General features: G+C 44.2%; 2 protein-coding genes and 1 long non-coding RNA gene across 6 annotated transcripts; 1 reads left to right on the top strand and 2 right to left on the bottom strand.

The window, feature by feature from the left end:
* Positions 1-11,612: 11,612 nt before the first annotated feature.
* Positions 11,613-25,966, bottom strand: SELENOO (selenoprotein O). The gene is made up of 9 exons (XM_040549478.1): positions 25,024-25,966; positions 23,904-24,107; positions 22,766-22,946; positions 19,229-19,359; positions 18,598-18,878; positions 18,099-18,249; positions 16,337-16,522; positions 15,085-15,241; positions 11,613-14,445 (listed from the first exon to the last, which is right to left on the bottom strand). Exons 1-9 carry the CDS (start codon positions 25,629-25,631, stop codon positions 14,251-14,253), a joined length of 2,094 nt encoding a protein of 697 aa, XP_040405412.1. The 5' UTR covers positions 25,632-25,966; the 3' UTR covers positions 11,613-14,250.
* A 3,327-nt stretch (positions 25,967-29,293) lies between these two features.
* On the top strand, positions 29,294-33,235 carry LOC121066119. The gene is made up of 2 exons (XR_005817527.1): positions 29,294-29,813; positions 31,925-33,235. It is a non-coding gene; the product is annotated as an uncharacterized LOC121066119 (long non-coding RNA).
* A 3,280-nt stretch (positions 33,236-36,515) lies between these two features.
* On the bottom strand, positions 36,516-69,929 carry TRABD (TraB domain containing). Of its 4 annotated transcripts, none has more exons than XM_040549458.1 (10): positions 69,600-69,929; positions 58,460-58,522; positions 56,429-56,507; positions 53,674-53,840; positions 52,627-52,767; positions 47,510-47,620; positions 46,452-46,591; positions 44,018-44,190; positions 41,981-42,092; positions 36,516-39,757 (listed from the first exon to the last, which is right to left on the bottom strand). In XM_040549458.1, the coding sequence occupies exons 2-10, from the start codon at positions 58,481-58,483 to the stop codon at positions 39,580-39,582; spliced, it is 1,125 nt and encodes a 374-aa protein (XP_040405392.1). In that variant the 5' UTR covers positions 58,484-58,522; positions 69,600-69,929; the 3' UTR covers positions 36,516-39,579. The 4 variants fall into 4 exon arrangements, with proteins under 4 accessions (XP_040405392.1, XP_040405387.1, XP_040405399.1 ...); XM_040549453.1 differs by having other exon boundaries at positions 69,212-69,666; XM_040549465.1 differs by lacking the exon at positions 69,600-69,929 and adding an exon at positions 64,040-69,029.
* Positions 69,930-103,434: the final 33,505 nt, after the last annotated feature.

Raw genomic sequence — 103,434 nt, 5'->3', positions numbered from 1 at the left:
TCTCGCGGTTGCTTCCCCGGTTCCAACTACTGTCCAGATCCTCAACCTTTTCCTTTTCCTGCCTGAGAACCTCAAATCTATTACCCAGGGACACGGGGGGGGGGTTGGTGGCACCATGGTGTCGGGGGCAGACGCCTCTTTCCGCTTCAAGCTGAGACGAGGGTCCAGCCCCTTCCCTCTTGTGGGCGGTCAAGCCCTCTGTCCTGCAGGTGAGCAGCTGGGCCAGCTACTACCCCATGTAGGGACTTAGGAGGGGGCTGCTGGGCATCAGCAGGGGCAGGTTGACACTTCCTGTCTGTCTCCCTCAGAGACTCCCAGGAGGCCCTCAGGCTGCGGATTTCTTGCTGCAGCCCAGCCACCTGCTCGAGGAGTTCCTTGAGCAGGGCACACCTGCACCCATGGCAGCCCTCTCTTCCCTCAGGACCCAGGGGGGCTTCCAGACTCTGGAGCTCCCCACAGTCTCCAGCCTGGACTGCCACTTCACCCCTCAGGAGATCCACCTGAGTGCCCACACGAGCCCAGAGAGGCCCTATCTCCTCAGTTTGGGTTGCCGCCTCGGACCGGCTGCTGCGACGGGTGCCCACCATGGCGAACTCTAGATTCTAAGAGGCAGAGTTCCCTGAGGAGAGGAGGGGAAGAGAAAGGGAGGTGGGAAAGGGAGGAGAGGATCCTCCTCGCACTTCTCCCTGCCCCGCAGGAACTGCCCCATGCAAACTGCCTGCGCTCACTGCAAAGCCGGCCCTCTTAGCTCACCCTGTTCGCGGCACTCCCTAGGGACTGCTTTCACAGCGCCAGGGGGTGGGTGGGCTGCCGTCACCCCTGGCTCCGCCCGCAGCACGTTAGCGCCCACGGCGAACAAGCACAGCTGCTGCCTGCTCGGGACTGGGGCTCTGACCAACGGCTCTGTGCCGCGTTATTGGGGGGGATTAGCGGTTGGCTCCGTCCGTCTCCCTGCCACGAGCCCTCCCTGCAGCCGATCCACGTGAGGTGCTGGTTAAAAGGGCGGGAACTTTATAGCCACAGGACTAAGTCCAACCGAAGTGCTTTTACAGAATACTGTTGGTGCTGAAGAGTCACAAATTCATTTCGAGTACAAGTCGTTCTACACAAGCATGATATTTGTTTAATAAGAAATAATTACTTTTAGCTTTAACAATTTCATGTACAAGTTGTAAAAAAAAAAAAAAGAAGCAATTTATGATTCAACTATTTGGACTCCCAAATGTTATAGACTCTATTTCCTTCTCTCTAAAGAGCAAATCAGAAAGATAAAGTTCTCACCTAGATTAAAATTGATTTAATTATCCCTAACAATCTCCCACTGCCACATTGTTCCAGAAACAAGAATAGAAGAAGCTGTCTACCGTCAGGATGAAACTATTGTCAAGCCCGTGAAGACCACAAGTACTCCATTTGGATTCTGGTCATCACTTTTATTCATACAAAGCATCAGTATTACCACATGCACTGAGAAAACAAGCATTTGAATGCCAGCACAGTTATAGAATCAGAGAATCATTAAGGTTGGAAAAGACCTCCAAGATCATCTGCTCCAACCATCACCCTACCACCACTGTCACCCATTAAACCATAGAATGGCCTGGGTTGGAAAGGACCTTAAAGATCATCTAGTTTCACCCCCCCTGCTCTGGGCAGGGTTGCCAACCACTAGAGCAGGCTGTCCAGAGCCACATTCAGCCTGGCCTTGAATGCCTCCAGGGATGGGGCATCCACAACCTCTCTGGGCAACCTGTTCCAGTGCCTCACCACCCTCCGAGTGAAAAACTTTCTCCTAATATCTAATGTAAATCTCCCGTGTTAGTTTAAAACCATTCCCCCTTGTCCTATCAGTATCAACACCTGTAAACAGGCATTCCCCCTCCTGTTTATACACTCCCATCAAGTACTGGAAGGCCACAGTGAGGTGTCCCTGGAGCCTTCTCTTCTCCAAGCTAAACAAGCCCACTTCCCTCAACCTTTCTTCATAGGAGAAGTGCTCCAGCCCTCTGATCATCTTAGTGGCCCTCCTCTGGACCCGTTCCAATAGCTCCACATCCTTCTTTTGCTGGGGGCCCCAGGCCTGCATGCAGTATTCCAGGTGGGGTCTCAAATGAGCAGAGTAGAGGGGGACAATCACCTCCCTCTCCCTGCCAGCCACCACTTTTTTCATGTAGCCCAGGACGCAGTTGACCTTCCAGACTGCAAGCACACACTGCTGGCTCATGTCCAGCTTCTTGTCCATCAGGACCCCCAAGTCCTTCTCCCCAGGGCTGCTCTCAAGTTCTTTTTCGCCCAGTCTATATAAATACCTGGGATTGCCCCAGCCCAAGTGCAACACCTTGCACTTGGCCTTGTTGAACCTCATGTGGTTCTCATGGGCCCACTTCTCCAGCCTGTCCAGGTCCCTCTGGATGGCATCCCTTCCCTCTATTGTATTGACTGCACTGCTCAACTTGGTGTCATCTGCAAACTTGCTGATGGTGCACTCGATTCTGTTGTCTATGTCATTGATAAAGATGTTGAAGAGCACCGGTCCCAAGACCGACGCCTGAGGGACACCACTTGTGACCGGCCTCCACCCAGACATAGAACCATTGACCACAACCCTTTGGCTGTGACCAGCCAACCAATTCTTTATCCACCTAACAGTCCATCCTTCAAATCCATACCTCCCCAATTTATAGAGAAGAATGTGGTGAGGGACCATATCAAAGGCTTTGCTCAAGTCCAAGTAGATGACAACCATTGCCCTTCCTTTGTCTACCGATGCCATCATTCCATCATAGAAGGCCACCAGATTGGTTAGGCAAGATCTGCCTTTGGTTAAGGTATGCTGGCTATCTTGGATCACCTCTTTATCTCATGTATGCCTTAACATGTCTTCCAGGAGGATCGGCTCCATGGTCTTCCCAGCCACAGAGGTGAGGCTCACTGGCCTGTAGTTCCCTGGGTCTTCCTTTCTCCCTTTCTTAAAAATGGGAGTAATGTTTCCCTTTTTCCAGTCACCGGGGACTTCACCTGACAGCCATGATTTTTCAAATATGATGGAGAGCAGTTCAGCAACCACATCAGCCATCTCTCTCAGCACGCCAGGATGTATACCATCTGGTCCCATGGACACATGCAATTTCCTTAGGCGGTCCTGGACTTGTTCCACCGTCACAGTGGGATGGAATCCACTCCTCTCACCCTCTCCTCATGGTTCAGGGTCCTGACAGCTCCCCACAGCTTCCTTTCAGGTAGTTGTAGAGAGCAATAAGGTCTCCCCTGAGCCTTCTCTTCTCCAGACTAAACAACCCCAGTTCCCTCAGCCGCTCCTCACAGGACTTGTGTTCCAGGCCCTTCACCAGCTTTTCTGGACAAGCTCCAGGGCCTCGATGTCCTTCTTGTAGTGAGGGGCCCAAAGCTGAACACAGTACTCAAGGTGCGGCCTCACCAGAGCGGAGTACAGGGGACAATCACCTCCCTGGTCCTGCTGGCTACACTATTCCTGATACAAGCCAGGATGCCGTTGGCCTTCTTGGCCACCTGAGCACACTGCTGGCTCATACTCAGGCGAGCATCAATCAGCACTCCCAGATCCTTTTCCTCTGCACAGCTTTCTAGCCACTCTCCTCCAAGCCTGTAGCATTGCATGGGGTTGTTGTGGGCAAAGCGCAGGACCTGGCAGTTAGCCATGTTGAACCTCATTCACAGAATCACAGAATGGTAAGGACCTTGAAAGATCATCTAGTCCAATCCCCCTGCCAGAGAAGGAACACCTAGAATCACAGAATATCCCGAGTTGGAAGGGACCCACAAGGATCATCGAGTCCAACTCCTGGCACCACACAGGTCTACCCAAAAATTCAGACCGTATAACTAAGAATCACAGAATCGTCTAGGTTGAAAGAGACCTCCAAGATCATCTAGTCCAACCTCTGTCCTAACACTAACAAGACCTCCATTAAACCATATCACTAAGGGCTACATCTAAACGTCTTTTAAAGACCTCCAGGGATGGCGACTCAACCACTTCCCTGGGCAGTCCATTCCAATGCCTAACAACCCTTTCAGTAAAGAAGTTCTTCCTAATATCCAACCTAAATCTCCCCTGGCATGACTTTAGCCCATTCCCCCTCATCCTGTCACCAGGCACATGGGAGAATAGACCAACCCCCACCTCTCTACAGCCTCCTTTAAGGTACCTTAAGGTACCTATAGAGAGCAATGAGGTCTCCCCTGAGCTTCCTCTTCTCCAGGCTGAACAATCCCAGCTCCCTCAGCCACTCCTCGTAAGACTTGTTCTCCAGACCCCACACCAGCTTCGTTGCCCTTCTCTGGACTCTCTCGAGCACCTCCATGTCCTTCTTGTAGCGAGGTGCCCAAAACTGAACACAGTACTCGAGGTGCGGCCTCACCAGAGCCGAGTACAGGGGGACAATCACCTCCCTAGACCTGCTGGCCACGCTGCTTCTTATACAAGCCAGGATGCTGCTGTTGGCCTTCTTGGCCACCTGAGCACACTGCTGGCTCATATTCAGCCGACTATCAACCAGTACTCCCAGGTCCTTCTCGGCCAGGCAGCTTTCCAACCACTCATCTCCCAGCCTGTAGCGCTGCTTGGGGTTGTTGCGCCCCAAATGCAGGACCCAGCACTTGGCCTTGTTGAACTTCATACAGTTGACCTCAGCCCATCGGTCCAGCCTATCCAGATCCTCCTGCAGAGCCTTCCTTCCCTCGGGCAGATCGAGGCACGCACCTAACTTGGTGTCATCTGCAAACTTACTGAGGGTGCACTCGATCCCCTCATCCAGGTCATCGATAAAGATATTGAAGAGGACTGGCCCAGCACTGAGCCCTGGGGGACTCCACTAGTGACTGGCCTCCAACTGGATTTGGCTCCATTCACCACAACTCTTTGGGCCCGGCCATCCAGACAGTTTTTAACCCAACAAAGCGTACGCCAGTCCAAGCCACGAGCAGCCAGTTTCTTGAGGAGAATGTTGTGGGAAACAGCGTCAAAAGCCTTACTGAAGTCAAGGTAGATCACATCCACAGCCTTCCCCTCATCCACCAAGCGCGTCACTTTGTCATAGAAGGAGATCAGGTTCGTCAAGCAGGACCTGCCCTTCATAAACCCATGCTGACTGGGCCTGATCACCTGGTGGCCCTGCAAGTGCCACGTGATGACATTCAAGACAATCTGCTCCATGAGCTTCCCTGGCACTGAGGTCAAACTAACAGGCCTATAGTTCCCCGGGTCTACCCTCCGGCCCTTCTTGTAGATGGGCGTCACATTTGCTAGCCGCCAGTCGACTGGGACCTCCCCTGATAGCCAGGACTGCCGATAAATGATGGAAAGCAGCTTGGCCAGCTCCTCCGCCAGTTCGCTCAGTACCCTCGGGTGGATCCCATCCGGCCCCATCGACTTGCGTACATCCAAGTGCTGTAGCAGGTCGCCAACCATTTCCTCGTGGATAGTGAGGGCCACATCCTGTTCCCCATCCCCTTCCACCAGCTCAGGGTACCGGGTATCCAGAGGACAACTGGTCTTGCCGCTAAAGACTGAGGCAAAGAAGGCATTGAGTACCTCAGCCTTTTCCTCATCTTTTGTAACTAAGTTTCCCCCCGCATCCAGTAAAGGATGGAGATTCTCCTTAGTCCTCCTTTTGGTGTTGATGTATTTGTAAAAACATTTTTTGTCATCTTTAATGGCAGTAGCCAGATTGAGCTCCAGATGAGCTTTGGCCTTTCTAATTTTGTCCCTGCACAGCCTCGCAACATCCTTATAGTCCTCTTGAGTAGCCCGCCCTCTTTTCCAAAGATTATAAACCCTCCTTCTTCTCCTAAGATCGAGCCACAACTCTCTGTTCAGCCAGGCCGGTCTAGTTCCGCGCCGGCTCGTTTTTGGGCACATGGGGACAGACTGCTCCAGAGCCATTAAGATTTCCTTCTTGAAGAGTGCCTAGCCTTCCTGGACTCCTTTGCCCTTCAGAACCTCCTCCCAAGGGACTCTGCCAACCAGTGTCCTGAACAGCTCAAAGTCAGCCCTCCGGAAGTCCAAGACAGTGGTTTTACTGGTCCCCTTCCTGACTTTGCCAAGAATAGAGAACTGAACCATTTCGTGGTCACTCTGCCCAAGACAGCTCTCGACCACCACATCTCCCACCAGTCCGTCACTGTGAACAGAAGGTCTAGCGGGGCACCTCCCCTGGTAGGCTCTCTAACCAGCTGCATCAGGAAGCTATCTTCCACGCTCTCCAGAAACCTCTTAGACTGCTTTCTCTGGGCTGTGTTGTTCTTCCAGGATATGTCTGGGAAGTTGAAGTCCCCCATGAGAACAAGCGCTAACGATTTCACGGCTTCTGCCAGCTGCCTGTAGAACTCCTCATCTGTCTCCTCATCCTGGTTCGGTGGTCTATAACAGACACCCACCAGGATGCTTGCCTTGTTGGCCTTCCCTCTGATCCTAACCCATAGAGACTCAACCTTATCATTCCCAGCCTCAAGTTCCTCAACATCAAAACACTCTCTAATATAGAGAGCCACACCACCACCCCTTCTGTGCTGCCTGTCCCTTCTGAAGAGCCTATAGCCAGACATTGCAGCACTCCAGTCATGAGAGCAGTCCCACCACGTTTCCGTGATGGCAACCAAGTCATAGCCTTCCTGCTGCACGATGGCTTCCAGCTCCTCTTGTTTGTTACCCATGCTGCGTGCATTAGTATAGATGCACTTCAGTTGGGCCATTGCCTTCTTCCCCAGCTTTGCCATTGTTCCCCCTGGTACAGCTCCAACAAGCCTTATTTCAGCCCCATACCCCTTCTTTCCTAGTTTAAAGCCCTCTCAACGAGCCCTGCCAGCTCCTGGGCTAGGATCCGTTTTCCCCTTAGAGATAGGGACCTGTCTGTGGTCACCAGGCCGGGTGCCGAGTAAAGCGCCCCATGGTCAAAAAACCCAAAATTTCTGTGTTGGCACCAGCCTCTGAGCCACATCTTAATCAGGTTGGCTTTCTGTGTCCTCTCGATACCCCTCCCTGCCGCTGCAGGGATAGACGAAAACACCACCTGTACTCCCGCTCCATCCACTAACCGTCCCAGTCCCCTAAAGTCCCGTTTGATAGCCTTCAGGCTTCTCTCTTCAATATCATCACTGCCAGCCTGGACTATCAAAAGAGGGTAGTAGTCAGAGGGGCGAACCAGGTTGGGAAGCTTTCTGGCAACATCCCTGACACTGGCTCCAGGGAGGCAGCAGACTTCCCTACGGGTAGGGTCAGGTCGACAAATAGGGCCCTCTGTTCCCCTGAGAACGGAGTCGCCTACAACGATCACCCTTCTGTCTTTCTTGGTGGAGGCAGTCTTGAGGCGTGGAGTCAGCTTCCTCGCCCTAGGCATCCTCCTGGGTAGACTTTCTACCTCGTCCTCACCCACCGGCCTCTCAAGCTCCAGGGCCTCAAATCTGTTATGTAAGGGCACCTGGGAAGGTGGGGCCGGTAGGGGGAAGCGCGTTGCCTGCGAGGTCGAGCAGGGACCTGTCTCCATTCCTCCTCAACTCCTAGGTCCCCTCCCTCTGCCCGACAGCAACAGGGCAGGGGGTCCACCCCCATTTGGGGTGTCTCACCCCTGTACCTCTCCTTCAGGTCCTGCAGGGAGTCGCTCCACCAGTCTATCTCCCGCTCACACTCCCTGATAGCCCTCAACCTATCCACCTCCTCTTTGAGTTCTGCCACCAGGTGGACCAGGTCATCCACCTGCTCGCACCTCACACACACGGTGCCTCTGCCTCCCTCAGATAGCAGCAACAGGCTCAGACACTCCCTGCACCCAGAGACCTGAACTGCCGCATTGTTCAGCAGGCGGTCAGTTTGGGTGGTCACAGACTTTCTAGAGAGAGCGCTCTGCCTGGTGTAGACCATTGCAGCCTAGCTAGCGATCGACAGCCATTAAACACGTTGTTCTTATGGGCGGGGGGGAAACCCTGCCCTCCCCGCCCTCCCTGCGCGTACTGCCGTGCCGCGCCCCGCCCTGGTCGCCGCGCTCCCTAGGGGCTGCTTTTGAACGGCCGGGGAGGGGGCTCTGCTGGCTCCGCCTACGCCTCGTCAGCCTCCCTCGCGAGGGCTGCCGGGTCCTGGCGGCTCCCTCGAGCGGCCTCGATGTCGGAAAAGAAGCGCTGCCTGTCCCGATCCTCCGCTCCGCTGCAGAACGCGCCTGCCCCGGAGCCGATCGCTTCGGCAAGAACACAGTCCAAACGCTTCTTAAACTCCGACAGGCTTGGTGCCGTGGCTGTGTCCCTGGGGAGCCTGTTCCAGTGCCCGACCACCCTCTCAGTGAAGAACCTTTTACTGATATCCAACCTGAACCTCCCCTGTTGCAGCTTGACTCCATTCCCTCGGGTCCTATCACTGGGCACCTAGATCAGGTCACACAGGAATGCATCCAGGCGAGTTTTGAATGTCTCCAGAAAAGGAGACTCCACAACCTCTCTGGGCAGCCTGTTCCAGTGTTAAGTCACTCTTACTGTGAAGAAGTTTCTACTCACATTTAAGTGGAACTTCCTATGTTTCAGCTTGCACCCATTGCCCCTTATCATCGGATGTCACTGAGAAGACCCTGACTCCATCCTCCTGACACTCACCCTTTACATATTTATAATCATTAATGAGGTCACTCCTCAGTCTCCTCTTCTCCAAGCTAAAAAGACCCGGCTCCCTCAGCCTTTCCTCATAAGAAAGATGCTCCACTCCCTTAATCATCTTTGTGTCTCTTCACTGGACTCTCAAGCAGTTCCCTGTCCTTCTTGAACTGAGGGGCACAGAACTGGACACAATATTCCAGATGCAGTCTCACCAGGGCAGAGTAGAGGGGGAGGAGAACCTTTCCTCGACCTACTAACCACACCCCTTATGATACACCCCAGGATACCACTGGCCTTCTTGGCCACAAGGGCACAGTGCTGGCTCATGGTCATCCCACTGTCCACCAGGACCCCCAGGTCCCTTTCCCCTACACTACTCTCCAGCAGGTCAGTCCCCAACCTATACTGGTGTCTGGGCTTGTTCTTACCCAGATGCAGGACTCTACACTTGCCCTTGTTACATTTCATTAAGTTTCTCGCCGCCCAATTCTCCAGCCTGTCGAGGTCCCACTGCATGTCAGCACAGCCTTCCAGCATGTCAGCCCCACCTCCCAGTTTAGTGTCATCAGCAAACTTGCTGACAGCGCACTCCATTTCCTCATCCAAGTCATTGATGAGTATATTGAACAGCACTGGTCCCAGCACCGACCCTCGAGGGACTCCACTAAATACAGGACTCCAACTCGACTCCGTCCCACTAACCACAACCCTCTGGCTTCTTCCCTTCAGCCAGTTCACAGTCCACCTCACTACCCGATAGTCCAGACCACTCTTCCTCAGTTTAGCTGTGAGGATGCTGTGAGAGACGGTGTCAAAGTCGTTACTGAAATCAAGATAGACCACATCCACTGCTTTACCATCATCTATTCACCTGGTTATGTCCTCAGAAAAGGGTATCAGGTTGGTCAAGCACAACTTCCCCTTGGTGAAACCATGCTGACTGCCCCTAATGACCCTCTTATCCTTGCTATGCCTACAGACAGCGCCAAGGATAAGTTGCTCCATCACCTTTCCAGGGATGGAGGTGAGGTTGACTAGCCTAGTGGGGCACCCCCCTGGTAGGCTCACTAACCAGCTGAGTCAGGAAGCTGTCTTCCACACACTCCAGGAACCTCCTAGAGGGCTTCCTCAGGGCTGTGTTGTATTTCCAGCATATGTCTGGGAAGTTAAAGTCCCCCATGAGGACAAGCACTGGAGATTGAGCAACTTCCACCAGCTGCTTGCAGAATGCCTCATCCATCTCTTCATCCTGGTTTGGCGATCTGTAACAGACCACCCCAGGATGTCAGCCTTGTTGGCCGCCCCAATCTTTATCCACATGGACTCTACCTTATCATTCCCTACCCCGATCTCAACAGCATCAAAACACTCTCTAATACAGAGCCATGCCACTGCCCCTCCTCAGTTGCCTGTCCCTTCTGAAGAGCTCGTAGCCATCCATTGCAGCACTCCAGTCATGGGAGTGGTCCCACCACCACGTTTCAGTGATGGCAACTAGGTCATAGTTTTCCTGCCGCACAATGGCTTTCAGCTCCTCCTGTTTGTTGCCCATGCTGCATGCATTGGTGTAGATGCAACTTCAGTTGCAACACTGCCCTCACCCTCAACCCTGGGACTGCTCCCCCAGGCTCATCTCTATGGAGCCTCATTTCACCCTCGTCCCCCCTCATACCTAGTTTAAAGCCCTCTCTCTGAGCCCTGTCAGCTCCTGGGCTAGAATCTGTTTCCCCCTTTGAGACAGGTGGGACCCCTCTACAGCCATCAGGCCAGGTGCTGAGTAAATCTTCCCATGACCAAAAAAATAAAAAAAAATTCTGCAATGGCACCAGCCTCTCAGCCATGTATTGATCAGCTGAGCTTTTAGCATCCCTCCCTGCCACTGAAGGGATAGAGGAAAACACCACCTGCACACCCACTCCATCCACTAACCACCCCAACCCCCTGGAGTCCCTTTTGGTAGCCTCCAGGCTTCTCTCAGCAATTTCATCGCTGCAGCCTGAATTATCACTAAGGGATAACAATCGGAGGGGCGAACAGGGACAGGAAGTTTCCCCACAACTCTTCGGGCCCAACCAACCAGTTTTTAACCCAATGAAGCATACACCCGTCCAAGCCTTGAGCAGCCACCTCCTTCAGGAGAATGCTGTAGGAAACTCTGTCAAAAGCCTTCCTGAAGTCTAGGTAGACCGCATCCACAGCCTTTCGCTCAACAACTGGGCACATCAGTGAGGCTGGTCTTCTTCTGGCACTCCTCCAAGCAGTTTCCTATAAAGGCAAAGGCTGCCCTCAGGAAGTCCAGGGTAGCAGTTCTGCTAACCCCTCCCCTTACTTTTCCAATAATCAACACCAGTATTAATTCATGATGGCTATACCCAAGACAGCCTCCAATCTTCACATCACCCACAAGTCCTTCTCTGTTAACAAGCAAAAGATCTAGCGGGGTGCCATCCCTAGCTGGCTCTCTCACCAGCTGTGTCAGGAATTTATCTTCCACACACTCCAGAAACCTCCTACACTGTTTCCTCTCTACTGTGTAGTATTTCCAGCAGACATTTGGTAAGTTGAAGCTCCCCACAAGAACAAGGGCTAGTGATTCTCCCACCTGCTTGTAGAATATATGATCTGCCTCTTTGGCCTGGTTAGGTGGCCTGCAAGAGACTCCCACCATGATACATGCCTTGTTGGCCTTCCCGCTGATTCTTACCCATACACACTCAGTTCTGTCATTGCCATTGCTCAGCTCCAGACAATCCAAACACTCCCTAAAATACTGGGCTACCCTCCCACCTCTCTTTCCTAGCCTGTCCCTTCTGAAGAGTTTGTAGCCATCCATTGCAGCCCTCCAGCTGTGCAAGCCATCCCACCGTGATTCTGTGACAGCAACTATGTCATAGCCCTCTTGCTGCACAACAGCTTCCAGCTCTTCCTGTTGGTTGCCCATGCTGCGTGCACTGCTGTAGATGCACTTCAGTTGGGCTAGCGATCCTGTCATTTTTGGGGGGGGGAGAAGGCTTAATTCCTGCACGACCATTCCTGGGCTCTTTTGTGATTTCTAACCCGTCAATGTCCCTTGTGCCTTTGCTGCTTCATGGCTCTCCATCCCCTACCTCAACAGGGGCAGCACACCAATGAAGTTGGTCTGAAGTTTCTTCCAGATGAACTCTAGCAGAAATATTAAGAGCGTAGTCGCAGCTGGTGAACATACTGTATCTATTACAAATCACAGAATCATTAAGGTTGGAAAAGCCCTCCAAGATCATCTGGTCCAACCATCACCCTACCACCAATGTCATCCACTAAACCCTGTCCAACCTTTCCTTAAACACCCCCGGAGACGGTGACTCCACCATATCCCTAGGCAATCTGTCCCAATGCCTAACCACTCTGAGAAGAAATGTCTCCTAATTTCCAACCTAAACCTCCCCTGGCACAATTTGAGGCCATTCCCTCTAGTCCTATTGCTAGTTATCTGCGAGAAGAGGCCGACCCCCAGCTCCCCACACCTTCCTTTCAGGTAGCTGTAGAGAGCAATAAGGTCTATATTTTGTTAAGCCAAAAGCTTGGGCAGAGCTCCTTGAAAACACTGTTCTTCTCTGTGTCCCAGAAGGAAAGATATAAACTGAGAAACAAAATCAGCACAGTTATGATTATCTTGGAGCAACTTTTTTCCCCCCTCCAATTAATTACTTTTGAACAAAAGACACCATTGGTTCTCCAAATTTTTCATAACTGTGCTTGAAGCGTCTTTCGAATTGCCAGCATATACCTTTCTCATCCCTCAGTTCTATTTACCCAGCACTGACTTTTTAGATTTTCCATTAAATGGTTTGGTTTCAGTAGCCCCCAAGTTCAGAGAAAAAATAATCCCTGATGACAGTATTTTCATCAATCAAACTCGTACAAAAATAGATTATTTCTAGCAGACTAGATTATTTCTAACATACTGCACCAACAAGTATTACTTATTGTTGCCCACTTCTTAAGGGAACTTCCTCTTTCAACTACACCATTCTTCCATGGAATGGATGAAAACACCCTCAGGTTTATCCTTTTCAGTAAGAAAATGTTGCAGTGAAGAGTTGTTAGAGAGATTCTAATTTGTCACAGGCATTCATCATCAGCTTCTCTAGGTCAAAGGCAAGACAGAATCATTGTTTACATTCAAAACATTGCCTATTTACTGTGGCAGCAATAAGAACAAACTGATTATTAACAGATGGATAAGCACAGCCCAATTGTTCTCCCTGTTTTGCCTTAACTCATGCTTTGAGGAAGACTTCAAAGAGCACAATTCAACCTGAGCTAATACCAAACTTGCACAGGGTCGGAAGAAGAATTTACCAGAGTGCACTTAAATTCACAGTGTAAAAGAGTAGCCTCTTTGGAAAAGAGAAACCTTTGCACTAAGCCAAACTTGCCCAAGATTTCAGGTACCTGAACCAGTGACAAAGCCCTTTAGAAATAAGTTCAGAAAGCTAACTAATGCCTTTAAACTATGGTTATTTTGCTGATATTGCAATAATGACAACTGAATTCCCCCTGAAATCTCAGCTGAAACCAACAAAAGACTATCAATAAAATTTTCAAGCAAGTCAGCTCCCATCCTCCTCCCATTATCCATTATAGCCTTTTACACAAGCTCAAATAGTATGTTCCCAAATGGCATCTTTCGGCGTAAACATTTTCCAAAGACCATGGAAGCAAAGTAAGTGGTATAAGACCAAAGTGGGAATGGAAGGACCCCACTGACCAATGCGGACAGCTACCCCACCTGAATGCTTTTTGTACCAGGGGACTATATTAAGAATACACAGACAATGAATCTGTATTTGAGTACTAGGGTCACTTACATATAACATTGACGCTAACGGGGTAACTGACCGTGCCTGAGTCAACTGGCTTACAAATTGCACCCATGATTTTAGTAAATGTTTACACACGCGTCGTATGCAAATGTAAAGAACCTGAATGAACTTGCCTATCAAGATTTTCAAGTGCAAATATACAGTCTCCCTTAGTTCTGCTCTTTATATATTATACCTAAATAAAACAAACAAACAAAACATTTGATTTCCCCCCCCCAGTCCCCTGCTTGCACACACTCTAAAAACAAAGATTAAATAACACTTTAAGTGTTCACAAGAAAAATGAATCATGGCTTAAAACAAGCAACACTGAATCTATTCCTCCATTAAAGAGGACTGAAAGTCCCTGCATAGAAAAAAAGCAGCAAATAAATGTTAGAAGTACTATTAGTTAAGACATCAGACAAAAATAGATCAGATTCCTGACTTGCTATTTTTGTCTTCACATAACAACTCCATTTGGATGTTCAAAAGTCAGTGTGCTCCAACACAAAATATTGCTTTCTACTTGCTGTGTGGTATGAATAAAGCAAAGACTTTGTCTCAAAAACAAATATTAGTGACATATACAGACTGCCGATTGTTACTGGTTTGTTCCAATGATCCATAATTGCTCCAAATTAAGCACAGCTGAAGACTGTTGTAGGCGCATCCAAATGTGGGGTTGTTTCTATAACCTAACAGCACTTTGACGTTCGCCTTGCTGAATTCTTCACTGCTGAAGGAGGATCAGAGTCTTCAGTTTACAGCAAGAAATAAAACAAGGCAGTTACGAAGATCATGTAACACAGAGCTCGGAAGCCCACAGTGGAGGTTTACTGCAGTACGGTAGTCTGCTTCTCGTTGCTTGAGCGCAAGCAGCTGCTGCAGCTGTTGCTTCCTCCTCTTCTGTGTCTCCCTTCACCTCTGTGAAACTTTCTGTTTCTTGGAATGGATTCTCCAAGAGTTTCAACACATTTCTTACCTAGAGGAAAAAAAAGTATGGTTATGATAATTTAGAAAATAAAGGCAAAACAATATACAAAAGAACCTCAAACCAAGTAATGATTTAGTATATTGTATTTAACACGCAAATTCCAGACAAGTCAAATATGAAACGGATGAACAATATCTATATAAATAAGCTGAAAGTAATACCTGGCTGAATTTGTATCTGCATGGAACTCAAGCTCAATTAACTTAAAATGCATGTCTGAAGTACAAATTCTTTTGTCATACTTCTCAGAATGCATTAATTCACCCTTACTTGGCAAGCAGCAATCCACATGCTGATCTCCACAGATGAAAGCCAAGGCTTCTAAAAGATACCATTCAGCAGTAAGGAAGTTAATCCCCAGCCATCTCCCAAGATAAAACCTTTGTCTTCACTGTCTTCAGAATGGCTAAGTGTCCTGTCTTAGGATCAGGTTCAGATTCATATTTTCAGTTCCTTTGCTCTGCAGCCATTAAAACCACAGCTCACTCACAAATAGGAAGGCCTTCCAAATAGTAAATTCCCAATCCCCTTACAAACATGCTAGAATGAATCTCACCTAACATTCAGCAGCAGCAGCACCACCACAAATCCATGCAAACCTAAAGAGATATTAAGCAGTAGTCTTACCTCTGAGAAATCCCCATTTTCAGCTGCTTCTATGGCATTCTGGGCAATATAATTTCTCAAGATATATTTTGGATTGTTGGAATTCATAACCTTCACACGATCAGTATTCCAGGCATCAACATCACTAACGCCTTCTATTTCTTTTTGTAAACGGACTCTGGAATTAAGTAGAAACAACTGGTTTGGTTCAAGAATCACATGTAGAAGTCTACCTGTTTCCCTGTCTTGAGATCTGTAGTTTGCAGTTCTTAAATATTACATCACCTATAATCCTCTCAGTTTATAAAACTCAGCACAACGACAAAATAAAAAAATGCCACTTCTTATATCATTTGAAAGCAGCATTACAGTCTATCAGCAGGTCATGATGATGCTCGAGCAAGTGGCGCGCACACTGCAGATTCCCCAAAGAGACACTGAGACACCTTGCCCCACACTGGTGGTCTGTGTGGCACTGCTCTGCAAAAACCTTCACGTTAAAAACTTGGCTTTTAAAAGTATTTCTGTGCTTGTTTATTGGTTAAAACATTTGATGTTCTGATAAAAGAAAAAGGACCTGATACAGCTAAGACTGCCTGATCTGCCAGCTGGCAGGTATACTTGCTAAGATTCTCTGACCCATAGGAAAACGAGATCACAGCCAACCAGGTGAGGAAAGAAGTTTTGCTGCATGCATTAGGTCGGAAACAAGTAATGGTCTTCAAGGCATTTTCTGAATAGAAAGTCTCCAGCTAACACTGAGCTCTTAAGCTTCTAAGTTATACCTGATAAAATAGTTTGAACTTTTTCTGGCCTTGACTTCTTTTACAGTTACTCTTTGATTAAGAATACTTCTATTTGCTTTCTATATTAGTATACATACTTTTTTTCCTTTCAGAAAGAAAAAATGCAAAAGAATAAAACATATAGAGGTCAGCCAATTCTAGTTACTGAGCACTTAATAGCTCACAATTGAGATCAGGCTCCTGTTAGAATCAAGATCATTCTCAAAGTGCTTTTAATATTGACTTTATGCTAGTTCTTTTCTACAACACCCCCCTGTCCCAAAATCTAGGAAAAAAAACACCACTAAAACACACAGAAGTCTAACTTACACAGATACACATTTAGAGTCGTTAATAGCATTCTCAGTTGCCTGCACCCCCCTGCCCCTCAGTCTGTATACTTTCAGAGTGTTTTTCGTGAGACATATACATCGTTATCAAACAAAACACAGAGCAAATGTAGTGCTGAGAATACTGGTAAATCTTACTTGTATTTTTCCAGCCATTCTGTCCAGTGTCTTTTATTTCTACTGAGTAAATCAGCTGCTGTTAACTGCTGCAGTTTAGTGAATTGTTCAATGCGTTCTAATTCTTTATTTATATTAGCTTTTGTTCCAATTAGTGCAAACAGTTGAGGATTAGACTGAGCCAACATCAGCATCATTGACAGTTGTCTAGGAACAAGAGGAAAAAACACATTAAAGTTGAGCTGCCTGTCAAGAATCATCTTTTTGCAACCATAAAGTAGATACAAAAACATTCACAATGAATTGTGATTTCAATGGATAAGTTAAATACCAGTACTTCATAATTCACAAAACAAATTTATAACAAATTATGCTTAGTTTACTGTTCCCTCCCCCTTCTTCAGTGTGTTTAATTCACATTCCTGTGATATACAATGCACAGACAGTAGATCTGAAACTTTACCAATTGGATTTAGATGCACAATTCTCATCAAAACACCCTAATTTGAAAGGAATTTGGAATAAGGAAATTGACCTTACACCTAGGTACCAAGATACCAGAGAATGCATACTTTTTTTTTAATGTATTTTTCTAACATTAATACTGTAACAGCATTCAGAATATGTATACATCACCTAATCATCTCACCAATACTAAGAAGAAGAGATTATATGGGGAAAGATACCTCATTTAAGTCACGAGACAAGTTTTTCTGTTTGTTTATTTATCTAACCAACCTAAATTGGTTCAGGGAGGTTCAGGCTGGGTGTTAGGAAAAGGTTCTGCACCCAGAGGGTGGTCGGGCACTGGGACAGGCTCCCCAGGGCAGTGGTCACAGCACCAGCCCTGCTGGAGTTCAAGAAACGTTTGGACAAAGCTCTCAACACATGGTCTGATTTTTGGGTGGTCCTGTGTAGAGCCAGGATCTAGACTTGATGATCCTTGTGGGTCCCTTCCAGCTCAGGATATTCTGTGATTACTCTCTGGCATCACACAACTAATTATATCCAAATCATATTTTCCTACTTTTAGTAAGCAGAGAGAAGCTGAGTGCTTTGATTTTTTTTCAATTACATGACGTATTATCCACATGTGATCTATGCATCTGACACACCCAAGTCCATGATTCCCAAGTGTTGCGATTAAAAAAAAAAAAGACAAACTTACAGGGTCAAACACATTCTCCATTTTCCACTGCTCCAAAAAGCAGAAAACTGCTGCAATTGCTGTTATAGGGTAGCAGTTGAACAAAATCTCCTATTTTAACACACTCAGAGCAGCTAAGCTGCAGAACATGAAACATCAAATGGGACATGGACAGTACCAAACAGGTCGCAGAGTCTAAAGTGCTCATTTCACTTATACTTGGCGCAGAGCTCTGTTGGCTCAAAGTGATTATTGGCCAACTGTACATAGGACAGTACACTGGCAGCACACAGGAGTCATTACTGTTTAAATCCATTTCTTCTATAAAATATTTCTGTACTACTTCACTATCTGGCACTCTCTCATTGGCTCAGTCAGCAGGGAAAGTGGAGAAAAAGAAAGGAGAAAAACCAAAAACACAGACAACCTTAGCCCAAGAGCCCCCTTCTGGAAGTCACTGAGTACTCACTAGTCACAAAACACACAGGAATTTACATTTCAGTAGATCACGATGCATCTGTTTAACAGTGAAATTTCCAAATTTAATATTACTAGAAACCGTAATATTACAGTTTGTTATAGGAATGATGAAACTTAAAGCACTGGACAAAGTATTTAAGTAAACAACAGTATTACCTTGGATCCATCTGAGGCTTGAAAGCAACTTTCAGTTCTTCCATAGAAGCACACTGACTTGCAAGCTTTTCTAAGAAGTCTTCCAGTCTTGAAGGATCAGAATCTACTGAGAATGAACTCAGCAAGTAGAAAATATTTGTGAAGTCTCCGCCTGAAAGAGTGCATTCTGTGGGTAATGGAACTGACAAATGGGCAGGAGCACAGGTCCCACAGTTCCTTTCTAACCCCCCGCAGCAGTGTGGGTAGCCACTCTAGAGAGACAAATATATTGGTCTCTCAGCGAGGGTGCAAGTATGACACAGGGGGCGCTCTGTAAAAAGGCAACAACTGCCACACAGCTCGCAAGAAGGCAGTTATCCTTCAGTCTTTTTTTCTCTCAGATGACAATGTAGCCATGCAAGGCTGCTTTCTTGTAAGGTCAGGGTGAAAATTACAGTTTGGTACAGTTATAAGGTACTTATGGTATATTAAATAATAACCTGATGCAACCTTCACCAACCTGTGAGATGCATGGTTTCAAGAAGTTCAGACACCAGCTTACTATCTTCTTCTAATTCCAGCTGAATGAGGCCTAGTTTCTTCCTCATCTTCTGCAAATAATGTTTTTCAAATTCTGCATCATATTCCTCTTCCAGGATGAGTTCGCTGATTTCCAAGGGCAGCTCTGGAACTAAGGCTTCAGCGAGCTTCCCTAGATTCCACTTGCAAATCTCTGGCTGCTTGTTGTAAGCATAGCGCCCTGTATTATCAGAACCATTGCAAATGTGCTCGGGGTCATATCTACAAATGAAGAAATAGTTAGCATTCTTCTTGTTATCTGGACACAAATACCGTGTGAAGCCCTCTAGGAGGTTAAAAAGCCCTGAAAGGGAACAATCCTCCTTAGACTGGAGGAACCCCACATGCTACAAGACCAGTCTAACCGTTAGAGATGTTGTCAACACAGTTATATTTCAAGGTTGAAAAGAATTACAGGACAAATAGGACTAGCTTAACCTACTTTGCTGTAAAGTGGGTTCATAAATCTACTTGACAGCTAATATATTAAAGCCATAGTGAACATCAGCAGGATTGTTCTATATAGCAAATTGATACACACATTTTGAATACTGTCCACAGGCCACACTGACCTGTCCATAAACCCAAAAGGGCCATAGTCAATAGTTAGTCCAACTATGCTCATATTATCTGTATTCAGCACGCCATGGCAAAAGCCAATACACTGCCATTCAGCAACCAGTCTTGCTGTCCGTTTCGTTATCTAAAAGAAAAAACATTTTCATTTTTCAACACAATGTATAAGCATTCATACATTTACAAGCATTTGCTAGTCCAAATGGATTTTTCTATTGCTCTGATGGGAGCAGGCTCTGGCAGTATGCCATATACACAAATATCTTGAAGACAGCTTGCTTCTCTCCTCCGTTTTTCAACTGCCTGATTCCTAAATCTCCCATTTCTGTTTGTTCCCTCTTTTACCTTCCACACTTAACTTGAAAGTCAGTTGCAGAGCTTCAAAACACAACTGGAGACAGAACACAGAAATACGGTAAACCAACACCAGACTTGCGTACTTCTCTAGTCATCATGCAAAGACACACTTTTGCTTGCTACTTATTTTAAAGACCCTTTAACTACAGACAGGAGAAAACAGCAAAAGCCTGTCAAATAAAATGAAGAACTATATGTGACAAAACTCAATGTAAAGTCAGCCTGCTGCTTTACTTCGTATGTAGGAGTGATTTACAAAAAGGTAGGCTGTTAGACAAAAATGATACATTGCTAACAAGCTTCAGTCCTGATAAGCACTTACTCCAATCTGCGAAGAGTGGAAAAAACCCTAAGAGCTCACCTTTTAGCTAAATACATATTCCAAGAATGGCAATTCTATTGAAATCTAATTCTTCACTGAACACATGCTTTACCAGAGCTTTTTAGTTGCTTAACTGAGTGTTATCTTTTGTGGGAGCCTCAACTGTAATCAGTGCATATGCTCCAACTGTCAAAAATAATAGAGTAATATTTAAAAATTATTTAATTTAGCCCATTTGCCAAATGCAACTAGATGTGCCCTAAAAATATCTAAAATTCAGGAAGCTAATGTGGCTTTTAAATAAACCTGGCTATTTCCAAATGCCTTACTGAACTGCCATAAACAATTTCATGTAACCATTAGCTACAGTCTTTAAACCAAAATGTTGTCATAGCTAAAATCACTTATCTTCCCAAAATAGCTATCAACACACAGAAATTTAAAGTGAATATTCTCTCCAGACTGTGGTGCAAGTGCATTTAATTAAGGTTTGAAAATGATGTTGTTAACAGAGGAAATGTTAGTTTTATGCACCTATTTTCAAACCCAGAATTCTTCTACTTTACTTTTTTAAAAATGTGCAATCAGATGAAGAAGGAAAATTAGAAAATCCTGGCTGTGGGGTAATCTAACAGGTAGTAAAAACTGTAAGTGATTGTTAGAACAGAAGTTTTTGGTTCACTTTGAGATCTCAGGCTTCTACTTTTTCATTATGAGTTACTCTGCACATTTCTCCTGAATTCTGCTTCACCAGGTAGTTGGAAGTCAGTTGCCAGAAGGCACTCGAAGTCACTACATGTGCACAAAACTGATTATAAACCAGCAAGGGAGACACACCCTATGCGATGGCACTGTGCCAGAAAGATTATAAAATTTAGGAAAAAGGAAGGAAAAAACCACAAAAATACAGGCTGCCACAGATGGGATAAAAGCATTCCAGCAGTAAAGCAATTTGCGACTGCTGGATATCCTTCTATGAAGGCATCACACTGCCAAGGTTCTGGTCAAAATAAATGCAGCTAACGAGAGCACCTGAAAGCAATTAAAGCTTGGATGCCATTCAAAGATGGGTATATTGATTAGAAAGAGACAGCTTTGTATTCACTTTGACCTTCAGCTTTTTTTAATCACATTTTTCTACTGCTAGCCATACTAGAAAACAAGTATGGTATATATAAACAAGAGCACTCTCTTAAAAAACATGTTCATGCAAGTTTAAACAGCACCTACAAATTATTTTAAAAGTATAGATAATGGTGGTTATTTTCTGGTCAGCACTGCCAAATGCAATCACTTGTACTTTTTTCCTCCCGTTCTTCCACAGTACAAAAAGAAAAGACAAAAGCATGTTAGAGAAGAGCCAACAGCACTACCGTACTATTAAAAAAGATAGCAGGGACTGTTCAGATGGAGATGGCTATGGAAAATCTCCGCTTAAGGAGGAGACAAAACACGACGATACAATGCTAGGACAGACCCAGACCGGGGGAGCACAACAAAAAAGACGAGACTGAGGAAAATAAGGAAAGCATGCCAAGATGGAGGCAAGAAACCAGTAGTAACTGGGCCAGGGAAAGAAGTTAGAGACAGAAAGAGGTGGGACTGACTTGTGACAGTGAGACACAAGGGGAGCTGAGGGGAAAACAATTTGTTCACACACACTTCTGCAAAGATCCTGAAGTTTCATGTTTTTTTTTCTGCTGTCAGAAAGTGAATGTGCCATCAGCTACAGAGCAGTACAGACCGTGGTCTGTGACAATCTACAGTCATCATCGACTCCATTAATTCACATGTGAAAGGTCTGTCAAAGTTAACCTCTTCAGCACCCAAAGGTGAACTAAGTAACTGCTTGCTTTTTAATAACTAATGCAATTATGCACAAACTCATAACTCAAACAAGTTAGAGAAAGTCAGATTTTAAGCCTGCCTTTTGTCTCCTCATTGCTCTACTATGAACGTGCATCATGTTGCTGTCACTAACAGATTATTTCAGATATCGAAGCATCACAACTGTTTTTAGTTAGACTCGTCAAGTATATTAGACTGTTACAAATACTCAGTAAGCAGAATAATAAGTATCACCTTCCTATTTGGATAGTAATATTTGAACTTCAGGTGACCTTTTGACTTCAGGTGAACTTTTATAATGGTTCTCCAGTAATTGTTAAGATCTAAATGTATACATGAATTGAAAATGCTTCAAAACCATTTCTGATAAACCATCCAGCCTCTCCTCTGGGCACAACAGAGCCACCCATCACTACATCATTTCTGAGATACATTTATCTCACTTGATCTTACTGTTCCGCAAGTTGGAGGTTTTGCAACTTCACCAGGAAAGTAGTCTCACTGCTTGACTGCCTTTAAACATTCAAATTGTAAAGTATGAAGTTAAAGTGACTTGCAGTAAGTATTTTTTTTTTTTTTTTTTTTTTTTATAATTTGGAAAATAAGAGACAGGGAGTGACTCAACATTCTCAACATTTTATGAGACAAAACCTTGCAAATGCTATCTCAGTACCATTAATTCATCACCTGACTGTCAGAGCTAGGATTCCCCCTCGCATCCTAAAATGCTCTTAGCAAAATGAAAAAACAGTTTTGGGAAGCTCACCGAGAGCCAAGAAATCATGCCTTACTATTAAGAAGGTAAATGATTAACTGTTTTTATCAGTTTGGTCAATATCAGCACTGCTTTCATCAATAAATAGTTGTATTAAGAGTGTTTTCTCCAAAGAAGAGAGCAGTTCAAGCAATCAGAAGATACAAGGTATTAACCCACCCCAGTGCCTAAGATAATTTTTTCAATTTTTGAACAAAGAGGAATTTTTGAAGAGCAACTTAGCTTTCTTACCTCTTTGAAGAAAGCAGCATTCCTCTGAATACTGTTGTCTGAATAAGCCTCCTGGATTTCTGGATAGAAAGTGCCGATCACATAATCGAGCATTTGTATTCGAATATCATTTCGGTTGACGCTAGGACCCTTGCGTCCTGTGTATTCATCAGTAGGTTTAAAAATTTCAAAAGAACCAAATCTGTTGAAATAACAAAAACATGTTTTAGTATTAATTTTTACTATTATTTGATCTAATTAACTTCATCCGATATTACATGTAGTAAAAAATTTACTGTCATTGCAATATCATCTTTAGAGTTTAAGACCAATCCTTCAACAGATGGAGAGAAAAGACCTGAAGAATTCTCACACTGAAACTAACGAAACAAAGTTACTCAGTGCAAGGAAGCACATACATCCACATGTAAATACACTGTCAGATCAAGACCCTAGCTAGTACTGAAGACCAGCTCGTTAAAAGTTTCTTAAAACTGCTTCTACAGAAAAATCCTTATCCTGAGGGAACATACAGGAACACGACTTAAAATACTTAACTTTACATCATGTACATATGATATGTTTTTCCATACACACATGCACAGATATACATGCATTGATGTGTATTCCTTATGCCTCACTTTTCCCTAACATGATGTTGCCTCCCAAGAAACTACACACCATCCCGAAGTTCTGTTTTGCATTGGAACAGGAATTCTGTACACTTCTCAGGCAAGGAAAGTACTGTCTTAAGGCTTTTACAAGATACCCCCAAACTTGGGAAGTATTGTGTCATTAGAATAGCTTGGAAAGTAAGGGTAGATCTATAATCCACCAACACTACCAACATCTAAAAAAATCCCCAACATCTACATATTCCTCGCAGGCATAAACATGAAAAACCTCTTTTGAGATCTGCAGAACTTTCTACCACACTCACACCCCCAGTCCCTAGTTAACGTTTACCTGCCTGTGTGCAAGATGCTACCTCATCTCATCCACTGGGCTAAAACAGCAGCTTTCCACAGCCTCGCAAAAAAGTTACAAGATTCAACAAGAAACATGCAGATGCTGCTGTTATAGAAATACAATTAAAATGATATTTTTGTGCTTCATTTTAGAAGAATAGTAAAAAAATAAAAAGTAGGCTTCTTTCTACCTTAGGAACGTAGAAGCTATTCTCAGAACAACTGTACATCTTTCTTTTTTTGGGTTTCCATCATAAAATATGTCACGAACAACTTCCGAGTCAGATGTCACGCAGGTTCCAGCCCTCGTTGTTGGTATTCCTAGGTGAAACATGGCCTCGCTACACAGGAACTCTCGTATGCTTGATCTCAGGACTTTACGACCATCAGCTTGTCTGTAGCAAAGAGACAGTGACAGGACTTAAGTCTTCTGGCTATAAAGGAAGGAGGACTCCTGCTTCCCCCTTAGCCGTGGAGAAACAAAAACTTAGTTGTAAAGTGCTCTGCCCAAAATCACACAGCAAAGTAGTGGCAGATATGAGATGAAAACCAGATCCTCAGAGATCTGAGGATCTTAGAGATCTTAGAGATCTGAGGATCTCTAAGAGTTCGGATTTGATAAACACACTAGCTATGAGGACCACACATAATAGAAGAAAACTTTTCTAATTACAGATATCCTTTCTAATTGCTTTGTTTTTACAGATGCAGTAGAGACTTTCCGAAAATTATAAGAATCTGGACAAATATAATGTGTCCTACAGTATTTAAACTTACAGCTGTATTATATAACACATCACTAAAATAAATTCTGACCAGAACTGCCTTTCAATACTAGTAAGCTTTAAAAAAAAAAATCAACTTTTGTAGTATTTACCCAATACTTTTGGGGTCCGTAACCAGTACACTGCAGAAATTAAACAAGCACTGTAGCTGTCCGCTAACAAAACCCTGTTTTTACTGTTCACGGTGCAAGAAGAGCAAAGCAGAAAGCAACCAGTGAAACAAGTGACTTATAAAATTCACTTCAGAGTTTCCTATTAATAAAGTGGCTACCACTGAGCCTTTTAAACATTGTTCTTTGGACTTTTCTGGATGAAACACCTAGGAAAGGATTCAGCCCACTCGGGCTGCCTCAGGAGCCGCAGCCTGACAGCAGACACAACGCTCCCACCACACCGGGAATTTTCGCTGAGTTTTGCTCGGGAAAATCCTCCCCCGCATCATTTCGAGATGCACAGGGGCTGGGAGCAGCACCCCCCTTTCCAGCCAGGTCTGCGCACCCCAAGAACCGGCCGGGGGTTCTCTTACCGGGAGAAGGGGGTGAGGCCGGCGCCCTTCAGCTGCATCTCCCAGCGGCCGCCCCGCGGGCCCAGCACCTCGCCCAGGTACATAGCGGCTCCATCGCCCAGCTGCCCGGCGAAGCTGCCGAACTGGTGGCCGCAGTAACAGTGTGCGGCCGGCTCCGAGCCCGGCAGCAGCCGGTTCCCGCTGAAGTACAGAGCCGCCTCGGCCTCCCGCTCCTCCATCTCGGCCGCGGGGCCGGCGGCTTCCAGCCCCAGCAGCGCCAGCGCCGGCAGCGACATGGCCACCAGCCGCGGGTTGCGCAGCGGTGTGGGGCGCACCCGGCAGAAGCAGGCGCCGGGCACAGCCCGCGGGGCGCTGTCTTCGGAAGGCTCTACGGGCAGCGAGCGCAGCGCCAGGTTATCGAAGCGCAGCGCTCCCAGCCAGCCCCCAGCACCACCGCCGCCGGCCCCCAGCCCCGCCGCCGCTTCAGCGCCGCGCTCGGGGCTGCCCGGCCGTGCCGAGGACGCCGTTGGGTGCTGCATGGCGCCGCGGAGGGCGCCGAAACGCCCGGCAGACCACAGTGCGAACGACAGCAACGACCGACTCCTCCCGGAGCACAGCGCCGCCGCCATTCACCGCCTCCCGCCCACGGGGCGGTGCCGCCGCCATTTTGCACCTCCCCCAACGGGCGGTGCCGCCGCCATTTTGCACCTCCCCCCTGCCGGGAGCACCGCCCGCTGCGGCTGAGGCGCACGGGACAGAAGTTGGTGTAAAAGTCGGTCAAACAAACTGTCAGTTTTTGGGAAGACAAAGACTTTTTGAGAAGACTCATTTTTTAGGAAGCAGACATTCTTTAGAAAGCAGGCATTCTTTAATTGCGGCGTAGGGTGCACAGGGGATCACTCCACATGGTGTGCACGACGAATTGTCCAGGCTATAGGGGTTATATACAGTCAAAACATGTATTCATTCGTTTTCCAAAAAAAATAAAAAAATAATATATGCACGTTATTTCGAAGAACTCGTTTAAGTAAGCATGCATGCTCGTTTTTGCTGGTGGTCTTTCAGGTTCTTCCCATATTCGTTGCTGGGGGTGTTTAAGGAAAGGTTGGACGTGGTGCTTAGGGACATGGTTCAGGGGGTGACATTGGTGGTAGGGTGATGGTTGGACCAGATGAACTTGAAGGTCTTTTCCAACCTTAATGATTCTATGATAATCAACTTAGGCATGCATGCTAAGCTAGGTCATACAGACATCCAAGGACTTGCATACCACAAGTTCCTCACCTATCTTTTCAGACGCATCCTCCAGCCTTGGGTCATCATTAACACACAGAGAGCTTCTAAACTTCTTTTTAACTAAACATAGTAAAGGTTTGGCCTCTCTGTTCATAAAACATCCCAGATTTGGCTCCGTTATTCTATCAGCGACAGAACCGCCCGTCAGCCCGGGGGGGCGCAGCGAGGGCGGGCGGCCGGCCCCGGGGGAGGTGCTGGGGGTGGTGCTGAGGCGGCCCGGTGTCCCCCGGCACCAGCACCGCCACGCCCCGGGGGTACAAAGAGCCGGGGTGCTGAGCCCGGAGCCGCCAGCTGGTGGTGGAGGAAGAGGAGGAGGACGAGGGGGTGCTGGGGACCGGTGTGTGGTGAGTGAGCGAGTGGGTGGCGGCGTTGGTCGTGTCTGGGGGTTTCCTCGTAGTGCTGGTACAGGCAGCGTCCTGTCCTGTCCCGTCCTGTCCCAAGTGAGGGGTGCGAGCAGGCTGGTGGTGACACCGAGATGTCGTGGCTAACCAGGGGGACGAAGTCGAAGGAGAAGCCGGAGTCGGAGAGCTCTCTGACTCAGGAGGAGAGGGGGCTGTTGGTGCAGGCTATGCTGGAGCACGGGGGGGATCCTTGGGATTACAAAGTGGTCGGCCAGGATCCCACTCTCAAAGCCGCTGAAAGGCACTGGGTAAACTACATTGCCGCGTATCATCCTAAAGGAGAAAAGAAGTGCTCGGCCCTGCAGTGGCTGCTGTTCGATCTGGCCAGTATCTTGCAAGCCACGGTAGAAGAGAAGGAGCAATGCATAAAGACCTTGCAGAACAACCTGCAGGTGGCCCACAACGAAATCCTCGAGCTGCGCTGCGATAACGCTCTGCTAAGTGAGCAGGCTGAGCAAGTAAGAAAAATGAAAGAAGAACTCAGGGCAGAGAATGCTGATAATGCCCGGTTAAGAAAGAAAGTGCAGTGCTTGGGTAAGCTGTTATCCCTCGGGAAAGGCTTGGACCAAAGGAAGGTAGCGGCTCTGAGCGAGACAAATTGCAACCTGGAGATGTGGGATGGGGATACCTGGAATGTGGAGAACCAGGAAAACTCTGCGGTGCAAGGGGTGAGGGCCAGAAAAATAAAGCCGGCGGAGGGAGATGGAAGCCAGGGAGCGGGGGATATGTCCAGAAAAGAGAAAGTTTGGAAGAAACAGAGGGAGGGATGGCCTGTGTGGGTAAACCGAATTTGGACTTTAGAACAGCACACCCCTTTCACATACGAGGCGGCGAAGCAGGTGGTAACAGCCATAGGGCTGCCCTGGCCCAAGGTGGGGGCGATTATCAGAGCCTTGCCCCCCGAAGAGGCACTGGGGGGAGAGATCTTAAGGCTGGTGATTAGAAATCTGGGAGAATATGAGCCTCTCAAGGATAACATGGAAGGGGCGCCCTGGAGAGACGTCCGGGAGGCGTCAGCCTACGTGTGTGGGAATGTGGTGCTCCGGGTGCTAAAGCAGCAGGAGAAGCCAGTGACCACTGACTTCGACATCCTCGGGGTGAATGTGGAGCAGGCAGATGTAGGGGTGCTGGCCTGCCGTGCTCCAGAGGTGCATAAGGGGTTTTTCATCAGCCTGGGGTCGACTTTAATTGGCCGTCCCCTCCACGAGTGCATGGCTACGTTAGAGAACTTGGGGACCCTCGTGGGAGCGGAGGGAAAAGAGAAGGCAAAGAAGGACGTGGTGGGGGTAAAGACAAGGACGTACATCCCTAGAGGAATAATTTGGAGATATTTAATAAATCAGGGAGTGAATGAAGGAGAGCTAGATAGTCAGCCCACGGGAGTTTTACTTGCCAAAATGAAAAAAATCCTTCAGGAAAAGGGGATTAAACAAGAGGAGATTTGGGAAAAACTGAAGCAAACAAAGCCGTCACCTCCTCCTCCTATCCCAAAGAGAAAACTATACCCATCGCTGAGAGACCTTAAAGATTAGGAGTCTCAGCCCCTGGTGTCAGTGGGATTAACCTCCACCTCACTGACTTGGTATTCAGGGGGAAGAGACTGCGTGGAGGTGCAGTGTCTGTTGAAGGGGGAGTGGGAGGTTACAAACACTTTCTTAGTTGATACGGGATCAGAAGCAGCATTAGTAGATTACTGGGGTCCCCCGCTCCTGGGTAAATCAAGCTGGATGTTGGGAGTAGGAGGGGGGAAAAATGTGGGGGGGAGAAGAAGTAGAAGTGCATAGGGGAAGATAAATTGGATGGGCAGATAATCCTGGTAAAAGTGTGGGGGGCAAACACTTTAGGAAGGAATTTCCTGTCTTAGTTCACGGACATCTGTCCAAGGGAAAACTTATTGTATCACTGCTTCAGAAGATGAAAAGGTGATGTGAGTCGTGAAGTACTGGCATGGAAATGAAAACAAAATTAGAGGCAATATGTAAAGTTGTTCCAGCTGGAGACCCCTCTTCCACTCCCAGTACTGCTACAGTGCAGAAGCTCAGAAGGGTCGTAAGGAGTCTCAGGAGGCACAACAAAGGTGTAAGACAATGGGATTTAAAGTCCCTATTTTCATGATTTCTGTAGAAATCCAGAGATGTGGGGTATGTGGACGGTGGAACCCCCTTGCACTGAATTGTAAGTTTGTGTTGGGTTGTGTCTTTTACCCCTGGGAAAGGGGAATGTTTGAACAGTGTCAAATTGATTGTGTGGGCCCCTTAGAGAGGTCAAAGAGGGGGTTGTACCAATTTGTGTTTGTTGCTATTGGTGGAACAAGAGGGGTAGAGGCCATGGCAGTCTGTGCAGCTACTGCTAATACCACTTTGGTGTCTGTGCAAAATACTGAACATACTTGGTCCTCCATTCGTAATTAATTCAGAAGCCACTTGATGTATGCACCAGTACAGAATTTCCTTGAAGGGATGTGGCTGTATCAGTTAAATCTTATTTCCTACCATCTGCAGTCCTTCAGGATGGTGGGAAAAGCTGCTAGCTCCATCTAGGTGAGACTGAAGCTAATGGACAAAGGAGGAGGGCTGAGGTGGGACGAAGTGCTAGTTTGTGTGCTGGGCCGTGCGAACAAAGAACATGCTAGGTACCAGTGATTGCCCTTGTGAGCTGTTATATAGCTGTGGCCCAGAAATTGAAAAAATGGACAGTAAATGGGCTAAACAATCGTGTGCCTCAAACACCAACTCGATCCTGGAGCAGTCAGCTCAGCAGAGAGCATGGGCTCAAGCAGCTCTGTGGAGTTACACAGCTTGTGAACAGAATACCAATATAGAAAAACATGACAATCAAACCCCACTGGGAAATGTGGTCCAATGCACACCCCACGTACCAAGGGGAAGGCCTAGAGAAAATTCAGGGGTAATAGTGGCTCTGTTCTGGGGAAACACTGTACTAACTAGAAACAAAGAAGCTTCATGGGCAGATGGGACTTGCTGCCAGGAAATCAGAGAATGTTTTTAACTAACTAACAAGGGAGATTGAATTTTTTTCAGACACAGATGTTGCTGCGGGATTGATCACAGGTGTGGAGCACAGACAACCTCTGCAAGAACCATCTTCTTTGAGGTGCCCCTCATCGTTTTAAGGAGCATCACAAATACCATTAAAGCATTGCAGGCTTCTAGGTGTAAGAGCAATAGTTTGGACATGGAACATCACTGCTGTTAATAACTTTAATTCCTTCATGAAAGATGCCAAAGGAATCTTAGTATGAGACCCTGAGACAATGGGAATGCTTGGCTTCTTGGTAATAAGCATTTGTTAGCAGGCCTTTCAGAAATAATGGATTTTTCTCTGTAAGAAAACAAGGATTGAAAAACGAGATGGAAGTAATAAATTCACGTTGGATCCCAGTATGGGTCAGCCACAGAAGTTGCATGGATCCAAATGGTACCTTTGCAACCCGTATAATAATAGGGGGTGCAGTTATATCACCTGGTTACCTGGCTGTTCAGATGGTGCAGATGTACTTTTGGCCACTGAGCATATCCAAAGCTAAAACCACACTGTCCATAGGTAACCACAAATTTTAGTTTGAGAAGATAAAGTGAAATGGGCCAAAGTTAATATTAATCCCGTAACCTGGGAAAAGAATTAGGGAATTGACATGTGAGGCATGCACTGTTCTAGAATACATCCAAGAGTGTAACTCATATAAATGTAGGTTGTGCCTCTCGTGGTGGTGGAGTCTCCATACTTGGAGATACTCAAAAGCCATCTGGAGATGGTCCTGGACAACTGGCCCTGCTTGAGCAGGGGTGTTGAACAGGATGACCTCTAGAGGACCCTTCCAACCTCAGCCCTTCTGTGATTCATTGTATGAAACTGGTGGGAGTTTTGAATCATGTTCAAGGTAAGTTGTACACAAGGTTGTTCTGCCTGGAGAAGGGAGGGCTCTGGGGAGACCTTACTGCAGCCTTTCAATAGCTAAAGGGAAAGATTGAGAGACTTCTTACCGAGTAGTGACAGGACAAGGGGCAATGGCTTTAAACTGAAAGAGGGTAGATTGAGATTAGATAAAAGGAAGAAATTCTTTACTATGAGTGTGATGAGGCACTGGAACAGGTCGCCCAGAGAAGCTGTGGGTGCCCTGGATGTGTGCCAGGTTGGATGGGGCTTTGAGCAACCTGGTCTAGTGGGAGGTGTCCCTGCCCTTGGCAGCAGGGTTGGGCTGGGTGATGGCTGAAGGTCCCTTCCGACCCAAACCATTCTATGATTCTAAATTGGTAATAAATTTCAGACCTCTCTTTGATGCAACAACAGCATCAGTCTCCTCTTCAGCCTGGAGAAGAGGAGGCTGAGGGGGGACCTCATCGCGTTCTACAACTTCCTCGTGAGGGGGAGTGGAGAGGCAGGTGACCTATTCTCCGTTATCACCAGTGACAGGACCCGTGGGAACGGTGTCAAGCTGAGGCAGGAGAAATTTAGGCTGGACATCAGGAAGAGGTTCTTCACCGAGAGGGTGGTTGCACACTGGAACAGGCTCCCCAGTGAAGTAGTCACTGCACCAAGCCTGTCTGAATTTAAGAAGCGTTTGGACTGTGCACTTAGTCACATGGTCTAAACTTTTGGGCAGACCTGTGCGGTGCCAGGAGTTAGACTTGATGATCCTTATGGGTCCCTTCCAACTCGGGATATTCTATGATTCTATCAACAGTGGTAATTGCCTGCGATGGCCAAATTTGGCATGTGGTAAAAGCAACCACCGAGTTTAAAATAACAACAACAAACTGAAGGATTAAATAGCATCATGTCCATCTATTGCACTCAAGCTCAATTGTTAGCTATTGAAAGAACAAATTGGTGGTTAGATGCCTTTGTAATGGTTTAGCTCCTTTCTCATGGGAAATACATGGAGGTCCCGTACTACAAGGGAATTTTCACCAACCACTGCTGGAAATGCACAACTAAATGAAACGTATGTACTGCTTTTGTACAATCTGTTGGGGACCACGGGAGGATATTGTTATACACCAGTGGAGCAAGTCAGCATGGGAACTCCCGTGGTAATTGGTAGGAGGGCAGGTTGTGGATGTGTTGGTCACCTCTAGTGGGACAGTGGGAGGATAACGTGACATCTGTAGCTGCAGTAGAACAGGGATGAGGTGTCGCGCTTGTCTCCATGCCTGGTGGTGTATATTCATGTGCCTGTTCTCAAAAGCTGGGTTCTGTTCCAGACCAGAGGACTAATGACATCTGTCTGCGAACCGACGGTCCTTGCTGGGATGAGGTACTCGGACAGCCAGACGGCATGCAGAAGGACGCCGAGAAACCGGAAAGCGGACAACAAATTGCAAGTTGATGGATCACCCTAGAAAATAAGGAACTGTTAGAATCAGAGACCAATAGCAAATTGTTAACTGTACATTATTGGTATGACATTTACACGGATGGGTCACCAAAAGCTAATGCTATGCAGCACTTGATCACATAATCCTGTACTTGCTACTGGTTATGACAGCATTGTCCTTTATCCTTCTGTACATGCTCTGCTTCTTTCAAAAGGAAGGAGCGCACCGACATGCCCAGGTGAACATCTCACATACGCTGCTGTCCTAACTGCCGTGGTGGTTTCCAGCCGGAAGGGATTGAGCTTACGAGCATCCAGAGTGGTCTGCACGTCCTTGGAGAAGGTCAGTCAGGCCAGGGGGTGACTTGTGAGTGAGAGGTCCCGCTGGAGCATGCGGCCCCATGCAGCCACGGCCCTGGCAGCGAGTGGCCTAGGGCAGTGTGTGGCCGAAGTGTGGAAAACAGGCACTTCTGCTGCAGCTCTCTGGTGTGTGAGCTGCCAGACAAGGTCTTGCTAGCGCTTGGTTTGAGCTTGCAGAAGGATCAAGGCTAAAGTGGAATAGTTGTGTCTAATAATTAAATGAGGATAAACCCAATGGGAAAACAACCAGGCGAGGCGGGACGTGAGGAACCGGGCTGCCTGCAGCAGGTATCTCTGTCTGTAGCACTGTGTGAGGCTGTGCTTGCCTCAGTAATGGTGTTATGAAAAATACATTTAGGTATGGCTATAGCAAAACTGGGACCAGTGGGGAGAAAGTTGGGGGCAGGCTGTTTATTTAGGAGGGATTCGGGTGGGGGAGAGGCAATGCGAGGGTGACAAAAAGGTGAACCTGAATGAAGGATGGTGTGTAAAACCCACCAAAGACGACCAGAGGGCACGTGCCGACGGCAGCAGTGTCACCTACAGCTGGTAGCAGACCCACGCACTGGAGGACATCTCCTGGGATTATCGACCAGGCTCTCCATCTGGTCTCGGACGTGGTGTGGAGGAGCAGACCTGCGCCTTAGGACGTACAGAGCTGCACCCTGTGCTGGCTCTGTGTGTGACTCCCTGGGTCTGAGATCTACAGCTCATAGCTTCGTGGCTGTGCATAATGGTCTGGGTAACTGAGCAGTGGTATGTCACTTGGATTACCCGTTACTTTTCTGTTTTGCCAGTTTCCTTGTAGTGTGTTCATCAATAAACAGTTTGCCTCAGGTATGGCTTGGGTAGTAGCTGCTCTGAAGAGGGAGAGACAAATCTCGGCACACTCACAGAGTGTAGCCTGTGCCATGAAGTGCTGTGTGCCACAAGCCTTCCTCTAACGTACCTGGGCAGCAGGAGGCCTGGACATCCCAGGAGGCACGTGTAGGGCAGGATCTGGACGACACGTGCCCAGGAGCGCTGCAGTTAGTGGGCCTGCACACCAAAATCCCTCAGTGTGTCATAGCCAGGTTGAAATTGCTGGTGATGGAGAGGAACCATCCAGTCTCAAAACCATCACAAGAAATGAGCTAGGGCTTCTCCCGAGGTTAGGTCTTACATGAGGGGCAAACTAAGCCTATCCTCGAAACATTACAAATGAAGCAATCAACATTAATTCCAAATGTGTAAAACAATGATTTTTACAAAAAAAAAAAAAAAAAAAGGTAGAATTCAAGTGTAATAAGGAAATTCTCTAGCAGTGTAATCCTATATTTTCCCTGAAGTACCCTAAGGGAACATAGTCATACTTTGTAGGAGATACTTTAAAAACGTGAATGGCATAGGTTGATACACTGGAACGGAGTCATCAAGCATCTGCCTCTCCACCATCAGTCGCTGCACCAAGAGGAAAGCTAAAGGAAAGCGCGCCAGGCAGTCCTTACAGACAGGCTGCTCCTGGTTTGGGTCGCTGTCACTGACCCCAGGCACACCGCTGATGACAGTCAGACACCAGCCCTCTGCAAGGTACCCCCCAGCTCACCTTCTGGGGGCTCGCCTCAAGGTCGCCCAGCCGCCTGCGCTGAGACACGCAGGGCATACCGGCTGAGGTCACTAGATGGCACTAAACCATTGCTGTTGTATTTTTCAGCTAAAGCAGAACGAGAATAAATCCGCAGCGCTCGGTGCCAGCTCAGGCTGTAATCACAAGGTGAGAGACAACACGGGGACGGAAGCCGGGAGGGAAATGCAGGGAGATGGAGAAGATGCTCACTGGTAGTGCACACCTACAAGCCTTCAGCACTCGTTCCATGGTAAATCTTAATCATTAAGGTTGGAAAAGCCCTCCAAGATCATCTGGTACAATGATCCCCCTACCACCAATGTCACCCACTAAACCCTGTCCCTAAGCACCACGTCCAACCTTTCCTTGAACACTCCCAGGGACGGTGATGCCACCACTTCCCTGGGCAACCCATTCTTGGCCCCAGAGGACTCCAGGGACTTCACAAATAATCCCTGGGGCTGGCAGGTGTGCGCGTCATTCCCTGCAGAGACACCGCGTGTTAATGGCACGCACACACTGATCAAAACATCCCTCTGAATTACTTTGCCCAATTTGTGAAACCAGCTTTGTAGCCAAAAGCAGGAAGGTTTCACCAGTGAAAGAATATTGCTTGGGTGGGAGGAGATGCCCCTTAAACTGAATTCATGGTCTAAACACAGCTTTTTTTCCTAGAAGTCGTTTTTTTTTTTTTCCCTCTTTCCTTCATGCATCAGTCTCAGTGCATCAGTACTGAGTATTTTGGATGAGAAAAGTGTGAAAGTGGTAGCGTTTTTTTCCCTTCTCGACCTAACACACCACTAGAGCTTCCCTTGTAGCACTTCCAGGGACATGCAAAACCCCAAGAGATCAAAAGCGAGCACTGATTTGGGATGCCTCTGGCACAGAGCAGGGCCCAAGGGAAGGTCTTGTCAAGGAAACGAGTGCACACACCACCAGTTACCAACCTTTTGCTTCCTGGGAGGGAGGATAAGGCCAGCCCCATCTTTGCTGCTGTACTCTCCCAAAGAGGGGAAGCTTCATTTGCCCCACTTTGGTAAGACCACAGCACACAGAGGACAAAGGGCACCTTCCACCTGTACAGGCACTAGACCCATTTCAGTCTTTTTGAGCTCCTTGTGTTCTGGGTTTGAACTCTTCAACGCACATTTCAACAGCACTCAGCATCACCCTGAATTCGGTCCATCAGTCAGAGCTGGGGAGGTGACCCTTCCCCTGCAAATACTGCAGTATATGCATCTCGCAATAAAGCCACTCTCAGAACACTCAAGTCTAAAATTAAAGTTTATTTCAGGCTTAGAAACAGGAAAATATGTACATGAGATCTTTGAGTTACACAGGTGACTGTGCTTCTTTTCCAGCTGTAGTTCCCATTACTGCCTGGCACTTTGAGATAATTAATTAGAGATAGTTGTCAGTGCTTTTCAGATGCTTCACGAAACAAACAGCTTCCGGGGGAAATCTGGGCACTGCTAATTCACCTCAAAAATCAAAATTTTAATATGGTTGAGCATAGAAAAGAACTCATCATAAGCATATCCTTAGGCAGCTGTATGGGGGCAACGCTGGTGGCCACGCAGGGTGTGCGAAGGGGGCTGCTGCCCCGATTCCTGCTGCCACCTCAGCAGTGCCCGGGAGCCAACCTGCTGTGCGGTGACACGTCAGCCGCCAGTCTCGGGGGCGGTATTTGAGGGTAACTAAAAAAGAAAGTGCTTACTCAGTACTTCTTCCGCAGCCGCAGCTCAAAGTGCAAGTGCTGGAAGCTTTTGCTGGATCAAGGACCACAGGACTGCACCCGCAAACCTTGCTTCACACTTGGGTACAGGCAAGAAGTCTGGCCACTGACTGAAAAGCATGCAAGTAGTGACTAACGAGCCAGTGCCTTGTACGTGCAGAGTGCTGCTTAGATGCATGTTTTCAGTATGAGTACAGGGTCTTTTTTATTAGCAGCTCCCCCCACCCCTTCACAGCAACGCTCATTTTGAGCTACCTGGCTCCGTTTGAAAGTTCTGCTCCTAACCCCACACCTTTTCCACTTGAGGACTCTGATTCCCACGCAGAGGGCAGCACCGCAAGCACCAGTAACCATCTGTGCCCGATGCTAGGCAGGTGTTTGAGCGCTTTGCTGGGCTGGGACTAAGGCCATCAGCTCCTTGCACGACTGAGCCCTGGAGAGAAGTTAAAAAAGAGCAACAACCAAATCCACTCCCCATGCCTAGCTCTGGACTCCAAATTTGGATGCTTCCATTGAAAAGTTAGTCTCCCTGGGCATTCAGCAGGGCAGGGAAACTCATCCTTTTCTTTACTGATAACATGCAGTAGGCAGAAAAAAATCTAGTTTCCTTCCTTCAGCATTAAAGTCAGATGCCCCTCAGTGGGAGGTATTTATTCCAGCTGAAGCTCTTGCTCAGAAAAACGTGGTGGATAGTAAAATTGCTGCGTACTAGACCTAGCTAATCAGTGCTTGTTCCCAAAAATACTAATATGGAAAATAAATGCCTTCAAGAGAAACGGTGGTTAAAATATTTTATTTTTTATATCATAGAACATACTGCTGTTTACTTTAAATCACTTTAGAGTAAAGGCACACATTGTTAAAAATACTTCAAATTTACATTACATGTACAAATGCATAAGCAGGTGTACATGTCACCAAAAAAAATACAATATGGCTTCATAAGGTTGAGGTGGGGCTGGGACAATTCAACATATTTAAATTTTACAGGATGCTCTTAACACTGAAAGGACTGACTAGAACAGAAAAGAATGGACCTAAAACACTGATTGTTACATAGACAGTATAACACATTGAATATACAACATCGAGCATTCACGTTTGGATTCGCAGGACTGGCAGTTCTGCAAATTCATCAGGCTTTCAAGTGCCACTGCGTAAACAGTGCAGGCATATGATCTGCCCGTTTGCAATAGTGGGAAGGAATCGCAAATTCTCTGTCTCTGTCCACAAACAGCCTCCCTTAAGAATCTGCTGACATGCTTTGAGAAAAAAAAAAAAAGAAACAGACTTGAGATATTAACTGCAGAAAAGGACTGAATAACAAATGGACAACTTACACTTCTAGCTAAAAAGCGTAACACATTAAGCCTGCAAGAATGCTCCATGACAATCATTTAGCATTAGTCCCACCCAAGTTTAAGGCTCATATCTAAAGTTTACCGTAGATTTGTTTTCTTTTGTGTAAAATTACCTGAGCACAGATATCAAAGATCTACAGAGCTTTTGAAATATCTGCAGATACCTTAAAAATCTGTAGATATCTTAAAGCGAGATATCAATATATTGATCTCTACCAGCTTAAAAGCTCTCAAAAAAAAAAAAAGAAAAACACAACCACAAAACAACAACCACCTTTTGGTATTTCAGTAAAGCCAGGAGAAGAATGAGCTTAAGCTTTTGCTTTCATCTCTTAAAAATGTACATAAAGTGTAAGAGAGTTCTTCAAATAGGACTGCTTAATTGTAAACAATACATTAAACCTTTACAAAAAAATCAGGAATTAAAAGTCAGGCAGTCACTCTAGTCTTCTATAAATTGTTTATAAATGCTACTTTTCATCTCGCTAGAGATAGCTGGTGGTTTCTTAAGCACTGACAGATGGAAAGTAAAAGGACCTGACTCCACTCCAAGAGCGTGTTACCATTTACACTCCTGTGCTGAAGCAGTGTGAATTGCTGCCGTTCTCGTTTGCTAAGGTGTATTCCCTGCACACCACCTAAGGGCCCAGATCCAGAAAAGCACCTTGCATTGTCTTAAGAGCTCTGCAGGACTGGGTTAGATTTAACAGGTTTAAAGATAAACACGTGCTTAAATGATTTGCTGCACAGGGACTCAAAATTTGCAAAGTGCAAGGCAGAAAAGCATCAGGTTGCATGGACAGACCAGCTCCCAGCCATCACGGAGAGGGGCATCAGACCCTTAATTTCATTTAAAAAACTTGAAAAAGACAACACTGCATGGAAGATACACGTACATACTTTCAGCAAACAATAGACCGTTTAGGACGATTTCCAACACAAGGCTCTGGAAATTCACCCTACTAAAAACAGTTCGTTGATTTTATCGAACCAGCAAAGGAACACAAAGCACACGATCACCTTTTCCTCCTCTTGCCTCAAACACCAGTTCTCATTTTCCAATCCCAAAAGCAATTAATATAGATAAAAAATTACTTTAATCAATGAGCAACTGTATGTGAGCCTGAGGAGCAAATGGGCTTCTTCCGTTCAAATACACCAGGTTAAAACTTTGATATGACGATTAAAACTATTCGCACTGCTGAACTGGGACTAGCTGATTGCAGAGGGCACTTTACAATCATCGACAATCCTGTATAAAGGGTACCAAAACCTCCTATTAAGTATGAGACAAGGATTAAAGAAAGAAAAAGAAATAGATGGATGACAGATGGCTGTTCTGGAAAATTTATAAACATCGCAGCAGTCTGAAGTACCCATAATTCTATGTATAAATAGCAAGTAACCCAAATAAAATGCTACAGCTAGTTTGTAAAAGCTAAGTTGAACATTGCTTTTCTATTAAATAGATTAAAATATTCATCCACTGAGAAATCACACCGATAAATAAAATATTATCATGTATCAAAAATGAGGGGCAGGTACTATCAATTCCAGACTTCTTGTCCCAGTAATGGAAGGTCCGAGAAACAAAAGTAACTTGTACAGTAGTTCTAGCCTCTTAAATTTACAACACTGAATCCAGCAGGATTTGGCTAAATAATACAATTTAAATAACCTAATCTAAAGGAACAGAGTGTCCTGTAAACATCTGACAAACCACATTGCATTCTGATGGTGTGGCTATACCTTCTCTACACAGGAGAAAGATGATTCAACTGGTGGCGGGAGTGAGGGACGCAATCGAAAGGCAACGTTTCTGTTCTTCAGTAAGGCTTGTAAAAAATTGGAGCAGTGTACGTATGACAGCCTGTAAAATTCTGAAATTTTTGGAAAGCTCTTAAGTTTAAAAAAAGCCTAAATGTTTTTAAGTATAAAACACACATTGAGAAGATGTCCTTCTGAGTTATGTTGTAAAAGTGGCTGGCACCAGAAATGACCACTGAGTATTATTATACCCAAGGAAAAAAAAGACAAAAAACAAAGAATCATTCAAGACAAGTGTCCCTGAATTTCAGAGCAGACACAGCCAGATTTGGTTACTTTGTGTTGTTCTGTTTCCTCTGGGAAAAAAAGTCATAAACATACACTCTTTAAGCTGTCTGTACTACATCATCATTAATATATATTATATATACAGTACTTATATATATAATATATATGCTTGTGTACATATTTCATTTGCCTCAATCTGGAATCATGTGGTTTCATGCAACACACCAGGAATCAAGCTTACTCATTAGATCATATAGCTGGTGTAACATCAGTATCAAATCTTTTATTATACAGCAATTCAGCTTTGCTCAGCAATCACCTCTGGGCTAGAATCCTCATTTCCCTCTTCGTTCAGTCTGGTTCCCATCTGTTGCCTCCATCACTCTTGTCAGCCACCTTCTTCACGTTGTGCCTCCGCTGGGTGTTCAATGCTGAGACCTTATTTCTGTCAGCTTCTGCAGATAGCTCTGTGCTGCTGGCATCGAGAGAATGAACTGAACTGTCCTTTGACCTATCCGGTAGCAGCCATATCCCATCAGTCCAAAAACTGTTGCTTTTATGACAAGTTTGAAAATCTTACTGGAAGCTGACGGAGGAGGCACGCTGCAGCAGAAGATGCAAAACAACGTTAATGCCTGCACAGCTGGAAAGAACAGGCATTTTCCAACCAAACCAAGAATTGTTTCTCCCCTCCCTCTTAGTGCAGGAGACTGAGGGAACAGACGTGTCGTGAATGAGCAATACGCTCTTTGTTCAAGGGCTACATCCAAATTAAATAATAATAAATAAAGCTATTCCCACTTGTGCTAATATAAGCTAATATTACCTCCAAAAGAGCTGGCTTGAAAATGCAGCCACGTGCAGAGAGCCCTGTACCTACACTAACAGGCTCCATGGTACCTCAGCTCACCCCACACCTACAGCAGGCAAACATTGCAACCCGTATAATCCCCTTGGTGACAGTTCTCTGCATGCCATTTCAAGGGAGTTCTTGTTTATTTATATTGAGAAAATGTTCCCAACATATTTAGAAGCAATCGGTTACAGGAGTGCAAAAACATTACGGGCATTCTCCAACCCTGTCAGACGCACTGACATTAGGATACAACTGAACTGGGTTTAGACCCATTTGCTTAAATTAGGGCAAAGTTACTACTGGTAAGATCTTGCATGTTGAGGGAATGCATGTACAGGAAGAGTTTCAAAGACATACATATTGAACAAAGGATAGAGTAAAGGCATCCCTTTATGCCTTCTTATATGCTTTTCTATCTACTCTTTGCCATTTCCAGTCCCTCAGTGCAATTTAAAGATCAATTCAGAGCATAGTAAGATCTGCTCAGAGTCAGGTTCAATGACAGAATCCAAAAACTGGAAGTCCGGGAAACGTGTATGTTTTGACTCAGATGATTTCCAAGACTATTTTGTAACACAACACAAACTGTAAAAAAAAATATTTAAAACTTCTCACTTTAGGTAGATGAAAATCCCTGACAAAAAAATGTAACTGCTCTGCCACTGCACTGCAACAGCATAAAAGGAAAAAATGTTTAATGAGAAACAAATCCTAATATAGTAATCTTCTCTGCATAATTTGCTTTATATTATTTTAGAAAGTCAATTTAATGCAACATTCAAGTCTTAGGGAAGATACTGGTAGTTCTTCCACTTAGTTATGCCTTAGCATGGTAAAGTCAGTCAAGTCAAAGAGCATGAACTTTGGTGAAAAAGATCCTGTATGTAAACATGAAGATATGGTCAGACTTAGGGCTGTTCAGTTCTGAAACGCCAGCAATACAACCAGCATTAACCATATAATTATACATTCTTGCAAGCTCATTTTACAGGTTATTTGAGAAGGTGCAGAGGGATATAGATGTCTAGTTTGTAAGTCCGAGCTCGGTTTAGCCTCGAGAAAGACTTAGGCAAGGCTTCTGCACTCTTTCCATTTGTGGATCCAGATACCCAGAGTACCTGGATTTTACCCTCTAAAGCTTATTTTAGATGCCCAGGTACTCCATGTAGCCAGGGCACAGTCTCTTTTGTATTTCAGAGCCTCTGATGAAACAGGAACACTGAGGTGCTTACACAAACATAGTAAATGGCTGTGATAAGATAAAGCACTAATATTTGAAAGGCTCCACTATCCCAAACCACTGCAGACCGGTATTACCAGATCGTACTATAATCCCTCCTACATTTCTGACGTCCTGACCTTTGCGGCTTTATAGAATACACAGTCTGAACATTTTGGTTCTTTAATTCCTTCTTTTATAGGGCACATACATCTATTTTAACAGTTACATTGGAGTGTAGTTCTGCAGGTGCGTGGCTTAGATCAGCCCGTGTTGAGTGTATTCATTAAAACATACTATTACTTTTATATCCAGCCAAAAAGTCGGTGATAAGCAACAGCAATAATCTTCCCAGAACCCACAGAGCCTGATGCAACAAAAACTTTGAATCTCAGTTTGTATTTATCTAAGCTAGACTGGAAGCCTCGTTTTGTCACCTTCTACAGATCTCATTTGAAGTCTCATTTGAAAAGCCTTACACATGGATCAATAGGTTTTCTTTCTAAACAAGGGCATTTTCTCGTCTTATTTCCCTCAATAGCCAACCAATTACGTTCTTTTTTTCTTTGACAGTTCCTTTTCCTTTGCTGCGCACACGATCTGCACAGCAAGTCAGTGAGCTGACAGGGCAGGGATTACAGCAGAGACATTTCTTTAAGCCACGACAACCAAGAAAACCCCAAACAATCACTCATTGCAGATTTTCAGCAAGAGAAGCTGTTATGTCAGGACACAGGAAAGGATGACATACCTCATTATTTCCTGGATATTTAAGTCAGAGTTCCAGTTCTTTTCAATTCCAGGTACATGACCCATCCCAACCACACCAACTACAACAGCAGGGATATATCTTCTAGGTTCAGCTAGGAAAGGAACGGAGACAATGGAATGCATCAGTAAAAGAAGTAGTTTCAAGCTATAAACAAACAGGTAATACGCGAGATTACAGAAGAGTATTTTCTAAGAAGCTCCTCCTCCTACATATTAAAACTTTGTCACATACTGAAATTAATACATATCTCACCGACTGCCTCTTTTGCTGGAAGTCTGGAAGAAATTCAGCATAACTTCTGTATTGTCAGGAAATATTTGTTCCAGTAAACAGAACTGGCTACACTCCACCCTGAAGCTGGAGTATGAGCCCTCTAAATTCATTTCTTTCCTTCCCTGCACGGGTCATGTTTCTGTAGCGTTTATTGGGAACAGCCTTGGTCCTTGCTGTCTCTTGAGCAGAGCTTTGCTCACAGCTTCGGACAGTTGGCACGCAACCAGATTGTGACAAAACGTGGGCTAACACGCACAAAGAGCCAGAGAAGAGGGCTTGAGACCATGCCTGACCCTGCTAAGCTGCCCAGTACAGACCTGGCTGCAGCAAGTAACAGCAAAACCTGCGCTATTTGTGTGCAGTAGCCAGCCAGCCACCGTCAGACCACTTCAACGCATGCCAGCGCTCGCTCTCCCCTCTGATCTACCAACAAGCTTGCACAACACCCAGTGAAGTTGAAGTGTTCTTAAAGTTTTGGGATTTCCTCTCTCCCCGTGGAAAAACCGGCACCATGACACAATGAAAATAATTAACAGAAAAGCTTCTAAATAATGCACAGCTTCTTAACAAAACCACCTCAGGCACTGTCTTGTTTACTAAGAGACTGAGGCAGAGGACTTACCTGCCAGATGATACACTTACACTACTGTCTTTTGTGGCCCCATCTTTTATTTCCATAAATATTTATTTATGGAAATATATATATCTATATATTTAATCCATATAAAACCCCTTCGGTTTCGCAGACATTCACTAAACCAGTGATCCAGAGACTCTGACCTTAAGGCAAATTTAAAGAAATTAAAAATGCAGGTAAATTGCTACACAATTCTTGTGGCTCATGACCCAGTCTGCTCCTTAGATCGAGTGACTGAATGCATTCATGCCTACTTCAGCCATGCCACCTGCATTAACAGTGGATATTATAGTGTTTGGGGAAATTTCATGAAGGCAGCATTGAAGTAATGCTAGACAAGGGAGATGCAAGAACACAAATGCAATCCCTTCATCACTTCTGCAATCACAAGACAGTGCCAGAGGTCTGCACTGAAGTGATTAAAATCAGTAACTACTTAAGTATGTGCATATATATATATATACACACACACACACTCACACAAATATATAAGGACAGGCATGTATATATGAATAAAGGACACGCAGATCACACATGGCAGCAAATTACTTCCAAAGGCTAGAGAAATAGAATTATTCCGTATGCTTACAACTCGCTGAAACATGCCGAGTCTGTATTTGTCACACACATTCAGGAGCTCCTAGGAGCCCAATATATCATAAGCAAAGTATGATGAATGCTGAAATTAGAGTTAATTAGTTTAGCAGGAAATCTGTGCCTGAGCAGCTATTGGTGACAGTGAATTTGGTGAGACAGCGAGACAGGGAACACATGCCTCGTCTGTCCCATGCTGTGCTGTAATACCAGATGCCTGCCTTTTCAAAAAGTTGTCAGGCTAATCAGTATTTTCCACTTTTGAATAGCATAATGAGAAAAGAATCATAATTTGGAGCCTATTGCTCTGAGGAATTTCTTTACTTCTATAGGAGGTTGCAACAGGAGTAATATGCCTTTTAACTTTTCAAGCAGTGTCAGCTTCCGTGACATGCAGCATCTGTCTCGGATAAACCCGCAGAACATCACAGATTTCCCAAGAACAACTGAAATTTGTAATAGCACGCAAAAAAACCCATTGCTGGTTATGTTATCTGCTTTAAGACAATTACTTTCTGAAGCTCGAGGTAGTTCTATCTGCTTTGCTGCTTGCTTCAGCATGTAGGTCAAGTAAATATCTCGTTCAGAGACAATCGTTCGATGAAGATCAGGGAATTCTCCAATCATTTCTGCCATCATCTGCTCCAGCAAGTCCTTCTGCTTGCATTTCTCCACATCATCTTTACTGAAAGAAAGGAAATTTTCTCAGTATCGATGTTATACTTCCAAATCCCAATACAAACCAATAAATAAGAAGGTGTTGCACACATTCACATAAACCCACGCTGGACAGTTGTCCTCTCCCAGAGCAAAGCAGTCTGCACAGGCCTGTAAAGCTGGATACTGAACAATGCCTCTACAGTGAGGGCAAGGGAAAGAAGAGAGGTCACTTGCCTTCAGGCAGTTCAACTGAATATTCACCCTTCCCAGTTTAAAAAGCTGAAGTTTAAAAAACTGAGCAAAAGCACCAGGGCTTCAAAGGAAAGAGTTATCCCGGTGCCCCACTTCTACTTTATAGTCATAAGCTTAAAAAAGGCAACACAGCACCCCTGAGGAAGCAGATCCGATCGCTGAACGCACAGAGGCTCTATTTAAGGAACAAAACCACACGCTGTCAGGCACAGTCTGCAGGGATGGAAGGAGTTCTGCAGCCCTTCTGTTAGTCACAGGCCTTCAGCAGGGAAGTGAAAGTTATTAATCAATTCCCTGAACGGAAGAATAGAAGTGGGCAGGAAATAAGAACTGTGGGAGTGAATTTAATGAGCTTTTGTATTGTTATTGTTATTATTTTAAATAGGTGCTGTTAACCTTTGTTCGCAGCCACAGCTGTGGTACAGTCATGGTTTGTGGCACCAGAATCATCTGTTTTTGCATCACTACCTATTCAAGAAGGATGCCCAAACTTTTTTTAATACACTTGAGATCAGAAGGTACTACAAATGGCAGAGACAACCGAAGAGAGCCTTGCTAGCTTTCAAAGATCACAGAAACAGACTGACAAAAGTCTGATTTTCAATTACTCCATTTTCAGTAGAATCTCGTGTTGATGGCTGAGTGATCTTATCTACACAACCGCCCCCAACAGCTTCCTAATTATAACCACCTTTCCTTCTCAACTCCTACCCACGTTACTTTTAAAGTCACCAATGCTGCAAACCCATCAATTGTACGATAACAATTGGGATATTATGTTAAAGGTATAGCTAAGCACAATTATCTTATTTTTTCAGTTGAAAACTGAAATTACCTTGGGATGAATGAAAAATGTGAGAATTTGCTGAGAAATACGCCCTCCAATGCCCCCCAGAAGCATGCAAATAGCTTCAAGTTGGTATTAGACCATTAATTAACAAAACCAACTGTATTTAATAGATTGAAAGCTGGCCAAACATTTTACAGATGAACGTAACAAGCATTTACAGGAAACAACAATTAAGTAAATGCTAAAGCTGGGAAACAGAAGACTCAATTGTCCTTACTACAGTTTGAGCCCTGGCCCAGTTTCAAGTGCCTGAAAAAAACTGACAGATTACTTTATGAGCTGCATGGAGCTCCCGTCACAGGCACGGAGATCCAGGGACCACATGCACTGGGAACCCATTTCTGGCAAGCCTCCCACCACTGCAAGTCTGGTAGGAGCAGATGGAATTTCGGAGGACAGCTGTGCATGTTCTCACCCAGTTCAAGCGAGTTATCTCACACCTACTTGCGTCCAGAAGCAAAAAGGAAGCAAACTTGGCACAGTGGTTTCTCTAAAGGGCAGAGGAAACCAAACAAAGCAAGAGAAGAGCCATCTGAGAAGTATTACTGTAAGGCAGGAACTCCTAACAGTGTCCCTTTATAAAGGTCATGTTCATTCAGAGTCAGACACGTTGCCCACAAACTTGAAGTGTTTTCTCTTGTTCCCCAAATCTGCTCAGATAGCAGATGTTGACTCAGTTCTCCAGCTGCCCTGATCCAGATGTGACTTAACACAGCAGGCCCAAGTCCTCTGGAAAACTTAAGGCAGTTTAAGTTAACATCCTGAGGCCCTGCTTTCTCTTACATTTACAATATCCACACAGTAGTGCTGGGAAAAACTTTAATTTCAGCATTAAAAAAAAATCAAAAAAAAATATTTTTAGTTATTATTCAATTGTACACAGCACTGAATCTTTACTTCAACATGATCCACAGCCTGGACGTAATGCATCAAAATACCACTAAACAAAGATGTAACAGGATCAGAAAGCCAGCTTTCTTTTAAATACTTCTTTTAATACTTCTTTTTAATACTTTAAATACTTCTTTTAAATACCTTACTGACATGTAGTTTGTATATCTATCTACCTCATTAATTTAAGGTTTTACCACATGAGGTTGCGTACCAAGACCTTTGAGCTTCTACCAAGTCACACTGCAGAGCTGAACAATTCTCTGATAAACATACGGGATGTTTATTCATACCTGATTGGGTCAGATAAGAAGCAAAGGCCCCAAGCAAGCTTGACTTTTTGCCAGAAAGAAAGTGCAGCAATTGCTCTCTTAAACGTAACAGGGATGGGTCTGTCTCCAAGATGAAATTTACAGAAAGGTACTTTACTAGCCTGGAAGAGAAAATATAAATTACTAGTCAACTTGTACTGAAAGCACAGTATGCTGTTATTAAGATAATGTTCATGTTATTACGTGATTTACCTTAAAAAAGAACAAGTAGTGTGATACTTCAACATCAAGAAATATTTTGGCTTTGCAACAAATAAAGTTTTCAATATACTCCTTCATAAAGGAATACATCAGCTAAAAGATGCTGTAGGTATTACAGTAAAAAAAATGTTAAGTTGCAATTGCCCTCTTCCTACGGAGCTCAATATCTCTCCAGGTGTGAATAAAGTCCAAGGCAAAATAATTTTGGACATTTTGCTTTTAACCAGGTTTGTGATCCTGTCAAATCCTATCACTTTGTCACAATAAAATATATTCAAGAAGGAGCTTATGAAACAAAAACTGATGCTAGATACCAGATGGCAATGCCAGGTGAGACTTCGCTGTAGCTGAGGCTGACAAATTTCAGCACAGCAGAGAATTCCTTGGAAGTTCTTTACTAAGCATACCTGTTTAAAAATCTCAAACACACTTTAAAGAGGACAGAGTAATAAATCTTTCTAGATGAATTAGAGTTAGTTTTCATGGACTGAAATCCTGACACCACACATGACCAGCATCCATACCCAAAATTCTAAATAGTTATCCAAGAGGAACAAAATAAACCGAAACAAATACCATCAAAAATATCACTTATCATTTAAAGTCTTTTGGAGTTGTTTTCATGTCAGCTAGGGCTGTGAACCTCTGTACCTTTGAATATACTTTGAAGCTGAAGATGGTTTTTACCACTTCACAGACTTCAGCAAAAGTACAGCCGAAGTGCTCCTTTCTAGTCACTAGAAAATGCCTTTATTTTACCGACTCTGAGAGCAAAAGACCAAGAATTTGACCTCGGAAAAAACATTTCAATTTCACACCTCTTTGAAAGCCTCCCTGAATTCTCCTCCTGGGGCCATTCCCAGCTGTTCTGTGATGTGAGCAGACACTTTCAGAAGCAGCATTTGCATCAACCCAGACATGACTCCATTCTGGCAAAAAAGGGAGAAAAATGTTAAAAAGAAATATCAACATACTGTGTGGATTTCTTAGAATAATGTACTGTTCACAGTCATGAAAAACATTAAATATCTTCGTGAAGACGAGACGTTGAAGCTGCTTTTTGGAACAGATTCACTGATCAATACCACTCTTTTGTTTCAGCTTATACCAGTTGTAAAGTGGCTTTTTCACTTGAGTGTGCAGCCAGACTATCCTCCCTTTCAATAACAACCAAAAAAAAGGATGGGAAGGGACAGGAGAGCAGCCAGATTTATTTCAGTTTACATTCATTCTACCTGATTGAAGAAAGTGTCTGAATGGCAGAGCTGCTCATACAGCGCATTTGTTTTTTCTTGATCGGGTTACAAAAAGCCAAAACATAAAAGCACATTCCATTGAACGTACAATGAACGCACAGTCGAGTTATAGAGCTACTGAGAGGAAAAGAGTGGTCTAATCATAAATACTTCCATAACCCCTGTGAAGCACTGGGCTGAGCACTAGTTAGGTTAACAGGTCTGCAGGAACACAGAAAACTCAGGGTTGTACAAGAATTTGATGTGCACGACTTCAGCACATGAAACCTTAGAAGGAAAACCTCAGTCTTGTGTCTGACGCACTCCCACAAGCACACTGAAGGCTCCTCCTTGCACAAAATCTATAATAAAATAGAGACTTAAAGTCCAGAGTTCTTTATTAACAAGAGGAAGAATCTCCTACATATATTTAAGCAAAATTTCCCTTTCCTAGCCTTTCAAACAGGGATGAATACAACATTGGAAATCCATCCAGAGCTGTTCTGTCCAGCTCCGGCTGTCCTGCACCCAACTTTGTTCTTACGGCAAAGACCGAGTGGCTGAGCGTTAGCTGTCTCCAAGAGCAACCCATCCCTGGTTACACATCTCCTTCAATTTGGCATCAGTCCGTACCGCTACCAAAAGGAACATTTCCTGCTCTACCAGCAGCTTCATGTGACTAAAGATGAGGTTACATCGGACAGCTTGAGTGAACAAGACTGCCTGAAGGTACCAGGGGAAGGTCCTGGTCTCCCCTCCCTGCTCCCATGGACACGCTCAAACAACCCAGCCAGCGCAAGCTTTGATGCTTACACCACCTCTCCACAAGTCGTAGGCAGTTTCTGCAGATAAGCAGATTCAAGAGTCACGAAGGACCAGAACTGGCAGAACAGAGCAGCTGTTTTCAAAGCCAGTTGTGCATCTGCTTCCCCGTGCTACAAAGCAGCAAGCAAGGTGTGTTACAGGAACAACTGACTGTCGTGCAGTCGCCACCAAATGAATACGCTAAGCAGAAAGACGGGGCACTGGGCTCCTGGGGAGAGATGAGGAAGAAAGAGAGCAGGGAAAAGAAAGGTCTTCAGCATCCTCGAGACCGAGAAAAGTCTCGGAGACAAGGGTTTCCAGAAGTTCAGAAAAAACAACCTAAAGAAAAAGAAGAAAATGCAGCCTGAGGTCATTTGTGGGCTCACACACCCTTCAGGATCAAGTATTCGAAGTCTGCATTTTACACAGTGATGGCTAACAAAGGGCTGCATCTCTGAAACGTGTCTGAGCCGTTTCTGAGCTTAACCTGCATGAGACTCAGTGCCTGCCATATTTGCTCAGCATCACCGAGATAAAAGGTGACAGGCAGCAGTACGGAGCAGCAACCAGCACCAACCGGCCAGCCAGAAAGTACTGGGGATAAAGAGCAAAATGCAGGAATAACAGTGGGAGCAAAACACAGAGAGGTTTTTAGCAATACCAGATTATTCCACACCTGATAAAGGAAAGATGACCACAGGAGAGCAATAAATCCTGCGTGGCTGGCACCCACAGTTCACAGGTTAGATGCGACAGCCACAAACACAAAGCAGTGCACGTACAGAAGGAAACAACTGCACAGGCAGAGGAATGCAGAGCTATTAGCACACAGGGCAGAGGATGTGAAATACCAGTTTTATCAGCCTGGCATTCCACAGTCAGAAAGCGAGAAAAACGAGACGGATTATCAGGAAAGGAACAAAAGAGAAACACGTGCTACTGTACCATCTTAATTGGACTTGTGCCTTGAGGACAAAATATGTGAACCAGTAAATGTGCAAAAGAAATACCAAGCGTAGGGGAAGAGGTTAAACACTGCACACTCCTGAGGTTTGGGAACAGATGACTGAGCAAGATAAGAGCATAGCTGACACCATGACTAGTGTGGGGACAGCGAGTAGGACGGGAGAAGAGAGGAATAATACCCTGGCAAAGTACGACTGCAGGTTCTGATGCTTTTCTCCAGGCATCTGCTATTGGCAACTGTCAGAGGCCTTCTGGAGGACACAAACCTTCCCTCAGGCTCAGCACAGCCGCGCTTCTGCTATGTATGGAGAACACAGCCTGAGCAGCAGGGCTTGCAGCTACCCTGACTCTGTAACAAGTTACAGATCCAACACGGTAACTGCAGAACTGCGGGCAGAAACAAGCAGCGTGTATTTTAGGCCGCCGGATTTCTTCTTTAAGAAAAAAAATAAAACCAACACTAAATGGCACGGATGCAGCCCTGTACAAACACAACCTGGCTACATGGAAACTGGAACTGCTTTCCCTACTGCTGCAAATCCACTGGAGGTTAGACTTAAGGCACAAGTGACTGCAGCCCCCGTGGGTCTGTATGGATATACTCTTCACCTACCAACTTGCAGTGTATTTTATTTAACAGATAGTCCTGTAGGTTACCTAAGCACAGAGGGACGTATTATGCTGTGCAAGAGGTTTTTTCACCGGCCAGAAGCATAATAAAAATCATGATGTATTCCTGCACAGGTAACTTCATCCTAAAGTAGTAGGTTATAAAAACAAGTCAGGTTGATCTAAGGTTTTGGCAAAGGAGAAAGAGGGCTGGTGGCAGCAAAGAATAAGGTTTCCTGCCTTCTTCTTTGTGCCAGGACCAGCAGACAGCCACGTAGGGACATAACGCAGCTAAAAAGCAAGCCTTATTCAGGCTGCCACATGCTCCCGTGAGCTCTGCTATGGACAGAGGACAGCGGAAACATGAAGCCGGGGAGAAGAGACGACAAAACCAGCCTTACCAGTTTGATTTAAGCCAACTGTTACTCTGCAGTTCAGGCAATCCAGATTTGAGCCAGATCCCAGTCTGCACTAGGTTGCTTTGCTTAATGGAAAGCAAACAGGTGGCTCTCTGCAAACCGCAGTAAGGGTTTTGAAATCGGAGGTGGGGCTGGAGGGAGGCTCTTTTTAACCCACAGCAGTTGTTGGATAAGCTGTGAATACCAGAGATCCACTGCAAGCGTGCAACAGTTTCATCTTAACACTCTCTTCACTTTCCAACTTGGGTTACAACTAATAAAATGTAATTTTACTGCTTAAAGTTTATACAAGCAATTACAAAAAGACACTTTTTTTTTTTTTTTTTACTGATTTGGTATTCCAGGATGACAGTAACAAGCAGTTTTGACTTCTGGTGTAACTTCTGGGCCTGGATGGTAAGTTTTTATTTGTTAATCTGTTATTATTTGCATTATCCCTTGTGAGGAAAGACATTAAGATTGAGCTGTGACAATAGGAAAGATCCTTGTGTTTTTCTCTGGTTTTGGAGCCAACACAGCCTGCGGTTCCTACTGGCTACACAGAGGATCACTTCCAGTCGTGGTAGGAAGTGCTACTTACAAAGCTGCCATCATGAATTTACAACAGAGAAAAAAAAGTCTGCTATTCTATTTTTATTGCCCTTTTCCTCTTAACAGAGAGAAAAAAAACTTAATACAGCAAAAACTGCATTTAGCTTTGACTAAAAATAAAAAAAAAAAGCTTCCATGCTTGTTTACCAGGTCAAAATATACTATTCTGCTCTGATTGTTGTGAAGATGCATTATTTTGGTTACATGCATTAAAACCGTCCACTTTCCCCCAAATAAACAGATGGATGCAATAATTCATGCAATATGCTAATGTTTTGCAATCTTCTATCCTTTGATAGAACATAAGGAAAGAAAACAGGAAATGCACATTATTGCCTAACTGTATGGGTCAGAAAGACTGCACTGAAACACTACGTGCATGTACACAAACAAAAACACGTTAAACACAGCACACTTGTCCCTAGCCACTCCACACACTTCCTACATAGAAGAATTATATTCCTACAAGAGCTGCAATCCTGGAAATTTCCCAACGACATCAATAAAAATAACAACTTATGAACTTGTTCATTCAACTGGACGCTGGAAAAAACTTTTGACTTGCCCAGATGCTACCATTCCACTCAAATATCCCATCACCATTTAAAAATCAACTTCATGCTCCTTCTCTGGGCTTAACTTAAAATTACTTAAATACAAGCTAACAAGGTGAAACTGAGAACTACAGGACAAAACTTGTTTTGCACTCACACATCCAAAACAGCACTAAACTGCCAGACCATCTGTAGTTTGAATAATAATAATCTACTCTTTTCTGCCCAGCTTTTTCAGAAGTCTTCATCAAGACCTACAGCCAATGAGGAACTACTCAGAAAATGAGTGGAATGGAATAAAAAGACACAAAGAGAAATACACTAAGATAGAGGAATGCAACTAACCAGGTCCCTGCAGACAGTATCAAAATTAAGTGCTCCTTGAACACTCGTGATACAGTTGCAGATTGCCGGGATAGCAGCCCTATTTAAACGGACTAGTGGAGCACTACAATTAAATACTTAAACTTGTGTCCTGCCAGCAGAACACCTGTTAAACACAGAAGAGTCCTCCTGAGGTCAACATCTGTCCAATACGATCCTGTAGTGCAACTTAAACCCTCAACATTGCAGCTAAAAACAAAACACCACACTTAACTTTGCCACAGTAATGGTACCCTCCAGGTGGTAAGTGAACTTCTAGGTCCACCCTGGTGAACACCATTGGGTTCCCAGCTGGTGGGAACAGTGTTTTTAGTTGTAACTTGACAAAACCGCTCCCAGCACAAACCTTTAATTCTCACTGCAGGAACCATACCTGCTTTATAGCTTGTTGCAGTTTTTCCAGATTTATTTCTTTAGCTTCTTTTAGTAATGTCTTTTCATCCATCTTTAACATGGAAACTCTGTACTGGCACAGCTCCACCACAACCACATCAGGCTGTACTTCTTGTATTGTCTGAAAAAGATTTTATGTACACCAATTTAGGAAAGATTAAAGAGAAGCATAGCCAATATTGATACTTTCATGAGAAAAAGGACCTAAAAGCACATTCCAACAATCATTTTAATTAAAATAGCAATGAAAGGGTAAGAGTCCACCAAATAGCTATTTATTAAGAAAAACAAAGGAAGAAAATGAGAGTGAATTGATTTAGCTACTGGATGCTTTGGGACAATAAGAGGGAGAAAAATTATGCTGGGGAAAAAATAAATCAAGATGTTCAGCTTCCTTCTTTCACATTAGCAAAGTCCCTTTAACTGTAATTTGTGACCAATTGCAATCTGATTTAGAATAAGCTTTTTAAGAGCCAGAGTTGATGGTTCTGGCACAGGATTCCTCTCCTTCTGGCACCCGGAGAATAAAGCCAGTCTAAACTGCAGACGCTGCATGAGGTACAGTATGAACCAGCTCCTACTTTTACTAGTGCTTCAGAGCTACTTGTACATTGGACTCCATTCTCAAGTTTTGGGCAGCATGGTTTTACAACTCATTATACATCCCATGCACAAAGAAGCTGAGAATTCCTTTCTGTTCTAGGCTTTGCATGCTCTCAGCACATTCCCATCGCAGTAAGCATGCAGACACATTGCTGGTGTTACTCCATATTCTTTAGAGGACAAAAAGAAAAAACTGGGATTGGAAAGCAACATATTGCACAAAAAAATTGCTAAGATGATACGGGTATCTTTTAGTTCACCCCACTGTGCTGTCAGCCCTCCAACACCTACTTTGAGAAACAGAACCTGGAGGTTGCAAAAAAACAAGTCAGAGAGCTGGACTTTGTTCTGCTTTGTGACATACTTCACAATAAGTTAAGAACATTAACGCCACACTGCTGAAAGGGTCCCACTTCATATCTACCTTCACTACATCCTTTTTGCTGCTGTCACTGAAGTGGGCTGTTCCAACCACATACACCTTAGAACCATCCTCGGTGTCGAGCTCAGTCACAGTGCTCGGTAGAGAAGGTTTTTTCTGCCTCTTCTTCATCTTCATCTCCAGAAGGATTTTAAATGCCTCTGCATCAGCTAGAAAGGTCAAGAAAAAAGAAAAGAGCACATGACTATGAAATGCAAGTAAAAAGGACAGAAAATAAAAATGTCACCACTAAACAGCAGAGCAGAGCTAAAAGGCCATGATTTACCACTGTAATCTTACATTCAATTCTGAGGCTACATCATTGAGAGTGCCACCACTGGAGAGGCTGCCTCCAAGCATGGGTCTCAGTCCAGGTTTCCTACCCTGTGGACACTGGGACAGGTTGTCCACGCAGTTCAGTAAGGGAAAGAGAGAAGCTGTGTGGCAGGTGAGGTGGATAGAGAAGCAAAGAATACTTAGAAAAGGTATACACTAGATCGGGAAAAAAAAAAGCATTTTTTAAATTCTAGAACAAAAACGTTCCCTTTCGTAATTTTATCTGTATAAACAACAGCAACATATGTATACTGGTACAAATACGCTGGTAAAGTCGCCTGTACGTACTGGATGGAGCATGTAGGATACCTTCCAGTACCAGCCTTAGCCTTTTGTGTGGCTAACACACCAGGGATCAGTATACAATTGGCAATTAAACCTTAACAGGCACTTGGGTCAGGAAATCAGTGGTTCTTCTCTGGTTTCAACAATAAACTGATTAAGACCCGAACGGTACAACATGAATTCAGGCCATCTGTAAAAAGCTTGCAATGGAAAACTGGAAGATCTATTGATTCCATCACAGTTGCTTGTGAAATGCCAGAAAGCCTAATCAACTGAGATGGAGAAGCTTCAATTTTACATCAGCAGAAAATACAGTAACTTTGTGTGAGTTTTCTTGAAGTTATAATGGAACTTAAAAAAAAAAAAAGTATCAAATAGGAAAATAGAGTTTTCTTTTCAACCAACTCTGTGGCAAGCTGCTGCAGAAGTTAGCAGAGGTTTGAAACAGCAGAATCTAGGAATAGGATCATAGTCCCAGCAGAAAAAGGTTAGCAAGCAGTTTACAGGTGGGATGAGAAAAGCGGAGAAAAATTACAGCCTCCCACTATATATTCTTTCTTCTCATGACTCTGTAGGACAGATCTGGGGCAACATAAGTACACCAAATATCTCACAGGACTTTATGCCAAAACCAAACCAAAACAGAACAAAAGCCACCCTCCAACATCCTTTTAGTTAGCATTTTAGCAGCCTACTACTTCCTGGTCAATACCCAAGAACATGGTGTGTTGCAATCAGTATGGTCTGATCGAAGACCATGTTGCTGCCAAAGCAGATGGTGATGCTAAGGAGGCGGTGGGGAAGACATGACTGTAAAAGGAAGGAGAAGGGGTAAGGCCATTGCATTTGTAGCACTCTCAGTCACACAGTCATAAAAGCAGCTATTTAGAGCAACCAAAATCTACCTAATCAAGTTTCTTGTCTCCCACAGCAGTCAAAAGAGGGTATCTATGGAAGAGTATAAGAAACAGGGAAGCATGCATGATACTTTCTCCAAATACCTAGCACCTCCAGCCACTTATGGTTCAGATTCCCTGAGCTGAAAGTGGTTTCTACATATTCAGTAACCCTTAAAGGACTTCCTTTCCTGTTAATTTTTCCAGCCTCCACCTCATACATATATTCAGAACCAGACTGAATTACGTTTCGTGTGAAGAAAAAACATTATAACAGTGAAGTAACGGATGTTATCAGTAAGGATATATTCAAGGAAAACATTCTCAGGAGCAGTTACAGTTTTTTATGAAACCAAACTCATATATAGAGGAAAAAAAGCAACAAATTAATTTGCTTCTTTAGGTCTGAATTCCTTTCCCATAGCTTTACTTAAGGCTCTGTTCGCTCCCATGATTTTCTTCTCCAATTTGCAGTCCCAAGGGATTATTCAGCAACCTCAGCGTTATAATAATGTTGCATGCTAATTTGCCCTAAGGTGGTTCTTCGCCTATTATTTGCCAGAAATCACAATCTGAATGTTCCTATTGTTCAGAAAGGAAGACTGTATATATTAACATCACAACATTATATCAATAAACAGAAAGCAAATCCTAAGCAGCCTTTATTTTTTCCTCCTGAGAGAGGAATGTCTGTCATTATCTGATCCTAATCACTAAAAGGTAAAGGCTGATAGTCCTCCTGGGCTTCACAAGACAATTTTGGCTGGAATACTTCTATTCACACATCCTGCAGGCTTGGCCTTCATATCAAAAAAATTACTGTGTTGGAATGGGCAAAGTGTTCCATCTGTAACTGCTGATTCCACATTCTAACACTAGATGACAGAATACTGAATCAAACATGTACTTATCTATCTTGGGCTCACAGAGCAAAGACCAAGCCTAAAACAGTAAATGAATGTCTCTCTTAAATAAAAAAACGGTTTGCTTTTTTTTTTTTTTGAAAGCATGGGAACAGCGAACTGACCATCAATACAGTAGGTCATTGCTCCTTTCAAATTTGATTTTTATGCATGATTTGTAGAAAGGCCCAGCTGGACAGATTAAGTCACGTATGACCTCATTCACATCGCCCTTTTGCGCTAAGAGCTGCATCCTTACTAGGTAAGGAAAAGGCAGGGACATTTAGCTGAACATACTCCCAATGTGGCACACCCTCCCCAGTCAAACCAGAAACATACAGATATTCTGCGATATACTTGACGTTTCCTTTGGTCCATCTTCTGGTGCATCAGAGGAGGACATTGGATCTGCAGCAGCCTGTATGAAAAAGTCAAAAGGAAGCCGGGAATTATAATGAAGTGTTTTAATACATTTTTTTCCCTCGTGGGTTTGCTCGATTTGAACCTACATACAATATTCAAGCAACTAAATAATTTAAGCAGTCTCAACAGTGCAAAACATTTGTGGTTTTACAACTGTTTTTCTCCTAGCTATATAAGTATGAGAGATAGTATTTATACCTGACATGGAATTAAAAAAAAGTCTGACTCTAGAATAAAAACAACAAATTTATCTCTAACAGTACTATAGTTCTGTGCGTTGGAAATCAGAATGTGCACTGATAACACCATTCCTACTTATCAAATGGCATATTTCACTTAACTACCAACCAGTCAGCATTCCTTTTGTCAGGCTTGACAGATTAATCACCTCCCAAGAATACACATATACATCAGAAATCAGAAAGATCAGAAATTAAGTGTCTGCATATTTTTCCTCCCTACAGGACAAGATAGTAGTTGAAAAGACTTCCAAAGACAAACTTTAAAATACTATCCCTAGAAGTATATGCCAGGTCTTTGACTAGCAAAGCCAGTCTTATTTGTAACTAACGTGCAATTTTTAAAACTCATGCACAGAATTCAAACAATTCAGCCTATGCCACCCAAGCTGGAGAAGCAGTCAGTGCAGAAAGACTTAAGAATCAAAGAAAGCTCAACTATAAGCTATCTTTAGGCAACTGCATTAATTCTAAGCTGAATCAAGATGATTACCAGGAGAATTTGGAGTTCCTTAACAACATTAAGTCAAAAAGTTAGAGACAACATGTGAATCCATAATGACTCAAGTATTACCCAAATGAAAGGCAGTATTAGTGAGTATTAGCAGGTGGCCAGACTCTCCTGAAGGATGTCAACTTTTTAGTGGGAATGACTGGTTTCATTAACTTTATACTTAGTCTGGTCAGTTTTAAAATAGAAATGTAAAAAGCACATCCAATTGTTGAAGGCTTTCAACAAGAGTACTTTCTTCTCATATTCCATTGTTCTAGACAGCAATTTTCAGACAATAAATTCTATGTCTTACCGTGGCCCCACCGAAATTAAGGCAGAATTTGTCATTGCATTTCATGGAGTAACACCAAAAAGTACATCTCTACATTACAAAGTTTAAAGCAGCAACACATTATCCTTTCACTACAAAGCGACGTCTGTTCATGGACAACTGCAAATTGCAATTACACTCACAGATCTAATTTAACACCAGCTCAGATTCTGATCACAACATATGGCTTGACTCTAATGCTTGCATACGTAACTTTAGTCAGAAAAATATTGTGAAAAAATGTATCAATATAACATATGGAATTAACTCTGTCACTTGTGCTGGCTTTGTCATCATAACAACAGTGGAGTGGAAAAAACATTAAGGACCTTATTAGGAGTCTGCCTTTCACCTCCCTTTTTTTTTATTTTTTTTTCAAGTTAACACATGAACCCACATTCTTACATTTTGTAACAAAATTTTTTTCCTAAACTTCACCTACTACACTGGAAAAAGGTTTTGAGATGGCATAGATATCAAAGAAGAGGAACAGAACATGTAGAAAGAAGCACTTGAGTTTACTTGGCAAGGTACTTAAACCATGTACAGTAAGATCATTTATATACAATCAAGTTGTGTTCTCCAAATGGTTTAAATTAATAGGCTAGCCTGTTTTGTGCCATGCTTCACTTACAAGTAAATTAACACAGAAGGCCTTTTCTAATTCTTGCAACTGTAGAGAAAAGGACCCTAAAAAGAAGAATGTAAATGTGGCAAAACAACAGCATTGAGCCCTTCACCCCTGTTCTTAAAATAACGTCACATCAGTAGTCTTGATCCCTGACTTTGTAAGCCTTCCTGAAGCATGAACAGGACTGATTCAGAGTCTTGACCTTCCCTTCGGTTATATCAAGAGGAAAACCCCCTTCAATTCCAGTACCTACCTCAGGCTGTTGCTCCTCTTGCATCCCTGGAATGCAGACTTATTTTCACCAACCTCACAAGAACTGTAAAAGGTAAAAGAAACGGATGAGAATTAAAAATTGATTACAAGACCCAAAACATTCATTTAAGAACTGGGAAGGGGGTAAGGTGAGAAGCAAAGGCATTTCTATAAACTCTTTAACAGAAGCTGAAAAGCAACAAACTGAAGATGTTTCAAAATTTGTCAAAAGTCACCTTTTCAACACTGCTGAAAAAAAAAAGCAGTAAGGTAAAGCTAAATTGTTTTATTAATCCAATTTTTGAGTTGGCTCTAAAACCAGAGCATTACTCTGTTTTTCCACACACACAGAACACTTGGAATAAGAATGAATTTCATAGGAACTCAGAATTTGCTTTTTTTTTGCTGTCCTAGATTCTGCAGGAATGCCCTTTTCCTCCAGCTCATTCGTAAGCAGTCAAAAACACAGGGTGGCTGTCAGCGAAACGTTTCAGCAAAAGCAAAAATCTTGGTCAGCCAGGTCAGTAGCTCTGCCTTGTCCAAACAAACCGTGTTAAGACAGCTCTTAGGTGAATTTTAGGAATCAGCTATATTTCACTGCTGCAAGGAATAGGAAAGCAGTCTCAGTCTTCATACTCAACTAGGAAGCCACACGCATTATCTGGTCTGTGTCATGTTATCACATACGAGCTTACAAATATGTCAGGGCCAGAACATCAGAGAGAGCACGTCTATGTGAAAAACACCAGGAATCCCATTTTCAAGCCCTTGGTGAATAGTTTCCATTCTTTGTTTTAAGACTCATTCTTCCACATGTAGTCTTCAAGTTCGGAAGGTATCCCTGAAGCTGGCAAAGCACTAGGGTTTGACTTTGATGGTATCCCAAGGGAATTGCACAGGATGCTGAACTCATGGTGAGTGCTCATTCTGCTTATTCTCACAACTACTCTGCTAAAATCAAAGCATTTGTGGAAGAAAATGACACCACAGCATTTTGGGTTACCTCCTTCTTACCTGTTCCGTACACACAAACGGTGTTTTACTACACAACAGACCAATTTTGCTGCACGTGCTGGGCAGCCTTGCACACACCAGTGACACCTTGCTAGGTTTTAGTAGATTTCCCACCTTCCCTGCTCTCTCTGCCTGTAAAGAGAATGAGCAGCACCTCATCGAGACACCTGGTTCTTCCTCCTGCACGTGCATCTCAGGGATGGTCAAGAAGACAGTAGTTCTGGCCAGCATATCGGGACAACACGTTTGTAGCCCTGCTCTGAGGAGCAGAGGGACAAATTTGGCTCCTGCCCTGCACACAGGTAGAGGAAAGCTGCCTGGCACCCAGGTGAATGCATTTTCCAGCGCACATACATGGTGGCAAAAGCCTCCCTTTCCCCGAATGCAAAAGGTTTGCTGAGTCTGATCAGTGCTCTCCACCCTGGTTTCTAGTCTTGATTTTGAAGCAAGTTGCATTGCTTTCTAGCTTTGCTTAAAAAATGCTTCTCTAAAAAGAGCATTTGGCTGGACTGCTAGCTGCATGCAAGCGTAATTCAGACAGCTGGCAGATCTCTACATGGTACGGAGAGGCTTCAACAGTTCATGCCTTTGTATTGCCCATACTAGTGGTCACCAGCAAACTGGAAACCACAGATGCAAAGGAGATGAGAAACCCAGAGCGACCAAAAACCTGGCTTTGCACACTCCTCGGAGCAAAACCCCCAAGAAACCCAGCAGAGCTCCATACCCTCAGCAGGTAACAGCTGCAGACACAGCTCTTGAGCTGCGAAGTAAGAACCTTGTAAAAACAAAAGCTGCACGCTGCACACAGTCCAAAAGGTTCAGTAACACACCATTTATTCAAAACATGCAAGAACCCTGTGCAAGCAACATTAAGACATTTTTTTTCAACTGCCCTATCGCTCTTGCTACAAAGCATTGTATAAATTTAACCCTGTGACCTTGCCTTCCCCCTTTCTAAGGAGTCAATTGCAGGAAAGCTGGATATCATAGCAAGCTGAAATGGCGGGTGAAGCCGAGTTGCTCTTTCCTCTGTGAGCATTTTCACAATTTGTGTGTCCTGCAGACAGCTCTACACAAGCACAGCAAGGGGCCCATGGCCCGGACAGGCACAGGCCAGCCCACTGATGCCTCGGCCTGGCTGGAGCCTCCTGGTGGCACCGCGGGCTGAGGTGAAACCAGAGCCTGTCCTGTCTCTGCTGGACCAGTTTAACTATTCCTGGACTTGTGCAGCAAACCAAACTGGAGAGACACGAATTTCCCCTCCCCATGGGGTTTTAAGCTCCGGTGACCGAATACCTGTGCAAACCGCTGTGGCAGCAGAACTGAAGGAACCACATGTAGCAGAGGTTTGCTGAAGCCAATGTTGTCCTCTGAAAAAAAATGGACATCCAACTACATCACTTCAGGGTGCACTTTGAAACCCAGCCCTGAACTTGGCTCTTAGTTGGTTTACGTGCAAAATACTGAAGTGTTTTTCTGTCAGTGGATTAGACGACCCTAAGCACGAACTGAAGTTTAGGCTTGGTTGAAGGCCTACCTCAGTATGAAAACATGCCTCTTATTGACAGCAGTGCTGTTAAAAATAGTAAACTGCGAGTTTCAGTTGAAGAATAAACTTCTACACAGAAGCACCAAGTGATTTTCCACCCAGTGAGTGACATTTTAGAAAGCCTCACCCTGCTCTCACCACAGGTTAAGTGATGCATATAATACTGGAAAGCACACTTCTCTGAATTTACTCAAGACAATTAGCACTTTTTTTTTTTTTTTTTTTTTACCTGAAACACACAACCTGTGGAGAAGGCAAAGCTGGTCAGCACGGTTCCCAGCTCCACCATAACGGGGTCCTGGCCTCTGCAAGGAACCCATGGCACAAGGACATGAGGGGCAGAGGGAGACTGGTCCAGCCACATGGACAGGCAAGCCTGTCACCACTTTCTTCTAGCAGGTTCCTAGGTGCTTAGACCTGCTTCACCTTCCACTGGAGATGAAGTTTTCCACACAGAAGACCTGTTTTTGATCTCCTCCCTGCCCCCCCCCCCCCAGGACATGCTTATGAACTCAGGTTATTCAGTCAACGTGAAGAAAATTCCTACAACTGGCTGGCGACAGCAAACTGAGCTGAACAACAGCCATGAAAATCTGTGTGTTCAAGCTCCTGCTTAGCGTGAGCCACAAAAGGCACAAAACACCTCAGCACCAGAGCACAGACAAGGCCAGGTACTGGGCTGGCCACCACCCTCAGCAACAACATTGGAGAAAGAACGCATGTTCTGGGAACTACTCAGGTACCTCGGGCTCCAGGCTGACCTAGCTCACCCACATGGAAAACCCACCGTCATTGTACCTCTGCTTATTCGGAGAAGATATCTGCATCCCACAATACTTGAGATATTAATACTGAAACCTCTGAGAAAGGACTAAATGTACTCTGCTGTTACAGACAGAAGGAACTGAAGCATGTGAATCTGTAAGCACTTCCTCCCACCGTGTCCAACGGCAAGAAAAAGGGTGCTGATTCAGATCAAATCCTGGCAAACATCTGGAAAACTAAAATTCAAGCATTTCTAAATCTCTTTGAGCTTGATTTTTCAACCTTATAGCTTATTTACTTATTTCAAAGTTCAGCTACTCTTATTTCTTTAGGAAGTTAACTAGGCAGTGCCTGTTTGTCTGTGCTTGCTAACCCAGAGGAGGATTTTAAACAAATGTGGCAGGGAGGTAAGAGTCTCAGTCACGATGAAGGATGTCTGCACAGCACCGCTCCCCTGGGGGGGGAAAAAAACACACAAAAAAACAAGACTACCAAAGATTAGGGGTAGGGGGTGGAAGGGGTGTAAAAGAGGAAGTGGGCAGAACCTGCCAGGCAACAGAAGCAAACTCAACCACAGGTTGTAAAGCCATAGGCAAAATAAGCTGTTTGGACAATTCTTTATTGTGTTCCCTAATACATATACCGCAAGATCTCAACCTCAAGTTCCCCTACTTACCATAGGATTTGGCAGGAACATGCAAAACTAATCAAAACCTTCTCCTCCGGCTACTCCAAAGGCCCGTACGATGCCCTCATCAGATAAGTCACATACTGAAAATCTTAGCTACGATGCTGCATTTCTTTCAGACGGAGTGGGAGATGTAGCTCCTAGGCACTCCTAAAGATCAGAGATTACAAAGTATTTCTGTTCTTTTATCTACCAGGAGACTGCCTTATCCTGGAATAACTCCCGTTGACAGTGCCACCAAGAAAATTCATGGAGCCAGAAGAAACAAAACAGAGCCTGACCTGGAGCCTTTTGAAGCAGCAAGTCCGGGTTTTGCCTCTGCAGTTTTCCTGAAAGGACTACTTGATGATTGAACCCCTGATTCACCACCTTCTTCCCCCTCTAGCAGGTGGTATTCTTGTGTTTGTTTCACCTTTACTAGCCCTAGGGGGCCCTCTATTCACTGGGTGATTAAAAGACAGTTCTTCATGTATATACATATGCACAAACACAGCCCTTTCCTCAAGTCTTAAGATGCCCGGGTAATGAAACAGGAGTTTTTGAGAACACCTAATGACCTGCAAGACTAAAACCATCTTACTGGCAGGCACCTATTTCCATTTCTCCTCGTCGCACCTGCGCACACAGGGCAACCACTCAAAGTGACAACAGTGCTGGGGAAAAGGGACTATACCCTTCCCCTACACTTCTGGGATTATTTTCTTTCTCCTGCAGTGGCTGACAAAAAGCAGAGTGAGAAAGGCCTCCCTGCCATGCTACTTCATGTCAGTCTTCCAGCTTTCCTCAGGTAGAACAGCTTCAGCAGAGCTTCCTCTGTGTGAAACCTGCTCACGAACTACTGGCTCATTTCTCATACTGCGTAGTCTGAGCTGACCAAAACGTTTCAGTTCTAGCTGCACATTTAGGCATGTGAAACTCGTAGCTCCCTGTCTCAAAGAGACAAGGGGTACACTCACAAACCAGGGGCTCTGTCATTGATAGTTCCAGGCTCTAGAACACAATCTGCCAATAAAGAATAAATGTCCTCTCATTTTATTTCAATTTTATTTAATTCCTTTTTGCTTCAGTGAGAAAATTCAAATACATCATCAGGTATGGAAAGGCAGTCCATCGAGGTAACCTCCCACAGTAGGACTGAATTTGATCCTTTGTCTTGTCTAAGTTTGCTTCCTTCAGACAATGATTCAAGCGAATCAATAAAAAAAGCTTTTATAAAAATCCCTCATGTTCCTACCTATACAACAAGCTAGTCAGCTCCTCCTTAAAAAGATTTTTATTGAATATTTTCTTCCTTCTGAGCGAGGCAGAAAATCAGACACAGCATTTGTTTCCCCCATGTTGAGGCTGCAAAAGGGAAATAAAGGTTCTCTGCATTCTTATACAGTTGTTCCGTAATTTCTATGTGACGCGCAGACATCATCAGAATAACTAGTACGAAATTATGGGCCGCAAAACTTCTACAACTTGTTTCACCTAGTATTGAAAGGGAAACCCAACAATTCTTACAGTTAAATTTCCCTCCCTTGAACAAATCCGTTTGTACCGTTGCTTTAAATACTTACAACGTTCAGCAGCATTGCAGAGGGTATCCGCAGCTCTCAGTACGTGGAATATTAATCCTGCAAACTCCGAGATGGGATTATATGTACTTCTCTGTTTTGCAAATATGGAACTGATGCATATGCATACTTAAATACATCTACAAATCCGGCCTTTGGTATCTAAGCAAGTACATAGGAGACTATTGGAGCTTTCTAAGCATTTCAGTTTTGCAATGTGTATTTTCCATTGTTTTTAAATCCTTCAAAGGAGGATTGCTCCCCTATCCCATCCTTGGGACAGGGTTTCCTCACAACAGCCTGCCAACATAACTCATTCTTGTTCATATAGAGTCACTGAGGGAAATGAAAGAGTTACGCTGAGGACTGAACTTGCTTCAAGAGCAAGCTGGTGAGCGCTAACAGGAGGTGTTCTCAGTGAGCTGAGAACCTGGTACACCTCGCACAGGTCACACTGCGACCAAACCAGAGCTGACCCGTGCTGGACTCCAACCACAGGTGCGCGCACATGCACACACCTGTTTCATGAACAGCCTCCTGACCCAGATCTCCAACACCAGTTCTGCTGGCTAGAAGATGGACTGTTTGCTCCTCAGACACAGCAATAAAAACATACTTATGTCTACATACACTCAGCGTGCTGCATTCCTTTCATATTCTAAAGCTGCAGGTGCTCTAGCGATGGCTATCTGGCTCAGCTGGAACAGCCTACGTGCTTCAGGCTCATATATTATACACTGCATAAACACATCTCATTTGAATGCTGCTACCCATTAACAGGACAACTCATTTTATGTAAACACAAGAGGTGTATCAACACCTCAGACCAGAAGATACAACCTTTCTCCCAGTGACAAACCATCACGCTCGTTACTCACTATCTGGAACGCCTACAAAGTATCTTCCACAGCTCCCATTTAACCTACCAGGAAGGCTAAGCCAATCGATGGATCCGCGCCTTTGTTTCAGCACCATCTGCAGCAGTGGGAGCAGACTAAGTGTTTAAGACTGATGAGACTTCTCCCATGCTTACGCTCAGAAATCTTAGTAATGTTTACAAACAAACTAACACTGGCTCCAAATGGTGTCTCTTCTCTGTTGATAGACTGCTTGTACTCAGAAGGATGCATCAGCTGAAATGAGGCTGCCAAATAATGCAACGGCCACGAATTCAGGAATTGGAGCTTATTCCAAAACCATCACCAAGGTGACCTACTCTACATATTGCACTTATTTCTTTGACACAACCCACGCCTTTGGAACTTAACTGAGCAACTGGTTCTGTGATCACAGATGGTCGGAGATTGCGGGCCTGGTTTCTCATGACTCAGAAGTTCATACATCTCCAAATACAGATTTTACCCTTTGAGCATGAATGAGACGCTCCTGCAAAGTGAACCGTGCTGATGTACGCCGCCTGAACTCAGGTACCTGCATGCCGGGACCAACATCCATTTGCATACTTTGGAAGCAAAAATAGAAAAGTCAGAGAGCTAGATTCAGTTCTTTCCAAAGGAGGTGTTGGAACATGGGAATATCTGGCCCAGGACCCTGATGCACTGAAAACACTGTCTATCATTCTTTGTCACCGAAAGACAAGAAGGCATTCCCGTGTTTGTGTTTACAGAAATTGCTGCTGTTAGACTGGCTGGGGCTACTCGATGAACTGAATGAATCGGACGCAAATCAGAACGCTAATGCAGGGCAGAATTGAGCATAAACAGTGGGACAAATCTGTACTGATTGAAGAGGCTGTAAAGAGGCTGCTAAATTTAGAAACATGAGGCAGAAAGACCCAAGTGATGCAGCCCAAATCCGGTCAGCCACTCCAAAACTCGCACTATCTTAACCTATAGATTTACTCGATCTCCTTTTTTATTGTCATATGAATCATCTGGATTCAGTTTTGGTTCCAACCCTTCCCTATTTTATTAGGCTCTCCTAGATCAGCGGACTGGGATAAGATATCCAGCCAGCTTCTCTCCTCCCTCCAGGCCACTCGAAACAACCCATCAACCAAACAGCACTCTTGATTCTGGGAAACTCTCTGCAAAGGTCTCCCAAGCAGGGCAATGGGAAAACTGCACGGCTGCTGCACGCACAGTTTCTGCGGAGCCCTATGAGAGGCAATTTTGTTCATCCCCTCTATTCATTATCTACAAGCAGCCAGAAAAGGAGGCGGGCAGAGAAGTTCTGCTATGGACAACTAGCTGGTGGCTTGGAAGACGTTTGCAACTGTTTCCACAAAACAGTTGCAGAAGTCTTGTTGAACTCTGCCTACACTTTTATTCCACTGTGTTAGTGGCTGCCTGGTGACATGCTCAGCAGCCGGGTTCCAGGAGTACTGGCAGACATTCACAGTCATTACTTTTATTACGAGCACTTAAATCCAATCCTTATGACTGTAAAATTGGGATTTTGTAGGACAAATTTTTGACCAGCTGCCAAATACATTATTTATCAGTGCTCTTCTGCCTGCCCCTTCCACCCTAGTCACCAAACAATAGCTGGGATCAAGGTGATCAACGTGATCAGCTCTTTTCCAAAGGGATTAGGCGATCACAAAAGCTGCAAACATTGCTACATGATGTCGGCTCACGTGCTAGCGGCAAGCCAGGAGACACAGCTCTGACTGCAGCAGGGGGCTGGAGGACCAAGGTCTGGTTTCAAGGCAGCCCTAACCCAGACAAAGCACCAGGAAGGCAAGCTAACTTCAGCCAAGCTGCCAGGAGCCCCCCACTGACACTAACCCTTCGGTCCTACAGACACACGCTAACCAGGAACGCCACCTCTTGCAACGCCGCCCGGCTGCTGCACCACTTGCTTACGGTGTGAAGCTGCCTGAATCCAATAAAAACAGTAATTAGAATAATAGGTCTTCCCTCAAAAGATTATTTCTACTCCTATCTGCTGCCCTCAGAAGAAGCAAAAACCCTCCTTCAGCAATTCCCGGTCCTGTTTCCTGACACACAGGCCTTTTTTGGTCTCACCAGTACCGTCTGGATGTACTGAAGGACGGCTCCCAGTTGTGCAACACGCGAGCTACGAGTCCTAGCGAGGTAAGATTCAGTCTCCACGCATACCACGGAGGTGAGTGGAGACCATTTTTCAACTTTGTCAGCGTTTGTGCTGCTGTTCAGCTCCAGTGCAGACCTCTCTCGAGCACATACACCCTTCCTGCACAGACACACGCCTCTCAACGCAGATCAACGCCGTGTTATCTGTACAGACAAGGTTATTTCGCAGACAGCCTGCGGGGCGCAGCAAGTGGAAGACAGGAGCTACTGGAGCTCCAGGGCCATCTCTCCCGCAGCTTGATATGTGGTGTCACCAAGACACTCGGGTTCTTATGGAGGTGCTGTTCCTGCATCCCTCAGTGACTTCAATCAAAATGCACAGCACATCAACCAAAGGTGGAAAAAAAGAACAAGAGGAAGCAAGAGAACACAGACACTGACTTTGAATTTTCTTTTTTAAAGAGAAAAGGAAGAATTTGGTACTGAAGACATGCATGTTTTCATACAAATCTAGATTCCAGTTAATACTAAAAGCCAGATGTCCCCCCCAAACTCATTTTATAGATGGGGGAGGGGGAAATCACTTCTACTTCTAGAGTTCAAGTCCAAACGCGTAACTACAGTACTAACTAACTTGTTCCCAGCACCTGAGATTTGAGCAGCCCTTTACACAAACCTGCAGCAATTGAAGGTCTGACCTCAGCACCGACTCATATTGGAAACCTGTTTGCAAATACCTACCCAGTAACAACCACTACTAACAGAACACATTGGTGTGATCTGGTACCAAATCTTCTGCGAGGGACAACTGGTGCTTCCAGCCAGCATGGACTTACCCTGGCAGGACAGGGAAAGCTGCCGAGCCCCTAATTCCTACCAGCACTGGCTGGTAAAGTACGTGCTGGATATCACACCAGGCAGCTGTAGCTACAAACCACTCCCATTAAATCCGGAGCACTCTTATCTCTGGCCTTCTATCTTTCTTTTTGTTTTGTTTTAGTTTTCTAGGACTGCCCCAAATCTCTTCACTTTTGCCACGTAGCAAATAAGGAATGTTTTCTGAAGAAAATGCTATTAAAAAAAACACACTCAGATGAGTCTCTCGCAAGTAAGATGCCAATACCACTGTGTTTTATCCACAGCTGCGGTGGTGGCAGCAGCAATATTTCGTTATATTTGCCTTGTAGAAGGAAGACCACACTGAAAAATACCTACAGCTCTCCTGTCACCAAATTAAGCAATATCTGAGCCCACAGTTAAGACAGAGCGCTAGACACTGCTGAGACTGACAAATTTAGTCAGCAACTCGAAACTTGAAAGTCCGCCGTAAGCCACTAATGGCAAGGCACAAACAAAGGCCGCAACCATAACCCAGTGTTTTCACTTAAACTCACGTAGCTTAAGACAATTAAACGTATGGCTATTTTTCCCCAACTGCTTAAGGCCTACCCCCCTTACACGATAGAGCAGTGAAAATCCTGAAATCCTGATTATTTTTTTTCTTCCCATTTCTCTGTTAGCTTTCCAAGAAAGAGCGTGAGCCGGAGAGGTCCCCGCACCGCCAGGCACCTCCACAAAATGGAGAAACGAGGCCATCCCCGGCACCTCCGGGATTTTGGGGACCGCTACCGACAGCGGCACCCGTGCAGAGCAGCAGCTCACTTTTAGAGGCACACCTCGCTTTCCCAGCCCAGCAGCTGCAACTTCGTACAGAGTTGCACCAAACCAAGCCGAGCCAAGCCAAACCAAGCCGAGTCAGGTCTCTGCTCCCGAGCGCCAGCCCGAGCCAGGCTCGCCCCCTCCCCGCCCCCTGGCCCCCGGGACCACCACGCTGGCGGAAAACGCCCAGCCCACGCCGGGCACTGGGGCTATTTTCGGCCGCGGGTTAATCACCGCTATTTTCGGAGGGCAAACCCCGATCCCGCAGCCGACACCGACGCGAGAAGCCCCCGGCAGCTCAGAGGGGACCCAACCCCAACACGCCCCAGCCGCCAGCCGCCAGCCCCCCGCCGAGGCGTTGCCCGTCCCTCCCCCGGCTCCCTGAGGCAGCCCCAGCGCCGGGGCGCCCCGCACGCCGCGAGGAGCGGCCGCAGGGACGCTGCAGCCGGGGGGGGCACCGGCCGGGACCCCCCCCGCCCCTTCCCCGGGCCCCCCTCACCTGTGGCGCCCGCCCGGGGCCGCCGCTGGCGGAGGCGCTGCCGGGTGCGGGGGGGGGGGGCGGTGGCGGCGCGGGGCTCAACGTGCGGCATTAGTCATTCATACAGGGGGAGGGCCGGAGGCCGCGGGGCGCTCTGGGAGATGTAGTCCACCAGCGATCGTTGTGTGGAAAGGGAATGGGGTGGTGGACTACAACTCCCAGGTGCGGCTCGCCAACAGCCCAGCCGCCATCAGGCAGCCGCCGGCCCGGCGGAGGCCATGGCGGGGCCGTGGCGCTGTGTGCGCCCTGCCTGAGGGCAGCGCCCTGAGGCGGCGGGGGGCGCCCGGTGAAGGCAGGCACCGAGCCGTGCCCCCCGGGACCAGCCCGCCGCTCCCCCCTGCCCGCTTACCGCTTCGTCCACTCGCGTCGCCCTGCCCAGCGGAGCTGTGCTGCTGGGCGGTTAATGTTTCACCACAGAAACCCAGAAGTCCGGGTTGTGCAACCCGCTCGGTCACAGGCGGGCTTTGGCGATACTTAAAACCGCAGATAAATGTGGATCAGGAAAAGTTTCAAGAAAGATGTGCCAGAAGTGACTCCCAGATAGCGATTGGTGTCTGACACTGCCCTTCTTCCTGCCCTGCTCTGCTCCGGATGGGTCACGGGCAATGGGAGTGTGACTGAACCACCCAGTCAGTCTGAGCACACGTCTACCATCTGAATACAGTTTCACTAGAACAGATTTGTGGTACATTTTCTGGTTTTAAATAGTTTGCTCCACGTGTATATCCTACTCAGGGTTATTTTAGGACCGGGCTGAGGTCTGGCAGCACGTGGCACGTAGCGATCAAGCACAGACATGTTCAGCCAGTTGGGAATTTCACTTTCCGTTTTGTGTGATAATAGTTTCAACTTGCTGTAGAAGCACACATCAGGCAGCTGTATGAAGGACAGCACAGACTTTCAAAATACACATAGTCAAGTAAAGGCATAAGATACGAAACCCTGAACTTATGGAAAACAAACAAACAAACAAACAAAAAGCCATCCAGTGTCTTGCAGACTGGGAAGAGAATTTCACTTTGGGCATTTTCATCTGCTCACAGATTTCAAATACTTTTTTTTTCTTTTTTTTTTTTTTTTTTTTTTTTTACCCAAACTGGTGTGTGAAGGCCACTGAAAAGTTGGGACACTGTTGTCCTGGACAAGAGCAGGTTGGTCACTGCTTTCAGGGACTGTGCCATAAGATTTTCGTGGCATCTAAGCGCACCCCGTTCCAAGCACTGCCAGTTCCAGGTGCACCTGCTCCCCGCTAACCACAGCTGATTGCTTCTGAGTCTGTTCATAATCCGGCCTCTTCCAGGGATCAGCTTTGCTCAGCCATAAGCTGTCCATGACATGGGATTCACCACTCGGCTGTAATGTGCCAGGTAGCAGTTACATCCCTGTGTAGCATTGACTAAGCAGCATGTGACAAAGCTCAGCGACCTGAATCTTGTCACACACCCGTAGTAAGTCCCTTACACAGCCAGTCACACATTTTATCCTCATTCTGATTTGCTCAACTAGACAGTGTACCAGGCATACCCTCAAGCCCCAGTTATTAACAGTGCAACATGTTAAATTCAAGCTATGAGTCTTAAATGATAGCTTAGCATTTTTTTTTTAGCTGCGCTTCCCGCTGCAACACCACTAGTGTCTTGTGCAAACTTTGTGAGTCCTTTAATAGACTACAGCCATGTTCCCAGGCTTCCCACACTTCACCTGCAAAGATTGAATGACTACATTTGGTTAGGGCTGGGGAGCACTGCCTTAGCCTACAGAAAACATCTCACCTGATCTGATCTGACTTGGCAATTCCTTTGCTTGTGGGAATACCATGAACTCTGCTAGCCTGCTTTTTTTTTTTTTTTTGTTTAGTTCATGATGCTGCACCCTGATTATGTCAACAGTATCAGTGCTTTCACTAATAATTACTTCAGGCACTGCCTTGTCTGCTGGCTCAGCGAGAGCTGGGGTGGTTGAACATGCCTTTACAGCGACCACAGTAAGATGCAGGTCTCTACTATGAAGCAATGCCACCGGAGACTCTGCCTGCGCTGTTTCAGCCTGGTCTGTGGCATGCAACATATTTGAAAGCTGAGAGGGAGCACAGAGATGAGACGAAGTTTATCAAACAGCAAAGGCCTTGTTACTGCTGTGGCCAGCGATCCCAGGGGCGCAGGGCTCCACAGCTCTGTCACCAGCAGTCATGCTAGGATGGTTTGAGGTGCCCTCTTGCCCAAACTCGCTAGTGATCCAGCTGGCATCACTGTCTGCTAAGTGGCCTAGTATAACATATCAATCTGTTTCTTAAAAGTTTGTGAACAGAAGTATACAAAGATACACTTTGTATATCTTCTTCTTTAAGTGTCATCATGCTGTTATTTTGAGGCCAGTGGTGGATGCCAATAGTGAAGAGAGGGCTTGTCAGCTTGGATTTCTCCAGTGCTTCAATTCTACTTAAAACACTTTTTTTTTTTTAAACTGAAAGTGAGCCTCACTGAATAGTTATCAGCCACTGCATGGTACATTTAGGTAGTTTTATAAATGTGTGAAGAGTCAGAAAGGTTCCTTATGCATATGACACTGCTGTTAGGCATAGGTGTTTCCGAGATGGGGTGGGAGCAAGATGGGGAGCTGAGTGCACTTCTCCCTTCCCTCCCTCTTTCATTCTCTGCTTAGCTACCTCCCTTCTACTTCCACCCCTTCCTCTCTCTCTTATTTCTCTCTCCCTCTTTCTTTTTCTCTTTAGGATGAGAGCAGTGACTATGACATTAGCTGCAGTTGCTCTATTCTCTTCAGTGACCCCTGCTTCACAGAAAACAGAGACCTTGTGAGACATTTGAATCAGCCTCTGAGCAGGTTGCAGGGTGTCACCCGACCGCTTGCAGGGTGAGCCTTTGTCTGTTCTGTTCACAACAGATTCATAAGAATTTGCAGTACCAAAGGATTCACCCCAAACAGTCCTACCATTAAAAATCCTTACCACTAGGAAGGTTGTTCATGTGTCCAGCACTGGTGTTGGTTTGGATGCCAAGCCCACTAAGTTCTTGCCCTCCTCGCTGCAGGTGTGTACAACACATTCCCCATGTCTTTGTAGCAGTCTTCACCTGTTTAAATGTCTTCATGTCTTAATTTGTCTTCTCTGGGCCAGTGAGTCTTAACACTTTCCTTGAGTTGTGGCCCCTAGACAGCAGAGGTGGGCACTGGGCTGGGGCTGGTGCTGCGTGCCATGGTTTGGGGTGCTACCTGTTACCTGTTAACCACGCCTGGAGCTGGCTTCAGGATCTATGTGCCATATTTGCATTTCAGTTGCCTGCCTCATTTCAGGGGTTACCCTGTGAAGTTTGAAAGGCAAGATCTTAGAAATGCTTATTTGATAAGAAAAGTGATTGTGTTTCTCACCATTTCTCCTGTCATCTGTGACAAAGACTAAACTGACAAAACTAAACTGTGACAAAACTAAAAAAAACTGTGACAAAACTAAAACTGTGACAAAACTAAAGAGTTTGTCTGGCAGTTTTGCTAGCTTGTGACTGACAAAACAGAGGTTTCTGAAGAGAATATAACTCTTGCCTTCACTTTTTTTTGTGTGTCATGACTTTGGGTCGTGTGTGTCCATCCGTGTCGTATGTCGTGTCCAATCTTCCATCCTCCCCACCACCACCACCCCCGCCGCCAATTCTCCAAATGTCTCCAAGTTTCTTTTCCACTGCTCTCTGGTCCCTACGTTTCCTTCACTTGCTACTGCCCCGGTTTCACCCCTTCCCCGACAACACCACGATGTGACATTTATAAGTATAAACGGGGGCGGGGACACCCATGGCGGGCCACCAGACGATGGCACCGCGCCGCCTCCGCTCTGAGGAGAAGGCTCCCGGGGCAGGCGGGCAGGGGCCGTGCTGGAAACGCGAGTCCGGCGGTGCAAGCGGCGACTGGAAACGGCCGTGGCGGCCCGGGGGGGACCGGGAGGGTCCCGTCCTGCGGTGATAGTGGCGAGGGGAGCGGTAGCAGCGGTGCTGCCCCGGGATCAGGCCACCTCGCCTCAGCCCCGGGGCCCGCCGCGGAGCCGCGGGGCTGTGGCGGCCTCTGGCGGCCCGCGGGCGTCAGCGCCCCCGCGGCCCCCGCTGCCAACGGGTCCCCGAGCTCTGTAACGGGGGGATATCCCCCGCTGCGTTAGCAATCAGAAAAGGCATCCGCAGGCCCACTCTAATATACTTCGTTCCCTAAGCACAAAAGCACGGTGTATGTTTATGTTGCTCCTTGAACATAGCTAGAACTGGCTCCAGTAAAATTGGTTTGGGAAATTTAAAGAGCCAAGCTGCATACTGGGTTGGCTTGGCCTTCTCCAGACTTTACAACTTACCCTTAAAACATTTACTGTTCTTGGGGTTGGTCCTTCACAAGTTGCTACTGTGAAGTGAAACTGGGGGAAGTTGATTGATGTAAGGCTTTGGTGCTCAGGCCAAGCCTGATGCAGGCGGGCATGCAACCTGCTGTGCCCATGTGGAATTGGATGTTACTGATGTCTGATGGCAGAGCGGGAGGAAGGGCTGCAGCCCCCCTTGTTCCTCTTCTGAATCTTCCTATTCCTCTTCCCATCCCCATTACATTCATAGCAGACCTACACAACACAGCACCGCAGTATATTGATGCTCCAAGTAGCTGTAAGTAACACAGTTTGGGTAAGAGAAGCTGTTAGCTGTGTCAGCACAGGGCCATTTTCAGGATCATTTGTGGGGGAGGCAGTGAGGCAGGCGAAATGAGCAACGCCATGTTGCTGTGACAGCCAGGCAGACGTGAGAGATGCTCTGGGCTTCCCTTGTCCAGGGACTGATACTACAAACTGGGAGAACGATTGCCCAGGAGGCAAACCAGATCCTCTGCTTCTTCACAGGAAAGGCTAGGAAAGCAGGCAAGCCAGAGATGCGCCCCTGTGAGGAGTTTGGAATTCTACTGGTTAATATTTCAGTTCACTGAAGGTATCCAGAAGTCTCCCATCAGAACATAACGCTGGTAGGCTTTAGAAGACAAGGAGAGAAAATGTTATGTACTAAAACAACAAGCTGTTATAGATGGTCTTGTTCCTACACAGAAACAATTAAATCCAGTGTTGTTTTCAACAACAAAACAACAACCCAGTGTTGTTTTCAAATTATAACAGTCTGGATTAGAGTCACAAAGCAGAAAAGTTTGGGCTAAAGCCAATTTACAAGCCTTAGCGCACACTATTCTGACTTACATTTGAAAGCCATATGACCTTATGAGAACCTTTTGGTGTAATTGCTCTCAATACATAAACAAACAGGTTAAAGATGAAAGCAGGGCTGTGAACCACTGAAAATCACTGCTGGTGTCAATATGAGATGTGTAGACAAGGATTAAAAGGATGGGTCCAGAACCTTAATTTAAAACTGCAGTGAAAAGACTGATGTAGCAATGGGACTTTTCCATTAAATTATTTCCTCCTCACCAGCACACTACCAGCCTTGCAACGTATTTGAAGACTGACAGCTTGTCCTGCAACAAATTGAGATGGGGAGTGAAAGGGCAGGTGCTGCCTGCTTTCCACTCACCCCAGGGGAATGTTCAAAGTAAACAGTAAGTTAACTTGGAGTAGGTGGTGCAGTGGCTTCCCCACGCACAATGTTCCTACAGGGGATTAATATCAGATAGTCAAAGGGCTGTTATGAACTTGCCTGCTCATCAGCTCTGAGACTGCAAGTGATTTAAGACTGGAGAGCATCAATACTGTTAACTTTGTATTTTCCTAAACGGTGTCATTTGGTTGAAAAAAATAACCAAGCTTGACACATGATCACAATCCCTTTATTACTGCTATCTAGAAATATTCTGACTCACAAATCCCAGCTGCTTTTCCCTTCATAGACTAGACGGGGAAAGTGGTTGACTCGTGAAAGGTCCCTTCATAGTGTCTTTAGTGCCTTTCTCCTAAAAAAAAAAAAAAAAGTTGCTACTAAGATCATCACCCTGCCTTGATATTACATTGTGTTTGTGTATATGTTTCAATAGCAGGAAGAGTTGTATAATGCAGAATCAGAACCTAAAATACAAAGTTACATCTATCAGGATATCTGGTTATCTCCCATGGATTGGAGTCTAAATGTCTGTTCTTGTGCCTGTGAAATTAAACTTGTTCAGACTTTGTACAGAAAATCCTGGGACTTACACCTAATATAAGAATGAAGAGAAGGAAGGAGACATTGTCAAGGAAGAGATATGCTTCTTGTTTTGTTGGGCATAAGCTGAAGGTGTGGAGCAGGCAGGCCTTGACCACGCTTATGATCTTGACACGGCAGTTTCACTTTAAGCCAAATGTCATCTGAGAAGGCAAAGAATTTACAAGGGAAATAAGGGAAATAAGTTTGAAAAGGACTCTGTTAGGGAAAAAAGGAGGTGAAAGCTACTATGTTACCACAATGGACAGCTTCCTTCTACCCTTCTTTAGGGCTTGTGGTTCACAGAATCACAAAACAGTTGAGATTGGAAGAACCCTCTGGTGCAACCCCCCCTGCTCCAGCAGGGCCACCTGCAGCAGGTTGCCCAGGACCAAGTCCAGATAGCTTTTGAATATCTCCAAGAAGGTTACTGGTATAGTGGTTTAAAAGGTTACCACCCTTCACTTTAAGGTTACTGCCCCTATTGAACTTGTGAGTTTTTATGGAAACCATCCTGCCTGGTGTGGCAGTGGCCTAGAAGCACCCTTGTAATCTGTCTGTCCATCGCCGATGAGAATCTAGGAACTAATAGCAATAAGCAGAAGACTGTGAAATACTACTACTCAGCTGTGAAAGAAGTATACTGGACACAGTAAGGAAGAGAACTTTGCAGACCCACAGATAGTAAATACTAGTGCCAAGAGCTTTACTTGGCATGATGAATGTCCTGTTGATACGTCTCAAAGCTGCCATTACAACGCAGAAGAGATTGTGATACAATATTACAAACAATTGCTAGTGTCACTAAACCCGATTTAAATAAGGAATTTATTTTCACATAAGTGGAAATTCCATAACAAAAGTGAAGTTCTTCACAAGCAAACTTATCCTGGGGATGGTAATAATGACCAGAACTGCATTACAGAAAGCAGTGATCTGCTAGCTAAATCTGATTTTTTTCCTAAGTACTTTGAGTAACTGAGCATCCAAAGCAGTGTTACAAAGATGGTGAAGGGCCTAGAGGGGAAGACGTATGAGGAGCGGCTGAGGTCCCTTGGTTTGTTCAGCCCAGAGCAGAGCAGGCTGAGGGGAGGCCTCATGGCGGCCTGCAGCTCCCTCACGAGGGGAGCGGAGGGGCAGGCGCTGAGCTCTGCTCTCTGGGGACAGTGACAGGACCCGAGGGAACGGCATGGAGCTGGGACAGGGGAGGGTCAGGCTGGGTGTTAGGGAAAGGTTCTGCATCCGGAGGGTGGTCAGGCACTGGGACAGGCTCCCCAGGGCAGTGATCACAGCACTGAGCTGCTGGAGTTCAAGAAGCATTTGGACAGTGCTCTCAGACATATAGTCTGATTTTTGGGTGGTCCTGTGTGGAGCCAGGAGTTGGACACCATGGTCCTTGTGGGTCCCTTCCAACTCAGTATATTCTGTGATTCTATGATTTTAAGAAGATGAGGATCTTGGATTCCCAGGTTGTCTTTTAATGAGACAACTTGTCAACAAAGCAGTCAGAGAACAGCTAAAGACAGCAAATTAGAGATGTGGCAGGTGACTATAGCATCTAGGTGATTTGAAGGACGATGAAAGGTAAGTTAAATTTCTATCACAGTTTATAGGTCTTGATTCCTGTGCTTACTCTGTCTTTGCTTTATCCCACTACTTACTGCACAGAAATTTGGTCTCACTTTGAATGAGTGACTATTCCACACAGGGACGAATCAAGTGGTATATACCTAGGGGTATGTTCTGCTGTATCTACTTCCTTAGGAAGAATTCAAATATAGTTCTGTAACATAAATCTTCCTTTAGCTCAGAAATAAAAAGGTTTTTTGAATCTTTAAGATTAAAGATGGGTAATTGTATTTTTTATTTTAGACAGCAATTAGCCATCCCTGAGTTGACTGGAACATTCCTTGTTCCTCATCAAGTGTGAAGAAATAATTGTGTATGGTTAAGTTTCACGGCAAAAATTTGAATTAATTATGTAAAATAATCTTTTTTTTTTTTTTCCTAGTGTTAGATATTCCAATTTTCTCTTTCCTTTTATTAGTTACAGTTTGTTTTACCAACCTGGATTAATTTATCTGCATTATACCCTGTCAAAGGAGATGACATGAAATTTCAAAATGAGGAACTGTGCACTAATTTCAGGTAACCCATCTCAGACTTTTAAGGTTTGATTTTTTTTTTTATTATTATTTTTTTTGTCAGAGTATTCAAAATTAAGATTGTAAATTAAAAATAAACATGTTCACAACTCACACTACTTTCTGTCTTCTTGACCAGAAAGGATAGTCTGGATGGGAAGGCTGTGATTATCTCCACCTCATTTGTCTTTTGATTTCTTTGATTTCTTTTGATTTTCCTCTCCAACATAATTTACTTCTATTAGTATACTCAAATACCATATAATTCCATTTTCCAGGTCCTTCTCCCACTGTACTACCATGTCACCCTTCTACCAAGATGAACTTTGTCCTTTGGACAAACTTTTGTCATTGCATTTGCAACAGTTCTTTTTTTGGGGCGTACTGTCAGCAGGAACATGGAGAGCACAGGAAAATTACAATTCCAGTACATGGCCAAAGGGGATGAGAGTAGCAAAGAGCACAGATTTCAGGGAAAACCCTGAACTGTGCTCAATACAGGGGATATCTTCAACAGTTCCAAAGAAAACGTAGCATGTTGATTGAAGAGGTGTGAAGTAAAGTAGCAGAGATTTATAGTTGGCCAAATTTAACCAGGTCTCTGTGAAAATTAGAGCAAATATCCTTCTTAGGCCTTTCCCAGCTTTCAAGTCTCTAGTCCAAAACCTGGAAGCGCTATAAGGAAATATCTGAAATACTATTTTTAAGGGAGAAAAATAGTGTCTTTAACCCTGAACTGCTTTAAGAGTTTGTGTACAACCATTGTTGCTGGAAGCTAAAAAAAAATATATATTTCAGACTCAGAAAATTTCAATCTACAATGGAAAATTTTAACCCAGGATAGTTAAAGACCAGCAACCATAAAAGTACATGAAAATTGTCTTGAAAAATGTAAAGTAGTCAGCAGTCCTTCCTATAGGAAACTCCAAGAAAACTTCCCGTAATCCTCATGTTTTCTATCATGCTGATAAATGCTTTATGCATGCAGGCAAGATATATCATTGCATGAATAGTGCAACATGCATTTTTCAAGGAAAATCATAGTAATAATGTTTAAGATTTTACCATCATAAGAGAGCTGAACAAGGTTCTTCATCTCTGAGAGTATCAGAGGTGGCAGGCAGGCTGACAAATTATGCCCTGTTAAAGGCAATGATCCCCATGTGATGAATTGTTTGCATGTGGACTGTTTCCTTTAAATAAGGTGTTCCATGACCTTTACAACAGGCAAGAGTGATGCTTGCTTGAGCACAGCACGCTCCATGTGAGCAATACAAGGAAGCTGTAAAAATCCATGGATCTGGACCCCAAGGCTTGGAAAATCCTCTGGTTCTCTAATGTTCTCTAATGTTGCTGAATTATAGAAATAACTGTTCACCTCAGCAAGGACACAGGTTTCAATGACCCCAAGATAACAGTCTGTGCCCCATGGCATCCTTCAACCTCTGAACAGAGTGTGTGGTCACCCTGCCCTCTTCTGAGATGGCATTATCTGTCAGAGCCTGGAAACATGGCAGAGAGAAAGTTGTGCTAAAAGCAGACATGGAGGTGGTTATGTGTGCTACAAGACTTCCTAATTTACCCTAATTTATTTTGGTTTGGATTTGCTAGTCCATAATTAGTATAATGATGATTGTTTAAGGTAAGATGGGAAACGGGGTTTTTAATGAAGCAAGGTCGTTAATTTTCAAAGTTAGCAAAGGTGGTACAAAATTAGACCAACCAAGTGAAAAGTGGAATAGATTTTTGCTGCTAAAGACCTTGGAAATCCCCCTTACATGAAAATCCATATATGTGAGTGTAGGTAAGTATTATATGAATGATGACCTGCCAAGTACACTTAACTGCTTTCAACATACACATTACATAAATCCCAGTATGTGAAATACTTAATGACCTCAGCACCTAATGCAACAAGTGGAAATTGAGAATCAGTAATTAGTTTTTTAAGATCAGGCATAAAATTTGGCAATGTTTAAAATTGCTTTGTCTTCCTATTGCTCTCTAAAATGAGAAGCCTAAAGACCTGCTTCTTTTTTATTCCTCTGACATGGTATTTTTTCAGTCTTTTCTACCCATCTATCCTGCATGCTATTTGGATACTCTGGTCTTGAAGCATATCCGATGTTCAGCACATAAACATAGTTTTCTGTGGGTTAAGTGGAAAGTGCATTGAATTTTCCTTGAGAGATTTGCTCAAGGCATGGGCCATGTTATTCTTTGGAACTCCTGTGAAGCTACAGCTAAAATTAAATTTTGTGTTTTATTTTAAGGTTAAAAAACACATTAGATGTTAATCATTAGTTCAAAGGAGCTCTGATCCTTGCTATTAATAGTAAAGTAGCTGATCTGTAATAGAGATTGTATACCTTAGTTTCTAAAATAAGCTCACTGCAAAAAACGTACCACTCCTGCTATTACTGTTTTTTGTACAGTACACTACAAGAAACAGCAGGCTGGGTTCTGCCTCAGGATCACGCTTGCTGCAGGCTAAGACATTTCCTGCTCAGATATGCCAGCTCGTTGGAATTACACCATGCTGATTCCGGTCTGCTCAGGCTGCGTATCACACAGTCCCACTAACAAAACAGAAGCAGTTGATCCAATATTTCCTCTTGGATCAAGGGTTTGTGAAGGTGCCAAGGGTATGTGGTGTTTCATAATCTTCTAGGGACTCACAGTTGGAGAAGTGTTATGGAAAGTTAATACATTCCCTTCCCAGTGTTAATGGGAAGATCGAGGGGAAATTCTTTCTTCGTCCTGGTTCATCTTCTTCCCCATCCAGCTTGGGCTTGCACCAGATCCATGCTGTACAGCACTCACTGAGAAAGTGCAAAAACTATGACTTCTGTCCCACTTGGTTCAATTTAGAATAAAGATATCATTTGGTTTTACTTACAAAACATTTCCACTTGATTCTGATAACTGTCCTCACACTGAATAAGCTACTTTCGTATTGAATTCAATGGAATTTATGGTGTAAGATATTAACCAACATATCAAAACATCACAAAATCAGATTTAACAACAACAACAACAAAGTCTTTTTGTCCTGTATTTAAGGAGCTTTTAAGCATGTCACAGGACAAGAAATACCTATAATACAACATCAACAGTATGCTGGTATAACATCAGCAGGACACTACGGTGGCATTACAGGAGTTTAGTTTTCCCCAAAATGCAGATACTTTGGCAGCAAACGTACCTCTCTGAGTGGTGACATGAAAATCTCATTCAGTTGTCTAAGGAAAGCAGAGCTGCCTTTCTTCTGAGAACCTATAAGTACTGGAAAAAGGTTGATTACCTCAGGGGTATCATCATCGCAGCTGCAGCAAGGCCCTTCTGGCACCTCATCTCCCCTTTAACAAATCAAGTCTCCTCCCCTACAGATTACTTAAAATAAGAAACTAGCATTTGGTAAATCAGAACTGGAACAACCTGAACTGCAGTTTCTCAGGTCCAAAGAACAGCTTCAGCTAGATGGACTAAGCAAACACCAACCAGAACATCACACTGTGTGGTTATTTCAGCCTTCCCTCAGGAAGTGTTATTTCACTTCCTTCCAGTAGCGAAAGAACTTGAGCTCAAGTCTCCCTTTTCTAGGTAGGTGCTCACAACCCTAACTTCCTGCAAGACAACAAAGGTTGGGGAAAGGACACTCTTCTTTCCCCTTGTGCTTTGCATTAGTTGCTAAACCAGTGTGCCCTTGAGAAGATCTACAGAAGCAGACCTGGTGAGCATGGCAGGAGGAAGAAGAGCTGTTTTTGTGGACCTGTTGAGACAGAGGTGAGAGCTGGATACAGGTGTTGCTGCAACCACAAAGAACTCATACAGAAAATCACACAGCTAGGAAAATGAAACGCCATCCAAACCCAGACTGCAACTGGGACAGGATTTTTCAGAATCTAAGATCAGGAATTGATACTTTCATCCATCCTTTTGTGAATTAAGCTTGAAGTAGCAGCCGCCCATGTAATTTCAAATCTAATTTCAAATCTAATTTTCCTATGAGCAATCTTCAGCACTCAAAGGCAATTTATACTTTCATCTTTAGAACAATTCTAATTCTCTCTTCTAAGGTGGGGGATCAAGAAGAAAACTACAGAGAACATGATTAGAGAAGTGCTGGGATAAACAAGAATATTATTTTTGTGGAGAAAATACAGTTTTCTTGAAATATGTAATCTACAGTTCAGTTCAAGCAGGATATCTTCAGACCTTTTCATGATTTATAAAACTTGAGACAGTCCTAAAAAAAGGGAACACATTTTCCACAACAATTCTGATTTTCAAATGAGAATTCTCAAACACCAAAAGAAGTATTTTATGATTAACTGTAAGCTGATAGTGCTTTTTTTTTTTTTTTTTCTTTTTTCTTTTTTTGAAGCTACCCCCTCTTCCTGTACTGTTATGGTAGAAGTCCTAAGTACCTAATCTTGCAGTATAAAGGAAAATCTCTGCTTTAAGCAGACTGCTTTTCTGTGCCAAGTAGTATTGCGAAGCACTGCCTAATTAGATCTCTGCTATCACCCACATATCCTTCAGACTCACTGTTTGGCAGGTTTCTTCCTGCCACTAAATACCAGTTTTCTCTAAGATATACTAGTTTGCAGTTTCCAAGGTCAATCTCACCACAGTTGCTGCCCATGTTTGTAACCACTCTTTGATAACTGGTATTGCTGCTCTTACTGGTGGGTTAGGCACCTCTGAGTCCTCTTACAGAATTTCCAAGACACTTTGCATTCCAAGATGACATGTAAAGGAATATCACTTCTCTTTCATCAAACTGTCAGTCCATGTATCACATGCAACATCATGAACATTTGTTCACAAGTATGATTTCGTGAGATTCTGTAACAGTTTTTCTTTCTAAGATGCCAACATGTTTTATGATTCTGCCAATATCTGAAAAATCAAGCCATTCTAGTATGGTATTTTTATACACTGAAGGTGTTTCATCATATACAGTTTCATATACACTCAGGGAGCTCAGTCCTGCTTCCTTTACCTACCCAAACAGTCCCAGTGGCACAGCTTATGAAAATGGGCAGAATTTGGCCTCGTCGACTCCTTTAACCCTGATTTTAAAAAAACACAAGTGTTGATATCATCTGACATCTAATCTGGAATGCTTAACATGATTTCTGGAGGAAGTTCGGCACTTAACTGACAGTGAAACTAATAGTCATAATTTATTAAATATTTCATAATAGTACTAATAGATGATAAACTTCTTTAAGGAGATGCTTTTAGATTTACATTTCCTTTGCATCACCCTCCATCTCTGACACATGCCAGAGGAGCCTGGGTGGTGACAGATCTGCTCACATGCCCTGTATGCTCCCACATGCTCCTTCCTGGCACAATACACCCTCAGATATCTGTGCAATCCCGTGCTGCCTAGCTGCCTTAACTGTAAGGAAAATTAATAACAGAAAACACTTATCTATGTTCCTTAAAGTGAATCTTTAAGGTCTTAAAGGATCTTCTAAGTGAATCTTCAAATCTGGGAAATATTCAAAGAGAGAATTCATTGGTTTGCCCTGTTGAAAGGGGCTGTAGCCCCTCATTAGGTTTGTCCAACGTAGCAGGGGTAGCCCTTCGATGGGTTTCAGCTGTCTGCAGTCAAAGACCTAGTTCTGATAGCACCAGCTCTGAGAAATGTCTGAAAAAATTGCTAAGTTGTGAGAAAGAACTGTGAGAAAGTACACAGAGCTGTGCCAGATAAGAAAGGCAATGCCGCAGCCGGTAATGTTGCGATGTGGATAGCTAGCAGTTCAAGGATTTGAAAGGAAAAACACTGATATGAAATGGTGTACAATCCTGAGAGAAAAAACAGGTGGTTTGGAAGATGGCCGCTCAGCAATGATCAACCCATTCCAAGGACAGCAAGGACTTTCTCTGCATGACTGACAACTGCCTGGCCAACAGAGATTTACTGCTTCAGAGGAAGCATTGCTTCATGAAATGTCACCTTCAGAGCCTCCCAAAACTGTATGTTCACTTAGGTGAGAAACGTAAAAACCATCACCCTTTAGCCATTGGTTATCAAGTGCCAGACTGGCAAACCTCTAGTTGGCTTTGTCATGATCTTTTATTTTTCACTGGGGATATTAGCCACATGATTTAGTGTAAACTGGGTAATATAATCCAATGTACTGAGGGATACTTCTAGAGTATGGAGTAATCATTCCTGAATCAACTTGACATAAAGATCTAGGAGTCTCCTGAGAAGATCTGAGAATCAAAGGAAGTAGCGCAGAGTTGATCTGTCAAGAAACTGATGAAGAGCTCATTCTTGTAAAAAAAAAGCAAGAGGAGAATCTGTAAAATGCAGGAATTATAACATACAGACCCTTGCTACTTAAATTATTCATGCCTCAGATTATGTCCCAGTGATGATTATGCTGTATTAATGCCTCGACAACTATGAATTTCTGAACATATATTAAATTAATGTGTTAAACTGATATAAAAGGCACCTCCTTTCCTCCCATGATTCTGTAACAGAAGGCAGCCAACAAAAAGTTTTATTCAAACTTCCACACAAAGATTACCATTGGAACACAATTAAATCCGAGATTTCAGTACTAAAGGAGTACTTGATAAAGATGTGAGCAATAGGATAGTTTGACCTAACTTTTTGGTGTGACTATAGAATATACAAGCTAAAACGTACAAATTGTATTTTACTCCAAGTTATATCAGTGGAAGTTGAAAGGATTGTCTCAGGATGAGGCATTATAGAAAAAATAAAAAGAGATTGACAGATTGAAGTGCACAGAGATCTAGTAAGCTGCATAGGTTTAAAGATCTTTCACCAACTTACAAAGCTGTAATAATATATATTTTATTAAAAATGTTAAAAAAAAAAACATTTTAACAAAAGCAATACAAACATTTAATGGAAGTCTGGTAGTATGTCAGTATATAACAGAATTAATTTATTGAGCTGCTGAAGACATACGAAGGTCAAGTTTGTGTCTTGCAATGCCTTTGAGTCATTTTTGTTTTCAGATGGAGATGGTATGAAACCTTTGAAATCTTAAACAGAAGAGTACTACACACCCCTTGTGGTGTTGTCGAGAAATGCTAAAGAGAAATTGGTCATTTAGCATGAACTAGCTCTGGGGATGCTAATTCTATCTCTGCCTGAGATTCTGTTCATTTACAGTTTCCTTTTCAGCTCTTGCTTACCTGGCATGTAGGAGTAGACTATCTTTTGCAATGAGACTGTGCTGAAGGGGTGGTGTACAGAGAGGTGGACTCGTACCACTTTCATGGGCCACTTGTTACACAGCATTCGCAGACATTCTTGCACAGCCATTTTATGCCTTCCCTACTTCTCAGTGTTATCACTGGCTCAATCAAGTGAATATTTAACAGAGTCAGGCCACCTGGAAAATAGTTTCCAACTGGGCAATCAGGACAGAACGAACCGCTGACTGTACAGTTTGTTACCATTTCAGGTATGAATTTAGTCTTGTTTCTTGAAAGCATCCTAAATACAACAGGTTGTCTAACAAATAAACAGAAAACTCTATTTTAAAATATTTTCATGCTTCCTGTGGATTAGCTGTATCTTGTTCAGGTGCTCCTCCTAATGCATGCTAAAAGTTGCTCTGTCCCTTGCCCAGACCCATCCTGGGCTGCATTTTATCCCAGCAAATGCTGATTTTGCCCGAGGAGCCCCTTTCCTCCGACGGCTGGGAGGCGGCCCAGCCTGGGCAGGGCAGCCTGAGCCCTCGTCCACTCCCTTCTCCCCTCGGGTAGCGCACTCCGTTGTTTAAAACACAGACACCTCACGGCTCCAGAGGGCTGAGACCCGTCCCGACCCGCCTCATGGGTGCGGAAGGCCTGGGCCGGCTGTCCGCCCTCCGGGGCTGGCCGCGCCCCTGAGCCGAGGCAGTGAAAAAGGGGCCTGGGTGGAACAGAGGCACCACTCGCAGCGGGGTCCCCGGCCACCTTCTCCTCCTCTCTCCCTCCCTTCACCTCCCTGCCAGAGCCCCGGCCAAGGAGCAGCAGCGCCCTCAGGGAGCGGCGGTGCTGACAGTCGCAGCCGCTCAGCGCCCGCCGCGGGCGCCATGACGGCGCTCAGCTGTCCATCTCATGGCCTTCATCTTGTCTCTGGGCGGCCGGGCTGACCAATGCTCATCATCGGCCTCTGGGCCAAGTGGTGGCTGGGCGGCTACCTGGCGCTGTCAGCCAGCGACTACCCCACGCCCCCGCCATCCTCTTGGCCACGGGCACCGCGTCATCGGCTGGGGCTTCCTGGGCTGCTTCAGCGCCGCCACGGAGCACCGGGGTCTAGTGCGCACCTACGGTGCCTTCCTGAGTGCCGTGCTGGTGGCCGGGCTGATCGCAGGGCTCTCAGGGCTCCTCTACCGCCAGGACGTGGCGCGGGGTTTCCAGGAAGGGCTGCGCCAAGCCCTGAACACCTATGGCGAGGACGAGGCAAAGGCGGACGCCCTGGATGCCTTGCAGCGTGCCTTTGCTTCGCTGCGGCGTGGAGAGCTACCGCGACTGGCTCACGACAACCTGGGCGCTCCAGCAAAATGGCTCGGTGCCCTCAGCTGCTGCTGGGGCGAAGGGGCTGCCAGCTGAGCCCCACACAACGTGTACGGTTTGCACCGCGATGGCTGCTTCGGCAAGGTCTCAGCCTTTGTCAGAAGCAACATGTTTTTCTGTTGCCACTGCTGCCCTGGGACTGGCGGCGCTGCAGGTGATCGGCATTGTGCTGGCCTGCCTGATGGCTGCCCGCATCCCTGCCCACCCACTGGGCATCGCCACCCCCATGCTGAGACTTTCCCCTAGTGCTGCTCCTTGTCCCCTCCAGCTCCCTTCCTTCCCTCAGATCCAGGAGACGTGGATGCGCGCCATACCACCTGGAAAATCTTCTTCTCATAGCCCCCACTTCTACCTGAGCCTCTTCCTCTGCGCTCCATTTCGTTCCTGGAGCCTGTGTCAGGTATATCAACACCGCAGGCATCTCCACAGCCTCCTGTCCTGGCTGTGTACCCTCTATAGCAGCAGGTCACCACTGCACCTCAGAGTCTCTGGACCTCTCCTGCAGAGCGGAGAGACGGCAGCATGGACAAACGGCACCCTCTGGGGTAGCAGGGACAGCAGGGTCAAGGCTGACCAGTTTTCTGGGTGATGCAAATGCACTGAGGTACTGAAATGGGGGCCAGGAAAGAGGAGATGGCCTGTGTGAGCAAGAGAGACATATCAGCATTTCATCGGGTGAGTGTTCTTCTGAGACTGGGAACTGCTGACAGCTTGATGTTGCTGAAAAATGGGACTGCGCAAGTGGCATGTCTGGTTTGGGGACACCAAAGCTGTGGCCAGCAGGTGCCATCGAGGGCTACTCGATGGGACTGTCCAGCAGCATGCACGCCAAACAGTGTTTCACTGTCTGGTGAATTCCTGCAAAGAGGTCAGTTCTATACATTCGCTGTGTATGGACTCAAGCTGTCCGGGTGCTTTTTCCTGCAGTGGTGTTTCTGATGCTGGTCTCCATCTGGAGGTGGAGCTGTAGCTCTAAGTACTGCTCCCTCCTGCAGGATGTACTTTAGCCAGGGCTTTGCGGGTTATGTTTTGCAGGGCTGAGAAGACCTCAAACCCTGCTGGAGAAGAGGATGGCAAAGATTGTAGGATCTGATCAGACTAGGGGTGGCAAGAGGAGGAAGAGTGCATTTCCTTTCAGAAGTTTCTCCTGAACTTTTGCTGTTATTTCAGGGTGAGCAGAACAGACTCAGTTTTATACAAAAATTTCTAAAAACCAGCCTCTTTGACATTTTTCCTTTTTTCAAGGATCAGTCTCTGAGGCTCCCTACCTACTTTGTGAAGCAGATATAACCTATATAACCTAGAGGAAGCAGAGGACCCCAAGACTTGTGGGGTAGCCCTGGGTGTGTGCAGGACAGGCAGCACTGTGAATTTAAAGGATTTTGTTTCTCCCAACCTCTTTGGGTTTGTATTTGGAGTTGTAGGAAGAGCAAGCCCTGCACTGCAGAGGGTCCTGAACTTTCAGAGCTTCACCCCTGCTTCTTCCCCCTTCCTTGACATCTCGGAACTGGCCTTTTACCTGTCTCCCTGCTGGCAGCACAAAGGCATGCTGAGCACCCTAGCAAACTGGGGAGGGAAGATTTCAGAAAAACTGGGAAACACAAAAGACTGCAGGAGTTAACATCTTTCAGAAATGTAGCTAGCAAACCGTGGAGAATGGACAAATGCCAACAAATATGAGCGGGACAGGAAATGTGCCATGAAGAAGGAGAGGACTGATAGCTTGGGAGGGTGAAGTTCCTCAGGGGGTAAGAGCTCTCATCACCCTCTTTAAATTCTCACAATTTCTGTCCTTAAATGCACCTTGTCTTGGTATTTCTGTGCTTTCCCCTTTCACTCCACCACTGAAAATGGACTTCTAGGATTTTATGACAGTGCTCCTGGGGTTGAAGCCAGAGCAAAACTTGTATTTCACTCCAAAGGATTCTGATTTCAGGTATCTTTGCTGCTTGTAAATGGTTCATACCATTTAAAAATACCTGGAAAAAACTACTGTCTTTTGTGATAGTGAAGCCCTTGACCCCTGACAGTCTCCCTTTGTTTGAGAAAGGGATTGGTCAAGTATATGGTGAATTTGTCCCACCTGTAAAACTGTAACTATTTCTAACCTGAGGACAGTGCTGCAATTTGTCCTGTTAATCCAGATTAACTGCTTCAATCCAGAATGCTATCTACAAGCAAAATCTATAAGGAGCAGCAGTGAGTATCCAGCACTCACTGCAGTCCAGGCACACAAAACTGTTTTTGCTGCTATATTTATATAAATGGTCTTTGCTTGTGGAAATAATTTCCTTGGGGGTCAGTTCTTTTGACCAAAGCTCACAATATCAGAAGTGTAGAAAGGGGAAATGGGTTTCATCCTGATAATTTCTGCGTTTTGAGGTGGTGGGGGTAAGATGCCCTCATCTCACAGGGTTTACAGGGCCTTGCTGAAGATACAAAGGCTGTAGTGCCTTTTGGGCAAACAATTCGTGTCTGCATGAATGGAGTTTAGGATTCTGGATTAACAGTTATGTTGTGCTTGAGTATTAGCTGTGGCTTTATTTAACTGTCCATTTGCTAAGATGTTAGGTGGCTACATTAAGTAGTACAATAATCACATTCCAGGTGAAGAGTGCAATGTAAAAGGTTTTGTAGTCATTTAACTATTCATCTGCATAGATGAACTATGGAAATGTATTGGAAATCTCTCTTTATAGAGAAAATTATGCTTCATTTTTTAGCATGGATTTTTTTTTTATTGTTTCTTATTTTACGTAAAATCATTTTTGTTTGTGAATGTCCATGTACTAACACATTTTTGTTGTGGTTTTTGTTTTGTTTTTGAATTGTGCACTAATGGAATTCCTGTTGTATTCTGGAAATCATTGTCATTTTGTACAGTCTTACCAGTGGGCAAAATGTATAATCTGTGTGGGAAGTGGTACTTCAGAAATAAAGTATCAAGTGTTACGAGCAATGCTAGTCCCTGTTTTGCATCCAGCTCAGTACTTGTATTTCAGAAAGGCTCTGCACAATTCAACAAAGTGTAAATGAAATGTAGTGTACACTGAAATGTAAAGACAGAACTATACTGTGGTTTTTTTTAAATTATCATTACTATTTAGAAAGATCAATTAAAGAAACAATAACACAAACATTGTGGAGAGTGTGAAAGAGGGACATGGAGTTGCATCCTATTTATCACAACAGTTTTCACCTGAATCAATCAGATTTGAAAGCTTACAAGAATATGGCAGTGTTTTTTTTTTTTTTTTTTTTTTTTCTCCACTGATTACTAAAATTATTTCTGGTATTGATCCTGACTGCATTATATGACAGCTGTCAGTCAGAATGAAGGACGCTGCTAAAACATAATCAAAACCTTGTGTAGATATTCACTTCAGTGCACTTGCTTTATTCTTAAACTGTTAAAATAACCCTTAATCAGAATAGGAGTGATATGACCAAGCTTTAAACATACCGGTGCATGTTTGTGTGGTGGCCAGGCCTGAGTCTCAGGATATCAACTCAATGTGATGAAATTCAAAACGTAAACCATCAGTCTACACTCTTGGTCTACACTCGCTGAAATAGAATAAACCTTGGCATATGATCACAAAAAGGTTACGCATACTTGTATCACTGAAGATTTCACAGACCAGCTGTGAGTTTTAGTTGACTGTTTATTGCTAGTTCTGAGAATAATCAATAACATTAGCTTTTGTAAATGAATGGCAGAAATGTCATTCTTTTCTAATAATTCCCAGATGAACATATTCCCAGTAGCTGTTACAGTTGTCTTGAATTCTTTGTGTTCAGTTACCAAATTTTAATTTAATTTTAAAATGATTTAGATTCAATGTTATTTTTGTTCTGGATGGTCAGAATAGCTGTAACTGGAAAATGTTAAAGCAGACGGCACCATCCAACCCTTGCTGGAACACGTATTTGTCTTCTGTCATCCTGTCAGCACAAAGTCACTCATCAAAATGGTATACTTGAACATAAGCTGATCCCACCATTTACACAAACATTAGGTGTTATTTAATCGATTAAAATACATACTAAAATAAGTATAGGAGCAGGCTATGTTGCAACTGTAGAAACAACAGTGCTGTTGTTTGGACGGGCTGAGATTTAGGATTAACAGGGTGGTAAGATTAGAACCTTGTTATGAAACAGGGTCTATTTTATAACGATGATCTAGAATGCCAAGAATATGACTCTTTCAAATTTCAAGAGTGTTTTGATATTTTTTGCTACATCAGTTACTTACTCTACGTGTGTGTAGCTGAACTTCACATTACAGATAGCCAGAACTAAAAATGGGCTTTGTAATGGATCGGGAATCCTGAGAGGAGATGGCTTTCCTGGGCCACTTCCCTGTCACATCTCAAACTATGTCTCAAGCAGCTGAAAAAAGTAAAGTTGAAGGAAGCCACTGTAGTTTTGCTGAGAAACCAAGAAAGTATCACAATTTAACCTGGTTTTCTTGTGTCCTCCACTGTCCTGTTCTGCTTTATGAGGCAGTGAGATTCAAATATCAAAGGATATGGTGTTCCCACATTATCAAGGAGGACATAAACACATGCACACAAACATTTTCAGGAGCTTTGCATTTATTGGTCAAATATGTGAATTTGTTTGTGGATGAAATAGTAACAGAAAAAAAATCGGGGCTATCTAAGCCACTTTATGTTCTGTCCTTGTTATTATCTCTCATTTGCAATGAACACTCAAGATTGTCTATTGCAGAGAGGAAATCTTTTGTAAATGATTTTAATCCATGTAATATAATTTAGTAGAGAATCTTATCTGGGCTACAGGATTAAAATTATCAAATTAAACATCATTTCAAATGCTCTAATTCTATAAAGATTTCTCTAATCTGCTTGAAGCTGTTTCTGTAAAGCCTTGCTTCTCCTTTTCTCCTGTTCTGTTAATGTCTGGAGTCATCCTTGGGCTGGATTCACAGCAGCAAGCTTTTGAGTTAAGTAGTGTTTGAAGCTTGAATCTTGAGATGCATGCATCTTAAGGTACTGGCATTTTAAAGCGGTGATACGCTCTCGTAATAAAACCTAAGAAAAGCAATCTTTCCTATCTAATGTTATTCATTTCCGATAGCTCCAAATCTTCCAGCTCACTAAGTTGGAGTGCTGGGAGCATCCCTGGTCAATTCTGGGCCTGACTGGAGAGTTGGGATTGGTAGTATCTTGGTTATAATATTAGTAAGAGTAGACCTACTGATTTCTTACCATTTTGAGTGTGTCTTCCAGGGCTGTTTCAGTGCTGTTTCATTTCCTGACTGCAGTGAGCACTACATTGGGTTGCTGCTGCCTTTTAGTAATTTATAGGCAAAGTAACTAAAACGGTAGTGTTGGGAAAATGACCTGCACAGCACAGTGCTCTACTTTCTACGTCTTCAACATTCCTGCCACGACATAGAGGAAACCTCTTCAGGTAATGGATGTCTTTTACATTGTTTCTGACATTTGTTGTTGACAAGATGTTTTTCTCCGTAACTGTGCTGGAGTCATATGTCATGTTCCTTGGCCTAGTGTACTTGTCTCCCTGTAAGCCCCAGATCCTGGCATTCTTGCCAGATGGAGGTGGAGGCCAACTGCATTAGCACCTTGAGTTTTGGTGCAGAGTTTGCCCACAATAATTACAAAAGGAAATATGAATCCAACAGCTAAATATGCCTATCTTGTGACTGGAAACAGATCTGCTTGCTGAAACTGATGAAGAAGACATCAGGATGCCTAGGTAATAAGCAGAATTCTGAAAACAGCTGCTCCACCCCTTTCCAAGGACATTTGTATGTGATTCTGGGCAAAATTTCTCTGTGACACTGTCGTCTCAGTGACTTGTTTCTGGAGCTGATTGACCATTGTCTTCAAGTACAGTCCCATTTTGAAACTCATTAATCCAAGATATTGCAAAATATCCCACTAGTGTGGCACGTTCACACTTTCTTATCCATTTTGCATTTCCAAAACCTGTTTCTGTAGCTCCCCTTCTTATTCACAGAGTGTTGTTATCTATAATGCTCATCTAAGCTGTTGGGTTTTGGCAGATTTCAGGGTCCCTTGAGCCAACTCCTTCCCACCTCAGGAGTCCAGCAGTCCTTCCAGGTCTGAGCTCCTGGTTCGACTGGTTTTTGAAAAGAAACCTCTTTATCTGCCTGGCTTTACTAACAGCAGCGTTCTAGCTCTAGTAGTCACCTTCCTGTTTTTTAATCATATGAAAAATTTGGCAGAAAGTCATGATTTTCAGAAAACTATTTTTCTATTAGATAACATTTATTTTTTACTAATGCAAACAAACAAAACTATGCATCTTCTTTGTTGGCTTGGTGGTAGATTTTGTTATTGCTATTGCTAGAAGCTATTTTTTTTTAAGGAAAAAAAAGTGGTTTTGGATGAGCTCTGGTGATTATTAAATTGAATTAATGACGTTTAGAAGGTACCATTGAGCAAACTCATCAGAAAATAAAAATGTCAGCAGATATTTTCTGGAGAAAGTGGAGATAGAATTCAGGTCTTTCTTCCAGACATGTTCCAGACTCCCAGAAACTGATCTTCATGTTTGAAAGCATGTGGAGATTAATTTTAAATCTTATGATGGAGGTTCATTGGGACATATACCCCCTATTAAATTAACTGCTTAATACAGCTCTCCCTAACAAATAGAAGTGGAGATGTGAGTGCCGTTCTGAAGCCAGCTTTCTAACATGCATTATAAATGTCATGCTTCCAGTGTGTCAGAGATGACATCCTTTATTTCCATTCTGTATGATGTTCTTTGTGTCCTTATAACATTCACATTTATTTATTACTCAATTTTTAGCTCAAGACACTTTTCATCATGTTCTTTTCCTTTTGCAGGAGGCTTGGCAGCAATGTTGAAAACCATCCTGTCCCTGCAAGCTGATGCAGTAAGATTTCTCTAGAACTTCCTATATATTTCACCTTTTTATTCCAAAAAAAAAAAAAAAAGAAAAAAGAAAAAGACAGTACTAATTTTCATCAAGCTAACACTGTAAAATGTCTTGTTTGGTTCTAATTTACAATATGAAACAGATTAATCTGCTTGCCCACAGAGCCTTCTATTATATAAAAAGCACTGCTTTCCTTAAAGCCATTTGTTTTTTTGAATTTGCTCAATGTTACTATCTAAGCTTTATGAATGTAATTCCCCTGATGCTGCTTCCTCTCCAGCTTTTAATTATGGCATTGCAGTAGAAGGAGCATGCTGCTGGTCAGCTCCGTAGTTGTTATATTTTTGGGAACTGCATTTCCTTTGTTCTTCCCCCTAGCTTTTGTCATATTGATTATTTCTATCTTTCTGGTATTTACATGATTTCAGGACATGCTATTCTGCTTCAAATGAGATTTAAAATGCATTTGACTGCCTAAATCTCAGATCAGTTAACTCAAATCTAACTTGATCCAAATTATTATAAGACTGAGTCTTGGGACTCTTTTCCAGAGCTGGTTGGCACAAAGCTGGAAGCCACTGGGAACTTAAAATAAAACTTAATTTCTCAAAAATTGCGACTCTATGTTCTTTTGTTCTACAGTACTACTGATGGAGACCTGTATACTTGATTATAAAAAACACTATTGTGCATCCTATACAGTAGTGTGTGCAGATATCCATATATCATTTGCCCTAGGGTCAGCCACTGGACATTATGAGTGGGCTGGCAGAAACAGAGAGATCACCTTCCAGGGTTTCTGGAAGGCCTCTGTCCTTTTTCTGCAGTAAGGCCAAGGAGACCACTAGGAGCTGGACGGTTTCACCAAGGACTGTGCTCATTCAGACTAAAATACAAGGAATCAGCTTCTCTTGCTGGCCATGTGGATCAGCCCAAGAGCAGTCAGGGTGCATGGTCCAGGAAGATGGCACTAACCCATCATGAATCAGCACACAGAAGGTTTGCAGTGTATACTGGGCCCCATTACAGCCAAGGTGTTTATAAGAGGTTGGTCTCATTCAGTGCCGGGTTCCTGATAATCAACATGGCTTAGTACAAACCCCTGTGCAACAAGCAGCTGAAACAAATTCTTGTTGTGTTCCTACCCCAAAAGAAAAAGCTTTAATGTTAATATAGAATTTCAAATCACAGAATCACAGAATGGTTAGGTGGGAAGGGACCTCCAGAGATCACCTAGTCCAACCCCCTGCTCAAGCAGCTTCACCGAGAGCATGTTACACAGGATGGCATCCAGGTGAGTTTTGCATATCTCCAGAGAAGGAGACTCCACAACCTCTCTGGGCAGCCTGTTCCAGTGCTCTGTCACCTGAACCGTAAAGAATTTCTTCCTCATATGGCGATATTTATATTGGCAAATATTTATATCCAATTTCTTAATAGCACTAATTCTTCTACACAGTTTATGAAATGTCTTGCAAGTCTCATCCTTAGCTATAGAACACCTCCCATCTGAGATAAGACAAGTTTGGATTTTATTTTTCCAGTTTTGTGTACAATTGGACAAGCAATACAAATTATAGTTCTAGGTATAGTAAACCTTTGTTTTGACAGTTTTTACAGAAAGCATAACTAAAACCACCAGATCTTCTGTTTTATGCCCCTGGTTTGTAAATTACCCCTTTGTAGATCTAAAAGGTACTCTGTTCCCAAGAATGTTTGCCTTGTGTAAGAGGCACTAAGGACATTCTGCTAAGCCTGTACTCTTAATAAAAATGCTTTGTTCTTTATATACACATTAATTGAAACCAAAGCTTTCATTTCTTTTAGACCTTAATATTGTTGTATTAATTTGTATTAATATTGTATTACTGTCATCCAGAAGTCACTAGTTTTGATGATATTAAGAAGACTGCATCCTTCCTTTCCAAAAAGCTGTTCAAAGGTTTGCACTTTCCGTGGAAGACCTAGACATGATATTATACCTTTTTTCTTCCTAAAGTTAGTTTAGACTTAGCAAGTCATTGAGTATAGGAAGAAGTAAAAAGGCAGTTTTGAGGGATCCCGAGAACTACATATATTTTAGTAATAAACAGTACCTTGATGTCCCACTGCCCCTCTGGCATTTACTGTCTTTTCATGACAGTGTGTTTCTTCCACAAAACATCATTATCCCACTCAGAGACAAGAAGATGCTTTATAACCCACTGATGGGGGGAGTCAGAGGTTTCTGTGCAGGATAGAAACTGAAGAGGGAAAAAAGGCAAGCCAGAAGGACCTAAGCATATGGCAGCAGAGGTCTGTCAGACCTGTAACAGCCTTTAAAGGAAATGAGTGGTTCAAGATGTAGAAGGGCGACCTGTAGGGTTTTCTGGTTTTGACATGTTGTTTTACCTGGGATGCTGACTCCAAGCAAGCCACTTATGAGAACAGATGTCAAACTGAGTGACTGGCCTAAGCTTGGGATTTTTTTCTCAGGGCACTTCTCCTACAAGCTTTCTGACACCTCCTCATTCAATAAATCTGCTCTGACAATACAGCTGGCATCTCTAAAAGCAGTCAGCTACAGTACAATGTAGCAGCAGGAAAATCTTTATTCTATCACTGCCAGTGCCGGTCACAGCAGTGTTCTTCAGTGATTCTCACTGAATTTCATCAGGGCCGTGCTGCTGAGCTGTATACAAGTGGCAACAGGGAAAATTAAGTGTTTGCATTTGTCTTCCTGTGGAGCAAAAGCATTGGACAGACACCTTATGTGACAAATGCATCCCCATCTCCTGGACAGCAAGAAGGAAACAGACCTCACTGACTATGCCACCACAGCCCCCGAGATCCATGTTCATTTATGCAGGCCTTGAAGGAACAGCAACCTCCTGGTGATTTTACAGCTTTTGGTGCTGTGTTTTTATAGTCTGTATAAACAGACACAGAGTGGGTCGATGCAGTGTGGCTGTGTTGTGTTGGCACCAGAGAGATCATAGCTGGTGTAGAGCTCTTTGCTGACACAAGTGAGTTCGTGTTCAGAAATAAGGAGTATTCTGAAATGGGAATGTTAAGTGAGGGTATCAATTCATCAGAACAGACACTAGAGAGAGGAAAATATCACATTTTTTTCTGAGGGATTTCTTTGGAAGTCCATTGCTCTAGAATTTTTTATTTTTATTTTCATTTTCAGCTTTGCAGAAGAGGACCTGGCAGCTGTGGAGGATGAATCAGAGTCAGCAGTGTGCCCTTGAAGCAAAGGCATTCAACCGTGTCCTGGTCTATATTAAAGTGCAGCCAGCGGGTCCAGATAAATGATTATTCTCTGTCTCTGGCACTCGTGAGGTTGTATCTGGAGTACTGTGTCCAGTTTTGGACAAGAAAATGTTGACCAGCTGGAACTCATCTGGTTGAGGGCCGCCAAGACTGGGAGCTGGAGAGTGTGATATATGAGGAGGGGCTGATGGAGCTGGGTTTGTTCAGCCTGGAGAGGAGCAGGCTTGGCGGGTGGTCAAATTGCTGTCTTTACCTGTCTCGTGGCTTGATTTTAGGGTGCCCAATATGCAGTTCTTGGGTATCAGAGCTGTTTACATTTGCAGATCCTGTTTGATGCTCCGTGTTCGACCATACAGTGGTTGCTCATAGGAACTGAGACACGACAGTCACACTTCAGGTCTGAGGCAAAACTGAGAGGAAAAGAACAACCATTACATGAGCAAACACAGCATGTAGGATACTGTCAACTACCACTGGGAAGTCACAGCATCACACCTCAAGACAGATTCTGGCAATCAAACATTGTTTACAGGGAGGATGAATGCTTAATTTCAGTCCCATTATGTCAGGGAAGAGAAGCAGTGATTATTTCACTACCTTATCCAGCCATTTCAGGACAACTCAGTTAATATTTATGTCCAGAGATTTTATACATCATTCATCATCTCCTGTTCCTATTCTCAGGCCAGGATGACTGATTGGAACTGTGCTGAGCGGAGGCACTCCGGATGAGGGGTACTAGTTCCCATTGTGCAGTTGTCCTTCCCTCACCCGCTCTTGTGGAGGTTTTCCACTCAGGAAGGACTGAAGAACTGTGGCATAGCCAGGAGCAGAAACCCAGAGGAGCCCAGGACAGACATCCAGCTGGTGAGTCCCCATGGCTCAGCGAAGCACCATGTAAATCTGCCAGCCTGGGTCGTGAAGCCTCCTGGCAGTGCTGTCTAACTGGGGCAGAGCACACCCTGGCATAGCCAACCCTGCTTCTGGTTGCAGCGACGGCTCCCGCAGAGCTAACTGAAGCATCTCTGCATGCCGCTTCTGGGGTTTACTCACTGTGGTCACCGGCTTGGATGGGTCTGTACTCATTGTGTACACGAGTCAAACCGCTGCTTCATAGAAGGACTGAATCAAACTTCTGGAAAAACATAACCAAATGTTGAACAATAGTCACTGAATGGTAACAGATGTTACTACACAAGTCAAGTGTTCTTGATGCCTTGCCTCGGCATGCAGCAGATTTTGGACTAGAATATAGCTAAACACAGCCCTGCGTTTTTATTTTCTATATCGTGGGAATGTGTTACACACTCTGAATAGGCCAGGATAAACGCAGTTTATAAATGTGTTATAAATCCTAACCTGGTAAGAGAAACTTGATATTGAAAATATGCTTTGGGGCATGTTTCATCTACATGTAATTTACAATAAGCTTCAGCAGAATGGCTGGAAACTTGCATCATGGTACTGAACTGACTAAACAGTATGCCTTGAGGTTATAGTTGGGCACTTTCATTTGTGTGGGTACATCTTAGAAAGCAGGAGATCAAAGGTGTCATCTCAAGAAGTACCCTTAGGCACTCTGCTGAACTGTAGTGCTTGCTGAGACGATGCTTCTTTGGAAATAGGAATTTTGCAGACACAAGTGGGAAGGTTTCCCTTTGGTTAAGTCCTTTGCTCAGCAGTAGACTGCAAGCAAATTTAGGGAGTAACATTATTGTTGAACATCGGCAAAAGCAGTGCTTTGAAGGGATTCATACCTTTTATGTATACATTTGTGTGCACATGCAAAATATGAGTCAGTAATACAATAACTTTTTCTCACATAATCAGTGCTAGGCACTTTAGCTGGCCATCAAATGCTCAGTGAAGATCACTGATTCTGCAGTAGAAATAAATAAAAATTTAAAAAAGTCACTGATACCCAGAATTGATCAAACCAGTTTCCATCTGACAAAGGAATGTGTGGGTGAAAATGGCAGCCTGCACTCTTAATCTGGTTGTTTGTCTAGTTAGGCAAGCAGCAGAACTGTCTCTCTAACACAAATAAAGCCAGATTAATATCTTGAGGGCTTTGTTAATTGACAAGTACAAAGAAAGTAATTAAGAATTAAGTTACCAGTATGTTGTTGGCTCAAAGCCCTATCAGAAGAAGGTATTGGAAATATGGACAGCTTTTACGCCACTCCCTACTCTATGGCAGAGGCATAAAGGACAGTTAGAGGACACAGGCAGAGCAGTAGGAGACATTTTCTGTCAAAAATAGCAGAAAACCAGACACATACCCATGCCTCATGTAGACCAATACCATTGTGGGCTACAAAGACGATGTTGTGAACACAAGAAGGAATGACTTGGCTGTTCTGGGCCACAGATCATCTCACTAGGAGTGATGAACTAGTTCCTGAAATCAGAGCCATTATGATAGACTTATTCTTGATGACACCATCTGACACAGTGCTTGAAAATCTGAGATGCAAAAAAAATGAAACCAGCTCAAAATATAAGGCACTATATACTTAATTTCTTTACTGTCTGACAGAGCCCTGATACATTCTCAGCATGAGTAAAGCTAAATCATGAAATCAAATTAGCACTTTTCAAAGTAGAGAATAAGAGGTAGGAGAAGAAAATACTTTAATTTGCTATTTAACGCTTGCAACAGATAGAATAATTAAATAGATTAGTGGAACATCTCTGTGAAAACATGGTTATTGAGAAAACATCATACAGAGAAGTCTAGAGAAAACATCAATATTGTGCAAGTTTAGCACATTAATTCCAGGAACCTTTTCATAATGCCCTTATATAATAATTTCCTGTTCTATTGTTCTGTATTCTAAACAAACTTCTCCCTTTGAAACATGCAATTACCAGCTTCAAAATCCATATTTTGTTAGAATAAGTAGGGAACCTAAAGCCCCTTATATAATGAACAGACAAGAAGTCAGTTGTTCACTTAACTCCCAGGCATCTCATTTCTGGGCAGAGTATCTATGTGTTTTGTAAAGCTGACTGTAAGAAAATGTTTGCACTTTGACAGAGCGGGTATTTGTCGGGAACATTAATGCCATTTCTGGCAACAAGAACGGTCCTATACAGTTTCATGCTAAGCTACTTTTTTTCTTTTGCAAATCACCATCCTGTACTCTGTGGTGACACCATGAACATAACCGAAGGCTCCAAACACCAAGGGTGTGGGAGGTTGGAGAAATCACTTCAAAGCCTGGCAGTGCTGCTTGTCATTCAGATTAAAATGGTGCACAGACACATTTTCATAGAGGGTCGTTTTCACACAACAAAAAAACACTGATTTGATATAATTCTATTAGATATTAAAGCTGATATGAATATTTTACTTGATGCAGACATTGGTCAGCTCTTTCAGATTTTGTGTTTGAAAAGTAATTTTTATCTCCCTTTTTTGCAACAATCAGGCTGAGCAATTTTTAGGCACCCAATAATTATGCAACTCGTGGCATTTATCTGATGGGCTAGGTTGGACTGTTACAGCCTGATGTTATATTGATTTTCTAAAAATATATTTGTTAATGTTACTTAAAGGACAGGAATGACTACAAGGCTGTAAGCAACTCTAGCAAATTTTTAACAGCGTAATGGACACAGTGAAGCCCAAGAGACCATGCTATCAAGCCAGCAAGCTGGTTTCCAAGGGGTAGACCAAGCAGATGAATGTCATGCAGTGTCCTTTTGGAGTTGTGGGAAACCCCTCCAAAGCCCCCACAGAACAAAAGCAGGCCCCAGCTCTCTTTTGTAGGCCCCAGCTCAGAGCATCACCAAACCGAGGCAGTCTCAGAGACCTCACACTAAACAGCATTGGACCCTATAACGGAGGGAAATGGCAAAGAGGAAACCCCGCTGACCACAGCTGTGGAAAGAGGTTTGTTTGCTCCAGCAGGCTGGTCCCTCCTCACAGAGTCTCGGATGGCCTAAATCCTGACGAAGCCTGGTCACAGGCAGATCTTCGCAGACCCTGCAGTGCTCCCTATGAACTGCCCTTAGTGATGTTACACGGTTTCTTAAAGGTTTTAAGATACAACACATCTATAGAATTGCTTCCCTTTCACTGATTTGTATTTTGTTCTCTGATTTGATTCCTCCACCTCCCCCCCAAATAATAATAATAATATAATAATAATAATAATAATAATAATAATAAAAAATCACTTTCCTGTTTCATTGGACTTGAGTTAGGCTCTTCCGTTTGTGAATTTTTACTTCAGGTATTTCTTCCATGCAGAGATGAACATCTTTTTGTTTTGGTTTGGACTTCCCAGGCTGATATACCTTTGGGAAATCTGAGCTGTCCTAAGTGAATACCAGCAAACGTCCTTTGGGACATTTGCCATGGGTCACTTACACATGTGTTCAGGCATGGCATGATTGAATATCCATTATTTCAGAGACTGACCTTGCCCATCTGAAAACATAGAAATAAAAAATGTTATACCTTTCTTGCAGCTAGAGACACAGAGTGCTGAGTTAAAAAAATATATAAAAAAAATGGCTCCAGCACTGATGCATTTGCTGCAGACTGCAGATACATGCTCTATATGGGCTGAGCTGTCACCTGCACTCAGTTTTGTCACCTGGAGCCATTTATATCAGTTGTGAAAGGGATCTCATTGTACATTTGTATAAATTCAGTTGATACAAAGTCAAGCTTTTCCAAAAAGGAATTTAACTTCTGACTGATCTAAACAAAGCCTACCTAGAAAAATCCGTTTAACTTCCCTAGGAACTGCTGGGGCCCTAAGTATCTGTAAGTGTATGTTTCAGTACTTTACGGAACGAAAATGTGACAGTGCACAGAGATGCAACTCTTGAGTAAGCACTGAATTGGTCTGTTGGATGCAGGTGGGGTCCTGTGGCACCACACAGAGGTACCAGCTCTCAGCAGAAAGCAGCATAGCCCTGAGAGCAGGGCAAGCCATGCCCACACAGAGTCAGTCTCAGCATCTGTGCTGTGACTCCCCAGATCCTTAATATTGCCTCTCACTCTTCAACATATCTGCTCTTTTCTGTCTGTTCCACATCATTCACTCCTCTCCTGTGATGGTAACACTCCACTGCTTTCAGTCACTTAAACATTCCCCTGAGACTTAAAAGAGATGCTCTGTTAGCCTTCAGTCCCGGGTAATTTTCACCAGGTGTAATTACAGCCTGACTTGTCTCCATTCCCCCTGAAACTTCACTTTGAAATTCTCTGTGGCTGCTTCCTATTAGAAAAGCCATTTCACTTCACTCGAGGTGATTGCACTTCACAAGTGAGTAGAGTGATTTCTAAACACAGCTTGAAAATGCCTTCAGCTGAGGGTTACTCTTGCCTTTTTTTTCAGGCAGAATTCAGTAAAAGTGTTGGTCAGCAAAGGAGCTGGAAATTGAAGCTTGACATGTACACATCTGAGAGGAGTCTGTCCGATAAAGAGAAAAGTAAAATAATCCCTTTTTCTTTTTGAGAGCTGACTTTTCCCCTGGCAAGGTAAATTCAATTACAATAACTGCACTGATTTCATTGCAGTACCACTGGGAGCACTCTAAATCCATAAGATAAATTAAACACAAAGCACATATGATAGACATATGGAAAATTATTCCAAGTTCTTTCTGTGCAATATTAATATATTATCTATCAAAGCTTGTGAGCTTCCTCACAAGTCAGGGATGAATGTTTTTAGCCACAACTGGCTTGTGATAGCAGAAGAAGAAGTGTTGCTGCTGACTGTTCGGAGAGTGTCTCTTTGCAGAAGACTTAGTAAGAAGGGAACTTCTACTGCCTGTACATCACTGAGATTAATTCAGATCCCATTACATGAGCTTTGTGGAAATATATTTTCTCTGTTTCTGTCATCTCCAGTTGAGATAGTTTGGGATTTAATTTTGAAAATTTAAAATTTTATTTTTTTCCTGACAAACTGGTTATAAATCTCTTACTAGCTAAGAGTGTACGATGTGCAAAGATGTGTAAGTATATTAGACATTAGCAAATGGGTAATAATGAAAAATGGGTATGAAAAAAATTCAGAAAAATGACCCTGTCTGCAAGTGTCTTGCATGTCTAGTGTTATGATCTCTCAATAAGAGATTGCATAAAAGGTGATTTTAGCTTCCAGATGTCAAGAATATATTGTTGATTCTTAAGTCTACCTTCAGGCAAGTCTTGAATTTTAAATGCTGTCACTGGGTGAATGCATAATTAATGCAATATGCAATTAAGGTAATGGCTAATTAATTGCTCTTATAGTTCATTTAGGAAGCCTGTTATTAATGCTACTTACCTGGATAATACCTGAGATTGTTGCAAATGCTTTTAATGACACATTAAATCAGGCATGATAGAGTTAATGAATTACAATATTTTCTCTTCTGATGACACTAGTAATGGATTCTGTAGGAATATTAACCAACAAAATTGGACATTTAATGAGTACATTCAGAACTGGTTCATGTTCAAGCTAGTTAAGTCACATACAAAATGTCAGCTTTTGGATTAATTCATCAGAGGGAATAGGAGGCTGCTCATTTCTGAACCTTTCATTTCCACTTCAACCCATTGATATCATCAAATGTAATTTTGAAGTTAATGGAGACATCTCCCTACGTGTACCGAATGTAGCTCCCATTGACAGTATTAAACTCTCCTGGGGAGAGAAGGGGAGTGGGAGGAGCTGGTGTGAGCTAATTAGAAACACTCATTATGTATTATTACATGTAGGAAAGGCATATGGTGTATACTTAACGCATGCATACAGCATTGGTGACCGAGCAGACCTGTCAGACTCCCATCAGGTAACGAGCGAACACTGAGCAGCACCTTCTTAGCTCAAAAGAATTCAGACTGTCGAGCCTGAACTTGCTCTCTGGCTTAGGGAAGGTATCAGACTTACTGGCTACAAAATTTCTCATTGCAAGGTTAGTAACAATTAGGCCAGGTCTGACAGTAAAACAGAGCTGCTGCTGAGAGACCCACCCTACCTCCAAATACTGGACCATAAGACAGGGGAAACAAATCCCTCCACTTCAAAGTTTTTATCCACTGATCTAAATTTTCCAACTACATTTTAATTGTATATATTTTTCTAGGAAACGAAAGGCCTGGGCTGAAGTCCATGCTTCATA

The sequence above is a fragment of the Cygnus olor genome, chromosome 1 (assembly GCF_009769625.2).
Source record: "Cygnus olor isolate bCygOlo1 chromosome 1, bCygOlo1.pri.v2, whole genome shotgun sequence".
NCBI lineage: Eukaryota > Metazoa > Chordata > Aves > Anseriformes > Anatidae > Cygnus > Cygnus olor.
The sequence above is the reverse complement of the archived record's forward strand: the minus strand, read 5'-3'. Positions and strand labels throughout refer to the sequence as shown.

Coding starts and splice junctions, on each gene's coding strand:
- TRABD (XM_040549458.1), bottom strand. CDS start 58,483: ATGCAAGAGGAGCAACAGCCTGAG. Junction 46,592..47,509: donor TCAGGGAGGCTTTCAAAGAG/GTGTGAAATTGA, acceptor TTTCTCTTCCAG/GCTAGTAAAGTACCTTTCTG. Junction 39,758..41,980: donor AATATCCAGGAAATAATGAG/GTATGTCATCCT, acceptor CTTCTGCTGCAG/CGTGCCTCCTCCGTCAGCTT.